The sequence below is a fragment of the Astatotilapia calliptera genome, chromosome 16 (assembly GCF_900246225.1).
Source record: "Astatotilapia calliptera chromosome 16, fAstCal1.2, whole genome shotgun sequence".
Classification (NCBI taxonomy): domain Eukaryota; kingdom Metazoa; phylum Chordata; class Actinopteri; order Cichliformes; family Cichlidae; genus Astatotilapia; species Astatotilapia calliptera.
Window position 1 is genome coordinate 8,343,024 of NC_039317.1, and position 144,179 is coordinate 8,487,202.

General features: G+C 40.2%; 3 protein-coding genes across 4 annotated transcripts in view; 1 reads left to right on the plus strand and 2 right to left on the minus strand.

The window, feature by feature from the left end:
• The first annotated feature begins 1,232 nt into the window (after positions 1 to 1,232).
• adcy5 (adenylate cyclase 5) lies at positions 1,233 to 93,457 on the plus strand. The gene is made up of 21 exons (XM_026143873.1): positions 1,233 to 3,403; positions 46,601 to 46,750; positions 47,984 to 48,105; positions 60,146 to 60,257; positions 64,545 to 64,672; positions 67,008 to 67,166; positions 68,101 to 68,242; positions 70,311 to 70,448; positions 74,462 to 74,484; positions 78,370 to 78,514; positions 79,830 to 79,927; positions 81,867 to 81,954; positions 84,277 to 84,393; positions 84,528 to 84,686; positions 86,502 to 86,686; positions 86,811 to 86,831; positions 87,119 to 87,248; positions 89,457 to 89,720; positions 89,898 to 90,102; positions 90,326 to 90,450; positions 92,574 to 93,457. Exons 1-21 carry the CDS (start codon positions 2,468 to 2,470, stop codon positions 92,700 to 92,702), a joined length of 3,576 nt encoding a protein of 1,191 aa, XP_025999658.1. The 5' UTR covers positions 1,233 to 2,467; the 3' UTR covers positions 92,703 to 93,457.
• Positions 93,458 to 97,471: 4,014 nt separating this feature from the next.
• sec22a (SEC22 homolog A, vesicle trafficking protein) lies at positions 97,472 to 108,953 on the minus strand. Its single transcript, XM_026145313.1, has 7 exons — positions 108,827 to 108,953; positions 106,535 to 106,745; positions 104,606 to 104,769; positions 103,271 to 103,450; positions 100,444 to 100,562; positions 99,837 to 99,902; positions 97,472 to 99,538 (listed from the first exon to the last, which is right to left on the minus strand). Exons 2-7 carry the CDS (start codon positions 106,714 to 106,716, stop codon positions 99,338 to 99,340), a joined length of 912 nt encoding a protein of 303 aa, XP_026001098.1. The 5' UTR covers positions 106,717 to 106,745; positions 108,827 to 108,953; the 3' UTR covers positions 97,472 to 99,337.
• A 13,109-nt stretch (positions 108,954 to 122,062) lies between these two features.
• The window catches only part of pdia5 (protein disulfide isomerase family A, member 5), a 77,330-nt gene continuing 55,213 nt past the window's right edge, over positions 122,063 to 144,179 (minus strand). Inside the window, exons 12-17 of one of the 2 annotated variants that reach the window (XM_026144230.1) lie at positions 138,946 to 139,016; positions 138,095 to 138,258; positions 137,522 to 137,652; positions 133,916 to 133,986; positions 124,205 to 124,339; positions 122,063 to 122,172 (exon numbers count right to left, since the gene is read on the minus strand). In XM_026144230.1, coding sequence (XP_026000015.1) covers positions 122,092 to 122,172; positions 124,205 to 124,339; positions 133,916 to 133,986; positions 137,522 to 137,652; positions 138,095 to 138,258; positions 138,946 to 139,016 — 653 coding nt within the window. In that variant the 3' untranslated portion in view covers positions 122,063 to 122,091. The other variant, XM_026144229.1, reaches the window with a different exon arrangement.

The window sequence follows — 144,179 nt, forward strand, 5'->3', positions numbered from 1 at the left end:
GAGATCAGCAATAGTCCCTAAATAAACCCACAAATACAGGCTCTTTGCAGGAACTGAATATGGTTGCTTTTCTCTCTGTGCTGTGCTAGGTATGTGCAAGAGAGCAACAAGGAAGCAGAACAAGGAGTCATAAGACAAGTTGAGAAAATCAGTTGCACAACTCGGATTGAGATTATTTTGTATCAGATTTATATCTGAGTCTCTTTTCATTTGATGAGGACAGCGCTGAATAGAATCCACTGTTCTCTCCGTTAACAGCGAAAGAATTCCAGAAAGGGCAAAGGGAATTCAGCTGGAGGTGAGCCGGTCACAGCAAACACATGAGGCTCCCTGTCACATGCTCCCAGTACATTCATTAACACACAGTGTTCTTTTCCCCATGTGTAAATGGCAGCAGAGACATTTGCAGGCTTTAAAGTGGAAGAGCTGAAAGACAACAGGGCATACCTGTGCGGTAAAATGAAGGGCAGACAGTAATGTCAGGATGATATAAAGAAAATCCCATTACAAGTGGATCAAATCCACTGTGAGCCGGTAAATGACTAAATCTGTTAACTAAACAATATTTAGGCTGTAGAACAAAAACGCTTCACAATAAAAGCCATGACTTAAAACAAAATCAGACTGGACCAAAATATAAATAAAGAAAAATACATTATTTATGTAATGAGCATGTACTTCGGTCTAGAAAAGGACAATTTTACTTTTTTGAGCAAGAACAATGTGAGGATATGAGTGAAGTTGTTTTAAAGAGAATTCTGGCAACATCGGCGGTCATGTTGAAACGCCTCTGGGAACTTTTACAGTTAAGTTGAAGTATAAGTTACATTTGAATGTAATTGTCACCGAGAAACAAAAACCACATGTATTGAATCACCAGTCAAATCTCATTAAACATAAAGGGCTTATGAAGATTGGTTGCCGCCCCCCTAAACAAGGTTTTAAAACCTCTTTCTGTTAAACCCCTTTAGTGCTCTCTGTCCTGACTAATGTCTCTCAACCTGCTATAGATCGCGGGCAGCTGGAGATGAACAAATCTCTGTGTTACTGGAGTAGGGGGACGCAGTTTGGAACTGGCAACCTGCTGGGGGGGTCACTGAGATAAAATTCAACCCATGCTGTAAGGTACGTGTGGGGTGTGCCATGCGGGCTATCCAGCTGTGAGCGCAGTCCCGCCCATTCATCGAAAGCGCCCGGGGGTCGCGCAGAATCTGATTTGGATTGACCGAGCTGTCATCCAATGAAAGCGCGTCAAAGCGTGACTCACCCCTTTTCTTTTCCAATGGAAGCGGGCCGGAGAGGCGGATCAAAGGAAGCAAACTTGGTTGAATGACCATTAAAGCAGCAATCAGCGGTAAATATGTTATGATGCCACGCTCCAAACGCACACCGAGCGTATTGTCCGAGGTGCCGGGAGCGCACTTTTGCACCGGTTAGTCACTTTGCGAAATGGCCGTGCGCAGGAGGAGTGTCGCTGCAAACCAAGTCGGGGGTGGGGGGGTCGCTCTTCAGGGATTTGAACAGTGATGGGCAGCTGTTGGACATTGATTTGGCGCAGCGGCTGACGGTGAATTGAACAGTGCGGTAACGCGGGTTTGTTTTTGGGGGTTTTTAACCATGGACGGAGAAGCTGTCTTTTGTGGCTGTCAGATGAGGAGAAGGAGGAGGAGCGGCTGACTTCTCCTCTCTGCTCAGTGCAAGTGTGAGAGAATCGTGATGCTGATTTTTGGCCAAACGTGAGGCTCCCCCGCCGCTGCCGAGCAGGCTTCAATGTTCGCTCAGTACAGGTGCATCAGGATTTGAGTGGACGTGATCAGAGCCGTCACCATGGCATTCACCTTCATATGGCATCCCACCTCCGTCTTTTCCGCCTGCAAACCGCTGACAAGGATACAGGAAACGTATCTGCACATATAACGGATTGGAATTGGCCAATTGATGCTGCTGCTTGCACTATGATCTCTGGGGAACTATCCGAGTTGTGTAATGGTTTTATTCCATTTGCAGCGCGTGCCCTGCAACCTCCGTGGATGATGGCTAATTGGGCCCAATGATGTAGAGCCAAATCCACCTGGATCTAATGTTCCCTCCTCTCGTGGCTCCCCTGTGACTTTTTGCGCATGTTCAATTGTTTTTTTTTTAATTCCCAGAGCTTTTCGCTATTCTCGGCTATTGCTTTTGGTGATTTCATTTTATTTGTAAAGGCTTTTAAGGACGACTGTTTGCTTCTGAAAGTGGCGATTAAACTGACTGCTAACTTTACATTTTACAGTCAAAGCCCCCGGGCTGTCTGAAGCGTGATCAGCTATGGAAAGTTCAGCTAATAAAATACATTTAATGCGACTCATCCTTGGGACTAAATAGTTCCCTTCCCTCTTTTAAGTGGAACAAACTTCTTTTTCCCTCCCCTGTCTCCTATAGGCTATTTGTTTAGATAACATTCTGTCACTGCATCCACTTTTCCACTATGTCCAGATCAAACAGTGTCAGCCCACCCGGAGTCGGTGCTCCCGGGTTGAGGGGAGGGACCGAGCACAGATCAGCTTGGGGAGAGTCTCAGTCTGTGGCCAACGGGTGCCCATACTCAGCAAGATCTCCGCGCAGGAAGCTCACCCGGACCAACAGCCGGTGGACGGAGGAGGATGATCTGGACCACCGGCCGCCCGGGCGAGCCTCCACGACCGTCAGCAGGGTCAGCTTCAGGTCCAGGTCGGCTTGGCAGGACCATGGAGAGGAGAGCCGAGACAACAACCGCGCGTCCTCTAAACGTCCAGACGGCGAGGTGAGACCCAAGTCCGTGGAGCTGGGTCTGGAAGAGCGGAGAGCCAAGCCGAGGACCGACGAGGAAGAGGTCATGCCCGAAGTAAACTTTTCCTTCGTGGCGTGCTGCACCAGCGTCATGCACATTTTCAAATCCAAAAAATTCCAGTCGGAGAAGTTGGAGCGGCTCTACCAGCGCTACTTTTTCCGTCTCAACCAGAGCAGCTTGACTATGCTCATGGGCGTACTTGTGCTGGTGTACACGGTCATGTTGGGCTTTCACTGCTCCGGTGGGAGATCGGGACCGAGCGTAACGTACGTGGTGGTATTTTCTGTGGCCATCTTCCTCACGCTCGTGCTCATGGTAATCTGCAACAGGAACGGATTTCACCAGGACCACATGTGGGTCGTGTGCTATGTGGTCATCCTGATGGTGTTGGTGATCCAGGTGATTGGAGTACTGCTCGTACAGCCCAGAAGTGCCTCGGAGGGGATCTGGTGGACCGTGTTCTTCATCCATGTCATCTACACTCTGCTTCCCGTCAGGATGCGAGCTGCGGTCATCACTGGAGTTATTCTTTCCGCCATCCACGTGGCCATTTCTTGGATGTTAAACGAAACGGACAGCTTTCTGTGGAAACAGGTACGTCGAAGAATGCGCTCTGTTTTTAAACGTCTGCGCAGAGATGTGAAGCCACGCGTTGCGCGCAATAACGCACATTACACACATTTGTTCAAAGCATCCCGGTGCTGAACGTTTCTCTCACGATCAAGTGAACAAAAGTGATAGAGAAGTAATAGAAATTGTAGGATAATAAATGTCACACACACACAGTGGCAAGCACAGTCTCTCTGATGGGGAAAAAATGGGGGACCCTTTTCAAAGCCACTTAAATCACTTCTGTGTGAGCTCTCAAGGACAGATTGTCCAAAGTGTGTGATTCTTCATGTCAGATCTACCAAGACAATCAAAGATCAGAGAGGGTCTTTGAGTGTGGCCATTAAAAGGGTGTAAACACTTCTGCCTTCAGCTGTGATCTGATCTAGATTATCTGAAGCATCTGAGACCGCAAGTTTATTATGTTAACCAAAGTGCCTGTGTGGGGGGCTTTGTGGTTAAGTCAGAGTCAGGAAACTCCTAGATGCGAAAAAACAAACAAACAAAAAAGTGAAACGTGTTTACTTGAAATACTTTTCCTTTCTCTTTTTTGTGGTTTCTGGTTGTCTTTCCAACACCGAATGACTTAATTGACAAGTTGAGCTGGTGATTGGTTAGACAAACACTTCAGTCTGAGCGAAGCCACTGGTTGGCACGGAAACAGCAGCTGGCTTGTTGCTTTTCAGTGGTGCCAGCAACTGTGGGCTCAGCACAAGTATAGCTATACAGCCAGCTTTTTCCTTTTGCAGTTAGAATTCTCTGTTTTCACTTGCCTCATAAAATCTCATTTGTTCAGCAAAACTAACAGTGCGCAAAGAGCCTGGTTTAATGCCAAATACTATCAGAAAAAGTCTGACACCTGGATATATTTCACAGTTATGAATTAAAAGAAGTGAAATCGTGATCCTTTGTTACGATATCCAAATTTATTGCATTTCATTGTTCTGTTTCATTATGACACATGCCTGAATATTCCGCATTTTAGTCTTGCCATTTTAGCTCTTACTAAACTTGATCACAGTGGGTTTGCGAGGATGGAGTTAACCCCTGTTTATTGACTTATAGCATTCATATAACAGTCTGGTAAACATCCTGTGCAGAGGATGTTTATCAAACATTTGAACATGATATAATTAGTAAAACACTGAAAACACTTTTCTAACCGCAGAGCTATTGCATATTTAGGACTAATGAAGCTATAAAGAATTAATGTGCAGCTTAAACACCTGAAATCAAAGCTGTTTAACAGAAGGGAAGGAAAAAAGTGTTTGGGCTTAGCTTTGGAAAAACTGATTTCAGATTGTTTGTTTTACATCATCTGGGCTCTTAATAAGCTTACAGCTGATAGTTTCAGGGGATCTTGTTTTATTGTTCTGCTGAGCTTCCATGTTTCCCATAACATCCAAATTCCGCTGTTGGTATTATTATCCCACTTGGACAAACGTGGGATGGATGGATGATATTATTATTATTATTATTATATATATATATTTATTTTTTTTACAACGTCAGTATTGCGTTCAACACATTTGTCCACATTTGGCTGGTGGACTTTATTTGTAATAAATGCACTCGTGCAAATGAGTTTAATTTTCCACCATTATTTAAAGGCACACTTAATTGTGTTGACTACTAAGCTCTATTAACTCCTAACTGCTCTCTGTTACGTGTTTGCATGTTGCCTTTTGTTGTTAACCCATTTACTGTTTTTTTTTTCTTTACAAGGCTGTGTGCTGCTTAAACATCGTAGCTCATGTACAGTCAGCGCTCCTATAAAGATGTCAGAGTTTATATGGAGAAAGATGCCTATTTATAGCTGAAGAACCTCCACAGGGATTCATCCTTAAATCGTGAACTACAGTAAATTTGTGGATTACTTTTTTTAGAGGCCACTTTAATAGTTGGGGCATGTTCCATAATGAGGAAATCTTTATGTTATAGTGTGCACTTCCATTTTAAACTATACTGTAACTCAAAGGATGACATTGATTGCATAAAGATGGATTGCTTAAATTGTATCATAAAAGGAGAATGCAGTTTTTAAAAAAGTTAAATATGTGCTCACATGAAATTTGATGCCAGCAATATATTTCAAATAAGCTGTGATGGGACTGCAATAGACTGCAAAGTTTAATAGTAAGATAAGCATGCAGTTTGTTTATTTATTTTGGAGCCACATATGTACTGCCACCCAGATTTGAGCTTCCTTATTTCAGAAGGATGACAATAAACTACAATGTGCAGCAGCATAGCTCCATGAACTGAAAGTATTGGGTAGATATGAAACAAAATATACAACATTTTCAACGTATGCTGCGCAGGTGAAATCCTATCCATTTAAACAATGCATCCTTCAAACACCTTTTTTTGTTTTGTAGTTTTTATTGGATTTAAACCCAACATCACAACAGAACAGTGAGCAGCTGCTTATGAGTCTGGAATAAAGAGAGGCATTTGCTCCATCAGTGAAAAGTACTGGATAGAATAGCAGATACGTCTTCAGTTATCGCTTTGACAAGATTTTCAGAAAATTTGACCTCTGATGCGTGATGTCGAAGTAATGAGATTCAAACTCGTCCAACATTTTTAGTGCATACACCTATGATAAGAAAGCCCTATGTCACTTTGTTCTTGAGTTATTCCAATCACAAACTTGGGTGTCCATGCTGCCCGCCTGCCTGCCCGGCAGGGTGACAACAATACCGCATCAACCTTTTACGGCTATGGGGGGGGAAAAGTGCATGTTTTTGAATGTATAACACAAGAAAGTCCAATGGGAGATGTTCTGTTGTTATTTTAATCCATGCTTATTAGGGGCTTTTGACATCCATCCTTCATATGCAGATTACAGATCTAGGAGAAGAGACAAGGGGTCTATCTCCAGCTCACGTCTTCTTTTGTCCTCCACTTGTCCAGTTTCTTCAAAATCCTTAAGAACACACTACACACCATGGGAGTTGCAACATTTTAAGCTAATTTTGCTTTGCTTTTTTATCTTGTTGGTGCAAAAATACTATTTTATGCATATCAAACTATGTTATCTTTGGCATTTTCCATAAAATTGATTCTTTGCTAAGGTGGCTGTTATGTGCAGACACAAGACTGGTTCATCCCTTGAGTTTAATGCCTTTTTTATGCTTGAATGATTCATAGGTTAGTGTTAAGTGGATCAACAAATAGTCTTTCCTTTGGAAATGGTCAGGTGCAAGGACTGGACTGAAAATGAGTGAATAAGTAGCCAATGTCAAAAAGAAGACCACTTTAAAAAATGACAAGAAAGTCTGGCTGCTTGGAGGAAAAACATAAAGACACGAGGGGTGGCTCAAGAATTTTGCACTATATATTCCTTTTTAATACTTGATGGATTGCCTTTAAACTGTTTCCAATTAATTATTTTGTTTAAATAGTTTCCTAATCAATGCATTCACTATTAATAGAGCATTATATGTTGTGTCTCCTTGTAGCATTGCAGTGTCGACAGCGCCGCTTTCTTCACTGAGTTTGCAATGTTCAGTGGAAGCTTTTGATAAGTCTTGAAGCAGGTTCTTATTCAAGTGGTTAACAAACAAGATGCACACATCAGAGACGGCGGTGTGTCAGAAAGAAACCTGAAGCATCAAGACTCGGGAGAGATTGAGATTGCCACACCTGTTAGATTAGCCACGGATCCTCTCCATCAGCCATGACTAAGCCCAAATGCAATGCAGCCACGCCATTTGTGGGTCCAGGTGCAAATCCTGTTGACCAGTGTTCTGAAATCTTGTGTAAAGCCTGAAATCAGAACACTGGTGGCTGATGTTGTCACGTCCACGGTTTTCAAATGACATTTTCAGCAATCTGGTGTCGATATACCCGTAAATTGTTCAGGAAAAAAAAGAAGACAAATCCTGATAGAGGGTAGATTATGATACTTTTAGGAGGGTGATCCAGAAAAAAACGGAAAAGGAAATGTCCTTGACTGTATGTGGGCCATCAGTGGTTTATCCTAATTTGGAAGGAGAACATTTAGTTTGAGTACCATGATCTCACATGAGCAGCCCTGTAAACTCCCCACCACGGCTATCACAAACACCAGAAAGGATGAACTCTTTTATGCCCTTTATTTCTTTTTGGAATCTAATTTTTGCTTATATGCAAAACTCAGACTGATTTATTAGTTTTTTTTGTGTCTGTGGCATGTGACCCCGCAAGTTTGTGTTTTCTCAAAAAGCAACATTGTCATTTGATGTGCTGATGTGAGTGTGTGGGAACGAGCTGCTGTATTTGCTGTTCTTTCCTTGCCACGCTGTTGTTTTTAGTAAATCTGTTCTCTCCTGTTTATACAGGAGCCAGCTCTCTGCTGAGTGGAACGAGTGCTGTGAGATCCTCAGATAATCGGGTTTCTGAGTCTTCTGGATTTTTTTGCAGGCAGTTTTTAAAAAACAAAACAACAACAAAAAAACAGCGAGTCAATCTTGTAATCTTTTCTAATGCTCGATTTCATGTGTGGACATTGTGGTGCCAGAAAACCCACAAGTCTGCGCGGCCAGGGTGATGTTGATTTTTATCATCCATTCATTGTGAAGTGTGTATGTGTGGTATGGCTTGTTTGGTCGAGCGAACACAATGCTGTTCAAACTCTGGTGGTGCTAGATAGCGGAGCTGGGTGGAATTGAAATGCATTTGGCCAAATTAGATTATATGTGTGGATGTAGAAAAGCAGGGGGCGTGTAAATAGAGGTGCACAATATTTGCTTTATGACAATAAATACCAGAACAGAAATTAGCTGCCTGTCCAGTGAGGTATTCATCCCTTTGATAAGTTTCATCACTACTAGGTGGCAGCTGGTAATGTTATGTGTGTGTTCTGGTGAGAGCGGCCCTCCAGCAGTGGATCTCCAAAGCAGAGCAAGAACTTCTGTCGCCAGATGTATTCCAGGACATCATTGCCAGAGTCCATCCCAGTCTGCCATGGGAGACTGAATGACACTGAGCAGTGCTGCAACAGCAGTCTGAACAGCCTGCCCATAGGGAAACACTAGAAGGGGAAAGACAGAAACGAGCTGGTTAGCAGTGACTAAACTTTTAAGATGAAAGCGAGGGGATTGCTCAATAGTAGAATGATGGTGTTATCTCAGACAGCTGACAAAATGAAAATAAATTGCAAAACTTTCTTGAGCAGCCGTGACTACACTGTAAAAAGAAACTAACATTTGCTTAAAATCTCTGCAACAAGACTCAAGATTCTTTATTTGTCACGTGCATAGTTATACGAATGCAACACAAGTTCGAAATCTGAGATTGTACATTGTGTAGTAGTGTGTTAAAGTGTCTTGTGCAGTAGTGAAGCCAGAAGGATCAGGCTCCTCTTGAGCCTCTATGGTGTGGAACCTTCTGCCTGATTGCAGAAGCTGGAACAGTTTATTGCTGGGATGTGATGGGTCCTTCAATATCTGAGCTGCTCTAGTCCAGCATCTCCTGGTGTAAATGTCCTGTAGGGAGGGGAGAGCAGCCCTTCAGCAGTGTTCTGCCGTACGGATCACTCTCTGAAGGGCTTTTTTTTTATCCTTGACACAGCTGTTCCTGTACCAGGATGTGATGTTCTGTGTGAGGATGCTCTCCACAGCACCTGTATAGAAAGTCCTGAGGATCCCTGGAGAGACCCTGAACTTCCTCAGTTGTCGGAGATGATACAGGACATGCCAACAGTTTTTCACTCAAAAATATTAAATAGATTGGAAACCAGTCAAATCTCTTAAATAGACTTTGTTAGTCGAATAACTACAACTAAAACTAATTAAGTTGTGAATAATTAGTAGTAGTACCACATAAAATTGAGTAAGTATAACTAAAAATTAGGAAATTAAGTGTTAGTGAAAACCACATAAAAATTGAGCAGATAATACTGAAATGCTTGGTAAAGGTAACTGACAGCCAGACTCATTTAATATAAAAATAGTTCCAGCATGTCCCGCCATCAGACGCTGTTAAATATGACTGGGAATCTCAACTTGCATGTAAGATAAAACTGTTGGCTGCTTAAACTGGCTAATTGTTGCCAATGAGCTTGTGAAAATGTGCCTGTGTTATGACCAACATATGACGTTCAAAGGAACTCAGTGCAAACTGAAGAAAAAGAACATACAGAAAACAAGAAAATATAATATATACACGGGAAAAATATATAAAAAAAAAACTTGCGGTAGTGTGACCGTGCCTAAAAATGTGTCATGAGTGTTCTGAGCCACATGTTCGGGGTGGCCGTAGCTCAGGTGGTAGAGCAGGTCAGCTACTAACCGGAAGGTTGGCGGTTGAATCCCAGGCTCCACCAGTCTGCATGGCAAATGTCCTTGGGGAAGATACTAACCCCATGTTGCTCACCGATGCATTCATCAGAGTGTGGATGTGTATGAATGTTAGACAATAAAGCACTAAACAGTTTAGAAAAAGTGCATGGGTGAATGGGTGTGATTGGGTGAATGAATTTGTTGTATAAAGCGCTTTGAGTGCTCAGATAGAGTAGAAAAGAACCAGAGTAGAGTAGAACCAGTCCATTTACCATGTTCAAAATGCAAAAAACAACAACAACAAAAAAAGGTTGGTCAGGCTAAGACTCGTTTTCTCTACCTTGTAACTTATGAGCTCCTTTGTTAATGTTGTGAGACAATTATCAAAATTCAGCATCCCCAGGAACATTTTATCTGTGAAATTTTAAGTGTTATGGTTGTTGTATATGTTGATGTCACGATGCTGAAAATAGAAAATAGTTTCTAATTTGCTGATGTTTTGTAAATTTTTGTTTTTTCTACTGCGGCCACGTGACATTACCAGGATGGCAAAAGCTTCGGACTGAACTGGATTATGCATATAGCTTGAAAAGTCAACAACGATGCTTCATATCATTGAAGGTGACCTAACAGCGAACACCAGTAAAATAATAAGACATGGCAATAACATTTAACTATAGATGCATGTTTTGAAAAGGAAACATGCTGATCACAGATTCTTACTGTTTTGAAATTGCTTTTGAATACAGAAAAACAATCATTTTAGTGTGAATTTGACTAAAAGCTGTCTTGAAAGTAAAGCTCTTGTAGTGAAGTGCAAAAACTAAAAAGAAAAAAAAATCTTATCCCTCTCCCACTTGAAGGAAAAATGGCCAAGTTGGACAGCAAACACAAAAATTATACGAGAGCTTAGATTATGAAACAAAATCAACAAAACAATAAAAAAGGCTCATGGTTTTTTTTTTTTTTTATCCCCCAGTAAGTTACACAATAACCATCATGACACAAGGACGAGCTCAGACCCTCCCTCAGGCTAATGACCTGCATGACAAACAACTTTCAGGTTATTGTTCGTTTTTAGTACAATTACCTTTTGCTTTTTTAAAAGATGGTCCAAAGATGACTAAATAACTAAACCTTTTGATGAATATGCCCGTCCATTTAAGAAGTCCCGTGATTAGGGGTGGGCGATATAAACGATATACGATAGAAACTGTATAAATTTGGCCAACGATAGATTTTGCGATAGCGCATGTTGATGATGTCATCGAGCTGCGCCTGTTTTGGCCGAAAGCAGTGGCTAAAACCATTATCATCTGCAAATTATGCCGACAGTCATAGCAAAGAGATGAAACACTTTTGAAATATGGGGAAAGCCAAAAACTGCACTTCCTCCACTTCCGTAACATTGATTCATTAATGTTGAATTCTCTCGCAGCTGTTCTGTTCCCATGTTGTTGCAGTATATTGATAACTAACCTCGTATTGTGGATGAATAATATCAATTGTTCTCCTGACTGAAGTTTGGCCCGTGTTGCCTGCTATGCGATTGCATTTGTCCCTGACCACCAGAATCCCTCACGTTAACTTTTATCGAGTGGAAAAAAAGTTGGCGTTCATCCTCCAGCTTCACTGTGCTAATGTTATGCTAACATAGCTGTGTCACTAGCAATCACGTAGCACAACATTATATACCAGGTAGTCCAACTTCAGTAACCCTGCAAACACCACTGCTGTTTAGTTTTCTGTCTTCATTTATGTTGGAAGTGATAACAGAGCTGTACGTTTGAATTAGTTTCAAAAATCTCTCAGTCAGAACATGGTATGTCATGTTTAGGTGGAAACTAGCGAGCTAACTTCCTGTTAACTTCTAATTCCGTTAAATTTAATAAATTCTGTTTTCATGGATGCCTGGATGTTAAACTTAATTGTTACACCTGGTAAAGCAGCAACGCTGATGATTTTATTAAAGATGAAAATTTAGACCGTTTTTTATGGGGCGCCGTTTGTAAAGTGAAACATGCTGAAATCAACGGCAACATTTTTCCACATTTAGCTCAAAACCTTACAAAAACATATTTTTTCGAGTAATTTTTTACAATATTTAGTAAAATATTTGTAACTTTTCATCAAATGTTAAATATTAAATCTAAATATTATATTTAAATCTAAATGTTAAATGTCAAATCTAAATGTTAAATCTAAATGTTAAATGTTAAATCTAAATGCTAAATGTTAAATGTTAAACCTAAATGTTTAGGCTAATATGCAAATGTATTGTACGGATCAACGGAAATACCAAAATAAAAGCTTCCCGAAAACCTCTGGTGCAAAATTGTGTCTGTTCTCTTCCTCGCTTCTCCCCGCCATGTGCTGCTTCACTTCTTGCCTACGAGCATGTCCAGCGATTTTGCTGGACATGTGCTGCAGCGATTGTGAAGTGGAGACTGCAGCTGCTAAGAGTGCACTACTGCTAAACCTTTGGATGGCCGACAAAACGGATCTTCCGATGTTTTCAGCTAAATCGCCGGACGTGCTTTCTCATGGTCGAGTTATGGCTGAATTCCAGTGGAATGACGGTCCCGCCATAATAGACGTTCCAGCCATGTGTTCCAGCCCTAAACCTAACCTTATCTAACTATAACCTTATTCCTAACCTTTACTAGCAGTTAAATGACGTAAAATAGTGTTTTCCAAAGCGATTTTTAGAAAATGAACGAACGTGCAGGTTGAGTCCATACGGTTCTCATGTGCTCTCCTTTTTCCGTTGCCGTAATTTAGGAACGTGTTGGGTACCCGAAAGCATAAAATGTTGACAATTTGTCACCTAGCGAAAATTATTACGCTTTGGGAGTGAGAACGTGTCTGACCACTACTGGCACACTTTTACACCGGAGGTTTTGGGAAAGCTTTTATTTTGGTATTTCCGCTGATCCGTGCAATAAATTTGCATGTTAGCCTAAACATTTAGATTGAACATTTAGCATTTAGATTTAACATTTAGATTTAGATTTAAATATGATATTTAGATTTAACATTTAGATTTAAATATAACATTTAGATTTAACATTTAGATTTAACATTTAGATTTAAATATAATATTTAGATTTAACATTTAACATTTAGATTTAAATATAACATTTAGATTTAACATTTGAAATTCTGTTTTAAATATGAAAAGTTACAAATATTTTACTAAATGTTGTAAAAAATGACTTGTTTTGAGCTAAATGTGGAAAAATGTTGCCGTTAATTTCAGCATGTTTCACTTTACAAACGGCGCCCCATCCGTTTTTAACTCTTAGTGTTCGTTTGACTTTGGGACCTGAAATGGACGGAGTTTTGGACCCAGATTACTCCGCGAAGCTCCTCACTACGGCAGCCGTAATACTCTGACAATCCATCAAGCAGTGCGGCTTACCAAAGTTGTACTAAAACATTTTTTAACAGATTTCTGCACGCCAAAATCGGTTCGAGGTCAGTAAGCACAACCAGAATTCATACATAAGGCACAATCTCGATTTTTGAGAAAATTAAAGGATTTTAAGTGTGCCTTATAGTGTGGAAAACACGTTATACAGAAGAAAAGAATATATCGTGAAATATATCGTTACCGCACATGCTTCAAATTATATCGCGATATGAATTTTAGGCCATATCGCCCAGCCCTAGTCCCATGCTTTAGGAGTAGTTTGGTGAAATATTGCCATCTACAATGCAAAGAGGTGATTTTCAGTTTCTGATCCTTTACTGAAAGGGATCCAGGATCCAACTCTAGGAATCATTTTTGATATACCTTAAAAGTATATGTGAGATTCTTGGGGTATTTTAGATCTGGAGCACAGGAGCACGTCCCTGAAAGCAACAGGCTCTGCTGAGATCCCTGAGATTACTGAGCACAGTCCTGCCCTAAATAACCATCCCTACATCAGTAGGTTTGACTGTCCCGTCTCGGTTTTGCAACAGGTAAGTCTTCATCACCTCCTCAGCCAAAGCTTCTTGAACACAGACATCAACAGCATCCTCCTGTAGACATAACAAAGAACCTGAGTAAGCTTACTTTTATCCCACATATTTCAAGATATGGACACACAAAAAAAGTGTTTTTCACATGAAATGTGAAGCTACTTGGTAACAAGCTCTCCATTCTCTTATCTACGTCGTAGCTTTAGTTTTTCAGATTTTAAATTAAAATTGAAAATAGTCATTATTTAGAGCTGATATTTGTATCCAGAATCTAAAAAATCAGCAGAAAACCAACATTAAATCTTTGCTTGATATCATTATGTTGTTCTTGCATGAAGCACTATAATATCTTGGGTTTTTTTTTGTTTGTTTGTTTTTTTGTTTGTTTTTTTGCCTGTCCCGTTTGGATCTTTAGCCATCAGAATTGTTGTCTGAAGGCCAAGAAAGAGAGCAGCACAGCTCCTCCCAAAAACCCTCAGTGTCTATATGCATTTAATATCTACTATAATATCTTGTTAACTTGATTTCAGAATTAACACATCAATCCTCATGAAGTACTTTGAGTATTTACCTTTATCTCCTCCGCTTGGTGTAAGGACTGGACTTTCTTCTCTTAGCATCAGGCTACTCTCAGTATAAGTGTATTTTCTAAATGGCTTTAATTGGTATAAAAACAGTGCTAGGTGTTAGTGATGTGGGCCTTTTATATTAGATGACAATAAAAACCTTGACATGCTGCCCATACTCATCATCCAAATGGTATAAAGCCACAGACTTGGCCCAAGCAGCGTCAGCCCAACTTACCTGTGACAGCTTATGTTTATGGCTTTCGCCCATACAAAAGAACATGTAACAACCTTTTCATTATTTTTTTAAATTTTTTTCACTGATAGGTAAAAGTCCAGTTTCCTCCAACATACACGTTGTGCCGCGACGCCAAAAGACAGCTGAAACGTATAGATGCCAATCTCTTAAATGTTTTGACTCTGTTTCAAACAGTTTTATTTCTCTGAAATAAATGTAAATAAAATACCTTACACACAAAAGCATCTCTTACATTTTTAGACATCTATTTCAGTATATCAGACTCAACTAATCACTTAAGTGATATTCAGAGTTTTAATCAAGGTCATCTAACTTTTAATTATAGTGATATTTACTAAACCTCTGAATTACTTTTTAGAGTGTACATGCCTGCCCGAGGATAGCCTATGTGTGGGAGCGACAGCATGCATGTTCGGTTAAGTCATTGTTTCTGAAACTGCAGGGCTGGCCCGACTTGTGGGATGTGGAGCCACTGCAGGTGGAGGACCTGGAGCGAAAATGGATTTGTCCTGTTATACATAACACTCTTTGTGACGCTGCACCACAGCCTCCTAAGCTGTCATATCTGCGCGTACCTGACAGCATATATGCTGATACCAGCCTGTCTGTGATAGGCCAGACATCCGTGTCCAGAAAGCAGTCACTGGTGCTGATATCAGTGTTCTCAGTGTCAGCGTTTGTGGTAACTCAGCAGGTAAACCAGCTCATCTACTAATTGGGCCGTTGGTGGTTCAATCCCTGGCTACTCCAGTAATCATGCCAAAGTATCCTTGAACAAGAAGCTGAACCCTGAGTTGCTCCCAATGCAACTGTCACTAAGATATAGAACATAAAAAGTGTTTGTGTGGATGAATCAGCGATGTTGTATAAAGTGTTTGAGTAAAGAAATCATTGTGCTTCATGTAAAGATGCAGCCGAGACTGAGTGTTGATTTTTGTTGTGCCGCTCTTTGCTCTACATTATCAAAACTTGGCACACAAGGTGGAATGAAATTGTCGTTTGCTATGCACTTGCCAGTAAATGCAGCCAGGAGCTGCCATCCTGCCACAAGAAATAGATAAATTTGATGATTTTTCTTTTTTTTAATAAACTTGCATTATTTTTTTAGCCCCAGCTGATGCCACTTAAGACACTTTGTCACTTCACATAGTTCCCTCTGGAGCCACAAAAGGTGTAAAAAACCCAAAAAACTTTGACGTGCACGATTGTTTCTGTTCCTTCTTACTCTCCTCTGTACATCACTTATGAGGAACACTGTTATTAGCCTGTGTTCACATACAATGTGTTGCTGGTTCCACTTACCTTGTACTCAACATTCTTAACATAAGTTGTGGGATTTCTCATGAGCTCCTGAGATACTTCCTGGGTTTGTTTACTGAGCTTCCCCCCCTTAGAGTTTAAGGCTGCTGGAGTGAAAAGCACTCTTTCCATTCTCTGCTGCTCGCTCTCCAAGCGCACAGAGGAGGGCATGTAAGCAGACCAGTCCTATATTGGCAGAATTCCAGTGGCAACAGGGTTTCTGTCTATCTGATTGAATTGCCTGTTGCTCGTAATGTGTGGAAATTGAAAACAGATGTCCACATTGTCCTCCTTCCTTTACCTGCCTTGTTACATCCATCCCTTCTGGTCCTGACCTGTTTCCAAACAAGCTTTTAATTTCCCTCGTCCCCTGCGGACAGACTTTTATCTACTTTCCTTCCCCAGAACTAGCTGGAGCGATGAGATAGAAGTGGCCCCTGGGAAAATTTTCTAAATCAGAATCTAAACATCAGATTTCCCATGGCAAGGTTTACTGCCTTGTCTCCATCCCCTGTGGCAGCATCCAAATCTATAGTTTCAGCTGCTTTATGTTTTGTTGTATTTGAGAATGCGAGCACCCTGAGGCTGAGGAGAGCGACGGACGATGATGCCGTGTCGGTGATTGTATTTGAACTACACGTGGATGTGGGGCTACCTTGAATGAGTAGCTATCAGAGACCACTGCTGATGTACTCTCCCGAGAGTCCAGAAAAACTGTGCTCAATACTCCTGTAACTTAGCAACAGCTTCTATTTCACAAATATCCACCAACTTCTCTCAGTGCTTTCCTGGGAAAGCTTGAGCATTTTGACCTGGCCTGCGCGTCATTTTGCCTGCTGGGTCATAATTTCAGTAGAAATCTTGAGAAATGGCCATACACGTTTTAAAGATACAAGTTTGGATTTAGGTGGACAAATACGGTGTGTATTTTTTCTTTTTTGTCATATTATGTCTAAAGACCAATGATGACGTGTGCGTTTTTTCATTTCGTTGCTTTCCTGACAGTAGAATTTTTTTCTCTTAGCTTCTTTGTGAGGTTTTTGTAGGACTTCAGGATCATAAAAATCAACCTGGAGAAAATTCATCACAATGTAAACGACCCCTCCCCCTTTTCTTTCACATATCAAATTTATTTAAGTGGCTGCTGGAGCTCATCCCAGCATTCAGAGGTGAGGAGATGGTACAACCAGGACAGGTCACCAGTCTGTCTCAGGACTAACACAGAGAGACAACACTCACACCTAGTGACCATTTAGAATCGCCATTTAACCCAACTCCACTACCTGCACATCTGTGGGAGGAAGCCGTAGTATCCAGAGAGAACATGCAAAAGAATCCTTCTGATCATTATTGTCCTAATCAGCACAGTCTTATAAATTTGGCCATTCCCACAGAAGGTTTCTCTAACAGCAGCTAACAACAGCACTTACTGACATAAAATTTCAGGATGTATTCAGTATCGCTGTCATCAGTCAGAAGTCAGCTTCACTGACTTGTCAGCTTGTCTCAGACTCCTTTCACAAAGTTTTACAACCTCCTCCAGAATAAAGAAATATGGACACTACTCACCCGGCATTGACAACTGAGATAAAGAGCAGACAAGACGCTGCCCAGAGTCAATTTCTTATCTGAGTGAACTCACTGCAGATGAACGGAGTTTTTGAAGTGACTCAGGGTTAAAAACATAAAATATTTAACTGATCTTATTTGTTTTTAATGCCTTATTTATTGCTAATTGTTGATATTATTCACATTTTTTAAAAATAAAGTGTGTATAGTGCTTTTATGGAGTATAGTTTAAATTGAATGCTTTTGATCACTCTTGGCTGACTAAAACATATTTGTACAGCATTATGTTCCAGCTAATCAAGGCATTTTTCTTACTTGTGCTGAATGTCACAAGGCAAATTAGTCCAAAGTTTTAGCACTGGAGCTAACTATGGATGGAAACATAGACCAAATGCTGGACACAGCCATGCCTCCATAGTCTAGGAGGACTAATAATGAAAGATTCTGCTTCCTTTAATGTCGGTATGTTGCTGTAATTACAGAAGCATCATTTGACAGAGAAATATAAAACTGATTGATAGTTTCCTCCTTATTTACACTGTTGCGTTTCCACTGTGGTGAGCTGAGTGGAAATACTTGGGATCTTCATTGCTTCACTCTGCTCATTTGACATTCATTAGCTTTAATTAGTTTGTTTGCAATGTTGCAAATCAGACTCGGGGCAATAGTATTTTCAGGGGAAATTAAAAATAATTATGATATACTCTCAATCATGCAATTCTTTATAGCAAGGCAAGGTAATTACTCTGAGGGCTTGTGTTGTAATCATGTATTGATTCTTGCTGACCAGAGCATTTTTGTGATGATTATTGTTGTTGTTCTCTTCTTTTGTTATGTGAGGAAACAGTTGTATAGATTATAATTTTAAGCAAAAACAGGTCTTTTCCAGTCTGATGACTGAAGCGAATTACAGCTGTTGTCAACTGTTTTTCATTCGTTTGAGCAGTGATAGCATCTTATGCATCTTTATTTGACCTCCACGTCAAGAACCAAGTTAGTTTATCCACATATCTGTATCAGCCTGCAGCTTATTTTCAGTGTTAACTACCTGTGCTAAACAGACCCCATGTTTATGTTTCATCACAGCTCTGGATATCCTCCTTAATCCTTCCAAAGCATAATCAGCCACAATCAGGTCTGTGGCAGCAGGAGTGTTCCACTGGGAATATAACAGTTCTCATGATATTAAGCTCAGAGTTGTAGGTTTGAATCTCATTAAACTTGATCAGTCTAAGCTTTGAATAAGTGGCTGTATAGCGTAGTGGGTTACACATTTGCCCAGCAAGCACAAGTTCTCTGGTTTGATGCTGGGAGGAGACATAAAGTCATTTATTTAGCAGCTTTTTTTAAGCATCAGATGCAAACCTAAAATATGCTTCAGATAAGCAAAATTAAATTTAAAAATTGTGTTAAAGAACATTGTGGTGTTTTTAAAGCTGGAGTCAAGATTTGCACCAAGATTTGCCAAAAAACCTTTATTCTCAGTCTTAATTGCAAACATATGAATGAAAGAGAAGCTAAAAAACCTTTTCACCTTGGCAGGGGAAGAAGGTTTACAGGTAATTATGCTTGACAGATAGTTAATCGGGAGGAGAGGTCTTGAACTAACGGTTATTATCAGTAAGACAACCTGAAAGTTCACACAGTTACTGTGAAATGAAGCATTAACGCAGGCAGACTGACTTTAGTCTAGTTAAAAATGAAGCTCCATCATTTTTTTCTGACTTAGCTCAGCACTACTTTGTTTCTACTTAAAGCAGTTCCATCATGTGTGTGTGTGTGTGTGTGTGTGTGTGTGTGTGTGTGTGTGTGTGTGTGTGTGTGTGTGTGTGTGTGTGTGTGTGTGTAAAACTATAACACTATTAATGCTTTTATTATTTTTTAGTGTTGGATGCAAAAGACATAAATATGTGGAATGGAGTTAAAGAAATACTGAACCTGAGGTTGTGGTGTTTTGAGGAACACTAGTTGTTTGCAATAATACTGCAGACACTTGTATATCTGCTTTAACATGTAGCAAGCTGTTATGCACCTTTTACTCATCTCATTAGATATGACTTTTGAAAATGCTGTTAAAATGCAAGCATTTCATTTTCAGCAGAGGCTACAATGTGTGTAAATTTTTGGTGCCAAAGTACACACCATGGTCCAGTGGCTTGCAGAACTACCTTTAGCAGAAATAACTTGTCAGTCTCATACGTCACTGTGGAAGAATTTCGGCCTGCTCTTCATTACAGCGTTGCATCAGTTCATTCAGATCTGTGACTATTTGTTTATATGAAGCTCCCAGCCGAGCTTTGACTGACTTTGCTACGCAGAGGCATTCATGGTCAATTACTTGACGGTGCTGAGGCCATGACACCGCTGCCACCATGCTGGACAGCTGGAATGAGGTGTTTGTGCTGATGTGCTGTGTTTGGGTTTCTCCAGAACACGGCACTTGCATCATGGTCAAACATTCTGAAAGTCTTGCAATTTGTTCAGATGCAACTTTGTAAAACTAAACAGTGCTGCCTTGTTCTTTTTAAATTAAAGAGGCTTTCTCCTGGGAACTTCACCAAACAAGCCATATTTGTCCAGCATTTTTCTAATCGTACTCTCATGAACTTTAACATCTAACATGCTAAGTGAGCTCTGTAGAATGTGAAATGTAGCTCTTGGGTTTTTTGCAATTTCTCTGAGCAGCAGAAGGTTTAAGCTTGGGGTGAATTTGCTGGGACGTCAGTTAATAGGAAGATTGGCAACTATGTTTTCCACTTCCTAGACTGATGGCCACAGCAATGGCTTCTCTAAGATGATTGTGGATGTTTTTCCTCGGCATTGTGTTAGCACACACCTGAATGCTCACACTTGCTTATGATCAAATTATGAAGTGCATTTGATCAGCAGCAGCTTGCCTTGAACTAAATCCAGTCAGTCAGAATCATTTTGAAATGATGTTTATCACAGAAGGGCGCAGCACAGGTTTTAGCTGCCTATAACAGGGGTTTGAGGTAATGCTGTCATCTCCTCCTTATTAAAATAGTTTTATTCTACCCCATCCGTCACAAAAACCTAACTAAAATGCGACATTTAGAACAGTAAGGTGTTCCAGCCTGTATTCAGATTAGCAGTTAGTGTCTTGCCAAAGGATAGTTGACATGCAGACTGGGGCAACCAGGGATCAAACCACCAACCTCCCAGACAGTTGGTAACCTGCACTACCTCCAGAGCCACAGCCACCCCAACCTCTGTTTGTTTAAAAAGAGGAGGTGGAATATGTGTTGAATTATTTTACCCACTGGAAACAGAATTTCCACGACAAAGCCAAAAATAATAATAATAATAGTAATAATAATTTTTGATTGGGTGGGCAAAATCTAGGAAACCCTAACCATAGCTGCCACCTGCCTGATAGCTCACAGTTTAAGCTCATATGTCAGTGGCATTCGGAGCTTTGTGGATCATAGAATTTAAAGGCATGGGAAATTTAAATGACATAAAAATCCTCTCCATTCAATGAGCTATTTTTCTCCTGCTTTCATGGGACATTTCTGTGTGTTTACTTTGGTTACTGTCAGACATGAGAATGTTATTTTATGTCTCAGCCTTGTTGAGTCTGTGGTAATTTGCGTGGTTAGCATAACTTACTGATGATGGTTTAAAGTGATGATGTAACCCTGTAGTTTTTTTAGACTATCAGTAAAACGCTTTCCATTTCTCTGTAAGGCGTCTAAAGGTCACTGAGATGCAATAAAGCTGTCCAAACTTTACCCACACGATAAACAAAGAAGAGTACATGAAGATTTATCAGAGAAAAGAAAGGTAGTTATACAATAAGTGGTAGATGTGGAGCGAGAATGGGGTTTAGTTAGGTTAAAAGGACTCACGCCTTCTTCATAATATGGGCTTTATTGGCTACACGTTGAATCTCCTGTGACATTAAAACACATTCTATTGTTTCTGCCTTTATACTGGCATAGGTGACACTACAAGTAAACTGGAGAATGAGTTACACTCCAAGGAGTCTCACCTTTCAAAAGGTGTTTGTTCCTTAGGGTTTCTGTGCAGAAGCTAACACATTTGCAGTCCTCTGCATACTAAAAGCTAACGAGTGACAGCGTTCGCAATCCCACTTCCTGATGGAGAAGATATGTAGAGCCTGTGATTGGTTGCTGTGAGAATTCATATCTGTGCGGCTGTGTTGATTGCAACGTTTTATTAGGTAGGTAGGTTCACAGTTTAGTAAGGGTTTTGCAGCTGCCTAGATATATGGTTTAGATTCAAAACAAAAGTATAGATCCAGTGTTAGTCTGGGATTACGGTTTGTGTAGCTGAGTGATCCAGTTACTCAGAAGAATCATAAGATATAAGTGCAGATTATGTCTTTGGTTTGATACCCACAGTTCTACTTCAGTTTGTCCAGTAATTTCTGGTTCAAAGCTTAGAGTGGTCATTTGTGTGTTGTGCTGTATGAAAAGGTTTTATATAAATGCTGCTTCTGTGAGGACACGTCATTTCTGGCTACATTTTGTTAGCGGCTTTCATCGCCGACTTGCTGTATGCTATCAAATAGACACTGAATATGTTTTTTGTTCTTAATCTACACCTTTCTAACAGTCACAGCAGGTTTCCTTTCCCAGTCATTTTTGGTAATTAGTAATAGAGGCTGTACAAAGTGCAGATAGACCATGAAAACATCCAGCGTTTCCAGCCAGAGTCTTAGATGTTTTTGTGATAGAGCTTTTCCGCTGCCTGTTCTCCACAGATTAGTTTGCTAGCCTCATACATTCGACACCTTAAAAATAGTTGGTCATGTGCCTTTTAGTTTCTCCTTCAGGACTCTTATCATGGGACTGTTGACACTGAGGGTTCTTTGTGCTAGATTAATAAAAGCTCTACCAGTTCTTTGATCTGCTCTTCAGTGATGGGGGAACCATTATTCTTGATGAAGTGTTAGCAAAGAAAACGACATGTGACATTGCTCGCTCTATTGTTTTTCACTGATAACAGAATTTCTGCAACAACAGATGTCAGTCCTCAGCCAGTGACACTGCTGCATATTTGGCACAGAGCAGAGCACATACTGACACGATCGGTTGCATTGTGTTGTTGTTTTGTCTAAACTGTGAGGCTACAGGTTTAGTCACTGTTTTGTTTCTAAAGTATCACTCTGTCTCTTAGAGGTAGAAATTACTAGACACCCCATGGTACACAGCAAATCCAGCATGTCCAAATTAACACTGTCGGATTTGATTTCAACACTATTAAAGTGTCTATATGGGTCCACACCAGAGAGTGTTAATTTAACTCTTTTTGGAGAGTTGGTACGTTAACTCTGATTTAGTGTTAAACACCAAATCTGTCTGGAGTTGATAATTTAACACTTGATGTTAAGAGTTTATATATTAACTCTCAAAGAGTATTTTAGTTTAACTACGTAAGCGTTATCTTCTAATTCATTCTAAAAAGCGGGAATTTTACTGTTCTGAACTTCTAGAAATTTCTTTTGGAAATAAACATTTACTAAAAAGATGCAATGGTTTTTGAAAAACATTTATTCTGAACTGTGCACCACAATTTCAAAACATTTTCTGAAAGATGTAACAGTATACATGTTCTCACTTTCATTAGAATTGTGTTTATCAAAAGGTCTGACATAGGTGAGCTGGTAAATGCAAATAACAGCATTCTCAACACTTATTTCTTCAATACAATATGCATGTCCTTCATTCATCCCTTTGTGGAACTTCAACGCACTTCTGCTCTCCCCCATACTCCATCTTCACAAGCATATCCTCTGTGGAGATTGAATAAAAATTAGTTGACACTAATTAATGGCACAAATAATCCAGTAAACAATTGCAGCACAGTAAAAAAAAAGAAATCCTCTTTGAGCCAGGTAATACTGAACTAAATGTAAAACCTCAACCTTTTTCATTTTTACCTAAACCGTGTGCACAAAACTCTGGAGGGATCTATGCTACCGTAGAACCCAGTCAGGACGCCTGCTACTGCTGTTTGCTCGTTTGTTTTTTTTATGGGCGATCGTTTTCAGGCTTCAAGTAGCACCATTATACCAACATTTCACATTCTAGACATTGTTTTAGGTGTATTTGACCAAAAGTTTGACTGAAAATTCACATGCAAGCTTTTTTTCAAGGCTGTGGTATTTGCCCGCAAACAATACCTTTCAGCTAGCTAAAACAGAATATTATGCTATCACCGAGCAACATGGCTAATGCCTTTCACACAGCTTTGTCTCAACTCCAAAGAGCCACAGAAGTAAAAGCTCATAATAATAATTGAAACAATCTTTGAAAAAATGACTTACCAAGCATGGCAAACAACTCAAATATGTAGAGCAAAATGTTCTGAAAAGGCTTCACTTCAGCTTCGATTGGAGCCATGCTGGGGGCGGAGTCTGTGAATTTACTCTGTTGGTGTCATAGCCCCTCTAGGAGTTCAGAGTTAAGAGGTCAAGAGTTAATGTTTCCATTGTAACACCTCCAGATTTGACATAGAAACACTCATTTTTAACACTCGATTTTAACTACTATCATTTTACACCTCAGAGTTACATTAAAAGAATGTGACTCTACTTAGAGTAAAATTAACTCTACTTTTGCAAGGAGACTATTAACACCAAAAAATGTAACACTTTTCAATTTGCTGTGTAGAATTGCAATTCTTAACTCACGATACTATATTATTGCACTTTTTTAACATTTTGTGATGTGCTGACTAAATGTAATCTTTTTCTGATAAAACAGCAGTTAACTGTGATAAATTGTAGAAAATCACATATCTGTTGTTGTCTACAGTTGCGCTCAGTTACAAAGACTCATTCAGACTGATGGCAACATTTTGGCATCTGTCTGCATTTATAAATTAAACTGTAATCAACAATCTCACAAATAGTGACTGCAGTCAGTTCAAGTGACTGTTTTCACAAAGGTTGCCTCCTATCACTCACCCCCAGTTAGGGCTGTTCGATATAACGATATATATCGGATGACGATATAAAAACGTCGATCGTTTCATTTTACGCTATCATTTGTTTCGTGGTGTCACAAAATAAACTGTTTATGGCAATATTTTTTCATGGTTTTAATGGTCACTGTAGTGGCTATATTAATTTCTTAAAGTTCTCTCTTTCTCTTATGGTAACAAGCCAGGGTAACAGCATCGCGTGTCTGCTTGTTTATGTTCCACATAAACCTTTCACAATAAAGCTCAAGATCCTGTTGAGACTTTTCAAAATAAACTGAATCACGTGAAAGAGCAGATTATTTACGGATGAGAAGTAAAAAAGAGCCGCCAGGTGCTAAAAAATAAACCTTAGACTCAAACATTAGAACAGGCTTTTTCCCCGCAGCACGCCGTGTAATAAATACTCACAAAGAAAACGGCGGCCGTTACAACTTATGTCTAAAAATGTATCGTTTCATGCATCGGTTAAAACACTGGAGTCCAGGTACACGACACGCAGCTGGAAACACTTCCCGCAAGTCGAGCTGCCCGAGATTCACAGAATTTACAGAAAATGTTACATTTTTGTGATTTATATCGTTATCGGGACGATAGAATTCTTATATCGGGATATGAGATTCTGGTCATATCGCACAGCCTTATGCCCAGTGTTGGTCAAGTTACTTGAAAAAAGTAATTAGTTGCTAATTACTGATTACTTCTCCATGAACATAATCCCATTACTTTAGCTTATTTTCAAAAGTAATTAGTTACTTTATTACTTAGTTACTTTTTAAAAACACGATACACAACCTGAATATGCTATAAAGCAACAGACCTTTCAGCTCAATTCTGTTTTTTCTGAATAATCTGTCATAGAAAATGTAATCAAGTGAAAAAGTCTCTTTTTAAAGATCCATTTATTAGTTTTAATCTTTTAACTTTATGCACATTCCATCAATCAAAAATGAAATTATATGCAACAGTCTTTGACTTGAAGAAATGTGTCTAACATTTAAACCTATTTTCTGCACATTCCAGCATATAAAATAAAATAAAAGGCACTTGGCTCACAGAAAGTTAAGATGAACTGGTGAATACACTCAGTCTTTCAAATAGATGCAAGTAAAACACAACAAAAAATAGATAAAAATCAAAGATTCAACGGCACTAAGTCCTGTCACTCTTAAATCTATTGTCACCTGTTTAGCAGGAGTGGGGCGGGTGGAGGTTCGCCTGGTGCCGCAGCGGTCATGTGAGTGGGAGGATCCGGGGGTTTCTCTGTGAATTTCACATTCCCGTGGCAGCGTGCTAGGTGCTGCTCAGATTTGAAGTTTCACTGTGCAGCAGACGCCAATGTTTTTGTCCCTTTTCACGGACTCAAACTCAAAGTAATGTCAGTACTTCCGAGCTTTAAACGCCGCATGGTCGTACTGTCTCCCGCACTCCAAATTATCTATTGTTGATTTGCACACATCGGTTGCTCCCATGGACATCACACACTCGTATGTCATTGTCAAGAGACACTCTTACAAACAAAATCACGGTTTAGTAACGCAGCATGCTTGTGGGAAAGTAACAGTAATCTAATTACTGTTTTGCAATATTAATCCCTTACTTTGCTCGTTACTTGAAAAAAGTAATCGGATTACAGTAATGCTTTACTGCCCATCTATTTACTCACCACAAGTTGCAATCGGCTGCAGAATGTGAAAAAGTTCATTAGAAACACCAGCCAGCCCTCTTGTTTCTAGTAATCTAAGAATCCTTCCATCCATTCTCATCTAATCCAATTCAGATCTGAAGGCTATCCGAGCTACCAGCTATTCCAAGAGTATTTTAACTTATTTAATAGAATATCGATATTTGGTTTCCCCATATTGATACAATATCCTCACACAACTATCACAATGCCGTGCTCTACTAATTTGTCTTTTTTTTTTCCCCTCACCACTTCTGTCTCTAAAGATTTAGACAACATAGTAAAGTGGCCTCAGGCCTTTTAGTCTTTTTCAAACGTTCTGGATAATGTAACTGTGTTTCTTGACATCTAAATAAACACAATAATTAGTTTTGCCATCGAGATAAATTCAGCACTGTTTGCTGAAAAGTAAACATTTCTCAGATAAAATGTCTCATGCAAGAGGAGCACCATGTTTCAAGCAGTTTATCTTAACTTTATGTGAGCCAAGTGCCTTTTAAACAGCGCGCGGAGGTTAAAAGCACTATAAAGTGCTAATATTCCATTGGATCCATGGCTTCTGCTCACTTACTTGACCTCATATCACAATCTGGTTGAAACCAAAACGTTTCCTAATGGCGACCAATGCTAAAGCTAAAGCCTGCCAGTTCCAGTTTCTGTAATCTTTGAACAGATAAATGAATGTGGATGTGCAGAATCTGTGATCAGAAAGCTTTCTATTAATCCATGACCTTTTCAGCAGGCGTTGGCTGCACATGTGTGAAGAGCAAAAGAGGAATTGCATTTGCCAAAATGCATTCTTAAACCCATTAGCGAACTAGTGTGATGACGACTACGCTTTTTAAAAAGGACCTGGAGACTGCAGGAGTTTGCGTTTGAAAGCAGTGTCTCGCTTTGTGTCATGGTTTGTCAGGTTGAACTCGGGAATGATTGTTCAGTGAGTTTATTTAGTGTTGGTGCAGATAGTGCTAAAGTCCAATATGTACCAAAATCCAATGGAAGGAAGGTTCTGTGTATGCAAGTCCCCGATCCTCTCAGTCTCCTGAACAGAATCTCCTAACGCTGCTAAGCAACAGGCACTCTCTTATAACTTTGCTGGACTGTCCTAGGCACAGCTAGAGACGCATTAGAAATCTTCAACAAGTAAACCGAACCAGAGACTTACAGCGAGAGAAGGTAAAGACTACCACAGTTAGACAGCACTAAGGCAAAGACTGAAGGTCAGAACCCAGCTTAAATAGCAGACAGCTGATTGTCAGATGATCTGCAGGTGCTTGATTGATTCAGGTGCGTCCAGGAGAAGGTAGAGAGGATCCTGCAAAGTAGGTCAACACACCCACACACAGAGCAGCAAGCCCACAAACAGAGAGAGGGGGAGAGAGGAAAAACAAAAGGGGACCAGGAGAAATGGTGGCGATGCACAGGAGCACTGTGACACGTATTAAAGGTATTCTAGTATTACAGATGAATAATTTGTAGTGGGCTGAGAAATAAATAAAAAGCTACAGATTAGTGTTTTTCCCCCTTGCACTCGTATTTTATCACTCTAGCCCCAGAGAGGTTCAGATAAAGGAAAATCAGTTGTACATGTGATTATGCATATGTGATTTAAAAACATGTCTTTCATTTTTTTCTTGTTTTTAATGTACCATGCTGCTCAAACCATTGAGGTAAGAGTAAAAGTAAAGTGAGCGTGCATAGAAAAATTATGTGGTGGATAAATGTTCAGTAGGATCAATACGACCTGTTACAGGAGTCCTGCTTCTGCTTGACTCTGCAGGAGGAATTTGGTGCAAAGTGCTGAAAACTTTAGCATGATTCTGTATATCAGTGCATTTTTTTTAAATGTCGCTTATACTGCATTTAAATAAATTTGATATTTTTTTATTATTATTTTTTATTTATTTTATTTATTTATTTATTTGCCACACACTATTAACTAGTGTGTGGCAAAAGACCCTTCAGGTTGAGCCTGTTTGCAAACTCTCATGACTTGCTATAGTGAGAGACTCTCAGGCAGCTAATGTGCGTTTCTCATTCTCTTATTGCCTGCTGATGACAGCTTAGTTTTTCACATGATGGAAAGTAAGTAGATGTTTCCTTCCTATCATTATTTTTCCTTTTAGGAACGAGTGATTGATTTAATGAAGTCAGTGACCTCTAAAAATATCCCCACATAAATATGCCGACTTCTACACTTATCTGTAACGCGGCCATCAGCGAGTTTGCAGATTATTTCCTCTTGGTGGTACGCTCAGAATTAGGAAGGCGAATTTCATATGAATGGGAGAGCAGAATACAAAGTAGTGACTCAGTGGCTCAATTTGAAGCAGGATATTTATTCATTAATCTTTTCAGCAAAGTTAAAACAGAGCTGTGGAGAAAATGAAGTCATTTGTTTGCAGTTTAGTGAACTACACAAGAAGCTACAGCTGAAACTGGAGCCTAAGGCACTGCAGCTTTCGCTGGTTTCAAAACACATGCTGCTTCTTGTGAATTCTCACGATTCCCGACGTTAAACAACCATATTGCTTAGCTTCAATAGTAATAAAGCATAAAATGATGAACTAGTTAAACTACCCCCAGCCTTGCAGAGCCTACACTTATTTGTCTGCAATTAACAGGAGATTAGATGGACAATAATAGAATAAGTCTGCATAGTTCTTGCATTCAGCTGTGAGTACAACAGGTGGTAGCTTTAGTCTCTGATGTTAAATTACGGAAATAAAGAAAGAAAATACAACTCAAAAGGCCGCTGCTATATGCGGTCTCTTTGAGAAGTTGTGGTGACATTTTAAGTACTAATGGAAGTTAGGTCGCTCCTTGTTGAAGCATGTGAAAGTCCAATTTTGTCATTTGCAGCCGTGTTCCCCTGTTCCTGCATTGTGCATCTCCAGACTCGAGGTTATCATTTGTAGACGTCCTCTTTTCTTTCTTTTTTTTAAACTACTTTACTAAGAAAATACGATGTTCATTACTTTGATACACAGAATGCTGGTTAGTTACCACAATTGTATCTCCAAATGTGGGAAAAAAAGCTTTGACTTCTGTGTTTATTTCCATTAGTTTGGCATCACGCACAGATGCTTGCTGTTGGATGTTGCAGTTCTGTTGCTGTTTAACCAAATAAATCAGTTTTAATAACTACTGGAGCGTGACATGAGCAATTGTTTCCTAGAGGCTTGTGCCCGTTTCCTAGAAGAGTCCTCGTACACTAAGGCACTACGCTGGTGTTTGTATGTGTACTTTGGCAGACAGATTAAGTGCACAGATCTGGGAATAGTGACTTATTTTTGCCCGTAGAATAGCTTATAAATAGCAGCAGCAGCTCAGTTGTGTTTTAATGTACCCAGCATAAAATGGGGACATGGTGTATTGTTTTTTTCTGACCTGACCGTGCGTGCTTCACCACATCCATTTTTATTAGTTGAGTATCCCTCTCTGCCAGCTGCATAGGGGATTGCCGGCTCGCCTCATAATCAATGAATCAGAGGCACTCCATGAACAGAGATGCTAAATCTCCGTGCTGATAATAGCTGCAGCTGGAAGAGGAATCGGGTCCCGGGTTGAACCTCATGAATACAACTTGTATTCTGATGTGTGTGTGTATGTGTGTGTGTTTGTGTCTCAAACCTTATGTGTAAAACAACCAGAGTGCATGATATCCAGGGAAACGGTTGGATTTACTGTGTTGTTCTTCTACCTGGCCATATGTATCCAAGTGTAATCAGAGCCACTGACTGGACACTGTGGATCCTTGGAAAGATTCCATGTTTTCCCCTTTTTTCAGATTTCAGGACCACATTTGTGTTTAATTCATTTGTAGTGTGCCCTTTTGCTGTTTTACAGCGTGTTTACACATTTGCACTAAGCGCACAAATAAATCCCTTGAACCAACATTAAATGTGTTTTGGACTCTGGTGAACTTCAGAGCAAATTGCACAATATTTGTGTAACATTATCATGTATTCGGAGCTTTGTTTGTGAATTTATGTCCAATATTCTCTCATATTTCAATATCTGGCTTATCTGTTGCTCCACTGTTTTTATCCACTTGTTGCTAAGTCAATGTTGCCAGAGTGCTCCTGCATGAGCATAGAGTTTGATAATCACAGCTTGTGTTGGTGCCAGAAATGTGGTTGATCAGAGCAGTGAGAGCTAACAATGCTCTATAAACAAACTGCTGTTTTTTTGTTGTGTATTTTTAAAGGAAAGTTGTTTAGTGATAAAAAAAATTTCTGTTTACAGCTGAAGGCTTTATTACCCTTAAAGGTAGAAAAGTATTAACAGGAGGCTACTGTTAAATATAAAATTGTGCATTATTTTTTCTTCGGCAAGTGCAAACTGAGTTGTGACGCTGTTAATGTGGTCAAACTCTGGTTGTTGTGGGTGTGTAGTGTGGTCGCCGATCTTTTTGCAAACAAGAACGGTGTGAAGTTTAACTATCATTTAGCCGTAGGAAGAAAAGAGGAGGACATTTAGAAAAAGTATGGGAGTGAGTAAAAGCACAGATGGTGTCTGTGTAAGAAGCCCAAACTGGAAGCTGGTTCTGCAGGATACCTTGTCATCATTCACAACCAAAAAGAACTGATTTGGGGGGTACAATGATGGTTAACCCTTTATAATACAAACAGAGTAATTCCCCTGTAATTAAATAGGAATTTCAGTGTCTTTTATTTGAAATTACAATTTAATTACATTTACCTAGAGATATGTAATGGTAGGCAAACTAAAATAAGGGGGTAACAAGCCAGGGTTTTACAGGAAACAAAGAAATAAATATACTGTAAATCTAAGTATTGTGCAATTTTTATGGTCATTTTGAGGAAAAGTAAACAATATTTTTCCATCTTAATATGCTATACTTTTTGGGGGCGCCATACTATGGAGTGGATTAAAGAAAAAGCAGGCCTCAGAACAGCGGCTCCCGACCTTTTTTGCGCCACAGACCGGTTTATGTCCAACAATATTTTCACGGACCGGCCTTTAAGGTGTCGCTGATAAATACAACAAAATAAAACCAGTAGCGGTACCAAAAAAACAAAGATTTATTTATAACTCATGGGAAAAGACCCAGGGAAACTGAGTTAATGATAAAAAAAATAACAATAGAAAACGATAAAGACCCTGAAAACCATAAATGTCACACCCGACCCTCAACTCTTGCAGTTCAGTACAAATGACTCACGGACCGGTCTGTGGCCCGGGGGTTGGGGACTGCTGCCTTACAATGATGGATCCAAGTCATTTTTCAATTTTTTTTTTCAGTCACTGTTCAAGCATAGCTTTCATAAAGAGTGTCCCCTTTCCTGTAAAATACATGGAAGTTAGACAAGTTTAATCCACAATAACCCCATAAAATAGCACATGCCTGAAATGTACAGTATACTGACAATGTAAGAGAGGGAAATATACTATATTACTTTATATATAATATATTATATTATTATATATAATATTAGGATATATACTGTATTCTAATACTTAAAATAGCATTTGCATAATTTGTTTCTCCTTTCCTTTAAAATACCTGAAGTTCTTAATTCTTATAATTACCGAATGACAGCAGCATCAGGAAGATGTCCAAAAGAGCGCAGTCCTGGGAACAGCTGAGATACTGCGCAGGAGCCTCAAGCTCCCAGGCCTCTGGTAGAGGACCCGAGCCTGAAGGAAAGACTTGTTATTATTACTGATATTATTATTACTGATACACTCAGTATCAGTAATGACCTTTTTATGGACATTAACACAGTACAATGTTAGAAATAACAGTACAATGTAAACTGAACCACTGACAGCATCATACTAACTACTAACTATTATACTGACTATTACCAAATCATTTTTTAACAGCTCGCACAGCTCTGACCTTGTTCGCACAGTGTGTGTGCCGCACACAGAGTGCTGTTGCATGCACATTTGTGTAGCACACCACACAGACTGCCATTGTCAAGGTGGCACGAAGAGCCCATTGAGCCCATTATGTGCCATTATGCTAATTGTGGAAAATAATTTCATTATCAATAGTAATGAATGCAAATATATTATCCCGTCTTCACATCGCCAAAGGATCGAGATAGAAAAATATGCTGTTGTTTTGTTTTTGGGGTGTTTACAGATGACTCACCAGTGCAATGTGTGAAAAACTGCGCTCGGTGTGATACGTATAGATCTGATAATGAAGCCTGTTTAGAGATACACTATGTCTAGCAGTCTTGATATATTTTATCTGGAAATCTTGCTTAAGACAGTTGTTTTAGTGTTGTGCTGTCCACTTTTGCATGTTATTAAGCCTCACTCCTGCTTCCCTTTATTGTTATTATTATTTTTATGGTCTGCTCTGTAGTGAGAGTTCATGACAGAGACTGGATATGGGAAAGCATTCCCACTGCAAGTACTGGTGGGAAGCAGAAGCATTTGGGACACATATGTCCCATATGGTAACCAGGCATGTGACAGTCAGCCAAACTTCTCTCAACTGTTTCACTACAGCAATTAGAAGCTATTTTTTATAGAGTTTTGTTTTTCAATGTTTAATGTAGTCAGGAAATAGTAACAAATGCTGATCACAGTGTTGCAAAAATTCAGCTGACCCACAGCTCAAACATAGAAAAGCAGATAAAAGCTGGTTGTCCCTTAACTATGGTTTAAATTTTAAATTTGTTTTTAAAATTTGCAATTACCAAACTGCTTTCTTAAGTAATACAAAGTGATACTTTTTTTCCCTGAGAGAAACAAACTGTTGTATGGGTGTGTTTATTCTCACTGGAAAGAGAGCGAGTGAGAGAGGAGTGTGTCTGCACGTTTGTTTATTCTTTTTTATATTTAGAAAGGGCTGGCTACATTGAGCTAAAACTGGCTCTGAAATTACAGATGGTCCAAATCGGGCCCAGAAGAGCTGTCTTTCAGCACTGAGGTTATCATTATTCTGTGGCTGGTTGTCAAAGAAAAGCCTCAGCACTCTGATCCCTCTCCAGCGATGCGGCCCACATGTGTTATGACTGTGAGGCAGAGCAGTAAAGGAACACAGGGTGTGATAAGGCTCATAGTCTCCCCACCTGGCCTTATATGGATGGAGTTTGAACGTCTGCTGCTTTGTATGCTGAGCTAGATACAGCTGCTCACGGGCTACAGGTTATGGAATTAGCTGTCATCCTTGTAGAGCTTCCCTGATCCATGTCTCTGCTTGTAAATTTAATCCTGCTCGACGGCTTTCCAACGAAGATCCCGGAATTGCAGGCGTTATGTTTTAAAGTACAGCTCTTGGGTCCAGCCTTAAAATGAATCTAGAGTTAATCAGATAATTTTTACTAATTATTGTACTGATTTGGGGATTCTAATTACCCATCTGAGAGTTTGAAAGCACAAATACACACTGGATACGATATTTGTTGCTTTTGATTTCTTTGTTGTTTCTCTGTATGTTTCCCACTTGAAGTTTCAGTGACTGACTCTGCAGAAAGTTGCAGACCTCTGCACAATATGCACCTCAGCAACCATTGACCCTGCTCTGGTATTTTTTTTTTTTGTGGCATTTTCTAAATACAGGTCATCTTCCACGTCCCTGTCTTATGGTGTGCCACAAGGCTCTGTGCTGGGGCCTTTATTGTTCTTAATATATCTACTTCCCCTCCAGCATGTTTTGAGCCCCTTTGAGGACATCAGCTATCACCGCTACGCAGACGATATGAGTTATAAATTTCTTTTAAGCCCCAAGATGTTTCTAAGCTACAGATTTTGAATGAGTGCTTAGATTCCATTAAAGGTTGGATGGCTGACAACTTCCTCCAACTTAACGAAGGAAAGACTGAAGTCCCTGTATGTGCTCCTGACAGACATGTACCTAAGATAAGGAATCTTGGTCCCCTTGGAACATTTGTTAAATCATCTATCAGGAACCTCGGGGTAACCTTCGACTCAGCTCTCACTTTGGATGTTCACGTCAAATCTCTGGTTCGGTCTTGCTTTTATCTCGTAAGAAACATTTCTAAAGCCCTATTGTATCTCTTACTGAACTGGAGATTGAACTTCTACAGCCCTATGTCCCTAGCAGGTCACTTAGGTCATGTAATCAGGGTCTGCTTGTCATTCATCATACAAGGCTGAGAGCTTTTGCCACTGTGGCTCCCAGACTGTGGAACTCACTCCCACTGAGCTAAAGATCTCTGGACTCAGTAGCTTCTTTTAAAAAAACAACTAAAAACGCATCTTTTTAGATTTGCATTTTGTTAACTGTTGTCTGTTTTGTTTTATTCTTTGTTATCCTTGTGTGAAGCGCTTTGAGATCTTTTATCTAGAAAGGTGCTATATAAATAAAGTTTTACTTACTTACATTTAATAATGCACACTAATGGATGGTTTGAATAATGCATAATGTTCCCGGTTTCATTTACACCGCAAGACTAACACATGGTGCTATCAAACTATTAAAAGGTGTCAGATGTGCATTATAAGATGAAATTAAGCAATTACTGCCTCCATAAATGGTGAACACTACCTCCTTTTTACCCAGCCATCAGTCTAGCACTCAAGTCTTCAGACAGCTGTTGAGGCTGTTTCATGAAAACATCAAGATGTGTTTGACATTTTGCTGCTCTGCTATGTTGATTATGTCTTTCTAATTCCCAGGTTGAACTGTGAGAAATTACAGAACAAACGCACTGTTGTTGCAGATGGTTTGATTGTTCTATTGTTCTGAGTGTCTGAATGAGCCTATATCATTTTACCTCAAAGCAGCTGCAGGAAGAACATCAAATCTGCATTCAGGCTGATGAATTAAAGTCCTGTGGTCAACTATATATATCATATACCTGGTACGCAATGTAATACTATGTAAGTGTGTGTGTGTCCAGTAGAGGTTTAAGGCTTTCCTACATACAGCTTGCCACATTTTAAATAAAAAAATTAAAAAGAAGCAAACGGCCTTGCCAATTTTAGAACGACTGCCTCTCAGCGTGGAAGTGCAAATGGTGTTGAGATATGCCTGAGATCATACACGGTGAAGCTTTACGAGTGGTGCCCTGTTCAAATTATGTTAAAAGAAGACGATATCTTAATAGCACCAAAAGGTCATTATAAAGTTCCTCTTTTGTACCAGGCACACTTCACTTGGTATTTTGCAGATATGGAGTTGTAGATATGTGGAGATATGTTTGCGAGGGAATGTTGACACAACCGAACAACAGTCTGAAGGGTTTTGGCAGGCTCAGCAGTGCAGTTGGCATATTTTGAAAGGTGTTACAGTGTAAACTGTCACTGAACAGGCCAGTTGTAACCGAGACTCAGTCCAACAGCCTCTGAGGGCTCCCAGTCTGTTTTGGCTTGGCGCTGTGGAAATCACAGCGTGGGTGTGTTTGATCATTCAGACAGCACTGTCCGCTAGCCCCAGATGGCTATCAGACACCCAAACGCAACAGACGGGCAGACACGGAAGAACGGGGCTGTGTAGATAAAACTGTGAACCAAGTGGATATAGCGCAGTTATACACAACACATCTAACACATACAGGTCTCAGAGTTCATGCTCTGGCTGGCCACTTTGGGAACCAAACATGGAGCTGGAATTTTATTTGTCCGTACCTTTCTACTCCTCGTTCTTTGCTCATATTGTCTTGAACTCCCAGGTGTAACACCTATGTGTAGGTGGAGTCCTACGATTTATGGCTGCTCACTAAACAAAAATGTTTTTAAAAGGTAGACGCATTTGGAGGGTTTTTTTCTGCTCTGGCCACACCTTTTGGGGACGCAACCAAACCCTACGACTCTATTATAACCAACAAATAAGCAAACTAATCGATTTCATTGATTTGATTCCCATTCCTCATGATCTTCTGTTTTTAGCCACTTTACGCACTTTTTCACTGTCTAGCGTCTGTCTGCAATGTTTTTCACTTCAGTGCACCAGTCTGTGAGTTTTCATAGAAGACCTTGTCCGTATCCATAACAATAAAAGAAAGCTTAACCAAATTAGGATTTTGTAATTTATCCACTAAACAGGTTGCAAGAATGACTGCTTTCTTTTTTTTAATTGAAGTGTTTATTGGTTATTTTACAGCCCTGTGCTTTTATGCCATGGACACCTTTATATCTTAAGATATCTTAAGATATTGGATCAACTTCTTGACGTTGCAATAAACCTTCTTGCAAAAATCCAGGGATCGTCAGAGTCAGCAGATCATCAAAAGTCAGTTAATCACTTCCCCCAAAATTGATTACAGTAAATCCAATGAGAATTCAGTCTGGACCAAGAGATCCACCAACCATCAAACTCGACTAAAACTCAAGGATTGGGGTACAACTGTGATCTGTGAATCGTTTCAGCCGCTTTGCTCAGTTGTGTATGCAAGACAAACGCAGTATGTGTCCAGTCACATGTTTGGCTTCAAGTACATTTGGTGCATGTCCAATTTCATACTTGCATGGAAATTACTTTCTTATCATGTGCATTTATGAAAATCAAGGTCCAGCATGCTTTAGCCATTCTCTGGGTTACATTCAATCACATATATCACGAGAATGTGTATTTATAGAACAGAGCACACAAAAATACAAATCATAACCACAGCAGTGTCCTCATACATACTTTTCTGTGTATTTGAACAACTGCTCCTGGGTTGTTTAGATTCCAGCTATGCTTGAAACTGAATGGAAATACTTTAACCTGATACAATAAGGCCCACTCGTGATATCATGAGTTACCACAAACAACTGAAGATGACCCTGAGTGTTAGACGTGCAGAGAGACGACAACCACCTCATTCACTGCTTGCAAATGCTTATTTGACAGCATGTTGTGAATATATTTTGAATAATAAGCTCAGTGCCGTTATCTTTATTGTGGTGGAAATAGAATCGTCGCTGACATCTGTCTTGCAGTTTCCATTATAGATGTAATCTCCGTGTTTATAGTAACATGAAACAGGATGGCATTTATCGACTGTAAAAAGCAGATTCATGCATAAATACTTCTCTTTACTGACTTTAAGTCTCTATTATCACCACTAAAGCTCTGTATAGCTCTTTAAATGTTAAATACATGAGGCCTGTCTGAGCCTCAGCATCTAAATCCCTGTGAAAGCACAGCATATTAGGTGAGATTAGAAAAGCTGGTTCACAGTCTTTGCAGTTATTCTACCTGTTATCTCCTGCTTCCACTGTTTATCCTAAGTGCTTACGGTCTGTTTGAGATGAGCTTTGTAGACATAAGAGCGCGTTTGCTAAAATGTTCAACTCTTTCATTAAATTCAGAGGAAATTTGAAAGCTCCGTCTACACAGAAAGCGTCTGAGACACACATTTCTGTCATGTGATTGAGCAGTTGTGCTCCCGTTTGATTCAATCCATCCGTCTACACTGGTGGTGCAGCGCCTCATGCTTTATTCGTTTTCCTCAGCTTCAATCAACTCCTGTTTTCCTCTATTGTACCGATGTAACTCGAGCAATTGCACATCGGGCTCTGAGCTCATCAAAAACACAGGTGACTCAGCTCAGTACTGTTCCTAAACTCCTTCTTTGTTGACACACACACAGAATACCAGAGACTTCTCTGCTAATGTGGTGCACGCTCTATGTTGTAATCTAAATTTTGTGCATTTGTGCAGATCACACATCACTCTCCGTTTTCAAACTGAAAGGGTTTGCCATGTATCTGTCTGAAAAACAGTTTCTGTGGCAATAGCCCAGAGAATGCATGACAAGTATTATTACAGCACCAGCTGTCCCAGGACACACATTAGGCTTTCTCATTGTGTTTTATCATTGAGGCAGACAAGGGGACGCCTTCTCAGGCCATTTCTCTTTTTTCTATGTAAGCTCATGGCTTCTCCAGTAATAAGGTGATGGGGATGTTACCGGATATTTGCGCTATTGTTGTAGACTATTTCATAAGGAAGCATTTAAGGTAAGATGGGGTCTGAATCCTTGACTGCACGGCTCTGAATAAACCTGTACAGCCAAAGAAAACCGCGTTGTCATTTCTTCCTTTCATCAAAGCTGACATACCTTGCTATTAAAAATGGATTTGTTTCCTGCAAGAGTTTTCAAAGCATTGCAGGGGAATAGATTTGAGTGCAAGGCGTTGACATCAAAGACTGCCATACAGCTTTGTCTCCCATATGACCTGCGTTAAAATCCAGACGCTATATTTGGAAGAATCTACAGTTAGTCAGTGTCCCCTCACTGTCATTTCTCTTTTGAAGCGTGAGATGAAAAATTAAACATGCTTTTTCTTCTGTTCATCGGTGGGCTTGTCTTTCTTCTTCAAAGGCATGACTCACATGATGACCTTTCAGTAACCAGGAGTTCAGCGTCTCCTGTGAAGCATCAGGGCTGCTTGAAAGCAATTTTGCTGCAGTGTGTTAAAGAAAAACTCCAGAACTGTTTGCAGTTGGAGACTAACTCAGTTTAAATGGCTTACACTTCACATTCTGTTTATATTGGAATTTGTCTTTAGGTTCTAGAGATGTTCTCACGCCAGGACCCTGGAAGTCCAAGGACAAGCAAGAGGCATGATGAAGGGTGTTTTCACACACGAGTTCAGAATCAGATTCTCGAGTCTCTATCAAGACTTAAGTCGAGTTGTCGGGAAGGGGATTAAAACAATGAAAAGCTTTCATGTCTGAGTGTGTGGCTTGTGATGCTCCATCAGCGCCTCTAAATGAAGTGCTGTTCTTGTTCTCAGAGAGCGAGACTCCAGCGCAGTGATTAATTCAGCCTGTAATTGTACAAACAGGCTAACATTTCAGCTGTGCCGTATCTTCATCAGAGTCCAGCTGACCAAAGAGACAAGCAGTTATTGTCACCCCAGCCTAGGTGTGCAATTGTCATTCGTTATGCCCAAAGGCTCCACTCTGTTGAGAGCGTTAACCTTATATCCACCTCTGTGGCCCACGTGATGATTTCACCATCTTGTGAAACACTTGAGACTGGCTCCAAATACAAGCCAGCCCCCACAGAGTGGTGCGTTATAATGCTCAATTTAAAAAGCTTCTGTTTTCTCTTTTTTTGACAGCTGTACAGAGGATGTTTTTTTTTAAATACCTCACCTGTTTAAAGCTGAGGCACAGAATTTGCATTTTAATGTATAACTGGTAATTAGATCATGTGGGCACTGGCAGCAACGTGCGTCGCCTGTACATAACTAAACAAGGATTTGAAAAAGTGTAGCAGATAATGGATGCACTTTGGTAACAAATATAGCTAACACTGATATAGCTGATAACTTAGGACTCCTGCGCTTCTCATCCCCCCCCCAAACGAGACAAGAACTCCAAAGATGCCAGGGTTAAGGCTTCAAATAATAGTCCACATTGTGCTCATGAAGTTTGTGTAATATTGTTTTTTTGTACTCTTTCTGTTTCTCTTAGCAGCTTCACTTTTTTGAAGAAGCTCCAGACTAATCGTCTGTCTGTCACTGCAGGTTTCTCTTTTCACATATTTCCCATTATTCTCCGGCTGCTTGCTGTCTTGTGAGGGCAAAAATGTGTTCTCCAGAAACGCTGCTAAAGTCGTTATTTGTCACAACTTTGAAAGTTGATCAATTCACAGCTGTAGCCTTCATGATTATGAATTTGAAGAACTTCTTTTTGAAAGTTGCTTTTAATTTTAAATCGAAATTTAGTTTTGTAAACATGCGTATGAACGGCAGCTCATATGAAAGAAAAACTGTTATGCACCACGAATTGCGTTTACTTGTCTGCATTTGTTTGCATCTGGTGTGACAAAGTCTGTCTTTGGTCCATGCAGTTTGGTTCTTAGGTCTGTTCCTGGTTACCAAGGCATTAATGTACCAGCTGACAGCTTTTGAGGGGAAATCCAGCAACAAACAACTGCAGGCTATCACGTGAGAGACCCTCTTGTACACTGCCCTGCAGAATGAGGCTGGCAGCGGGCTGCTCACAGTAATCAGCATGCAGCACATGACCTGCATTTATCCTTACAGCACACAATGTACTTCAGTGTTCTAACCAAAGGGGGTGTAAACTGGTAATATGATATTTTAATCATAATTAAAGGTATAATTAGACCTACAGTGTTTCACGGCAGTGAGACTGTTTATTCCTTTCGCTGACTTTTCCCTCAAAATAATTAGAATTTTAAAATGAATCTGTGCTCAGTGATCATAAATATGAGTAAATCACTAGTTTATTTATTGATTTATTTGGTGTCCAGAATGCTTGAGTAAGCTCTGTTGCTCCTTATAGCACATTTGAGTTTGCCTAATTCCTTGGCAGCTTACTTTCCCTTCAGAAGCTGCAGTTGCTTATTTGCTGTTGCATTGCAAAGTGGTACAGTAAGCATTCTTGGATGAGATGGAATTAAACTAGTGGTTTTCGATTTTGCCACTGTTCCATTTGCTGACGCACTCGGGACCTTTCTTCAGCTTTAATCAATTTGCTTTTTATCCCATCACATTATTTACAAAGGCATCACATCTATGAGATGAACTGAAAGTGTCTGCCATCGAAACCAAACTTGTTATAGTACTCTTTGCCAAATTCTGTGAAGTTGTGCTTATGTTATGTCAAATCTTTGCATTACTCCAAAATATTGCCTTACACCAGCGCTAGTTGCAGAGAAAGTCAAATGGATCTGAAACAGCGCATGAAAAACATCATTTTGGTCAAGGCTGGATGTTAGCTGTTGCTACAAACACTATATCAGGTATCTTTGAAATACATGAACATATATGGAAAGTCTACTAGAAGCATAGCTAAAACTCACGAGTAGAGAGGAAATCTGACACCTCAGAAGCAATAAAAAAGATAGGTGTGGGAGACTAGTGGGTAAATATTGACGCCTACGAGATCTTACTCAGTTTTTATGGCCTCTGCTGGCAATTATTAATCACCTACTTAAAAAAAGTAAAAGTTATGCATGCATCGCATGTGCAGTCACTAATGTCTAAGGTTGGCTTTTTTCTTGGTGATATCGTTGCACCGCTTTTACCCAAGTTAGAGAAAATATAACGTTTTTGTATGGTTTGTTCCTGCTGGTTTACCTCACTGTCAACCTAATAAAATGAATGATGTTTCTGCTTTATGACTGCAAAAGATACAGGAAACATATTCATGTGATGAACATGTGATGCTTTGGAACAAGAGGAAGATAAGAGTAAGACTGCAGTTTGATAATATAGTTTTCCAGTAATGATTTTGCAGTTATTAATAACTATATATTTAGTATATATTTGTAAATGTGCTCATGCTCAATTTGATGTATTGCATTCAAGATAAACAGCTCAAAGTCTCAGTTTGCTAGTGACTAAAAATTAATGACATGGACAACAAAATTCACTACAATCATAATAAACCAGTGTTTAAAACGAATAGTTTTTAGTGCACATATTGAAACAACTGTACCCAAATACAGCCCATTAGACAGTAGACAAAGTATTAAAAACACCTTGTAGTTTAAGCACATTTAAGTAATAAAGTAAATCTGTTGATGCTGTATCAGGACTTTAAACTAAAGGGCTCATCTTCAGGTCTTTGTTCGCTTCTGTCGCTGGTTTTCAGAGATGCTCGCTGCTCACATTGCGTTGTGTGTCATCTGTATCTTGTGATGCTCATTCTGTCACGTGAAGAAAATCCATCTGAACTTGATTTCTGGAGGGGAAAAAAGTCTTTTGATTCCAGTTTGATTCCTAGAAATTTTGAAAAGATTCTTATAATTTCAATCATCTTTAAATTAGGAAACTGTTCTCGCAGAATGAAATCAGTTCAAAAATAATGCAGCTTTCTGGGAAAAGTTAGCAATAGTTGTAAAACTGTAAAATGTTCATTTATGCATGCAGTAAATCACATGCTGTGCATCTGATTTCCCATAAATCTCTCCTTTTGTTTTATAGACCTCTTGTGATAATGTGTTCGTGAGCCGCTTGGCCCTGTTTACAAATGAGACCTCACAGAGACACACTGAGTGTATTGAGTGTTGTCTACATGCAACATGTATATTGACTGGTCCTGATTGCTGCAGTGGCCTCCATCAATCAGCTGATCCCTCGAACGAGGATATAACAGGAGTGTCTTATCTGTTTTTTCTTACCTAGCTTGAAATCTGCCTGTTGTGTGATGATGCTTAGCGTCTTGCTTGCGGCAGCATCACAGGTCCTTGATCATGTGGGGGCTTTGAGCTGAGTTTAGGCTGGCTATGTTTTCCTCTGTAGTTATTAGATGATAGATGTCTGTGTTCTTCCCTGGGGATGAGCTCCGCTTTAAACATGGGATCCCTTTTTTTCTTTCTTTTTCCTTTTTTTTGCACTCTCACTTTCCCTCTGTGGTGAGGAAAAGCCCATAGGTTTCCAAATAAGGTCTGGGTGAGTGCTGGCAGTATTAATAGAATAAGACTGCCGCTGGGGAAAATTTCTATTGACCTGTTGAAAGACTTTATGTGATCCGTGCTGTTTCTATGGCAGTGTGGGGGGCGGGATGCTACAAGGGCTCCGTGGAGATCCATGAGCAGCTTTAGCTGGCTGGTTAGCTTCAAGTAAATCATAATTAGAGTGACGTTAACCAGCTACGCCACAGGTAGCAAGAGCCCACCTTTTAAATGTCAAATTTCAAACAGCAACACGCGTTTCCTAGCAAGAGTGTTGGGAAACATACAGATCTCGACACCCTACTGTAGCAGTGAGGCTTCAGCTATCAAGGGTTTCATGCTACACGGCAATTGTTCGTACAGCTAATAAGTACTCACTCCACTGTAAATTCAGACACATTTGTTATGCAAACGAGACCCTCTCAGGCTCACAAACATAATGGTTGCTATGAAATGCTTTCGATCCAGCTGTCAAATACACCCGTATTCACTTGTGTGATGTCAGGGTCTTTGAAAAACTTTCAGGTTTAAGGTTTTGTAGCACAAAATTTGTATTATTATTATTTTTGCATGCAGTAATATTAGTTGAAGAAGGATAATAATTTGAATGCAAAATTTGATACTTTAGTCTTGTACAACCTGTTTCCAAGAAAGGTTTGGATAAAAAAAAAAAAAAGACTTTTTCAACTGGATCATAAAATCCGTTCAGTTCTTCGTTCATTTTTTTTCATTCAGCTTTTCTGTAAAGGTTTTAGGAACATCTAAACATGTTCATATGCATGCACTGAGTAAAGTTTATCGATGTAATTCACTGTAACAGTTTGAGTATTTATGATAAAGGATCAGCAGAAAAAGCTGAAAGACCAGTAGCTGGAACATGATGGGAAACAAACCTTTGTGGGCAGGAGGACTTCTCAACTCTTGACTTTATCTAAAAAGTCATTAGTCTTCTTTGGTTTGGTCCAGTTCATCTAAACAGTGTTTCAGTTAGACAAGAAGCAGAAATGGCAAAGAGCAACCTTTTCTAAATTCAGCACCTTTCATGTCTCATGCCTCATTTTCTTTTTTTTGTTGTTGGCTGTGGGTCACTTCCAGGTTTGCCTTCCGCCAGCCACTCCTCCTTATGAGTCTGGTTGTTTTTCCCTTTTTTTTTCTTTTGCATGGAGACCTGCTGAGGGGTTTTTGACTTGATAAAGACGTGCTGTGTTTGTTCCGGCAACACTGAGGCCTGTGGTGTTAATGTGATTCAGCTGGCTGATTCAACCCATTAAATAACTCTGAGAAAAGAATGGCCCACTGGCTGTGGCTTGCTGCTGGCTGCCAGTCCCAGGACTCACTGTATGCCTGCAACTGAATGGAAACAATGTCTTTTAGCACTGGTGCTTTGGGCACACGGCAACTTGCGAAGCTGTTTGATAGGTGGAAACTTGGACAGAGTCAATGAAACCCGGAGACGCCTTTTTTCCTGTAAATTAAAAAAAAATAAAATAAAATAAATCGAGTTTTCTTAAGGCCTAGATGTGGAAACGTGCCTCAGAACGGGGTTTCCCACAGATGAACATCTCTCTCTCCTGTTCTACTAACTGTTGGATGCTAGGAACATAACTGGACAGTGTGTCACTACAGTAAGCCTGCATTAAATGCAGCGGCTCAGTAATCAGTTTTCTCTGTAAACCTTACTTTATTTCTGAGTCATTACTCATTACTTGTTTTAGCTTTAGTAGAGATTTAATATACTGCTTTATGATCCCGTTCACAAAGGGATCATAAAACACATGTGTCAGTGTTTGTGTAAGCGTAAGCTGAAAGCCTGGTTAGAGGATGGATGTTGTATCTTAATAATGCAAATAGCCATATTGAAGAGGTTCGGTTTTACTTTCATCTAATGTCAAATTTCCTTTCATCTTGTGACTTAGCAGCAATGGCAAACGATCTGAAGTCTTTATCCTGCATGATCAAAAGCCCAGTTAGTCATTTCCATGACTAACAATTAATACTTTTTGTGTTTTGTTTTTAAGTCAGGGTACAGAAAGCTAGCAGTAAACCAGGTGCCTTAAAAATGTCTGGGTATTCTCAGGACGATGTTACATGTTAAACGTTAGATAAACTTTTATAGACTCGGCTTATGCAAATTTTATCTGAACAGAGGCAGTTAACACGGTTAACAAGCGTTAACCGTGTTAACTCTTTCTCGTGGTCTTCGACACTGAGCGCAGATCTGGGTTTAAAACCACCAATTAGTTTTTGTACGTTTTTGCCGTTTATGATGACAGCTTTGGAAAGTGTTGTTTTTGTCCCTGTGTTAGTGCAGTGCCACTGATAAACACACTGATTATCTCTGCCTCATCACATGCAAACATTCACACTGGGATCATGTGAGTTGGCCTCTGTTGAATCTTCTAATCAGAAACAAGACAGCGCCTTGTCGGGGTTTTAGGTGGATAATCTGATGGAAGCTGTGTCAAAGTCAAAAAAGCAGGTTGTGACACCTCAGTCCTGCCTAAGGAGAAGGAAGTGCATCAGTGGAGCTCGTGGAAACAAAGAGTGCCTTTGCTCTTAGAGGGAAAACAAAGGCACATGTGGAAAATATACACCGCTTTCTACCTTTTTCAAGTCGTTTATGTCACTTTTGCATATGTAAAGTGTAAATATCCTTACTTTGCATTTTCATTTAGCCTCTAAAAAAGAAACACTTAATATTCGTGTAAAATGTTTGCCTTTAACTACATATTTGAGATCATACTTACTAAAAGTTTTGATCAGCTATGTATTTCCATAGTTCACTTTCTCATTATCGCAACTCACCATTCTACCCCTCTGCAGCTTTTTATTAGCACTATAACTATATCTGACTATATTTGGTCAATAAAAAGTCAGAAAATAGTCGACAGCTTATCCACTGACTTCTTTAAATGTCTTCTTTGTTTGTACATCTGTCGCTCCTGCCTTGAGGGAATTTCTTCTGGAGCTGATACAGCATTCACTTGGATTCAAAGAACTGATAAAAAAATTGTGATATTCCAAGGCCAAGGTCACTATAACCTCGTGAGGCCATTTTTGGTCATAAGTTAAGAATTTTTACTAAGAAGTTTATAGTTTATTGGATTTATTGGATTCTCAGAATCATATCCCAGCTGGCACAGGGCGAGCGGCAGGGTACACCTACACCCTGGACAGGTCTTCAGTCACAGGGCTAACACAGAGAGACAGCGGGACTCTCATTCACACAATTCGGCCAATTTAGAATCACCAGTTGACTCAACCCCACTAGTTGCATGTCTTTGGACTGTGGGGGGAGGAAGTCACGGGGAGAATATGTAAACTCCACACAGAAAGATGGTGGACTCAAACCCCGGACCTTCTCGCTGTGACGTCTTACTAATCACCACCCCACTCTGAAAATAGCCCAAACTAATATTCTGACGACTGTGCAATCATTTGCACAGCAAATACAGTTTCTTAATGTGATTTAAAAAGAAAAGATTCCACTTAAATACTAACAATTTTCTTCCATGAAAGCAAACATAAGAAATATAGCAATAGCAAATTAATCTGTAGGGTGAATGATTGTATGAGTGTAAAAGTCCTTTTCCAGACATTACTTGCAGAATTAATACTCTTAAGTACTGTAACATATTTTCCCTTCATTTTTCTTTTTAGCTTGTGTGGATCACACCTCTCCATCTGCTAGTGCTGTTTCCGTTGCTTTTTTAAGAACTCTGTGCCAGGTGCAGTTTTGCATAATATTAATAACACCTGCATGCACACTGAGTTAGGAATCCCGCCGAGTTTAGCACTGTGCCTCCTTCTGTTTTTGGCCGTCATATGTTAGCAAGTCTTGTACAGCGAGTAGAACAAGCAGTTTCAGACGCGCGACTCACGAGTGACACAAAGGTGCAATGAAGAAACACTGCTTTCATATCGCGGCACCAAAGTTTCACCCAGACCTGAGGAGATGAAGTAGCACGCACGTGTATTCTCTGTATTTTGTTTGAGTCATTTTGTGTTTCGCTCCTCCAAAAGACATTTCCTCTATACTGGGAGGTTACTTTTGACCTCACTTGTCTGTATTGTATAGCTCACTCTAAGTGAGCTGCACCTACTGGGACTCAAATGAATCATTATATTATAGTGTAAGAAAAAATATCTACTTATGTTCTTGATTGATTGGCCAAGAGTCAGTTTTCAGTAACGTTGTAGGGAGAAAGGGAAATGACAAGCAACAGTAGGAGCGTTTCATCCCTGGCTCACATGGAAACCCTGTTCTCACTCCCACCTTCTTCCACAGATAGTGTCCAACGTGCTGATCTTTTCCTGCACCAACATCGTGGGCGTGTGCACCCATTACCCTGCTGAGGGTTCCCAGAGGCAAGCCTTTCAGGAGACCAGGGAATGCATCCAGGCTCGCCTCCACTCCCAGAGGGAAAATCAGCAGCAGGTGAGAGAGAGAGAAAGCTCTGGTGACAAAAGAAAAGTTTGCTTGATTTAATCAAACAAACTTTTTATTAAAGAAATGCTTCACATATAATAATGTCATCCCACCCATGATGTGCTTCAAAATTATGTCAAACACCACAAAGTTTTATAGTGAGTACACATTTATATCGCTATATCGAACAATCAACAGTAGACAGGAACTGTGTTCACAGGGATGGTCGTAATATTAACAGGTTCAAAGTCAAGTTATGATTCTGTGATTATTTCTTGTCTTAAAATATCGCTTTTGCCCTTGTTTACCTTCTCCATGTAGTGGTGTCCTATGCCCACTAGAAGATTACGTTAATGCACTTAGAAGCTTTTTGCCAGCCGCCATTAAACAACAATGCAAACAATTAAACAAGAAGCGTGTGGTGCAAAGAGATTAGGCGATACTGTGCAAACATGAGACGCATGCGTAGCCAAAGACTGATATAGAACTGATGGTTATTGGAAAAAAGAAGAAAGAAAAGGAAATGAGCTCCAGGGTGAGAGAGAATCTTTAGTGAAGAAGTATTATTGTCACCTTAATAATTTAGCATGACATTTTTATACAGTACAGACTATTCATTTATAATTTTAAATTAAATTTGTTCAGGTTGAAACTCGTCTTGCAGCTCATTTTCTCACGTCATTCACCTGCAATCCAACAATGAAGGAATTAAAACTGCTTATTGTTTTGTTTTGGTATAGGTTTTTATTATTTTTTACCTGACATTCAAGTAAAAATATGCAGCTCATCTTTTCATGCATTTCAAAATGTCATGACCTGATAACGTCTGTAATTCAGCTGTTGAGAGTATGGCCCGTATTTTTTCGCCATAGCAGCAAAGAAAGAGGTCATGCTGTCTTTGGCATTTTGAAGGTTATACTGTATTATCATTATTATTATTATTATTTTTGAACAATGGGAACAAAATGTCCAGATTTTATATTGCAAGTTAATCAGCACAACCACAAATGACCTTGGGACAAATATTCTCAGTTCGCACTAAGGAAGTGACAAGTTTTGAAGCTTCTCACGGCCCTCTCTAAATGACTTTGAGCTCGCACTGGCAAATTGGAATCAACGTTAAATTATCGGCGTTTCCTTCTTTACTTATTCAGATTGAGTCTCCCGTAATGTGGCTACAATCCTCATCTATTAACACGCTCACTTGACCTTTGAACTTACGGCTCCTTCTCTTTCCTGCAGGAACGTCTGCTGCTCTCAGTGCTTCCTCGCCATGTTGCCATGGAGATGAAGGCTGACATCAATGCCAAGAAGGAAGACATGATGTTTCATAAGATCTATATCCAGAAACACGACAATGTCAGGTAACGATCAGGGGCTGATCAGTCACGGGGAGGAGCTGGTCTGGCATTTTTAGAGCACTTCTCCCAGTCTGACTGAGCACTCAGAGAGCTTCAGAATACACTGTTACAAACAATGCATTTTCTCAACAGTCTCCACAAAAACAATGCATGTTTGCCCCGTGAGGCCCAATTCATATTTCATTAGTGTTTAATGTATTTATGTTTTGTTTCAGACAGTATTTTGGTGATTGAAACTGGACTTTGAAAGCCTTCAAATGCTGCTATTAACCTACTGATTATTAGTAAACAATCTGAACTTACAAAATTAGCAACATGTAGACTTTCTGCTGTCGATTATTGATTACTGTGAAATCACAACACATTTCTTTGATGAACTGACTGAACTAAAGTATCTCAACACAACTGAGAACACAGACTTGCCAGATCTGAGCTTATTATTGTAGTTTTGCAGCCTGTGAGTGAACCTACAACATCTGCTGTCCATGCTCAATAGCTCGGGACGTTTTTACACCCTCACACCTTTTATGTGGGGGAGGTAGAGGTGCTGGGAGCAGCTAATATGTACAATTAACATATAATCTACACACTGTTAAACACACGTAAGGAAGTTGCAGCAGAAGTGCTGAATAAATGACGTTTAATCCAAGTTAATCCTGAACGGTGCTGCCTACTCACAGACGGTGGCAGAAGAGGTAGGGGGAAGTGCAGACGCTGCCATGGCAACGAGCTGTATGCTGTTTTGACAGAATATTTTTCACCTGCTTCTACGTACGGGATCCATGCATCCATCCGTGATCCAGGGCCATCAAACTCATTTTACTTCACAGATCACACACAGCCCAGTTTGATGACTGATGCAGTCAGCGAGGCATTAATTGATTCACAAGACCCAGGAAGACACACACGTACTCGTGTGTTGTTGTTTTTTTTGTCTGTTATTGTGAAGAATATTCAACATGTTAGTATTGTTTCATGTAGCACCATAAGACCAAAACAGCTGTGAGACCAACAGTTACTACTGTGACCATTTTTATACCGATACTGATTAAGCTTACCTGCTTCTCTTAGAAATTTTACAGCATTTAACGCCCTCTGTCTTTTAGACTGGTGGCTGAACTGGAGTTGGAGTGAAGGGTTTGGCCGTCTCAGCCTTAAACCACAGAGCTTTACTAACCAGATGGATGTCTGCATCATTTTTGTTACACAGAAATGATGCACTTGATGTGGATTTAATATCTGGAACTCTGATCGTGTTTGTCAGATCCCAAATCTTTCTCTTTATGTCTTTTTCAGTCCCACTTTGTAACAGTTCTAGCCTGTTCTTAACACACAGTTTGTTTGACTTATTTTTTATGTGGCTTTGCTCTATTAGCTGTGAACACTGTGTAAACTGTGTAGGACAATGGAAACTGATGTTAGGTTTGGCACCACCTCGTGGAGTAAGAAAAGACTACATCCATTTGTGTCAGTGTACCCACATTGCAGGGATGGAGCCTGCATGTGTCATCAGTTAAACTTCAGAGCTCTGCACTCATTTTGGGGACAAAAATCAGGTATCCATAATTTATCACAAAGCATCAGTTCCAAATCCGGTCTGATGGTCACGGTTGCAGTTAGATAAGCTGTGCTTATGGTGAGGGTAAAGAAATAAATGCACATCTGTACAATGCCATCTGAGATGACGGAAACAAGACTCTTTCTTCTTCTGTGTGCATGTGTGTGTGTCTGCTGGTGTGGTAACAGCAGCCCGAGTTTTGTTCCCTGTAGCTGTTGCAGTCAGGTGGCAGCCCAAACCTCCATAAATAATAGGTGTTATTGAAGTGCTTTATCACTTTGATGTGTCCCCGTGAGACTTCATGGGTTGGAGCATCAGGTCACGTACTTGTGTTCTTGTACACAAAAGTTCTTTTCATCGCTGCTAATGCGATCGTCATTGAGAATCATCTTTTTTATGGTGCGGATTGTTTTTGGAGCAAGGGCAAAGATGAAAGAAAGAAAGAAAGAAAGAAAGAAAGAAATAAAGAAAGAAAGAAATAAAGAAAGAAAGAAAGAAAGAAGAAGATGTGCATGTGACAGAAGTTACTTAGGCTAGTCTGCATTTGAATGAGCGTATTGTCTAATTGCTAATTAAACATCAGGATAGTCACGATCATTTACCGTAGATACAGTAGAAACAGCTAATGCTTTAACCTCCTAAGACCCGAACTCTTCCAGAGCATGCATTTTTAATTTCTCTTTGATATTTGGGCATATTGGGGCCCGATGAATGTAAAAACAAAGAATTACCAGATTTTTTTTTACCTTATATAAGAGCCACATATGAGGATATTCGTTTAAAATTTTGATAGAACAGAGGCAGTATAATGCTCTTGTAAGTGGATATCAGGCCCTTGTAGAGCAAAATTGAGTATTTTGGTCTAAATAACCCAAAAAGTGAAGTCCATATATGTGGACGCCAGGTCCTAGGAGGTTAAGCTAATGCTGCATCCTTAGACTCATGCTTACCTGTGAAGAAGTTAGCGTTTATGTAATTATAAATCTACAACACTGGATTCCAAAAGCAGGAGAAGAATGAAGACAGAGCTGTGATGTCCTGTTTTCATGCGACTCACTGGGGAGTATGCTGCACATTAGCAACCGCTAAGCTTGGCTAACTTCTCTCCGCGGTCATGAGTGTAAATTTACTGTCGAGCTAACCGAGTGTGACCTGGCCTGTTCGGGGAGCGGGCAGTGGTTTGCTGGTAATTGGGGCTCTGCTGAGCGGCCGAGTAACAACAGGAAGAGAAGTGACAGCTCCCACTGCTACCACTAAAGAGCAAGGGGGGAAACAGTTGGAGGCAGTGAGGTGGAGAGGAAGTCACTTTGGGTTTGGAGCTTATTGCTGCTGTAGAATAGCATTAGGGTCTGCAGTATTTCTACCCATCCCTCCGTCGTGAGAATTCAGACGCAAAGGGTAGCGGTTCAGTTAATGGACTGTGAAAGACATATAATTACATCCGTAGACCCGACACATTTCTACCATTTCAGCCTGAACCGCAGCTACCTAACCAAAGGTAGCGTGTGGGGAAAACATGCCTACAGGTTCGACTAATTTCAAGCAGCGGCGCCTCCAGCTCGGCCTCACTAAACACAATTAGCAGATGGAAGACGTGCAGAGTCGGGCCTTGTGGCGGTGCCGCTGGCTGCTGCGCTACACTGCAGGGCTGCTCGTAAGCTTTATAGGGAAGCTGATAAAAAGATTTCAGGACTGTGAGGCTAAAGTCAGGCGGTCTTCATCAGCAAATTGTAATGTCCAAAGTCCAGAAGCAAGAACAGGCAAGTTAATTTTTTATTTATTGTCACAAAATAGTGAAGAATAAACCACTAAAAATAATAAACCAAATTTATTGGTTTATTATTTTTACATTCACAATTCTAATAGGGACAAAAACAGTCAAACTGAGCAAGTAAGTACACTCCTACATTTATCTTTCAGTTAGTCTCAGGTTTTCCAGATTAGGTGTCAATGATTAGAACATATTTAGGGAGGAACCTTTCCGACTCTATGACATCAACGATTTGCTATTAAATTGCAGATTGTCATCATGTATGAACCTATAGTGCTCTCTCAGCCCCAGAGGGGAAAAAAACAGATGCTTATGAATCTGACAAAGGATTTGAAGACATTTATTATGCTCTATGGAAAGTTATCTACAAGTTGTGCAGATGTTGAAAGGAAATTTTCCAAGATTTCCGCAGCAAACTCTGAAAGTTTGATTCAAAAACAAGTCTGTAAAACAATCTGCATATCTGCAATATCTACAAAACCTAAGATTTACTAACATATAAGAAAATAAATCATTATCTTTTTGCAACCATCTAGAAATATCAGTGTGTGCATGTGTGTATGCTGCCACAGGACTAAGCAGCTCGGCTGATTTCAGCAGGCCTTTATTAGTTGTTTTCCAATGCAAGTCTTTTATTGTTTTGGGTCCGCAGCTGTTCTTTGCTGTCTCTGTTTCCCCTTTCACATTTAAAATAATATTTAGTATGGTTGATTGTACCGACTTTCAACAAATAGTACATTCACTGCTGGAGGTAGAACAGCTTAGGAGCAATTGCCTCACCCTCACTGGCTGGAGGAACTTCAGTCATGGTGGCCATTATGTTACCTGAAACTTTTTCTTTTTTCCACTGTGTTCTTGATGGGAGAGTACAGGTGTCGTGTTGCTGCCACTGAAGTAAAGTAATATCCTCCGGCTTTTAGCAACCAGGCCAAAATATGCACTGACTGAGGGATTATGTAAGAGGGCTCTGGGGTAAATCTTACAATAATAACAACAATAATGTTAATTGCACGGCAGTAAAACAAGGAAAACCAGCATTACAATGTGTGTTACGCCAGCACTTAATACACATAATACAATACAAATGTACAAGTACAAGTCTCAATGTTTCCAGCCTGCTAAGATATCCCCAGACAGAATAGTGTAACTGGATCTACTCTGATGGGACACTTATGTGTCAGTCTGAGGATAAAAACATGGAAAGAATATGGAATAATTAGAGGAACTGACCTTATGTTTGTTTTACGTATTCTAATTGACTTAAACAGAAGAATTACAACTGAACAGAGGTTTTGGTTATGCTGCTGGGGCCATGCCTGACCACATAATACGTCTTTAGTGAATAGGCAGCAACATACATGTATGCAGCAAACAACAGGAAACACATTTGATGTTCACAGTCTTTATACAAAAAGACTTTAATAATGTTCAATAATGAAAACGTGTATGGTTTGCAGAAAAAAGGAATAAAAGGAAAAACAGGAAATTAAGAAAACTGTGGTGGAGAAATTGGAAAAAAAAAAGGAAGAGACAAAAGCAGAGAAGCAATGATGGCAGAGACTGGAGGAGCTGTTTGTTCTATCCCAAATCTTATAAATTTCCACCATGAAATCACATCATGCATTCAAATCCTGTCTTTAAATAGTTACTGCAGACATTTCAGCATTAATGTCTGCGCTTGCACCAAACACTTTATAAGTACTGTTTTAGTTTCCCCAATAATAAACAAGGGGAAAATATTCTCTTCACAGTGTGCAGTTATGACTGAGAGATTTTTACCACTCTGGGCATGTGGCACATGCAGAACGTATTGTTTCTATGAAGCCTGCACAGCTTATTTCTTATTTATGACCAGGTAAGCTATGCACATAATTAGTTAAATGTTTGTTTTAGGCGAGGGATGCAAATCAAGCAGTAAATCAAGAGCTTGTGACTGTTGAGCTTTGGGTAGTGACCACGAGACTGAGGATGCAAGCGGCAGAAATTAGCTTTCTCTGAAGGGTTGCTGGCCCCTCCCTTAGAAAGAGGGTGAGATGATCAGTCATTCAAGAGGGGCTCAGAGTAGAGCCGATACTCCTCCACATCGAAAGGAGCCAGTTGAGGCGGTTCAGGCAGCTGACAGGATGCCTCCAGGGCGCCTCCTAGGTGAGGTGTTCCAGGCAGACCCAGGACATGCAGGAGAAATATCTCTCGGCTGGCCTCGGAATGTCTTGGTGTTCCCCCGGACAAGCTGGAGGAGGTGGCTAGGGAGAGAGAGATTCTTTGCTTAGGCTGCTGCCCCCACGACCTGGCCCTGGATGCTTTTTGGGGATACTGTAAATTTATCTTTGGTTTTTAAATTGTGCAATCAGTCTGATCTGTTGTCCTCAGTTACCACTGCAACAATCCCCGATTGTGTTCGGAATAACCGTAAAAACATTCACTGATCTGAAACCAAAGTCTCTGATTCTTCTTCTAAAGAACTTCCTCTCATAATTTTTTCCCCACGTCTGTGTAATTGCCTTTAATCCTGTAAAAAAAGGATAAAACCTCAAATCCATGAAGAACAATTTAGTCCTTATAATCCAGCGTTGTTTACTATTTCCTAATATGTAAAACTTTGTCCTCTTCGAGACCGTAGCATCTAGTGCATGATCTGCTTTTTAATCATTGTCACAAAACTAAAGATCGGTAAGAGTTCACGTTGAACTTTAAGGAGCCAGTCATCACCCACAGCAAAGATTAAGTGGTACTTAGGGCACTGTCTCTTGTGCATACTTATTCTCCCCTTTGTTGTTTTGTATGTTACCACCCACTGTTCCATCTTATGCTATATCCGGAAGAGGCCTTGCTCTCTGCGTCTCTGGGTCACTGGGGTGGGGAGGGATTGACAAGATCTGTACATTGTAAACAGATTAAGTACTTTAGAAAAAAAACTATTTGCATTACTAAACAAATAAATCATCATCTGTCATGATGTGCAGTGTGGCAGGCAGGCAGGAGCGGTGGACCCAAAATGCAGGACTCAGACACGGAAGTAAAACTTAAAGCGCAGCTGTATTGCTGGGAAAAACCTCACCAAAAAGACAAACAAAACTCTGGACAGAGGAACTAAGGACTAAAACACTGGAACAGAAATACTAAACCGGAGCAGGAGACAAAAAGCACAGCAGGTAGAGGGTGAAGCTCAGGCAGACACACCGTATAAATACACACACCAGGTAATCAGGAAATGGCACAGAGGAGGGGAGCTGGAACTAATGGGCATAACGAGACAAACCTAGAACGGGAAACTCACACTCACCAACTCGGGGACAGAACACAGAGGAAAGACACAGGTAGGGATGATCGGAACAACTAAACACACGACTCAAACCCTAAGAACAAATACAAAACAGAATAAACTAGAAAAGAATAATAGTAAACACAAAGCGCTGGGTTACCGACCCAGGACCACGACATCATCAGGGAGTTTTCTTTAATCACATCGGTCATTTCAATTACGTTCTGTATTCTTCTGCCTTTCTTGTGAAACACATAAAACCCCACATTTTCAGGATAGTTCATATATTTTTTGAATAAATAATAAATATTCTCAGTCCTAAAAAAATTGTGATACTATTATTACTAGTGATGTACTAGATACAACTAATTTAAATCCAGGCTTACATTTTTGGCCCATCGGCTACTTTTTTGGATTGTGTGAGTCTTTTCTTTTTTACTCGTAAAGGTCTGTGTCCCACTGGACAGCTTTGTTTATTTATAACTAAAGAGGGTAAAGCAGTTCTGCTTCCCTTTACTTATCTTTGACGAACATGATGAAACAGGCAATAGTCAGTCTGTTAAGTGAGTGCCATAAGAAACCCAGTATACAGTTTTATTTGCAGACGGTGAGAGAACCCAGTGCCATGTTAAATGACTTCATAGACCATTACTGCTACACTGAGAAGCAATAGGTTTTCCAGATAATATTCCATTTGGGTTTCTTTTCTACTAATTGTTAAATGTAAGTATATAACATTTACACCCAAAAGCTAGCCAACATGAAGTGATTGCTCAGGTGATGCTTCTGTGCATCCTAATAGCCAATCATTAATTGGGTGCTCAGTTTCAGCTACTTTAGCTTGGTCACAGTCACTTCAAACCTGCAAGCTGCTTTGCAGCCCAACTCCACCACAGCTTTTCACTCATGACTTAATGTCAAGTCTGTTGTCAACGCTGGCCAACAAGAGACAAGACAGACAAACCAGTCCACCTAATTCATATTACTGCAAATGGAAATAACATCTTCTCCTGACTGTTGTGGTTACATGTTCTTAATTAGATCGCAGTGTTATAACCAGGGGTGCACATAAGTGGTCCGCAGGTGCGCATTCGCTGTCAAAATAAAAGTCGCGCACCAGATAAGAAGTTGCAACGCGCGTTTGCGTGCATAAGATTTTCTGGAGGAGGACAAACATGTGTTTAGAACTCTTAAAGATGTCGAAGAAGCTCCTTTAAGCAATTACTTTGATGTTCCTCCACCTCCAAAGAAATGTCAGAAGGAGTCCGAACCGCAAAAGAAGCGCGTATTCTCGGAAAAGTGGTTGCAGGAGGTGAGCTGGCTTCAAACAAATGATGAACGCACAGAGATGTGATGCAGAATATGCCGTGAAAATCCTACTCTAGCGGACAAAAACAGTGCCTTTTATATGTACGCAAACGTGCGTTGCAACTTCTTATCTGGTGCGCGACTTTTATTTACCTGCGGACCACTTATGTGCACCCCTGGTTATAACTTTAAAACCTGTAGCACATGTCAGACTTTCCTGTCTTTCTTTCTTCCATCCCACAGTCACCCGCTTTCCTTCATTAACCGTCACTGCCCAATTAGATAGACCTGTGCTGAGTCCAGACACATCGGTCAAGTGTCTGGTTTCACTTCACCTCCCATGCAACAGTTCACCGAAAGCAATCAATTATTCTCAGAAATGTGTACCCCAGAGAGGGAACTCTTAATCCTTTGCAGCCTAAGACCCAAATTGAGTAAATTTAGGAATTTTGGAGCTGGAGTTCATTAGAACACGTTAGCGCTCTTGACATATGAGCAGTCAAGAGAAAAAGGTAGCATGTGAACCCTGGACAAAAAACAAAACAAAAACAAACTGGTATAACGCTTAGACAAAATGAATTTCACATACCCGAAATACACTCACCTCAAAGCAACCACAGGGCCAGTCTTGGCATACTGTACAAACACACCATGTTCTTTCGCCTCTGTAACAGCCACTTACCCTGTGAGATTCATGTGAGCTTGTTTGGTCTAAAACATTTCTGTATTTATAGCATCCTCTTCTCCTTCCTGGAGGGTCTTAATTTGAAAAGCTAATTGTACATAGTCGGGGAAGTGATTAAATCTGCTCCTCATAATGTGAAACAATGACAACGCTTCTTGCCTGCTGGTGTTGTTGCACAGCTGAATATCGGATCGCTGCAGACAATGTATGAACTTGTACGTGATTGTGATTATATCAGAGGCAAAAAGGCAAAAGTTAAAAATGATATAAAATGAGTGAATTGAAGTTTACATTAGAATGTATTTGATAAAACACATTGAAATATGTCAGGAATATGGAGTCTACCTGTGAATCAATGACTGAAGAAAACATGAATATTCACAGATAAGTATGAAAAAAACAATTTCTCGAGAATGAACGACCTTGAATGATCTCGCATTAATCTGCCTTTACTTTTTAACCACATTTTTCTGCACTGTGATGTTCCTTTAGGCTCTGTGCATTTGGTACGGCAGCACAGTTTTATCATAATGTAATGACACATGTTCTAATAAATTATAGGATTAATCTGAGGTCTTTATTCCCCACCTGACCATGACTTACAGCACAAGTTGTTTTCCAGTCCTCTGCTGTGAAATGAAGATTTGGAAACTAAGTAAAGTGAACTCTCTGACATACAGGATGTAAACATGTATGCCAAATATGATTTCTTCTCTTAAACAGTCCTTTGTGAGCATTATTTAAACAGGTGTTTACAAGTGTAGTAAGTGACTGTACATACTGAAGTAACAATTTGTTTTTATAACGACTTTAAATATTAGCATCTCCTTTTTCTGGAGTGAAAAACCTGTTATGCCATATGGGGCTGTTTTTTTTTTTAACATTTAACACTTCCTCTAATATTTTCTAACATCAGATTTTAGCCAGATTTTTCATATTTCAGTCAGATATTTTTAACAGAAGATTAGTTTAGCTTTCCTTTCAGGGCGTTATTAGCTGGCTCAAGCCCATGTGTGTCATAAAGTGTACATTACACTGCATGTTTATATTGCAATAAAAGCAGCGTAGTGCAGTGATGTGCTGCAAAGGTCAGCTTCAAACGTTGCAGTTTGGATCAATCAGAAATCATCTTTTCGGAGCGGGTAAGAAAAACACAGTGTGCATCCTTTTATTCTTTCTTATTTTTCATATTTTTCTTGTTGAGGCGAAGGCAAAGAAAACAGTTCTTAAATCACTTATAAAGAAAGCATAAAAAAGGATAAAAATGAATTTGAGAGGCCCTGCAGGACTTGGTTTTTTGAGCTCTGCAAATTCCAGGCTGTCCTTCAAGGTTTATCTTTGCATTAAATTGGGAACGACTGTCATAATAAAAAATAAAAAAAATCTCTGAATAAAAACTATTTATATCCACTAAAATCTGTTCATGCCTGTTCACCCACCTCCCCTCCTAGATTAAAGCAGGAGATAGATGTGTTGTATTTTTTAAGCTTAAGTGAGTGTTTGTTACAGCTGCTGCAAGAAAAACCCTGCTAAGCAGTATTGTTTTTTGCAGCACACGAGGCACGGTCTCATCCCCTTAGTTTGAGTAATGAAGTTCATCACATGTTTCACCCCATGAGGACATCAGAGAATAACTACACTCATTGAAGAAAGAAATGTCAAGCGTGAAACAAGACTTTCTGTGGGTTACGATGTTTCACAGAACAACTTCAGCCATTCACAAGCCTTTTTCGTGGCTTTTATCTGAGTGTACGTGAGGCCAATCTCGCTGTCTCCCAGAGCTAAAGCCGAGCCTATTACTGCCTCTATCTGCCAGCCTGGCCTCTTTGTCCTTGTTTCTTTCAGTGGTTCAGCCTGGTGAGATCATCAGCCCCGCTGTTGTGCCAGTGTCAGTAGAGTAAATGCCTCAATCGCAGAAAGGCCTGTGCTGTATCATCTTACCTTGTTCCCAGCTAACTTTTCGCAAGCTCAGAGTTACTCCACATGTATTAGACACTCTCTCTCTCTCACAAACGCACATGCAAACACACACACTTTGCACAGACCTCGTTTAAACTCCAGATTAAAGCCATTGTATTACACATGACTGTGCAAAGCCCCCTCAGCCGCAGTCTCACACCTTTCATCTGCATCAGTGGCTCCAAGGTACATCTTGAAATCTCTCGTCTCCATCTCCATCAATTCATTTGAACGCTTTGTATTACTTTTCTTTGTGAATTCAGTAAAAACAACAGCTGTCGGCATTGGCACATATTTTGAATTGCATATAAGTAAACAGAGTGTAGTCTTACAGAGCTTTATTAGTAGCCACATCATCCGTGTAGTTTGAAAACTTGTTGTGAAATGACTTTATCGTCTAACTTATCCAATCATAAACTGATATATAGAACCTTTTGTCTCAATGACAGCTCAGTTGCTGTCCACCAACTATTTATAACACATAAAAGACTCATGCTGTTGAACTAGAGTCACACTGAAACACAGACAGAAGCTCTTACCCAAGCTGCGAAACTGCTTTCCGTCTGTCATCAACACTTGCTTATCCTCTTCAGCGCCACAGCTGACAATTTGTCTAGAGGTGTGGTATACGCTGAACACGGCTGACGCCAGTGGTCACGCTCACGCTCCTGTGGGCATTTTAGTGTCACACTCATTGAACTGTGGATGGAACATGTGGGCTCAGAAGGCTTGAAGTCATGCTGGCCCGAGCTGCTAGAAATCAAACATGGAGTTGTTTTTAGGATAATCTATTCCCACAGTGCTGATTGCACTGTGGGAATAGATTATTCCCACAATCCCAAATCAGTTTGGGATTTGTCCTGAATAATGCTGACCTTGCCACCGGTGGCACAGAGATTTGATTCCCGGTAGTCCTCTGACTTGTTCAAACAATAAGAGCTTATTTAGATCACACGTGGAGCAGCAGCAAAGCGACAGTGTCGTAGCTACAATGGCAGCCTCGAGGAGGGTGCAGTAGAGCTAAAATTATGCTTTCCAAATGCTACGTGAACAAGCGTACTCCTGTCGCTCCTGCTTTTGTATTTCATTCCTGTTTCCAGCCTACATCCTGACAGCTGAATTGAGCATACTTTCATAGTCTCATCAACATGTTTGACATACACATAGTTGATATTTGTTTCAGTCACCCTGCAAGTCTTTACAAGCCATTAGTGGTTTGAAAAAACATTTCCACATATCTCCAGAGAAGAATTATTTTAGCTTTCACTGGATTTCCGTGGATTTATACTTTGTAGTGAAGTTCATCACAGGGATGTGAAAAGTAGTACTCAAAGATACCCTTTGCTCATTTTTGTTAGCATGCAGTATCGTGTTTTTCTGCCTCTTCAGGTAAAAGTGTGGTCAGCAGGGAAATCACTTCAGTATAGAGAATTCAGGGAATGAGAAAAAGGCTTTTCTGAATGAATTCTGTCTCTTTTGTCTTTGTGTTTCTTTCTGCAGCATCTTATTTGCGGACATTGAGGGTTTCACCAGTCTGGCATCGCAGTGCACAGCACAGGAGCTGGTGATGACTCTCAATGAACTGTTCGCCCGCTTTGACAAGTTGGCAGCGGTAAGGATGTAATCGCTTGCATGTATATGTAAAGAGCTGTGCAAAAGTCTTTTGATAGGAAAATGAGAAATAGCTGCAGTGATTCATTGGAAACGTGTGCAAGCATACATGGAAGTATAATATATATATAATATGTAAGGTCCTACAAAGCTGAACCCACAGTGGGGCTCATTGCCTGATTGTTGGTGAATGCAGCCAAAGTGCTTCGTCTCATCTGATGTCTCTTCGTCTGTTTGTGTGTGTTTAGCTCACCCTCACCTCTGACTAAACAGACACTGACCTGCAGGTTTTTATGTGTAAACAACACAGAGAGGAAAGATAGCCGTGTAATCTGGGTGATGGCCTTAAACAGCTCCTGCCTGTGTTGTTGCAAAATATGAAGAATAAAAATGTAAAATATAGCAGGACAGATAAATGCATCAATGCACACTTCCTATAGGTATGATAAAAGAAAAAAGTTTCTTTCATTTTGAGGACAGTTTAAATGTATCCAAATTACAAATCTGAAAACAGTAAAGAACTTAGAAAAGCACTGATATTAATTAACGGCTAATTCATTTCTTCTCGGCAATCAGACAGGACCTTCTATTCATTTCGCTTTAAGGAGACAAGAAGCGATGAGAGGATATGTAGTTTTCATCTAAGGATGTCTCATACAAATGCTACACTTGGACATAAAAATAACTGAGGCCCCTGAAGCTGCCGTTGGAGCTGGGGCTTTTTCATTGTTTGATTCCTCTGTGCACTTCTTGCTCGCATTCTCTGTAAGAAAGAGGAGCTAAGGTATGAAAAAGAGATGCATGTGAGGTCAGGGGAAAAATGTCTGTGTAACGAAAGGCCCAGTGGGTGTTAATTCTGAAAATATTTGCCCTTATTCTTTTATCTGATATTTGTTAGTGGTCAGACAAACCTGACTCCAATTTCATTATCCTGAAGTACAAAACTACATTTGTGAAAGTGGATCATTTCAGTAATGCAGTAAAAGAATGATATACAAAGAGGAGGAAATCATTTTTGGGATAAGTTTGGTCACTGACAAAGAAAGGAACAGCCCATTATATTTGAGTAGACAGAATATCAACCAGAAAATCCCTCAGTCTCAACAAAAGGTGAAAGTGCTGCTGTCAGATTAAATCAAAATCGAGCTCTTCAGCATCAACCTGACCCACTGTGTTTGCAGCAAGAGAAATGCTGAATATGACCCACAGAACACTATCCCCACAGTCAAGCACAGAGGTGGAAACATTATGCTTTGTACTGTTTTTCCTGCTAAGAATACAGGACGACGTCATCGCACGGAGGGCCCAGCGGACAGGGCCATGTACCGTAAAATCTTGGATGAGAACACTGAAGATGGGTCGTGGATGAGTCTTCCAGCATGACCCAAAGTGACTCAAAGCGTACCATGGCAACAGTGGAGTGGCTAAAGATGGTCATAGGGTGGCCGAGCGAGTCTTCAGACCTCAGTACTAAAGTAAATTGTGGAGCTAAAGCTTCCAGTTGCCAAGCAGCAACCAAGAAATTTAAAGGATTTAGAATATTTCTGTAAAAAGGAGTCAGCCAAAAACCGTCCTCTGTGCAAACTTGGCGACCAACTACAAGAAATGTCTGACTGCTGTGCTTGTCAACAAGGATTTCTCCACCAAGTTTTGCTTGGGGATCAAATACTTATTTTATATAATGTACTTTTTTTCTGGATTTTTGGTTGATATTCTGTCACTCTCTATGAAAATGAAACTACAACAAAAATTAGAGACTGTTTATTTATTTGTAAGCAAGCAAACTTCAGCGGGGGATCAAATTATTATTTCCTCCACTGTTTAAATACTGTGAAAGCAAAAGTTTCAAAATTTCCCAGCTTCCCCAAAGTGTCCCTAACGATGCAGTAGGACACTCATACATTCTCTGGTTAATGTATTACTAAAATATTGGTGGTATAGCGCTTAACAGCATAGTTCTTATTTTCCAGGTCTGCATTCACCACAATATTTCTAAGCGCGTGGAGACAAAGGAGGTCCTGATACAGAAAACTCAGAACAAATCAAATGCAACTGCAGCCCTCGTGCTCAGTGATCACAGTGTTCCATTAAAAATGAATGAAGCTTTCAGAGAAAAGCATCATCTTTGATGCTGCCGGTGCGGGCAAGTTCTAACAAAGACTGAATACTCATACTTTTCTGCAGCTGGCCTGAAAATCATTATCGATTTGGTCAGTTTGGTTACAGGTGCAAGAACTGCATGTATGTGTAGTCCACAGTATTTAGACACCAGGAATTAGTAAAGTAACCTTAGAGGCAGCTGGAAAAGGTCATTAAATACATAGTGAATGCTGCTGTGAACACAGACGTGAGCGCAGAGTTCCAGTGTTTAGAAAGCACACCATAACATCTGTTTTATGTCTGAACCGCAGTTTCATAGACGCACATTCAGGAACATTGATTTTTCTTTTTTCTTAGACAAAAACATCTTTGTTTTTTCAGCTAAACCTCAATATATACCATTTGTTTCTAAAAGGTGAAAAGCTAATTAATATTTCATAGTGAAACGCCAATAACGGCATTATATACCAGACAGGTTGCAACTGACACTTTTAGGTCCATGCCAGAGGTACCTTGTGTCTCTGCAAACACACAAAGACACACACAGCCGCACGTATTCTCTTTCTGTGCTTCTTACACAGTGGAGCTCATTGTAGTTTCTCAGTCCCATGTGCTAGAGCGATACTCAGGTGGCCATCACGAGACACTATATTCTCCTATGCCTTTAGGATCAACAGACAAACACATGCGCACACAGAAACAAACACACACACTGTTAAATGATTCTAAAAGTTAAAAGTTTTAAGGCAAATGTGAGGCATCTATACTTGGTTATTGTGGAAATCCTAGTTTCTGAACTCTGTGGAATACCAGGATTTCTGCATTCATTTAATAAAAGAGAATTTAGGAAAATTGACATAAGTGTTGGAATGACAAATAGATAATTTTTTGAAAGCAACTGACTCCTAGTCTCAGTAATGGTCTCAATAAACATGTGGATCAAAAACTTGTCAGGCAAGTTGTTACAATAAGTTTTGCCAAAAGAAAAAAATTCTCAATCTCAGGCTATTTCTTCTTTCATCTAGTTTCATTGTTTTGTTTAGTTTTAGCTCTAAAAATCTTGGCGTGAACTTTACATAGCATTGTAGGGGAAGCAGGGGAGAAAAACAGAAACAAGGACTAAAAGCCAAACACCATCAGAAATGTGTACTAAAACATTTTGGTATCATCACATCACAAATGTATAAAAGATAGTTGGGCAGATTTACAAACTACAAACAAAATCTTCGAAAGTGTAAAGCATAGAGGAAGGGTCATCATGGTTTGAGGCCAATTTCTTTCCTCGGGGAGTTCCAATCACATGAAAGCAAACTGATATTAAGATTTTTATTTTTATTTATTTATTTATTCTGTCAGGGCAGCAGGCCATCACCCAAAGCTTAACAAATCAAGAGAAAGAAAAGGATAATTTGTGGAAAATCTGATCTTGATCTAAATCCAGTGGAATGATTTAAAGATGACTGTTGAATGTCAAAAGAAACAAACAAAATCATCACTGTGCAGTTAGCGGTCACAGGAAACAGCTGGTGGACTTTTTTTTTAGCCGTGCTGTCCAAATTCTAAAGATGTCTAAAAGATGAACTTTTGGGATTTTATTAGTTTGATCACATTGATTTTGTCAGTTTTTGTTTCACTAATGAAAAATAGATCACATTTATAATAATGCACAAGTCCCAGTAAGGGGATGAAGAAATTGAGTACCAGGTTTTCATAGCTTCTAATAAGTTCATGAATATACAAACAAAACATTGAGCTGAACTCTGGTAAAAAGTTTTATATTTAGGATTAGGTAGGAAATTATTCTATCAGTGCAACAATAACTTTAAAAATCATTAGTTTATTCAACAGCAGGAAAGGAAGTCTTTTGTTATTTGTTATAATTTATCAGTCATATGATTTGGCCTGTCTTACCTCAGTTCTGTCTACTTGATTTAGTTGGAAACTACTGAGGTATTTTGTCCACTGAATTGCAAGATACTATAGTAAGGTGAAAGATGAAGAGAGGATATCATAAGGTGGATCCAGTTATAGCTGTGTGTCTTTGTTTCACTGGCTCCCAAAGGTCTCCCACCATCGGTGAATTGCATAAAAGTGAAGTAACTCTAAAACCCATTGCAATAACATCTTTATTTTCTAGGATACCTCTCCAGTAAGTTGCTCTTTCTTGTGCTCATGCTTCCCGTGACAGGAGAACCACTGTCTGCGGATCAAGATTTTGGGAGACTGCTACTACTGCGTGTCTGGTCTGCCGGAGGCGAGGGCCGACCACGCCCACTGCTGTGTGGAGATGGGGCTGGACATGATAGAGGCTATCTCGTAAGTTGCCCCCTGACTGTAACAAGGCATCTGTGTCTGTAATTAAAATGCTTAAATATGTGCACATAGCAGACAGAGGTGGGGCAAATGAATAAATGGATGATTTCCAGATGCAGTTTTAGTTATATTTGATGTTCCATATACAGGGTGGGCCACTTATATGGATACACCGTAATAACATGGGAATGGTTGCTGATATTTAAGTCCTGTCTGTGGCACATTAGTATATGTGAGGGGGCAAACTCCTCAAGATGGGTGGTGACCATGGTGGCCATTTAGAAGTCGGCCATCTTGGATACAACTTTTGTTTTTTCAATAGGAAGAGGGCCATGTGACACATCAAACTTATTGGTAATGTCACAAGAAGAGTTATTTACAAGTTTCTGACCACTTATAAAATGTGTTCAATGTGCTGCCCATTGTGTTGGATTGTCAATGCAACCCTCTTCTCCCACTCTTCACACACTGATAGCAACACCGCAGGAGAAATGCCAGCACAGGCATCCAGTATCTGTAGTTTCAGGTGCTGCACATCTCGTATCTTCACACCATAGACTATTGCCTTCAGATGACCCCAAAGATAAAAGTCTAAGGGGGTCAGATTAGGAGACCTTGGGGGCCATTCAACTGGCCCACGACGACCAATCCACTTTCCAGGAAACTGTTCATCTAGGAATGCTCGGACCTGGCACCCATAATGTGGTGGTGCACCATCTTGCTGGAAGAACTCAGGGAACGTGCCAGCTTCAGTGCATAAAGAGGGAAACACGTCATCTTGTAGCAATTTCAAATATCCAGTGGCCTTGAGGTTTCCATTGATGAAGAATGGACCCACTATCATTGTACCCCATATACCACACCAAACCATCTCTTTTGTTGTTCCAGCAGTCTTGGAGGGATCCATCCAATGTGGGTTAGTGTCAGACCAATAGCGGTGGTTTTGTTTGTTAACTTCACCATTCACAGAAAAGTTTGCCTCATCACTGAACAAAATCTTCTGCGTGAACTGAGGGTCCTGTTCCAATTTTTGTTTTGCCCATTCTGCAAATTCTGTCCGCCGATCTGGGTCATCCTCGTTGAGATGCTGCAGTAGCTGGAGTTTGTAAGGGAGCCATTTCTGAGTAGTTAATATCTGCCGAAGGGATGTTCGACTAATGCCACTCTCCAGTGACATGCGGCGAGTGCTACGCTGTGGGCTCTTGCTGAATGAAGCTAGGACAGCCACTGATGTTTCTTCATTAGTGAGTTTTCTTGCGTCCACATTTTGGCAAATCCAACACTGAACCAGTTTAACAAAACTTAGCAAGCAGTTTGCTGACTGTAGCATGGAAGATGGGTGGTCTCGTAGGGTGTCTTGCATTGAAATCTGCTGCAATGACCCGGTTACTGCGTTCATCAGATATCAACACGATTTCGATCCGCTCCTCACGTGTTAACCTCTTCGACATGTCAATGGCTGTGAACAAAGAGAAACTTTTAAATAACTCATGACAGAATAAAGTTACGTTGAAACCAAGCACACCATTGTTTTTCTTGTGACATTACCAACAGGTTTGATGTGTCACATGGCCCTCTTCCTATTGAAGAAACAAAAGTTGTATCCAAGATGGCCGACTTCTAAATGGCCACCATGGTCACCACCCATCTTGAGGAGTTTGCCCCCTCACATATACTAATGTGCCACAAACAGAACTTTAACATCACCAACCATTCCCATGTTATTACGGTGTATCCATATAAATGGCCCACCCTGTACTTTGCCACATATGAAAGTAGTAATGAATAACATCACTTTATTTCCAGAAACCATTAAAAACAGTTTGTGACCATGTTGTCAGCTGTTGTCAGTGCCTCTTTGCAACTTCACAGTCAGAAATATTCTCTGTCAGTTTTTAAGATGATTATTGTTGAGTCAGATTAATAATCCTCAGATTAGGCTAAATGTCTGTGGTTGTCCTTCTTGTTGCAGAAAAATGAAATACATTTGCTGTTAAAGAGCAATTTCACCCAAATCACATAATTTCCATTTTCTTCGTAGCATGTAACCTGGATTTCAGTTTTATGCAGGCATTCGTTTATGAAAGTTATGATTCCCAAAGTGTTGGATGACATATATGGACATTTATGAGTTTACGGACAACTCTGTCAAAACGATCCGGTATGCATGTAGGGATTAAAATGATGAAACAGGAAGTTGCTTGCAAGCAAAAGCAGAGATATAAGATGCACTGGAAAAAAAGGTGATCCCTGGGATACCCTAACATCAACACACTGGTGACGAAAAAGCTTAACTTGTAAATTATCTCTTAAAAATGCTATCTGTTTTTATTTGCAGGCTGGTGCGTGAGGTGACAGGGGTCAACGTTAACATGCGCGTCGGCATTCACAGTGGCCGTGTGCACTGCGGCGTGCTGGGACTCAGGAAGTGGCAGTTTGATGTGTGGTCCAATGATGTCACGCTGGCCAATCACATGGAGGCGGGAGGCAAAGCAGGGTATGTCTCTCCAATGATATTCAAGTTCAGACTGCCCTACTCTAAAAAAAGTTGGGATGTTGTGTAAAACTTAAAGAAGAAAAATAATTGAATCATCTGCAAATGTGATAAACCTGTTTATGTTGAGAAAATGTGGCATGTGCCAAAGTATTAGTTCATTTAACATTTGTTAGGAGCAAAACGTCTAAAAACATTTACCACTGTGTAGCATCCCCTCTTCTTTTAACAACCGTCTGGGAACTGAGGAGGACCAGCTGGAGTTTTACCGGCAGAGATTAAGTATTTGGAACTGAGTGCTGATAACAAGGTGGAGGGTTCCTCTCCTCTTTAGCCGAGAGGATGTGGTGTCACTGTTTTCCTAAGAGAATTTCAAATTTTGATTCACCCAACCACAGAACAGTTTTCCATTTCGTCTCAGTACATTTTTAAGAGAAGACAGCAGTGTTTCTGGATGATCATATGTGGCTTCTTCTTTGCGTAAAAACACTTTAGCAAGCATGTATCAATGGGACGAGTAACAATGCCTCCTAAGCCCATGCAGTGATTTCATGGTTACAACTTATTGCACATCGCTGAAGCTTTGCTCATCCTCACTTCTGAGAAACTCTGAAGATGTTCTTTGATAACCAGCTGTTGCTTTTTAGTAACACTTACATTTTCAGCGTTTTTGTTTCCCCCGCTCCAACTTATTTTGAGATGTTTAATGAAAAATGTGCTAATATTTTTCACGTTTAAAATATCTCAATTTAAACATTTAATGTTTTATATTTTCCACTATCAACAAAAGCTGGGTTTGCCAAATAGAGTTGTAACCAATTTTGCTAAAACTGTTATATTTAACAGCCCACAGAGTTGTAGATATGAATATACAGTGTCTGAATAATCAATGTGTGTGTGTGTGTGTGTGTGTGTGTGTGTGTGGTTCTCATTTTAGGCGCATCCATATAACTAAAGCCACTCTGAATTACCTGAATGGGGACTATGATGTGGAACCGGGAACAGGAGGAGAAAGAAATGCCTACCTGAAGAAGCACAACATAGAAACCTACCTCATTGTGGGCTGCAGTCAGAAAAGGGTATTTCACTTATTACTGTTTATAGTACAACTATATACATCAAAAATACATTAAAGTGATTTAAAGTGGCATTAACTGATTATTAAACACGAGGGGGCAGAAAAGAAACTCTGTGAGCTGTAATTTATGGCTTATAGTGGGACACATTATTGTTTATTCTTATGGCTCTTATGTCTTTTTACTCCTGTTTGACATTTAGTAGCTGCAGAATTTTTCAATAATAATTTTAAATTTCAAGGAAACCCATTGTTGACCTATATAATGTAATAAATTAGCCTGACACGATTTAAAGATGAGGTCAAGGGTCAACAGCACACGTCTGTCAAGGTTGAAAAAGTATAATGTAACATCCCAGAATTCCACTGAATCACCGTATGTGACATTTCTCTAGATCACAGAATCTGAAAAACTGATCGTTTTATCGTCTGTGTTATAAACCGGGAATCTGTTTCATCCAAGAGTGAGTTCGTCTCTGCTTCGCTGCGTGAGCTCAAGTTTGTTTATGACCAGACTTTTATCAGCTGTCTGTCCTCCAGCATCATCACAAGCTGCGACTATAGATAGCATATCATGTGAAGTGATATTGTCTTCTTATTTTGCTGCTCATTGCTGGGAGACAGAAGGAAGATTGTGCAGTCTAATTATTTTGGTTACTTTTATCTTTTCTTTCCTTTTTTTTGTGAATACATCCTAAAGCCAGGATGCAGATCTAGAAATAAAAGTAAAAAGAAATAAAATGACTAGAGATTACCATCTCAGGAAACCAGCTTTTAACACAACACCAGAAGGAGAAAAGGAATATTTTTCATCAGTGTAACAGTTTTACACTTGGTGGATGTTTTTACTTCTTCTGCATTTAGGAGAAGATTACCCTCTGATATTTTTCTGATATATATTTGACCTGGGCCACTTCCATGTGTGCAAAAATATAATATGGTTTTGTCTCCTGTGTGATGTCAGTCCAGGTCATGTAACTGTTACATCAGCCGCCTCATCTGAATGTCTTGCCACGAGAGTCTCGTTGAAATTGGCTGTCGGACGTAGTTAAAAGTGGCCCTCGACATTTGAAATATTTGGATGAAATCTTTGTCGGTGAAGCCATTCACATCATGATCCCACCACTCCTGGCTCGAACTCCAGCATCCACACACACACACACACCTCTTTGTACCAAAGTAGCGGCTGTTATGCTACAAAGAGGCATAATGAAAAATGAGGCTCTCTTTTCCTCCCCTGCCCTTCATCCTTATCATCATCTGCTTACAAATTTGCTGACTTCCCCTGTTCATTTCTTTTATTTTTTCTTATTTTACTTGTTTATTATTAACAAGGATGATGTGCATTGTTATAAATGTATCAGAGTTAGCAAGGGCTAATCTAAAACATTTCCAATAATCAACTGTGACCAAACACAGAGAAAGTCATGTGACATTCAACGTTGCTAGAAGGATTTGCTCATCTGCCTTCATATTTTCCTTTCTTAATCCATAGGGTTTAAATATGATGTGGACCAACCGTTGCAGCTGTAACAGGAAGGCTTTCCACAAGGAGTGTGCTTATTTTTGCATTTAAATACTCTGGGAATACCGTAAAAAGAGGGTTTATTTTATGTTCCCCCATCCTCAGATAGTGTCAGACAAACAAACCTACATCAACCAAATAAAATCATTCAGCACTGGACACGCTTAGCTTGACACAGCTACTTCCTAATTCAGGAGCAAGGCTCGATTTTTGATGATTTGTCCCAATTAATTGCTTTTTTTTAGAAACCGATTACATGGAATTCCCAGATTCACCACTTTCATTCACAAACTGGTAGCAGATGACTCCGTCTTAAGGCAACATTCATGGCAGGTTTTGGTGACAGTGTTGGCACGACTGATAATCATGCCAGCACTGTGAGATAACGTTATCTTATTGGATAGAAGAGATATTCACAAGTATATAATTTGCAGTTGATAAAAGGTGATGAATCCTAAAATATGTTATTATAACTCTCGCAAAATGTGTGAACTTGTATGTGTAAATTTTATTTCTAAAACCTGTCTTTGCTTTTTCTGTCTTACAGAAAGAGGAAAAGGCCATGATTGCCAAAATGAACCGGCAGAGGACCAACTCTGTCACCCACAACAGTGGACACTGGACCGACCGTCCCTTTTACAACCATTTAGGTGGAAATCAGATCTCCAAAGATCTGAAGAGGATGGTAAGACAAGATTTTTTTAAACAAATGTTTATCGATAGATTAAAAGCATTCTAATGGTCTGCTTTGTAGTGCTGCTGTTTTTGGTGTTGTTGGAGTGCTAAAGCCAGGTGACTCTCCTGCCAATATCACATCTTGGCTCTCATTTGGTGATGAAGCCAACCTGTTGTTAATACAATAATCCTGAGATCTGCAGTCCTGGTAAGCAGCAGCTCACTTCGCCTCTCACACCTTACCCCTGGATCCAAGAGGCTCTCAGGAGCACTCGTGCAAGGGGGACAACAGCAACATGTAGGCGGCCGCAGTTAAGCGGGAAATGTAGCAACGGCAGAGAGATGGAACCTCACCGAGACTGATTGTTATTTACGTACCGTAGCACTTCCTGCTGAGCCGAGCCTGCATGTAGTGACTCACTTGGCGAATGGATGCACCTATGCCTGTTTTTCTTATATCCCCAATCCACTCACCTCTCACTGTATCTATGGCAGGAAAGAGGACGATGAAGTCCAGGCAACATGTGCGCTGTTATATATTGGGGAAATGGATTCTGTTCTACACGCTTTATTTTAAAATTGGTAATATTCACAAAAAGTATCTATTAAAAGGTGAATCCCATCATTTTTTTCACATCAAGAGCAGTTTTCTCTCAGATCAGATCAGAACAGCTTGTAATTATGTTATCATGTGAAAAGCGGTTAAATATCTTGTAAAGCAAATCTGGTTTTCCCGCAATAACAAGTTAATGATTTCATTGACATGAGGAATGAAAAGGGTTTTTTCTTCCCTGTGCTGTTGTCCTCATGGGTCATGCATATAATTAGCCTATTATTGACGTGCATCAGGCTGATTAATCTCTACTCCACTTAAAAGTAGCAGCGTGTGTTTTATTCTTGCTGAGCCTTCTCACCTTTTGTAATACAGAAAATTCAGTGTTGATCTAATCTATCAATTGTAGCGCCCCGGAGAACAAACCCGTACTTAGTCCCTGAATCAAACAGCCAGGTCGTCTTCACGGCTACCAAGCTGTCCGCACGCATCTCGTGATCACAAGAAGCAAAACGGGTTTATTTTTTTCTTGTAATATCTTGCTATGCTTGGGAACATCTCAGAGAGAGAACGAGATCTGCCTTTTCTTTTAGTTCCACATAACAAGATGAATCAATCTGATAACCACAACAGAAAAGATAACAGCAAGCACAGCTTTTTTTTCTGCTTCTGTAGTTTTCTCATCCTATTAAGTCCTGCTCAGCTTGTGGCATCATCAATGAACTGCACTTTTGTAATGGAAAGGCTGCTTTACAGTTGTAGTTTGCCGTTTGTTGCAAATCTTTTAGCTTTCAGTGGGATATTTTTATTCACTTCCAATGCGGGAAAATCAAAATCTGGACATAAGGAAGTACTGAACTCAGTGTTATAGAGATGCACGACTAAAAAAAACAAGAATACCACTTTAATGGTTGATGTCAGACATATAGAATGAGAACAGATACAAATATTTTATAATAATATTTAGGTCATGTTTATAGGTAGGTTGAGCACATTTTATAAAAGTTATTTTGGATCGATCTGTCTACTAAATGAGTGTAATGTCAGGTTGTGAGCACAGCCAGACAGAACAATAAGCTTACCTCTCTCGTGAATATACAAACACCCTTTTCTACATCTTAGTTCTTTGTAACAATCCCACTCTGACCAAAGCATTGGAAACAACTTGGGGTACAGCATCTGGACCGAGGCAATGCACAGGAGAGTTCGCCAGGTACAGAGAGAACATGCAAACTCCCCATTGACCGTATTAACCAGTGTGCTTTTATTTTGAAAGAAACATCAGTTCTGCTTTAAAACGATTACTTTTCATTAAAATAAACTGTCTGCACAGTTAAGTATTACTTTCTGTATTTTTATGTGACCCACAGGGGGCTCTGTAGCTGACTTGGAGCTCTGTGTAGCATAAATGCTACAACAAGTGTGCACATAAAAAAAGAAACAACATCAAATTAATGCTGCATTGATTTACATTGGATCCTTCTGGCACTTAGAGCTAAGGCTGCTCAGCACAAAAATCATCTTATCTCTCATCGTCCTGGATGACTACGTTCAATTACTCGTCCTGACATCACATCAGCAGCTGCGTTGTTTTTCTTTCCTAATATCAGATGAGTGTGTCACCAAAGTCCTATAAAAGTTTGCAGAAACACGAACGCTTTGACATCAACTTTATTTGCTGCAGCTCTGCCTTCCTTCATTGTCAGCCTCAGTTTTCTTTCTGCCTATTACTCTCTCACCCCATATCTTCATACCTCCATAGTCTTCATTAATCACAGCAAGCTCTGGAGCGAGCTTTGAAACAGAGCTGTAAAGAATAAGGAATCAAATATGCACAGAGAGCATGAGGGAGGGTTTTTATATGACCAGGAGGAAACCTGGTTATGTCTGTCAGACACAGAATGGACTTTGGAGGTATTCAGGATTTTACACATGTACTTCTACTCCTGCTGCCCATTCAGGCTCTTGCTTTTGCAAACAGGAAGCAGTGGAGCAGGCAGGAATGCAAATAATTTCGTTTTTACCTTTCACTTTTTCCTATTTGATTTTTTTCCCCCTTACTTTCATGCAGGGGTTAGCTGTGCTGAATATTTCTTCAGCATAGTCATTTGTGTGTTTCGCCACAAGAGGGAGGTAGAGCAATTTGAATATCTACAAGCTGGTATTCTGTAATGCTGTAATATGGCCAAATAGTTTAATGACAGTGACAATCTGAACATAGTATAAACTGAGTAACAAAATATGATTAATGTGACTTCATAATGAAAAACAGGTTAAAAAATATATTACATTTTTTTCCATGACACAGCACACTGTATCGTTTTGCAGGACAGTTCACCCAAAGTGTTAAAGTTGTGTGCTTTGCATCTGTTTGTTTATAGACATATTCTATCTTTGCATTTCAAACAGGTGAAAATAACATTTGAAACTTGTCTTGTTTACCTCTGCTCGACAACAAAGCCTCCACTTCTTACATCTTTCTTATTTTGCTCATTCTGTCGGTTTATCTCTGCTGAAAAACTCAAAACCTACCAAAAATGTTTAATTTCACGTCAATCATAGCCGTCATTTCTCGCCGAATAGAGCTGACAGTGGGTGAACGGTCCAAATCTTGAGCTGAGTTAGATGCAAATGTCTTTTATTCGGTTCATACCTGAAGTGATCTGGGTGATTTTTTTTTCCCCCCGTGTCTGCTGGTTTCCAGCCACAGCGAACCTTTCCCTGTAAGCGTATTTTTCATTTGGCTCAGGGTAATTATTATGTCATCAGGCCCCCCAATAGCTGTCTAATGGCAGCGTTGCGGTTGCTCATTATTTGTGAAGTTAAATTGAACAAGCTTCAATCAGAGGAATGATGATAGGCTGAGGCTCCTTAATGTAGTTTGAAAAGGAAAATTAGAAAATTAAAATAATTTGTAGCAAGGTTCAACCGAAGCAATAACCGCCTCTAAGCGGTGTATATAAATCCCGAAAATCACAGGAAGGATCTAAACCACTGTAGTGATATAACTCGTCCGAAGGGTGGGTGTGGGGTGTGTGTGTGTTGGGGGGTTGTTGTTGCTGAGGTACCTTTCATTAGCTGAAGATGTCTTGGGAGATTGCTTTGGCTGTTATCTGTGAAGTCTCTGAAAAAATTGTTCTAAATCACCGTCAGAACAGCCAGAGCACACACTGATCGTCAAGCAGTTTAGTCCAAACATTGCAGAATGACAGATATTTAATGTAGAATGACAACTTCTAAATATTGCAGAACATTGGATGTTTTTGCTTTGTTATTCATTTTATCATTTTAAAAATGCTTTCATTGAGTGAATCACCAGATATGTTGATGTGATTGTTCTGAGTTGTATTAAAAGAGCGTTTAGCTGTAAAGAAAAAGAAAGCAGAACCAATCTGGTTTGAAAAGATTAAACACCTTTACCACGCGCTGCTCTAAAAATCCTATTTCCTGTTGTCCTTTCTCTCTTGCAGGGCTTTGAAGACCCCAAAGACAAGTGAGTAGTGACTCATTGTGCTTGTTGTTTTGTCTGTGTGCCACCTTAGAGGATTTGTTCTTGCTTTGCCCAAGACGATAGGCAATGATCCTGAAAATGAGCTGAAAGACAAGAAGAAGCACTTTGAAACACAAATATGATTGTCACTGGTAATTTTAACTGGAAAGTCAGAATAAATGGCATAATAATAAGATGATGTGCAAGATCTTTGATTTGTATGAGAGTCAGTGTCCAGGTAAAGGATCAGTTTAAATTAAAATGTTTTGGGGGGGGTTTTCAATTCGGTTTTGCCAGAGTGCCAAATCATAACAGTCACCTTAAGGCATATTATATTGTAAGGTAAAGACCCTACAATAATACAGAGATAACCTTAACAATCAAACAATCCCCTATGCAAGTACTAGGCGACAGTGGGAAGGAAAAACTCCCTTTTAATAGGAAGAACCAGGCTCAGTTCAGTTTTCAACATGTTGGAGGTTCAAAGTGAAAATTAGGGCAGTTTTGTATGGAAGAGGTAATGCAGGAGTCTGCATTTGCACTTTAACCCTTTATCATGCAGCTGTAGCTTGAATATGTGTTGTGTACACAGCTAAGATAATAAAAAAGTGTGCCAGCGTCCATCAATATATGAACTTATCAGAGCTTGGTGGTTGCAATCACAGTTTTAAGCATCATTGATCGATAAGTCATCTAACGTTTCTTGGAGGGCAGGTTAAACGTGTTCCAGGATCGCTTCTAGCAGATGAATGCTTGCAGTTGTCGTATAATCCACCTGCATGAGTGCTAGTGTCTAAATTCTGATTCTCTCCATGAGTCTTTTGCTGCTGGACAGAGTTTATGTTCTTAATGTGTTGCAGTATCAACTGTTTCATCCAAGATTTACAAAAAAAAAAAGGGCAGAGGAAGGGATAGTTAAGCCAAAGGCTCTCAGTGATCAAAGAGGAGCTGTCGTTTATGGAGAAGCTGTCCTCCTCTTCTCCTCCAAATAGTTCTGTATATGTGAGTTTGTTCTGAGCTGCAGCATCCAAGCCTCTGCCTCTGCCGCAGGCTACAGCACAGATCTTACTTCTTATGCAGACTGACAGGTTTTTAGAGTCGAGAGGAAGTACATGCTGGGTTTTTCGTCAACTGCTACACTGGATACGATGTCACAGCTCAGTTTGGAAATCTGTTTCCATCTGTCTTAAAATCAGTGAATGTAACGTATATTAAGACTTGACATCGTAGAGACAAACCAATCCTTTCTTTCTGATTTGTTGAGGCCTCAAATGCCACCGATTAGAGCTACAGTACAGCACTGAAACTGACAAGTGTTTAAAGACAAAACCTTTAAAGTTAGACATGTCTACACAAAATATTCCAATTAACTACTTAACAACTCCTAAAATTCTGCCTCCAATCACTCAATGTCTGGGTATTGTTAAATCCAAACACAGTATTCCAGACTAACCGTCAAATGCATTTTATATGTAGGTGAATCTGCGTTTTGCAGATTTAGTGATTGTTTTTAGACAAATTGTCTCATCTGACTGTTCAAGTTTGAGGGCTGCAGTGATCTTTCAGGTCAGAGGTGTGAAAAATCTTCCTGACTTCTCAGTTTCTTCCATCGTTTTCACACTTAATGTTAATATTGGACAAAGATAACCCAAAGAAATAAAAAATACAGTTTTTAAATGATAAGTTCAATTATTAAGGGAAAAAAGCTATCCAACTCTACCTGACAATACGTGAAAAAGCAGTTGCTGCTTAAACCCAATAACTGGTTGCGCCAGCCTTGGCAGCAAGAACTGCAATCATGCATTTGCAATAACTGGCAATGAGTCTTTCATACTGCTGTGGAAGAATGTTGGCTCACTCTTCTTTGCAGAATTATTTTAATTCAGCCAGGAGAGTTTGAGCATGATTGACCTGTTTAAGGTTATGCCAAAGCATCTCAATCAGATTTAAGTGCAGATTTTGACTGGGCCTAGGTTTATGCCGGCTGTAATGGGACTCAAAGCTTCCAAGAAGTTCAAATTTTCTCTCATCAGTCCACAGAATCTTTTCCCAAAAGCCTTTGGGATCATCAAGACGATTTTTGGTAAATGTGAGATGAGTCTTTGTTTCCATTTTGATCAGCAGCTGTTTACTTCTTGGGACTCTCCCATGGGTGCTATTTTTGTCTTGTCTCTTTGTCATTGTGAATCATGAACTCTGACCTTTAGATGTTTTTAACATGGTGTTCTGGGTTCTTTAATGAGCTCTCAGATGAGTTGCCTATGTGCTCTTGGAGTAATTTTGTTAGGCTGGCCTCTCCTGGGAAGCTTCACCGCTGTTTCCATGTTCTCATTTTCAGTGTTGGGAAGGTTACTTTTAAAATGTATTCCATTACAGATTACAGAATACATGCCCCAAAATGTATTTTGTAATGTATTCCGTTACGTTACTCAATAAGAGTAACTTATTCTGAATACTTTCGATTACTTAATATATTATCATGCTGTTTACAACTACATGAATGTGATTTATTACTATTACTGAAGTTCCGCGGGTCTGAACCGTAGTAAAGGACCTCTGGCTAATACGTCGGTTCTGTGTTGGGCTCGTAGCCGAAAAATAGCTTTACTTTGTTGTCTGGGTCAAGTTTGCTTGCCAGAGACAGAGAGAGGCGTTGAAAGGCTGCTCCAACGGAACTTATTGTTTCGGAGGAAAACACGAACACAGCGTACAGTCGAGTCTTAATATCTTACTTACAACTGGGCTCGTCAGGCACTCTTCTTGGCTGCAGTGGTTATTATTATATTTACATGCTTCCAGCTCCCGTTTCTGCTACGATAACTACTTTTCGACTCTCCTTTTTCTCCCTCCTCGCACTCACAGACACATAACGTGTATGGCAGTCCATTCTCCCTGCAGCACGGACTACACTGCCCGTGATGCTACATTCTTTAGAGCTATGCTTGTAGCATTCTGCCTGTTAGCTTAGCACAACAACAACAACAAAAAAAGGTGCTCTCTCACCCAGGAAACACAGTCACAAAGAGAGCGCGTCACCCTGTAACCATGGTAACCGTAACGCTGCCGCCTGGAACAACAGAACGTAGCAAACAAACAAACAAACAAAACCCAAACAGTCCTGACCCGCGACAATATGAAACAGGAAAGTACTGCTGTGTAATCCATTTATTTCAACAAAGTAACTGTATTCTGAATACCACCCTTTTAAACGGTAACTGTAATGGAATACAGTTACTCATATTTTGTATTTTAAATACGTAACGGCGGTACATGTATTCCGTTACTCCCCAACACTGCTCATTTTTTGAATAATGCCTCTCACTGTGGTTCACTTGAGTCCCAAAGCCTTTGAAATAGCCTTGTAGTCCTTTGCAGACTGATGGATGACAATCACTTACTTATCTGTTCTTGAGTTTCTTTAGACTGTGGCATGATTGTGTTGCCATTTTTTAAGATCTCTGAGTCTGCCTCACTTTGTCAAACAGGGATTTCTTAATTCTTCAGGTCTTGTAGTAATCAGGCCTTGAATTGAATTGAAGTCAACTTTCAAAAAGAAAGCTTATCTCTGATCATCAAACTAATTTGATGATGTATGCAAAAAAAAGCCCCTAAGAAATCAGATCGCAGCACTGTGTATGATTTCCTATTTGCAGCTACACCTCAGGTTACAGTGGGTTGTTAAGGTGACCCTCGAACAGTTTTAGTAAACTTCTGTTTAGTCAATAGTTATTAAGAAAGTCTTTTGGCTTGATTTTCAGACAAGTTCTTTAAGAAAGCAGTGGATCAAAAAGTTTAGCTGCAGTAAAGCCAAACAGTCTTTGTTGACTCGGCATGAAATGTAAATGTCAATCAGTCTCCTCTTGTTTTATTCAGGCATTTTATTTTCAGAAACACACAGGAAAACCTAAACCCAGAGGACGAGGTGGATGAGTTTCTGGGACGGGCCATTGACGCGCGCAGCATCGACCGTCTGCGCTCGGAACACGTCAAGAAATTCCTGCTCACCTTTAGAGAGCCTGACCTGGAGAAAAAGGTTAGACGCGCACACACGCGGACACACAAAGTCCAACTGCCAATATAGCAAAAGATAATTGGCCGTGACAAGCAATCTTCTTTGTGCAAAAAGCTCTCTCTTTTTCGGTCCCTCTGGGAAGTCACTCAAAAGCAAAGTATAACACAGAAAGAGAGGAAGCAGGGGTTTAAATGGAGAAGAGAAACTGCTTCAGACAGTGAATGGCAGGCTGAGAAGAGGTTTGCAGCTGGGTTGTTATAAAAGGAATTTGGGAGGAAAAAGGGAAAAAGAGTTTTTGCTTCGTGTACGGTGAAAGCGAGATCTGAAGGAATTTTGGAGAGCCTCCAGTTCCATGTCTGTCAGACCACTTCTGCCTTTAGGCTCGTGTACAATCTTTAAATCCTGTTGATCCACAGTTTGATTTTGAGGCACAGCAATATCTCCAAGTTTGGAGAAACAAGTTTCTCTTGGCCATACAGAAGGAGTATTTCAACTTAGAGTTTATCCAGTAAAATAAACTTTTTGCAGGATAGCAGCTGAGTAGCCGCTGCACATGCCAGACACGGATCAGTTGCTAAGATTTCTTTCATTTTTAAGGATTGTAAGTAGTTTTTTGATATCGGGATATGGTTTTCTTTTCAGCTGTAAAACGCCAATAACCAATTTTTTTTTTCTTTTTTAAACTTCAACAAACATCACGAAACAATCTTTTCAGCTTTGAAATATCAATACTCACTTGAAAACCTCACTGTCTTTCAGCCATTGTTCTCACATACGAAAGTCTAAGTCAGAATTTACGTCTGCACGAACAAATTATGGCTGTGCTCTGCAGGCTCGTGAGAATCAACTGTTCAAACTCTTGTCATATTTTTACATTTTGTTGTCTTTATTTTTCTAATTTTTTATTGACTGGTTCAAAGCTTGAGTATTTCAAGCTCGTGCTTTCTAATTTCAAATGGGATTTCAAAGCAGCCTCAAATCTTGACGGAGTTAAATGTCATCTGCGCTAAATGTCAGCTGTTCCCAGATTCTCCGAATGAAGAGGAAGTATTTAGAGAAATAAATAAAAGTCGAGGCTTACACTAGTTAAACCCATGTCAAGTGTGAACTCGTCATTTTTGTGATTTATGTCTGACTCGAGTACAGCTCTGCTACAAGCGTCTGTGGTGTTGACGTACTCGTTCCAAAATACCCAGAGAGACATAATTGAGTCAGACTTTTCATACTTTTTTATCTCGTTGGTTGTTTTGTATGTTTTTCACCCCTCATGCCGTCAGAGGGACAGAATGTAAGAAAAGTCTGTGTCACTGAACTGCTGTTTCCTTCCCTCCTGCAGTACTCCAAACAGGTGGACTCCAGGTTTGGGGCTTATGTGGCCTGCGCCTCCCTCGTCTTTCTCTTCATCTGCTTCATCCAGATTGTCATCGTGCCACCGTGAGTCAACACTTGGAAATAATACACAGATAGGACCGTGGAAGTTTGAGATTTACTTCACAACTTTGAAAAGTTTACTCTGATTACAGTTTAAACAATTGTAGCTCAAATGTATGAAATAAATAAGTGCAGAGTACACAAAGTGAGCTTAAACGGCCACACGATTCATTTATATATTAAAATCAGATAAACTTTTAGGACTAGAACTTTGGAGAAAGAGCACTTCTTACTAAAGGTTTTTCTTAATATACATAAAAGATAATGTGGGGGTGGGACGGGGTAATCAATATTCCTTTTGGTCTAAATGCAGTTTTTAATAATGCAGCACAATTTTAATATTCATTGCAAATTATTTTGTGAACTTCATGGCCATGGGCTTTGGACCCCCGGCGTCTCCAAGGCCTAGTTTGAGAACTACTGCTTTACACAATCAAAATTGGGTAGGTCAACATTTGCCACTTTATTAGGTACACCTGTTCAGCTGCTTGTTAATGCAAATATCTCATCATCCAATCAGCATTTAGGCATTTAGACACGGTCAAGACGACCTGCTGAACTTCAAAGAAGCATCAAATGGGGATAAAAGGTGGCTCCGAATGTTGCTGGTCTGAGTATTTGAGAATCTGCTAACACGGGATGCTTTGAAAATAGAGAAATTATCCAGTGAGCCGAAGTTCTCTGGGAGAACTTGACGCCAGGGGCCAGAGGAGAATGGTAAGCTGATATTAAGGCTTAAATAACCAGTCGTTAAAACCAAGAAGCATCACTAAACTCACAGCACATTAAAACTAAAAGCAGATGGACTGTAAATTTAGAGACCACACAATGTGCCACTCCTGTTAGCTGAGTGCAAGAAACTGAGGCTGGAGTTCCCACAGGCTTACCGAAGAAAACCGAAAAGTGCTTCCTGGTATGATGAGTCTCAGTTTCTGCTGGAACATCAAATTTGGTGTTAACATGATCTGTGCTGTGCTGCATCATCAGTTCAGGCTGATAGTGATGAAGAATTAAGGCAGTCTGAAGTCGAAAGGGGGTCCAACCTGGTACTAGCAAGGTGCACCTAATAAAGTGGCCAGTGGGTGTATATATAAGAAGTTGCTCCAAGTTGAAACTGAATTGCTTGGTCTTCTAAATAGTACTCCCATGGTATAATCCCAAAAGCTGTCTTTATTAGGCAAATATAACTATCTCCTTATATTTCATAAGCACTAATACATGCGTTTTAATAAATTGTTTAGAAACTATGTCTTTGTTAGTGGTCAGTGTGTGCGTTCAGGCTTTGGAGCCTTACAAAACTCGGCACAGCTTTAGTCTTAATGCTGTCTGTTCCAAGTTCTCTTCCAAATTCTTCAGCCTTTATCCTTAAAACAGGACTTATAAAGATGAATCACTGAATAGAGGAGTAATAAAAGATGATGAGTAATAAAAAAGAATATCAGATCAAAATTAGCATAATTGCACCCGAGCACTGGCCAGATTTTAAAGCTCTGTCAGATTTTGTCTCAAAGCGAGCCCTCCTCTCTCTCTTCTTTTTTTGCAAACTGCACTCAGAGGTTTCTCCCTGCCCATCTCTTAGTATTGATCTTCTTTAGCCTGCCTCTTTATTAACCTTTCTCCTCAGTACTTTCATCTCACCACTCCTCTCTTGTCTTTTAATCCTGTCCTTAAAGTCCCACATAGGCTGCCTCCTCACATCTCATGTCCCTTGTTATTTAATCTATTTTTATAATCGCTTTTACCCTCTTAATCTTAATGCTTCTTCTCTTTGGTGTTATTCATTCCCGTCACACCCACGAGTAAGATGTTTACTTCCACAGTATTTAGCACAAGGTTGTAGACTATAAAGAGAAAGTGTTAACTTATCAGATGCCACACTGACTGTGAATTGCAGAGTAATAAATATTGCAGTAGATACATCCAATCTCTTTGTTGTCTGCAGCTCCAGACTGATGATCGGCTTCTTCGTCACCTGTCTCATTATCCTGACGGCTGTTATGTTCGTCTCAGCTGTGTACTGCTGTTTTGGGGTGAGAAGTCTATGCTTGTAATGAATGACACAGAGAAACTCAGAGCTTTGCTCAGATTTGTTGCAGATATAAGGCATTCGGCAAAGTGATAACCAATACAAGCGATTATAGATGCTTTTATGAGAATGTTATCCCGTAAGATAGCTGCCTCGTTTCAGTTCGGTTCAGCGTAAGACATCGTTCAGACAAATCTAAATGTTTTATCGGGCTGTGGTTTGGATGCTGTACTTGTTATGAATTGTGGTCAGAGAATCCTTCATCTAGAAAATGAAAGATATTCTCCTCAAAGGAAGTTCTTTTTGATCAGAATCTGTTACATTTTTACAACAGACTCCCTTGGTGCGTATCTATTATATGAATTAAAAATTGTTAAGTTTCCCTCGTGTTTATGTGAGTCTTTGAGAAAAGCTGCTCCATCTCATATTTACTTTATCTAACATAATTCAGGATACGTTTCATGTTTCTGTAGTTTGTCTGTATTCTTGCACAAGATTATTCACAGAAGGGAGCCTTTGTTCAACTTTGTTCTATAAAACTTTATGCATATTAGCCTAAGGTTACTAGACTATAAACTTCAACAGCAACAACATAAACTTTCAGCAGTCTCTGCTGTCAATTTGATCAGTATTTAAAGGTGCAATTATTGTTTTTTGAGTTACAAAAATGATTCTACTCATAGATAAACATTAATTAGTGGGTACTTACATGCAATATGTAATTCCAACAAACTGATGCATTCTCATAAACTTAGAATTAGTCCATTAAAATAAATAGGAGCAGGCTCCAATTTGTGGAAGCTGTCATGTTGCCTCGCTATCTTCAACACAGTTGCCGAAACGGACATCTCGGTTCCACCAAATCAGATTTTATTTGTTCAGCTAGAGACCAGCCACATGTGTAGTTTGCCAAAGGCGGGGAAAAGAGAACTCATAGGAATTCATTAGGAGGCAAATGTTAATTCATACCTGCACCTTCAGGCTCAAGATGTGAAGGCTCATGCTTACAGTATGTGAAGTTGAACATGAAGGAAAGAGACAGCAGGACTGGCATCTTAATAAAACATCATCCTCTTCCTCCTAACTGCTAGCCTCATCCCCTGAACTGAAAACAGAGCTCTAACTCATGACTGTCGCACTTACTTGTTGTCAGCAGATTAGACATGCAATCCTCTCATCCACACACAGCTGACAATGAGCCGGCTGAACAACAGCAGCTGGTTTTAAGCTAACATTATACAAGCTAATGTTCGGCTCGAGTGTCCTAAAAATCCCACTTTCCCTCTCGTGACAGCCGAATTACAACCACACATTGTATCAGAGTTTATTCACTAAGTCCAACCATGTTAGATACACTTCACTGACGATGGCTAACAGCAGCTAACAGAGGCTAACAGCAGCTAACAGAGGCTAACAGAGGCTAACAGCAGTGTTTACCCACAGAAAAGTTTAGGATATCCTTAAAAACTCGCAGTCAACTGCAATCTATTTACGTCTAGTGGTGCGATTTTACACTCTGTACCCTTAACAAAGCCTGTGACTCTAAATATCAGGTAAAAACTGAAGATATTTCACATGGTTATCCTAGTCAAATGTTATGGAGTTTTCATTTTTAAATAACAGCTAACACAGCATTTTTTAAAAATTGCATTTCATAGGATAACTTAAGGAATAGTATTTTAGTAAAATATTATCAATCTCCCAATGTTTAGGTAGCTGTTTCCTCCCTCTGTTCTCAGTTTTGATCTGTTTGTGTGGACTTTAGCAAAGAACAGATTGTGCTTTAACAGAAGCAGCTGATGTTCTTTTTGCACTACGTCTTCAGCTGCGTATTTGGTGCCTGTTCAGTAAACACAGGGGTACTGGGCGCTGTGCTGTAATAAAGACAGTTACAGAATAGCATGCAGCTCAGTTGATTACTTTGTTGCGCTGCCTCTAATGTAATTATCTGGTACATTCTTCTGGAGTTAATAAGTTCGCAAATTTTCACAATCTCTTCCACAAGTTTCTATAAAGTGGGCCTTGTCGAATAAGATTTGCAGTGAGACCGTAAATCCTTTTGTCGATCAGTTTTCTTTCTGCTGTTGATGACTCACAAGAAACGGGAAAGGTTTGAGAAGAGAAAAATAGAGCTGCTGCTTGAAGGTTTCCATAACGGTGAGTCATGGCTCTTTTTTTTAAAAACAAAATATAAAAAAAAGCAGAGCCTCTTTTTTACACAGAGCTGTAAAAGCATGGTCAAACTGGAAACCAGTGACTGAGAAAATGAAGTCAGTTAATTCAATTAAAACTGAATATTAATTGTTGGAATTCTTCTGTCCTCCAGATCTTCCCAGTGCCTCTGCAGACACTCTCTAAGAGAATAGTTCAGTCTAGACTAAACAGCACCTTGGTTGGTGTCTTCACCATCATCATCGTCTTTCTTTCTGCTTTCATCAACATTGTAAGTTTTCATTAACAGGATTCCCAAATTCCCATTTTCTTGTCATGGGTCAATGTTTCAAGGAGAGGTTTTTGACTATGATGCTTTTGAGTGTCTGGATTTGAAAGTCTCGCAATAATTTTGACCCTTTTTAGTTCACGTGCAGCAGCCATGACCTGTGGAGTTGCATCAAAGCACAGCACAACATCAGCCTGGACAGTGTCAATGCCTGCCATGCTTACTTCCTCAACTACAGCCTGGACACACAACACAGCCCTTGTGGACATGATGGCCTCATCTGCAGCTTTCCTGAGGTACAGATGCCTTGTTTTATCTATGGCCTATCTGTTTTATTTATTAGATTATTTCATCAATAAATTTACAGGTATCCTTTTAAAGTATGACACAACAAACAAAGAAAAGAAGATCCAAGTTTGTTGAAGACTAAGGAAAGTTAGGCGGATGATTTGTCTAAAAAAAGTACAGCCAAAAGATAACCTTTCAGAAAATGCCAGTTGAAGTTTAAATACTAAAATCTGCTGGTCAACTCACTAAAGTACATTACATCAGGCCTCAATAGATCAATTAAGTTCCTTCCATCCAACCATCCATCCCTCTTTCCATTCTTCCTTCCATTGCCACTATCCGAGGCCAGGTCACAGGGGCAGTAAAGAAGCCCGAACCTCCCTTTCCCCAGCCACTTTCTCCAGCTCATCCGAAGAAACACCAAGGTGGTTCCAGGCTAGCTGAGATACATAATCTCTCCAGTCCTGGGTCTACCCATAAGAACTCTTCCCAGCAGGACATGCCTGGATTTCCTCGCCCAAGAAGTGCCCAGGAGGTTCCTCCTGACTCACTGAACTCCTCACTCCCTCTCTCAGGCAGGGGCCAGCTGTCCTTCAGAGAAAGCTCATTTGTGCTGCTTGTGTGTGTCTCTTTGAGTCACTACCCAGAGATTGTGAACATCAGATGACCCGTAAATCAACAGCTCCGCTTTTATGCACAGCTCTCCCTTCACCACAAATGACTGGTACAGCGACATGGCCCCAGTCCATGTATCAATCTCTCGCTATACTCATTTGTAAACAAGACCCCAAATTCCTCCACATTTAAGCAGCAATTCCTCCCTGACCCAGAGTGGACCCTCCACTCTTTTCCAGCTGAATACCATGGGCGTAACATAACATATATAGTCATCATAAGGCGCTTTATATTGTAATGTAAAAACCCTATAATATTACAGAGCAAACCTCATTGATCCAATAATCGGTATGAGCAAACACCGCACGGAGAACAAGACTGTGGCTTAGGTAGGTCAGCCATCTGTTGCAGCTGGTTGGGCAGTGAGGTGAAACAGAAGAGACCGGAGCTGATGGATAACCTGCGGGCTGTCCGCATAAGTGCAAATTAATTTTATTAATCCTAAACTGAACAACAGCCAATGGCACGAGTCCAGGAAATGGACTTAAATAAGACACAAATACGACTCAGGTGCTGCTGCCAAGTTTCCCTCATAGGGATAAAATGTGGGCAGAATCTCATTCATACAACACTTTTCAACCAGGTGTTGCAGCTCAAGGTGATGCACAACAATATTAAAACTGCAAGCAATAAAAAAAAAAGCAACGATAAAACACAAGCACTAAAAAGAGAGAAATGCATGTGCTTAAACAAGTTATGTACTTTATAGAACATTAATGAGCATTATGACATCTAATCATTGCTTTCTGCTGTGACGAATGGTGTAATGAAATCACCTTGTATACCATACACTGTTAGAGCAAACACATGGTTAAAATTGGGTAAAATTTGTCTTGCAAAGTACTGCATTGCTTTTTTTGAACACCACACACACACACACACACGTAACTGTAAGATTTCAATGTGAGACTTCTGACATGAAACGAAATTTTGGGAGCAGAACAAATGGGTGCTAAGTGGGGGTAATTGCAGCTGTAAATGTTAACATTTGGTGTGCACACTCGTGCTCAAATTAGAAGTTAAGCAGTGAAAATGTGGGTTAATCGTGTGTTTTATAACTCATCCAGATGCAGCTTGTTCAGTCAGAACTGTTGCAGCATATAAAGCCTGGCCACTAAACAATAGTCTCTTTGCATTTTCTCCCTCAGTACTTCTCGTCCTGCGTGCTGCTGAGCCTGCTGGCCTGTTCCGTCTTCCTGCAGGTCAGCAGCATCGGTAAGCTCTTCCTCATGCTCTTCATCGAACTGCTTTACCTTCTCATCATGGAGGTTCCCAAAGTGAGCCTCTTTGACAACCAGGACCTGCTGGTCATGGCCAATGCCATCAACAACGCGTGAGTCTCTTTATTACACCTGTGTGTGTCTCTGTGTGTCATTTCATGCCTGTAATGATTAAAGCTTCGAAGGTGTGCAGATGTTCTTAGTGCTCACCGGCTCTTCTCTGTTCCTCCCTCACAGTGAGCCCATGAATGGAACAAGGTGAGACTGATGGCGGGACCCAAAGTGGTCTCTGTCATCTGTTTACGCTAACAGCATCATTATCACTCCTCTGGCACAAATGGAACTATAATGACCTGCTGGCAACAGATGCTAACGCTAATTAGCCAAGATTTAGAGGGCAGCTTGTTTTTGTGTTTTATGTTATTTTCCTGCAGAGTACATCTTTAACTCTGTGTAATACCTGCATATATCAGTGATTGTGGTAGCTGGGTAACTCGGCATAAAATCTATCTGTAATACTAATATGTGTATGTGCTGACCTCCAGGTGTGGAGTAGACAAGGTGCCTCTAAAGATCATGACTCCAGTGGTGATCACAGTCTTCGTCCTTGCCCTGTACCTTCACGCCCAGCAGGTGGAGTCAACAGCAAGGCTTGACTTCCTGTGGAAACTGCAGGTTAGTGTGTGTGTGTGCGCGTGTGAGAACAAGAGTAAACAGAACCTATAGCGCATTGCTGCCCCTTCCCCTTGTATAGTTATGATTCCATTGGCCTCTGATGCTTAAAAAGTAGTTTTGGTTTTTTTTCCTCCTGGTATCCGTGTTAAGTGTCATTATGTGACTTTGTAGATACGTATTTGGTGTGCTTTTTAGCATAAATTTGCATTTTTAGGAAGGGAATCGCTGTTATTATTTTGTGCTAGGAAATTAATTTAATTCAAAAACATGTTGGGATTGAAAGAAAATAAACACAGCTAGCCCAACTTGCCACTTGATGCAGAATGTTATGATTTAAATGAGCTGCAGTTGGTTTAAAATGTGGCATTTAACAGCTGATTTAGTTGATTTAGACTTTGTCAGGAGGAAGTGGATTTCCATTTATTTCCTTTAAGTGAAAATATTTGGTGATTTGAGAAGTGATGAGGCTAGGCAGTACCTGAATATCGTCATCAGCATGACAGGGAAAATATACATATTTAAACAGGCATGGACACAACAGTTGTGCATAGATCTGTTAGAAATGCAAATGATGTCTCACTGTGTTCCTTTAAAGGATGATAATAGGAATAAACAACAAATTAACTTTAAATGTGGGTCAGACATCCTGTCAAGGTGAAGGCTGGAATCAGAAGCCAATGAGAACAATTAAGTGCTGTAATTTTAAAGCTTTGTAGAAATGAGCAAATAGGCAGCATCACAGAGTCCGTCCACTCTCTGCAGTATATTGTAGTTGAGTTGAGGTCTGGACTTTAGCTGGGCCATTGCAACACTTAGATTCTTTTCTTTTTCAGCCATTCTGTTGTAGATTTACTGCTGTTTTGTGGATCAGCATCTGTTGTAACTTTGGCCAAGCTGTAGTTGTTGGACAAATGGACTCACATTCGACTCTCCAATACTTTAGCGTACAGAGGAGTTCATGTTCGATCCAGGTCCCGTGGATGCAAAAGAAGCCCAATTCAAAACACCACCGCTACCGTGCTTGGTAGCTGAAATGAGGTGGCGATGTGCATTTTAGTCAGATGCAGCTTTGCAAACCTAGACTGTGCTCCCATGTAGACACATACAGGGTGAACAAGTGCTCAACATGAGATATTTCTGATCATAATATTATTCATCTAACTGTAAATCTGAATAACAGATTGAAAAATACATTATGGAGACTTAACATTAGTGTTAAAATATTGAACTGGCTATGAAGAAAATGAAAAATGAAATTAGGGACCCTAATGGATAATAAGAATGGTCAAGCAGATTTCTTGGATAGTCTGGGAAGACTGTTAACACACACCTGACTGCTCAGGACCAACAAACTGCCAAAACATCTGCTTTCATAGAGGTATTCACACTTGCTGACAATGATTGATGATCTTAATCTCAGTAATGAAGTGTGTTTTATTGGCTCGGTAAGATTGGTTACACTCGTAATTGTAAGCATGTACTTAGGTGTACCTAGATTAGTATAAAACGTGACTCTGAAAAGTTTGCATCCCCTAACATGAATCATTGCTTCACCAATAAACACTGAGATAGTTTACCAAATTCTGTTGTTAAGAAACTTTTTGTTCTTATTTGAGAAAGTACAAACATGTCAGAGGGTGTATGTGTGTGTGTGTGCGTGTGTGTGTGAGTGTGCGTATAATAACCAAATAATATTCAGTACAGTATCAATTTGACAATAAGAACATTCCTTAAGGGATGTTCATGGCTTCTTTGGCATTTTCTGACGGTTGTGAAGCAGGCTGTTCTGCTTGTAGTTGCTAATCCAGTCAAGTGGATAAAAAACTTATTTAAAAAAGCTGCTGGAGGGCTCTCTATTTTCCAGCTCACTGCTGTCACCAATGGTTAGTAAAAAACAAGGCTGTGAGTCTCAAGCTCCATTTGCAGTTTTGTGAGGCTGAGATACCAAAACAAAGTAAAGAAATTTAGTGATAGGTAAAAGGGTTTTTTCCTGAACCTTCTTTAAAAAATAACAACTTAGTGGTGATTACCTGTCAGGATATATTACTGAATGCTGCTGGTGGGGCGAGATAATATGTTAGGGGACCACCAAATTCATTAGCATTCATCTTCTTGGCATCTTCAATATCTGTGCCAAATGTCATAAAAAATCCATCCAGTTGTAAATGAAGTATTAATTTTTAATCCTCTTCTCTAACTCATCACAAGGCCACAGAGGAAAAGGAGGAGATGGAGGAATTGCAAGCCTACAACCGCCGTCTGCTCCACAACATCCTTCCCAAAGACGTGGCTGCTCACTTCCTGCAGCGGGAACGTCGGAACGATGAGCTCTACTACCAGTCGTGCGAGTGTGTTGCAGTTATGTTTGCCTCTATTAGTAACTTTTCTGAGTTCTACGTAGAGTTGGAGGGCAACAATGAGGGAGTGGAGTGCCTGCGACTGCTTAATGAAATCATCGCCGACTTTGATGAGGTAAGATCTGAACTATTCCAGTTGGAAGCTGTCTGAATGTATGAATGCAGAACAACGGCTCTGATAACATCCAATTACTGTTTGCTGTGTTTATTTGGTTACTATTGAATCCAGTGGACCCAAAACTCTGCTAAATATGGCCACTGATATTACAAACCTTTGTTCTGCTATCCTCAGATCATCAGCGAGGATCAGTTCCGCCAGCTGGAGAAGATCAAGACTATCGGCTCCACATACATGGCAGCCTCCGGCCTCAATGACTCCACGTATGACAAGGTCGGGCGGTCACACATCCGTGCTCTCGCTGACTACGCCATGAGGCTGATGGACCAGATGAAATACATCAATGAACACTCCTTTAACAACTTCAAGATGAAAATAGGTGGGTAGCAGGAAAGAAAAATGGACTTTTTTTTGCAGAGTGTAAGACTGTTGTTGACTACAGCTCCAGTAAAAGTAACTGATTTGCCCAATTGGAATTAAAGAACCAGTTTCCAAATTGAAAAGATTCTGAGATCTGATTTTGTAGGATATATACATCATATCTTTTAACCTGCACCTCTGTTTGGCAGTTTTAATTATTCTATATTTATTTCTTTTCCTAGGTCTTAACATTGGCCCGGTGGTGGCTGGGGTGATCGGGGCCAGGAAACCTCAGTACGACATCTGGGGGAACACTGTAAATGTGGCGAGTCGCATGGACAGCACAGGTGTACCAGAGAGAATCCAGGTAACAATTTTATATGTCCCGTCATTTAAATTCACACTGATGATTTTGTGTACTCAGATAATCAGTAAGTTATTTAAAATCAACTATAAAATTTGCATTCCATCAGTAAATTATTCTGAACTCCTTCCCTCCCACCTCCTTCAGGAGTTAATACAAAATGTTATTGACAGAACTATGGCATCAGATGTGTTTATTACCACTAATTCAGGAAGAACAACACAGAGAACTGATTAGACACTCCATTGGTGATTTACAGATCACAAGACGTGTGCATAAACTATATAATTCCCCTCTCGCCCCTGTGGGCGGACTTTATCCTTCAAGCGCGAGTCCTCTACCAGAGGCCTGGGAGCTAGAGGGTCCAGCACAGTATCTTTGCTGCGCTTTTCTGGACAGAGATCTCTGATGTTGTTCCTGGGATCTGCTGGACGCCTAACTTGGGAGTCACTGCACCAAGTGCTCCGATTACCACTGGGACCACTGTTACCCTCACCCTCCACATCTTCTTGAGCCCTTCTCCAGCTTCTTGTGTTCCTTCTTCATGATATTGCTGTCATTCTGTATAGCTACATCTATCACTACAGCCGCCTTTGTCTGCTTGTCCACCACTACTATGTCCGGTTGGTTATCCATCACCAGTATCTGGAAGTCCCACAGGATCTTAGCTCGGTCATTCTCGACCACCCTAGAGGGCGTCTCCCATTTTGACCCTGGGACTTCCAGTCCATACAGATGTTCCTGTATACTTTGTCGATCACTTGGTTATGGCGTTCCATGTATGCCCTGCCTGCTAGCACCTTGCAACCTGCTGCTATGTGCTGGATTGTCTCAGGGGCATTATTACACAGCTTGCACCTGGGGTCTTGCCTGGTGTGGTAGACCCCAGCCTCTATGGATCAGAGTTTGTTCCTATGCTACCATGATTAGAGCCTCCAGAATGAAAGATAGTCCAGCTTTGTCCGGCCACTGGTAGGATTGCTTGATATAAGCCACTTCCTCTATCTGCCGATGGTACATACCGTGCAGGGGGTTGTCCTTCCATGATGTTTTTTCTTCTTGCTCCTCTTCTTTCTCATATTTCTGCTTCCTGAGGTATTCACTAAGCAGTCAGTTGTGGCCATCTTCCTGATGTACTCATGGATGTTTGTTGTGTCATCTAGGACTGCTTCATCAGTGCAGTCACCTTCTTCAGCCAGTAGGCATGAATCATGTTAGAGCCTGGTGCTTCTTACTGGACCTTTTCTTGGATGTCTGTCGCTGCCATGGATCCTGGATCCTGTTCGGGAAGGATGCTGTGGTCTGCTCTTAGAGCCACTAGCCACTGAGCATTGCCGTTATGGGTTGTGTCCTTCTCCCTTGAATGGTTCAGTGGAGTACAACTGGTTTATTCTCCTGCCTTCTAGCTCTCTGGTATACCTCTTCAAGTGGCTGGCCAAGGATGTGAGTCTTTGATTCGCAGTTTCCAAGGCTTCAGGTATCACTGCTGCCATGGTGATCATCAGTTTCAGTGACGGTAGCTACATTTCGCATCTTCTAGATGTACTCCAAGTAGTCTTGGTAATCGGCGGAGGGCCAGCTGCTCTTGCACTCCCAAGGAGCCAGACTTTCTTGCATGTTTCGTAATTTTCCAAGCTTTCTGAAGGTCTTTCAACATTTATCGTTGGACATTGGCTAATTTTTCACTCATTTTCAGATGAGTCCTTGTATCTGACCAGAGAAAGTTTTCTCTGTTGAGTACATAACACTGAGCTATGAATTGTTTAAGCATTAAAAAACAGCTAAGAATCAAGGTAAAATATTATCCTTGGGCACGTTTGATATTGAGACATGGATTGGTCTCCCCAGATTCCTGATCTCAACATTATTGATTATTTCCAATTTTCGTAGCAAAATATAAAGAGTTTAAGACAGCACTGTAGTCAAATTAAACTGGGTTCAACTTGACTGAAAGTTATTCTTTCTAGAAATTATGGTTCCATTAAACTCCATCTTAATCAATGACACAGCATGTTTGACTTTCAAGCTGTCAAATCATTGGTCACTAGGAGTTATTAGCAAAATAATGATAAATCTCAAAAATGCTGACCAGGGAATTAAATATTCCATTCTCCATCTGCCTTCAGGTGACCCCAGAATTGCACCAGGTACTGAGCTCTTATAACTACACACTGGAATACAGAGGAGTGGTCACAGTCAAGGGCAAAGGAGAGATGATGACCTACTTCCTCACCAGTGGACCTTCCAGCAGTTAACCCACACCAAGTGACAGACACATAGGGGGTTACACGCCTTACGACATACAAAGCAGGCTTAGGGTGGACTGAGATTGAACTTTTCTCACAGCACTGAACCCATCTCAAACCTGAGGCCATAAAGGATGAGGAAAATGTTCATCCCAACGCCCAGCCTGTGGGGGAGCCGATGAGTCGGAGAAGCCTCGCTACGAGTCAGCCGATGAGACCAAAGATGTCCAGTCAGAGCATAAAGACAGATTATTGGTCAGCTGTGCGAGTCTGGGTCCTGAAGGAAAAATGGTCAATAAGAAATTTGATTTGCTTCAATCAGCCGTAATTTTCCGATGGGTTTTTGGACACACCTGCGGGAGGACATAAGCTGCATTACCTCTTCTCTTTCGCTCTGCCTTGCTCCTGCTGAAGTATATACAGTATGTACATGTAAAACACAGACAGTTTTATGTGTATGTACAGAATTTCACGTATGGTTTGTAATACCTTTGGTCCATGTTGTGATGCAGGTATGAATCTCTCAAGTATGGACACTAAGCCAGCACTGCAGCACTATCCGTCCTTGTGTCATTATCTAATCACATCGGTAACTAACAGATTCATGGAGGAGATAGTCTTTATTGCTGAAGAGTGTGTCCTACAGGTAACCGGGTTTCCTGAGATTATATGAATTTCCTTTTATAACAGAAAGAAAACGCTGCACAGTGTTTACAGAAAGCTTCCCGCCAGATGTGCAATATCACAACCTCAGTAGTATCAACAGCATCATATATATATATATATATATATATATATATATATATATATATATATATATATATATATTCACAAACACATAAAACAAAGAGGATGTCAGTAAAGAGCTTTTTCTAATCTTTAACATTTTCTATTTTAACTTCGAAACACAAACCCTATGAGATATATTAAGATTCTATATTTTGTACATGAATATATATATTATACATATTCAGATATACATACTGTATAATTCATGTTGGGATTTCAGACGTCCTCACTGGTGTTGCCTGATGTTAGCACTGCATCACAGCTGATGTTCCGTTTAGCTTCAGCTCCCCCCAAATAGCCTCTTTTCTTGCCCTTTTCTCACAGCGAAAAGCAAGTCTTAAAACCGAGCAAGGCGGTACATTGAATGACGGACTAGAGGATGGAAATGCATCAGCCTTGGTGCTCAAAAGCCATTTCTTTTTGCACTCCAGTGCTTTCAGCCGTCCACCTTGTTGTGCTCTGCTCCCACAGCTCCCCACTCACTTGCTCAATCAGATGGTACGACCCAATGAATGTCCGATGATCTCCGATGAGGCCTTTAACATGGACTCTGTACTGACGACGGTGATGATGCTCATCCTGTGGACAGGGACAGATAAGCACATGTGGACATGTGCCCAATTATCTGCTGTTTTCTTTCCTTAACAGAGCAGTTCTCTTCAGTATTACATCTTTATTCAGCGTGTCATCAGACAAACTGACCTGGCTGGCTCATGGACTCAAGTGATTTTTAATGATGATATTACCAAATACTTCACCTGGTTTGGTTTGTTTTGTCACAGGAAAATGTAAATGGACAGAAAAATGTTTTCACCTGAGAATACTGAATCCAGAAAACTTCAGAACCAAGTTTAAAGGATAAGGCTAGAAAACTGTATATAAAAGATGGATGTAGGCATGCATGACGTCACCCATTGGTTTGTGAAGTATTGTTAAGCCTTGAGCTAACAGTTTAGAGGCCACTGGGGGTGGATCTCACTTAGAAACACCGCACGCTCATCTGGTTGTCAATCGCAAGGAAGATCATGCTCTGCTTTGTTCTCTTATTTGACTGTCAGTAGTCAATATCGTGCTGTATTTAGACACTTGAAGCTAGCAATCAAGACGAACTAATTAGGAAAACGCTTACAGAGGTCATAGATAACTGGAGCCTAGTAAGTGTCCTTCCAGATTTCTTCTTCCAGTAAAATCAAACTTGTTTTTGTAATCAGAGGAGTCGCCCCCTGCTGGCCATGAAAAGCATGTTTAAGGCACCTAAACTGCATTGGCTTCTATTTTCAGACCTGTGAAGCTATGTCCATATTTTATATAGAGTCATATTATTATAACTGTCAACTGATCTCATGAAAAGAGCAAAATTAACATTTTAAGTAATGCCTGCAATATTCTCTCCACTTGCATCTTGTGAAAACAAACTGAATTTGTGCGTGAAGTTATTTAAAACTTATTTGGTATGCTATGCAGATCAGTATTTACTTCACTACGATGTTGTATGTATTAAGTGGACTCAAAATGAACTGCAGTCTATGGACTTCTATCTGAATAACTAGCCTCAGGTTCTATTTAAATCCTGCATATTAACCTCCTAAGACCCAAACTCTTCCACCGCATGCATTTTTAATTTCTCTTTGATATTTGGACATATTGGGGCCCGATGGATGTAAAAACAAAGAATTACTTTAATTTTTTACATTTTTTTTTTTTTTTTGCCTTATTTTTGTTTTTAAGAAAAATGAGAGCCACATAGGAGGATATTCATTTAAAATTTTGATAGAACAGTGACAGTGTAATGTCCTCGTAAGTGGATATCAGGCCCAAAATTCAGTATTTTGGTCTAAATAACCCAAAATGTGATGTCCACATATGTGGACGCCAGCTCCTAGGAGGTTAATAAATGTATTAATTTTAAACTGCTGTCAGAAAATAATTAATTTGGACACTTTCCATTAAAAAAATATTAATAAATTGATAGTTGAACTTGAAAAGATTATTTAAACTCACAGAAATGTGTTGTCAAATTCCAGCCAATCAGAGCTCTTCTACCACTCAGTGGGCGGATTTTCAGTTTACGGAAACTATAAATGTTTAAGCGGGAGTCAGATATTGTTGGCAGTCCCAGCAATAGTCCAACTTATTAAAAGATTTAAAAAAATATTGTTTAAAGAGGAGAGAATCAGTTACTTAGGACTAATATTTAATCTTTCAGTATGTATTGAGTAACACATGCAAATGAAACAATTTATTAACAAGTTAGACTTGTTTCACTCTATTAATTTATTTTAATTCAGACTTGACGCGCTCAGTAAGTGCCCATGATGATTATATGGAATAATTGCCTCACTAATCGTTGCTTTTGAACAACATCAGAATTTAGTCCACTGGAAATTTGGTCGTTTCATGGGACTTTGTTGACCCAAAAATATTAGCACTAGCCTTATCCTTTGAATTTCATTCCTTTTTAAAGAGTAAATGGCACTATGATTCTGAGCCTGTGGAATGAAGGGGAAAAACCTGCACTGGTCTTCTCTGGCGTTTTTTTTTTTTAATCTTTGTTAATGTACTGTACTGCTGCAACCATTATCTTCACACACCCCGGCTAATACCTATAGGTGTCATTCCATATGATTCCAATTGGATGCACTGCCATTCTACACCCACGTCACCCCCCTCTTTCTACTGTTCACTGTGCATGAATGTGCCATTAGGGAACACGAGGGGCTTGGAGAGGCACAGACCAGAGATGAGGGGCGTGACTACAAGGTGCCTGAGTGGATCCATCTTTACAAAGTACAGCATTCTCATTCGCTTTTTATTTGACACGAGGTGGCCGTGTCTGTGACACAAATGGCTTCAGAGACAAAACTGTGGATTGTTTTTGTTGCCATGCTAAACATTATGCTGTTTTTTTATAGTAAAATAAACTGCTGAGAGGTTTCACAGGTACCCTGAGATCTGATTCTTGTTCATGTTCTGCTGTGCTGTCAGGTCTCTTATGGATCTAGATTGATGCTGGTGTTTACTTTGTGCAAGCTGTCGTTTTGGCACACAATACCAAAGCTACGGACTTAAATAAGAAACAAAAGTGACCAAATGTATGTGGACACGCTGTAGCTTGGAAAGGTGCATTGTCCAAAATATCACAGGCTGAGGAAGACTTTTTCCTCTTTCAGCAGCACAAAGCCAAAATCTATAAACAAAAGGTTTGTTTAAATGTGTGGAAAGCTCAGGTGTCTCCTCTGTTTTAACTGCACTCTATCCTGGGAGTCATTTTACATGTTCACGTAGCTCACCAACAGATGGCAGGAGCACTGCATGACAGGCTTTACGCATGAGGTCCTTTGTCTTCTTTTTTGTTATTACTGATTATTGTTTATATGACGGAGGACAAGGAGGAAAAATGCTAATCTCCTGATTAACGCTCTGCCCGTTACATTATCCGTCATGGTATTAATATCTGTATTTATAAGTCAAATCAGTGGCTATTATCTCCAACAGGAATCAGTTAAGATCTTGGTCACTCCTGCTGTGCATTTACATAGCAGTGCCAGACTGTAATCAAAACTGAAGCCTCCCAATTTAAACTGAGCACGCTCGGATAAAATAAGAATCGTCGTCGACTGTAATGCAGCAGCTGCAGGAACAACAGTGTTTCCTCTGCTTTTCTCCGGGAATTCAAACCCATGTTAGTGCAAACAAAATCTCCAGACTTAATGAATGTGACCTTTCTGAACAGCCAACCTGTTGGCCTCTAACTATGTGAGCGTTGCTACAATCACATCGTCACCACGCTGACATTCAAGTTCAAATTTGTGCAGGTCAGGCAGCACATATCTGTGAAAATGGGAGCACTTCCTGCTCAGGAGAAGCATCCCTGCTTTTTTGTTTTAAAACAAAAGTGATTTTTGTCTTCACAATTACTGCAACATGTACCAGATATCCCTGAATTTGGTATGAAACTGACAGTGCTATGATAAAAAAAAAAGATATCATTGTAATGGAAATGTTTTTTAATGTTCGGTGTTCCACAGCTTTGCTCATGTTTCAAATTGAGGACCAGATCACATCATGATGTGCACGTGCAACACACACAAAAATGGCCAATATGGAGCTACTAAGACTGGCTTAAAACTAGCGTTCCAACACATTTACCCCATCAAATCAAATCAATGTTTTCCACATTTCATAACTTTAACATTTAACAAGATTTTGTATTCTAATCATAACAGGTCTCTAGTGTCAAATAAATTCAAAGTTTAGATTAGAAAATTCCATTTAAAGACCTGTAAATGATCACATTCATGTTCCACACTTGGATTACTTAAATCTTTGACTTTCAAGTTTCCTATTTTACAGCACACACCCACACAACACGTTTACTGCTGTGGAAAACATTTGAACAATCTAGAAGTTTGCGAATCACATTTCAGTTCCAATCAAGTCTGAGCCGTAGGGTAAAAAAAAAAGGAGCTATTAGGTCATGTAGGTGTGGCACCCGATGCTGGAAAGCAGAGAACATTCAGATGATGAATCACATGAGAATGAAGTGTTACAGCAGTCTCTGGACAGAACAATAGTGCAGATGCCAGATGGACGTGAAAGCAAAGCTGCGTACGCGTCTATGCTCCGATTCATTTTTCACTTCTTCCTGTGAGACAGGGATCATCCAAAATAAATAAAAAATGTAAATTAAAAAAGAAAAACGTCATGACAGCCTCGGCACAACTGAAACTGCTCATGGAGAGAAAAAAGAAAAACAACTCAATTCTCTCCCCTTCTCGTTTTGTTTGCTGTTAGTTGTTGGGATGATGCAGGAACGCCGGGAAATCACTCCATAAATCCCCGATGACAATAAATATGGCATCTTTGTGTCATAATCGTGTTAAATGTGAACACTGCCAATATCCTTGATACAGGCTAAATGTGAAAGATGAGTTTTTGTTTTTTTCCTTCTTGTTTTTGTTTTTAGAAATGGCAGCCAAGTCTGAACTGAGGGGCTCGGTGGGAGGGGAAAATAAAATAAAAAAACAGGCCAGAGGCTGTTCAGATGATACAGGCCGCCTCTGGCTTTGACAACGCAGCTATGCATCTATACCGCTGCCAACACAGACCTGTTTATTAACACAGTCACTTGACACTGGCATATGCTTGAGGCTGTGTAGGCGAGGAAGTAGGGTACGAATGCAAACAGCCTGTTTGCGTCGGCTGAAACAGGAGCTACTTTGCGACTAAAAAAAGACACAAGTGTACATAAAAGTGGAGCGATCACCAAGCAAAATTCATAAAATCTGGAGAATTCTTCGTCAGAGAAATCAGTCGGTAAATAAATACGCAGAATGGTCTAAACGATGACAAACACTTACGAAATAAGATACGAGGACACACACGTGCAGAAGTTTTAAACCATGACTGAAACCAGTCGTGCACCTGATGGAGAACCAGTGGGTTTACATAGAAGATGAAAAATAACTGAACAAGTAACTGAAGTTCATGTGATTGTTTAGCCGATGCATTTGGCAGCGAGTGGCGTCGCTTTCAATACTTGGTGCTTGCAGAGGGAGCAAAACTGCATCCGTCCTGCAGGTGGGATGGATGCACTGAAAGGAAGTCGAAAATTGTTATCGGGCAGTGGCTTCCCAGTAAGGTCCATAAATGATTCAAGCTGCAGCAGAGTCCAAACTGAGATCTGTTCACAGCTGCTGGGGTTTATTGAACAGGGCTACCGCGCTGCTGCGAGATCGCTTTTGGCTTTTCTCACTGAATCGAGATGCTTGGTTTTTGGTTTTTTGTCTCTATTTTGTTTCCAGTATTTTCAGACTACAGGTCCATTTATCCTTTGAGTTTCAGATCTTTTTTTGTCAGACATTGTAGTCCGGTGCTTTGCCGAGCGGTTGCCTCAGTCTGATCTGCAGGGTCATGAAGGCGCCCACCGCCACGTGAAAGAGGATCTGCCAGATGTTCCTCAATTCGTACAAATACATGTTGGAAAGACAGATGAGTGCAAAGGCCAGGAAGGACTTGCTGTTCCTCCAGACTGAGAAGTAGGCAAACAGGTAGCACTGAAAGGAGAAAGACAGAGAGCGTGAACGATGCGCAGACCACATGACCGGCGGGGATGTTTTTCATAAGAAATCCCATTTGATGTCTCTGTGCCCATCACTGTGTCTACCAGTCTGCGGTGATCCATTTAGTATCAGGAGCTGCACAAAAAAAGCTGAGCAAAATCTTTTAGAGAAGGTACTGGACCGAAAGGCACTGAGCTTTTGCTAATGTGTAGCTGACAAGCTGCTGAGCTATAAAGTGCAGGGCTGTTAGTCAGCCAGTGATGGGCTCCCCTTACCGCAGACTATCACTTACCTGATACAGACAGGCCGCTGTGCCGAGGAAGAAGGCAATCACGTAATTAAAGTCTTCATCATCATTCTGCAGACACAGAGAAAATGCTTGGGTTTTTTTGTTGTTTTTTGAAGCGCTAGTCATTTATGTAGGGACAAAAAAAGAAACCAATATGACAAGAACATGTTGAGGTATCTTTATTCATGCATTTCATGTACTGTGATCTAATCTAGTTCATAGAGTGTGATGTGACAGGTGCTCTATCAAGGGACACAATGGCAGGCATGTGGTAGTGACGTGAGCCCAGACAGACCATAATCAGTCATAAGTTTATGTTAGTCAGGAGATATTAGTGGCTCATGACGTCAAAGTTGAGGCAGGCAGATAATTAGTAAACTGGGATGATGTTTACAGTGAAGTCTTTGCCATCATTTTCTCTTTAGAATAAATCCCACCACCTTTAAAGTCTGCGTTTCCTGACTACCTGATTGCTTTTCTGTGACGGACCTACATTCCCAGCCCTCGGGAATTCATTCGTCTAGTATCAAACTAGAACCAGCCTTGCATTGAGCATTCATTTCCCTTTAAGAGAAACTGAATCTGAGAGTCGTTTCTAGAATGCCCTCACCTGCAGTATGCTCTCTATAGCGTGGACCCCTCGCAGCAGGTTCAGCCCCCCACAGAGGATGCTCAGCACACAGGATACGATTCCCGGGAGAGTCACCGGCTCCAGCATCTGCGTGGGAGCTGTAAGAGAACAAGGACGCAGGTCTCGGATAAATCTGCTTTCCGAAGAACAACAAAGCAACTAGATTTGACAAAATTTCATTTATATATATACACATGTAAAAGCTATTATGTGCAGGACAAAGGGAATAAATCCCTGAATGGCAAAGATAAGCCAAGAATGTGCTGTTCTCAAATCTCACTTTCAAAACATTAAAGAATTAATGTGTCACTATTATCAGATTAGCATACTTCATCCCTCAGGATAAAATGATTTATGTTCTCAGACAAACAAGACACTGGGAAGGTCCGCGGAGAGTGAGCAGAGCGTGGAGAGCTGCTCTCTCGGATGTCAGGGGGAAACACAACAGCTACAAGTGACCCGAGGTGGCATCGCTTAGCTTGGGGCAACTGAGGTGTGACAGTGGGGAAAAGGGGTTGTTTTTGTGGACGATGTAAAGAGCACGGGGTCTGAGCTACGACGAAGCAACAGCAGAATGGATTCATTTTGAAAATGACTATCTCATCACACAGTCTCTCTCTGCCCTTTAAAATCCACCAGAAAGTAACCATTTCAAATTTAAGCAGCTGAATGACTTCTGCTGCGGATGTTTTGTTTTTTTCTTTCAATAAATATTTCAATATTTAGGGCTTAAATGAGACTTTGTAATTAAGAAATGTCTTTGTTAATCCACTGAAGATACAGGAAAATACGGCGATGAGGAATCATTTTGGTTCTGAACTGCATATTAATACATTTTAATAAAAGCAAAAGAGGCGTGAACAAACAGCTCAAAAAGCAAAAGGGACTAGGATCCTGTGGAGAGGCCCTGGGTCCAGGGAAATGTGTTTATCACAGAAAAACGTGCGTCCATGGCAGGTAGAGCTGGGCGATAGAACGATAACGATATGTATCGCGATATAACTTTTACTCGATAGAGAAATTAAGCTATCGCGATAGACCTCGCCGCTCTTGTCCTCTTAAAAAAAAAAAAAAAAAAAAAAAGGTCAGCCAATCCAAATTAGGTAGCGCAGAGCCGAACCAATCACAGCCGCAGCGTCACGTCGCGTGACTTGTTACGTACAGCACAAGTGCCAAGCCGCACGTGTGTTTGTTTGGGAAGCAGCCAGCGGGTAATGGAGGAAATGAGTGTGCCGACTAGAAAAATCAACCGAGCGTGACCAAAGAGAAAACAGATGATGGTTCCAATGCCGGAGAGATTGTCGAACGGAAGAGCCATAGAAGTTCCGTAGTGTGAAGGTATTTCGGCTATTTCAAGTCTGACAAAAAACAGAGTAGCGTGCACTGTAAATTGTGCCGAAAGAAAGTCTGGAAATACAATAAACTGGTGCATGCGTCACACTGTGCGCCACGTTATTGTTTCGGTGAAATGAATTTCTACAATACTGTTACTGTTAATTCTACTCTCTGCAGTGTTTAAATGCTTACATATACACACAGTTACTGTCCCTCCACACATACGACTCGGTTCTGCTTCTATGCCCCAGCTTTGTTTACTTTTTCCCACCAAGGCTTCTAGACTTCTGATTGGCCAACATTTCTGCACGGTTAGGAATCTAGCGCCACCTGCTGCTTTGGCATGTTCATAGCAGCGTTTTCCTTCATTTCTGCCTTTATGTGTGGACGGGATTATTTTTAAAACGAAAACGGAAAATCTCCGTTTTCAAAAATACCCGTGTACGTGTGGACGTAGCCTCAGTCTCTGACTGGAAGCGCTAATTCATCATTCGGCTTTTGTCAGACTAAAGTAACTGTTAAAACTGTTTGAAAAGCTCAGCTATACAACAAGGAGAGATTGAGAATTTCCTTTTAGTTCTCAGTTTATTTGATATTGACAAAAGTTAGTCAGTTTTGTCTGTTCTTCTGTAAAACAAACTAAGATTTATTTTTAGAATTAATATTTTGTTTCTAAGTGGAATTGACAATTTAGTCTGTTTCGTTTGTTCTATTTTGAAACTTAAACGCTTTAGCGGCTGCCTTTTGTGTAGTTTGCAATATTTGCCTTTATTTATCTGAAAAAGTCTCATGTTCCTTAAGTACATCTACCCTGTTGAACTTATTATGGGAAATAAATATTTAAATAAAAACAAGCTGCTGATTATTTCACATTTTACTTGTGAGCAACGGCACATTTAAATCTTACAAATATAGTTATTTGGCTTATATCGTGATAGATATCGTTATCGCCTGAAATGAAAAAAACATATCGTGATATGAAAAAATCTCATTTCGCCCAGCTCTAATGGCAGGGGTATAAAACTTGCTCTGAACTCTGGGGTTAATATTTCTGATTTGTCCAAAAAACCTCGATAAAGGATAAAAAAAACAGATGCTTCCTGAGGCATTTTGTTTAGGTTGAAATGAGCAAGCAAAACAGAGCAACGCATATCAACTTGAAGTCTTCATCAGAGTCTGCTTTGAAAGTCTTTAAAGCCATGTAGCACTTCCTGTTTTCCTTTTCCAGGAACATTTTGAGGGAAAAGCAACTATGTACATCATGTCACAGTCTTGTGGTCAATACCATCAATGTTAAGAATGAAAAATTAATACAAATAATAAGATTAAATATCTAAATTTAATGTACATGCACACCCTGTATATATATTTATGCACATGAATAAATGCATCTTTAAATGCTGTACGTATATAAATTCATTACAAGCCTCTCTCATACTTTGCACGCATACGTGTGCAGCTTATGTCCTACCTATGCCCTTGTACTTTGAAGGTGCGTGCACTGAGAATCCATTGATAGCCCGCAGGTCCTCAGGGGAGAGCTGGTAGGGCGGTCGCAGCTTGATCTCTGTCTGCATGTCAGCCAGGTTGATCTTGGTGGACAGGGAACGAGGGTTATTGTAGCGCTGTTTGGTCTTCTGGATGAAGGTGTCTGAGGGATAACAGTCAGCACAACAAAGAGCTGATTAATAATACAAAGAGCAAAGCCGGGCAGAACCAAATGCACCCTTTGTGTGACACAGCAAGATGCTGTTAATGTGGAAGTGGAAAATGATTTCTGAATAAACAAAAACATTTTCGATCAACAATAGACAGAAACACTGCATATCACATATTACATAACAAAAATGCTATTTCATACGCTGGGCCAGTGTCTCAGTTTTACTGTCCACAAAAACAATGTTTTATATGTAAACCTAATTTAGTCTATTAATTATATTTAAAATTGTTTATTCATGTCTTTATGTTTATTTACATCTGTAAAATACTGTTACCAAAGCTCTGAAGTAAATCTAGTTGAGTAGGCTCCATGCTGCCCTGTAGACTCACCCCTGCGTCCTGCAGGTATGGCTGTGACAGACAGTAGGACAGCTGCTGGCAGCCTGCAGCGCAGTGGCCAAATGTAAAGATCATAACAAACTGAGCTGACAGTTTATGTGAATACAGACAGCTTTTCTTAAAACTGCTATTTTGTCTCTGTGCAACTCAAACATCGGTGGATAAGATCATATTTAAGTTTGTTCTCCCCGCGGTGGGGGGGAGGGTGGGGGGGACTATGTAATCAGTTTTGTTTGTTTGTCTATTTGTTAGTTGTCTCGCATCCAAGTTTTTTAAATGATCATTTTCAAATTTTGTTTGATGGTTGACACCAATAACAGCTCGAGCTCATTTCATTTTGGTGAGATTGGTTTTCGTTGTTGTAATTGGGAGTAATATGTGAGGCCCGTCCTCAAAAGCCTCTTTAAAACGACGGCAAGGAAAAAACCTTTTAGGTAACGATGACTGATGTAGTGCTTTTGTTTCGCAGGTGAAGTCATAAGTAGGTTTGGTAGCATAAAATACTTTTTGACTAGTCCCAGGCCATCAAACTCTCTTTTTTGTATCTGAAATTTACTGACTGTGACCCCGTATTGTAAAATTTGTGCACTACCCAGGAGAAACTTTAAAAACTGAATATTGTAAAGAATGAGGCCAATTTTACATCTGATAGGTACCATCAGACATGGCACCCGTTTTAATTTGAAAAGCTGACATCATAATTCCCACATGGTCGTTTCGGCTGAAACACACAGTTCCACGGACTCACCAAATTCGATGAAGGAGTAGGGCCGCATGGCACTCTCGATCCGTTTGGTGTCATAGGTGACAATAAACTCCTTCTGTAGCTCATCCAGGAAGCAGAAGGCCAAAACATTGGGATAACTTGCAGTGCATACCATCAGGTATCCAACGCCCAGCGAGCTCGTAAAACTGAAACACACAAACACAAATATTATTGCTCTAATGCAGCGCGCCACTCTTCCTCTCGACAGAAACCCTGGGAATCTGTAATTAGGACACAAAGCTATATCCAGGGACACAAAGGCATTTCTGACTTCTGCAGGTTGCAGCTCTAAACACAGAGCAAACACAATTTAAGCGCATCTCTGCTTCAACGCCACACTTTCACAGTTAATTTAACACAATGGCTCGCATCCAAATCCACCTCTGCAGAAACAACTATGTGCTGGCCTTGCAGTGTTAATTGATACACTAAGTGCAAATTAAATTCCCCAAACACAAAGACGTTCACATTACCAGAATAGCTCGGAGCGCATCTGAATGGATATGAAACCTGAATGTCAATAAAGAGTTGAGACTAATATGATGATTATCATGGAAAGAAAAACTCGCGGTGTTGACGATATCTGAGGAATGAGAGTCAATCTGATCTGAGTAGCCACATACATACGCATCAGAAATTGAAGCAAATGACTCACGTTTAAGGGTGGGATGGAGGCGGGCCCCTTACCCACAATTTGAATTGATGGATTCATTTTTATTGTGCCCTTTAGTTTCACAAGCTGCTGGTGCATATATAATAAACACTGAATTGAACCTGTAAGTTGCAATGTGCTTTACCATAAACCCCTGGACAAATACGTTTACCAATATCTGTCTCGGAGCTGCCTGACTGTGTCTATAAAACCTCACCGAATATTAGAAAATAAATCATAACTCCACTGTGGGTAACAGCTAAAATAAAACTGGATTAAATCCCACGATATAACTGATGATTCATAACTGTGACTTACAGTGCGAGTATGTTCAAATATTACAGAAGTAAACTAGTCCCTAAATTGCTTCCAGTGATGTGCATTCTCTAAATCACTGTGTAAAACTTGGGGCATTAAGCAAGCGAGCCGATGTTCTAAAACCTCCTGGATTAAATCTGCTGAAAAAGGAATTTCATCTAGCTTTCACAACACACAAATATTACAGACATGACAAGGGCCACTGAAGAACCGGGAATATCACAGGACAGATTAACCGGTGACTTTAAACGCCGCCTCTTTCATTTTGAACTTCAGCAGCCTTTAGACGTCCGCACTCCTCAGAAGCTTCGAGCTCTCGCTGATTAAAGAGACGTATCAAAAGGAGACTCTGTGGTTGTTGAAAGGTATAGCCGGCCCATTGATGGTTGGCGGTGAGGTTCTCTAAGGTCATGTCCTCTGTCGTAATAAGACTAATTAGCTTTTAACAAACAATGCTTGAGAGTTTCAAAGCCATTCCCTAAGCACAAGCAGAGCTTTCAGGAACCGTCTGACACCTCAAATGAAGCCCGAGCTGTCAAATCGCTCAAATTTAAACGCTTTTTCTGTATTTTCTTTAACCACATGTGTGTTAGAGGGGTCAGAAAGAAAGCAGTAAAACTGTCAACAGCAGGCTATTTCACCACCCATGGGTCATTAAAAATGCATTGTCTAGATTTTGGTTTTATACCGGGAATTGAAGATACACTGAGTGAATGCAGATGCTTAAAAATGCGCGAATATTTCGGCCCTTGTCCAAAAGAGGTTTTAGTCAAAATCGAAGGAAAAACTAACCCTACACCTTTAAACTGATATTATCTTACTCAAGCCAAACAGACCTTTTTTACACCAAAACGGCCCATTTGAAACATGTTAATACCAAAAGTTATTTAACATTTAACAGAGCAGAATAACTGGATCTTTTGCTAAGAGTAAAGACCTACTTGATGTTGTATGGTCCAGTCCTAAGTGTGCAGCGGTCAGGAAACTGGCCGAGTTTCTTGGAGAGACCTTTGAGGAGCCTCTTTGTTTCCTGAAGCTCTTTGTCCTGCTCATAATCAGTGGATGCTGAGAGAGGCAGGCCGTCCCCGACTCGGACCACAGAGGCAAACAACACCATCGACATCTTACAGCTCTGGCAGTCTCGCTGAAGGCCTGCAAACGAGGGAGATGGCACAGATCTGTGAGTGCAGCAAGGAAATGTTCTGCTTTTTCATCATTGAACTTGGGATTTTGATGTGTTGACAAAGCTTTATAGATTTCATGACAATTTAGACTAAATGACTAATACTTCAGTAAAAGAAACAATGAAAATTATATTAAGTTGCAACTCAGTCTTTGGTCACAGCATTGCTTTCCATTTATCACTCTACAAAGGGCAGAAAAAAAATCAGTTCCTTATTAAATTCTCAAATATCAGGTTTTTGTAAATGTACAATGTTTTGGGAGGTTTAATAACAAACTGAGATGAACACACCGAGCACTCAGACACTGACTGTTTTCCTCTCAGGATAATATAGATTACTGTGGTGACCTCTAACCTCACTTGATTGCTTAATGGATAATGTCTGCACACTCATCTATCTGAACATGAAATATTTAACAGTTTGTTTTAGTATTCAAGCTACAACAGTGCAATTAGTTATTTATATAGATATATATATATTTTTTTAAACTAACTAATTTTTTTAGCATTCAAAATCTCCGATCACTGGTATCTACTGAGAAGCTGAGAATGTGCGTTAGCGGGACACTTTCCACGTTTGTCCTCCTGCATGCGATTTGAATTCCGGTCAATTTCCTTCCTCCTTGACTGACAAGTCCACAGGATCCGTGACGTGAGCAGAATCAGCGAAGTGTCAGGTACCACAACTAAGAACTACCTTCAAAACCAGACCAAGGTCGGATGAGAAGACAAACAAAACGGGGAATATCTTCTATATGCTTTTATCACAGCACTTAGAAACAATATCAACGCCAAGTGTCGTCCGTGGAGATATACTATATAATAAATATTTTAAAGCAGCCATCTACTTGTGAGTAATACAAAAGCAGCATAGAGTGAGAGTGTGAGTACTTCCAGGGGGGGGATGCCAAAAAATGTAAAATTACAACACACGGAAGATTATAAACAGACATTTTTTCTAAATTAAAGCAGCGCCTCAAAAAGGAAATGTTTATTCGTTTGCAGTCCGTTTGTTACCAAATTCAATCACTACCAAACATGACTTGCTAAAAGCATAAAGCAAGTTTCATTACGTGTTAAGTTACTTAGTAAAAATCTCATTTTGAGCGTATTCTAATTGATTTTGGGGGCTTTGGTGATCTTGCACCAGCACTGAAGATTTAGGAAATGGTTAATTATACATTTTCATCTCCTTTGCAATGCATCTGCCAGTTTCGTTACTTTACCTTGATTAAAAAAAACAAACCATGGAGAAAGTCAAACTATGGACGAAGATTGTTGGCAGAAATCTGACTGAGCTTGGCTGCCTTTCTGATGTCTCACTGGAAACTGAGGTGAGCCTTTACTGGGAATTTCACTTTCTCCTATCTGGATGCACATTCAGCACCCTGTAGAAAGACTAAAACCACTAGACTGGTGAAATGTTGTCTCATTAGTCACTGGCTTTCTAAACAAAGGTTTCTTCTACTCAACTATGGCCTTCACGTAAATTTTCTGTAATCAATAAACATCATGTGAGAACCATGGACAGCTCCACGGACTGAATGAAGGTTATGAGGAGTCGATTTGAGGCTTTAAGTGCTTTCACTGCACCCAGAGAAAAAGGCGAGACAACTCAGAACTTCAAGACAACTCAAATAAAAGGCGCGAGTACAACGTTAAGTCCTGGATTAACTAAAAAAAAAAATAGGCAGCGACACTAGATTGCGGAGACAAACTGTCTCACCTTTCGGCTACTTTAATCCCAACTTTAAGAGCAGTGTTTCATTAGCTAATGGTTGGCTATGTTTACATGTGCGAACAATAAACTGGTAGATTACCTGACGTTACACGTTGCTTTTAACGTTTGCCGGTGGTGTTAACGATCAATTTATCTTGTGTGGAAACAAGACTTTACAATCTACAGGACAGTTTAACAAGCTAGCAAAGGTTAGCAGCTAACTATTAGCGTGTTCACCAACAGCATTGAACTTCAACCTTAGTTCAATCAGCGCGGCGATTAACAGCTAGTTAGTTAGCACATCCGCAACCCAGAGCAATAATATAATACCTGGGAAATGCGTCCTGCATCATCATCTGCACATCTGGAAGGTGTAGCTATACAGGAAGCTGAGGCAGCTAGGCAAGCCGCAGGCAGCGCTGATGCTACGATGGTTTACGTTTACGTGGCTGTTTCGCTGTGCATTGTGGGAAAACAACCTCACCGGCGTCACGGACTAAAAAATAAATAATAATAAGATAAAATTATATACGTATATACGTATACATATATACATATACATATATACATATACATATATACATATACATATATACATATATACACATATATACATATATATATATATATATATATATATATATATATATATATATATATATATATTATATATATATAAAATATTCCTTTATTATATGTTTTGTTACATTTTTAAATATCACGAATATTTTTGAAATACCGTGTGCCAAATCTGATCTGATAAGCTGATTTTAAATTGGGAGTAAAACTGAAGAAATTCACATTAAAATCTTAAATAGACAAAAGAGTCAGTGTCTTTCTTTTTTTTAACTGTCATTTACTTGTCTACTTGTCTAAAAAAAATCAAACAAAGCCTTTTAAGGAATATAACAACACGTTTGACACATTATTAACATGTATTTACACACACACATACATACGCACAGAGAGAGAGAGAGAGAGAGAGAGAGAGAGAGAGCTGTAAATTTTCTATTTGGGGAATAACATACAAACATCTTCCAAAATACTAAAAAATGCCTCACACGATGACGCACACACGCACAGATTACACCATGAGCAAAAGTCTGGGTACCTTTCTCAGTCAGTACTTCTATAATACTTTCGGTTTGAAGGATTTCTGTGTGAGGTCTCTTTACCTCATGTGGATGTGCGCCGAGAGCTTGTTGCCGTCACTGCTGGTGTCTTCGCGCTGCAAGATTTCTAATGATGGACTTTTAAGTAAGTTTCGGCCCAGAAGAAGCCAGTTTATTTCCATTTTTACTTTCTCGAATGAACTTAGTGGAATCCATCTTCATTTCAGACCTGTAATATTTCCTGCGCCACTGGCAGCCACACACTCCATAGCATAATATTTACGCCCTGCTGCTTAACAGTTGGCGAGGGGCTGTGTTCATCAAATGCTGCACCTTTTTACTGCCCAAACACTCCTTTGGGGATTGTGACCAAACGGCTCATTTTAAACTTCATCTATCCTGCAGAACTTCTTCCAAAAAAAAAGGGAAAAAAAAGAATCTTTTATAGACTGTGCTTTGCATAATTCACTCAGACGTTTTTGTGATGAAGCCATGACTCTGGTCCTTCCAACTGAATCAATCTTGTGTCAGTAAAAACTTCCTGGAACTCACTTATATTCGAGAATAACTTGACTTCAACAGATTCCCTTAAATTACATTCCCTTTTTTTTTTAAATTTATGCGCATGAAAAAGGAAAACATACTGCAGATAACAAAACACTTCTAAATACTGTTTACAGTTCAATGTAGAGATGAGTAAATAAAGTCCTACTGCAGAATATTCATGAGCTAATTATCTTTGTTAGACACTGTTCCTTTTTTCATTCTGAACCCTACTTGCTCCAGTTGCTTTCCCAGAGAACACAATCACAAATTAGCCCAACTCCAAGGCATCTGATGCAGAGTATATTTTATGCTAAAATTAAAACATGAAAAATGAATAAAGGTGCACCCAGACCCTGCCAAGCTTTAGTGGCGCACTCAGGCCTAATGTAGACCGTTCACCGGCATCAGCATTTTATTCACTTTCCACTATTTCCTGTTAGAATATAGAAAAAAAAAAACAGGCAGCACTTTGGCTAGAGGAAATGAAAACACCAGTACAGAGATGGTTAGCCGACTCATCCTTCACACATACCCATGCAATCTCCCAGGAGCCCTGTTAATGTGTCAGCCTGAAGGGCCCTCACTACCCTCATGCCCTGTGCACGTGCGCGTGAAAGGAAGCGAGAGCTACAGACACACAGTGAAAGTGGATGATGGATATCTACTGGTGCTGACAAGATGATGAATAGCCACAAGTCTCGGTGAGTGTTTAGTGGAGAAAGCGTCAGGTGCGGAGAAGGCGGTGCCGTCATTTGTAGTGACACGGTCTAAACAGACGCGCAAACACATTCTCGGCATTTAAATGCGTCAGTGGCGAGTGGCTCTTTCTCGGGTTGACATCATTATAGATTTCAAGTTCGAGTTCATGCATTCCCGAGAACTGTGATCAGTTTGAAAATATATTTTGTAGAACAGGTTTCCCAATTTAATTAAAGCCTGATATTGTCCCCCAGCAATTGCATGAAAAGTATAGTTTTAAGAACTGCCTGAGAAATGAAAGAGAGATTATTATCTGTGATCCCCAGTGCCTGCAATTAATCACACATATCAGTGCATTTCACCCCTGGATTTAGTTGAGACATGATATGGCATTTTACACAGCAGTGAGTTCTCCTAGTTTGGTGTTTTTCTCACCTCATCTCCATTCGACATGTTTGGAAAGAATGGTCTCTGTGAGCCACTCTGTACACTCAGCTCAGTAGGTAGAGTGGTGGCCCCATGATCGGAAGGTCGTGGGTTCAATTCCCCTGAACAGCTACCCTGAGGTACCCCTGAGCAAGGTACCGTCCCTACACACTGCTCCCCGGGCGCCCAATGGCTGCCCACTGCTTCACTGAGTGAATGGGTTAAATGCAGAGACCACGGGAACCAATAAAGTACACCTTCTTCTTCTTCTTCTTCTTCTGTGTTGAAACTCGCTGATGCTCTTGTGGCCAAGCTTTGTTTCCAAAAATACAAAAAAGTGTAAAACAAAAACAGAATGCAATGCTATATTTACAATAATAAATTAATGAAAAGAATACAAAAGACAAAACTGAGATTTTTAAAAAATATTTTAATTAAGCTCACTTTGCTGCATAACTGTATTAGCTCTTCTTTTTAAATTATAGGCCATTTGCTGTATCAGGATATCAGCATGTCAGTTCAGTTTTCCTCTTATCATATTTCTTTGCTTCATAATGACCCAGGTCTTCTGTGGATAAGACTGCAGTCTGGACTGCAGTAGCAACCAGACATACTATACTGTAGCACCACGAGTTTCAACCAATGCATAATACTGTTTGGTGAAAAAAGCAATGAAATAAATCTCTCTAAAATAGTGTGTCCCAGTGGCGGTATACTTTCATATGTAAAAGAAAACTTTAACAGGACTCTACGCAGAGATTCCAAAGGTGCTCTGTTGGATTGAAAACTGGTGACTGTGGAGGCCTTTGGTTACTCATCGTCATGCTAAAGAAACCAGTTTCAGCAAATTTGAGCTTTGGGGCACAGGACACAAAGCTCAAGTCCTGCTGGAAGCAGTCATCAGAAGATGGGCACGCTGTGGTCATAAATGATGGACATGGTCAGCAACAGTACTTAGGTAGGCTTATAATGTTAAAGTGGTGCTAAGGAGACCAAAGAGTGCCAAGAAAATATTCACCACACCATCACACCTCCAGCAGTAGTCTGAACCACTGACGCATGGATCCATGCATGTTTGTTTGTTGCTTCCTATTTATTGTTTAACCACTTGTCCAATCTTCTATTGTCAATTTTGATAAGCCTGTACAAATTGTAGACATGGGGAGTGGCACTTGGTGTAGTCGTCTGAGGCTTCAGTCCATCTGCTTCATGGTTTAACATACTTTGCATTCAGATATGCACTTTTGTATACCCTGGTTGTAAAGAGTGGTTATTGTTGCCTTCCTATCAGCACAAATCAATCTGGCCATTCTCCTCTGACCTCTGGCATTAACAAGTCATTTTCTTCCACCAGAAAACTGACGATCACTGGATATTTTCCCCTTTTCAGTAGATCAGCAGTTTCTGAAATACTCAGCCCAGCCTGTGTGGCACCAGCAAAAGGTCAGCAGGTTGTGCTGACCATATCTACATGCCTAAATGCACAGAGTTATTGCTGTGTAACCAGTATTGGGGAGTAACGGAATACATGTACCCCCGTTACGTATTTAAAGTACAAAATATGAGTAACTGTATTCCGTTACAGTTACAGTTTAAAAAGGTGGTATTTAGAATACAGTTACTTTGTTGAAATAAATGGATTACACAGCAGTACTTTCCTGTTTCATATTGTGGCGGGTCAGGACTGTTTGGGTTTTGTTTGACAGCTACGTTCTGTTGTTCCAGGCGGCAGCACTACGGTTGCCATGGTTACATGGTGACACGCTCTCTCTGCGTGTTTCCTGGGTTAGAGAGGCCTTTTTGTTGTGCTAAGCTAATAGGCAGAATGCTACAAGCATAGCTCTAAAGAATGTAGCATCATGGGCAGTGTAGTCCGTGCTGCAGGGAGAATGGACTGCCATACACGTTATGTGTCTGTGAGCGCGAGGAGGGAGAAAAAGGAGAGTGGAAAAGTACGAGCTGTCATCGAGCAAAAACGGGAGCTGGAAGCATGTAAATAACCACTGCAGCCAAGAAGAGTGCCTGACGAGCCCAGTTGTAAGTAAGCTATTAAGACTCGACTGTACGCTGTGTTCATAGCTGGACTGGCCATCGGGCATACCGGGCATTTGCCCGGTGGGCCGCTGGCGATTTTTTGTTTTTATGGGCCGTTTTTTGTTTTTTTGTTTTTTTTTTTTTTTTAAGGAAGGGTATATATAATGAAAGGTGGTGGATTGGCCAATTGGTCATGATCGACTCTGGGCTGGACCAATTACAGCCGAGGAGGCCGGATGCACCCTCCCCCCTGTTTAGCAATCACGTGATTTTCGCGCATTGCATGCCGGGAACTCGTGGCAAAACAATCCAAGTACCGCATCAAATGCAAGCGTTTGCAGCACCGCAAAACGTTCATTCTCCGGTTCCAATACCTTCTTGTTTTTTCTTTGCCGCACAAAAAAGGAATGTACAGAACAAAAGGAGAACAATGCCGGTCCGTACAAAGACAGACTCGACGAAAAGACAAAGAAAAGATATGAGGAAAAATCAAAGGAGTGAAAGGGTTAGACCCTTACGAGCACACAGAGGCAAGGCAAGTTTATTTGTATAGCACAATTCAACAACAAGGTGATTCAAAGTGCTTTACAGAGACATTAAAAACAAGAACAAATAAAAAGCATGATTTAAAATAGATTAAAACAAGCAAATAAACTAACTAACTAATTAACAAACAAACAAACAAACAACAGTATATAAAATCAAAACAGATAAAATCAGAACAGTAGATAAAATCAGTAGTTAAATGTAAGTTTTGAAATTTAAGCTTAAAGTGTGGATTTGGTGCTTTATTCAAATGCAGCTGAGAATAGGTGAGTCTTCAACCTGGATTTAAATAAACTGAGTGTTTCAGCTGATCTGAGGCTTTCTGGGAGTTTGTTCCAGATATAAGGAGCATAAAAGCTGAATGCAGCTTCTCCGTGTCTGGTTCTGACTCTGGGAACTGATAAAAGACCGGATCCAGATGACCTGAGGGATCTGGATGGTTCATACTGGGTCAGGAGGTCATTGATGTATTTTGGTCCTAAACCATTCAGAGCTTTATAGGCCAGCATCAGAACTTTAAAGTCTATCCTCTGACGGACAGGCAGCCAGTGTAAAGACCTCAGAGCTGGACTGATGTGGTCCACTTTTTTGGTCTTAGTGAGGACTCGAGCAGCAGAGTTCTGAATGAGCTGTAGTTGTCTGACTGATTGTTTAGGTAGACCTGTAAAGATGCTGTTACAGTAATCAAGCCTACTAAAGATGAATGCATGGACTAGTTTTTCCAGGTCCTGTTGAGACATCAGATCTTTTATCCTTGATATATTCTTGAGGTGATAGTAAGCTGACTTTGTTATTGTCTTAATGTGTTTTTCTAAGTTTAGGTCTGCATCCATCACTACACCCAAATTTCTCGCCTGGTTTGTGGTTTTTAGATGTATAGATTGAAGTTCTCTGGTGAAATGTAATCGTTTTTCTTTGGCGCCAAAGACTATTACCTCAGTTTTGTTTTTGTTTAGCTGGAGAAAATTGTGGCACAACCAGTCATTGATTTCCTCAATGCATTTACCAAGAGCCTGTACAGGGCCTCGGTCTCCTGGTGACATTGTGATATATATTTGTGTGTCATCTGCATAGCTGTGATAGTTTATTTTGTTGTTGTTTATAATCTGTGCCAGTGGGAGCATGTAGATGTTAAACAGAAGGGGTCCCAAGATGGAACCTTGGGGAACTCCACATGTGATACTTGTCTGCTCAGATGTGAAGTTACCTATTGATACAAAGTATTTCCTTTTTTCTAAGTATGTTTTGAACCAGTTTAGTACAGTTCCTGAAAGACCTGTCCAGTTCTCCAGTCGTTTGAGTAATATGTTGTGGTCAACTGTATCAAATGCTGCACTGAGATCCAGTAAAACTAAGACTGACATTTTTCCACTGTCTGTATTCAGACATATGTCATTAAACACTTTGGTCAGAGCGGTTTCAGTGCTGTGGTTCTGTCTAAAACCTGACTGGAAGGCATCGTAGCAATTATTCTGTTTTAAGAAGTAACTGAGCTGTTGAGAAACTGCTTTTTCAATGATCTTACTTAAAAACGGGAGATTTGACAAAAGACGTTGGCGTGCTGCCCAACTTTCACCACGCTCATATTTATAATTATACGGTTCTTGGAGTGAGTGCATACACTCATGAAGTTTAGTAACTTCAGGTCACTGCAACAAGCCCAGGTACAGTTTACCGACGGATGGGTACAGGACCTTGAAATGCACCGTGTAGAACGAAAGACCATCGTACGAACAAAGGTAAGTTTATCAGTCTCACAAATTGTCGTCATAAATACACATTCGTTAATAGGACCTTTGAGCTCAACGGTAATTAATTAGTAGTGGAAATAATTTCTGGCAGCATTACAGAAATGTAGCAGTGACAATAATATTGTATGCTGTAATCGCACTGGACAATTAGTGATACAAAAAACCTGTTTTATCCTGTGAATAAAAGTATATGTTTTTGTCAATGTACCATAATAACAGAAGCGAAACGCAATATTGTGTCAGGACAATTTACTATTTATGCACAATAAATAAAGGAGCATAGCGCGACAATTTCTGTTCAGCGCCAGACTTGTAACCTATATCACCAATTATGTTAAGAAAAAGGACGTATTAACTACTACAAAACTCTGATCTTTGTGGGAATGCTTGGAGCAGACTAACATGTGAGCTGGAGTGTTCTGGGACGTTATATTTGGTATATCCAGACCATCCGTCGGCTCTTACTTCGGAAACATGGCTTAAAAAATTTCTCTTCAACTACGTAATCCGATTAAAAAAAAAAAACGATCTCTTTACCCGTCGACTTTCCATGGCTGTCATGCGACCAGCTATTGCAGTTAATAATACAACAGCTTCTTGGCATTTTTTGGGTTTCTTTTTATCGCTAGTACCTCTTGCCACAAGTTCCCAGAATCCTTTGCGGTTTTACCCCTGAATGACGTCACATTTTCAATCTTTATCCTGGTGGGCCGGTCTCTAGTCAAAATGCCCGGGCCGATTTTTTTGTCCCAGTCCAGCCCTGGCTGTGTTCGTGTTTTCCTCTGAAACAATAAGTTCCGTTGGAGCAGCCTTTCAACGCCTCTCTCTGTCTCTCGCAAGCAAAGTTGACCCAGACAACAAAGTAAAGCTATTTTTCGGCTACGAGCCCAACACGGAACCGACGTATTAGTCAGAGGTCCTTTACTACGGTTCAGACCCGCGGAACTTCAGTAATAGTAATAAATCACATTCATGTAGTTGTAAACAGCATGATAATATATTAAATAATCCAAAGTATTCAGAATACGTTACTCTCATTGAGTAACGTAACGTAACACGTTACAAAATACATTTTGGGGCATGTAATCTGTAGTGGAATACATTTTAAAAGTAACCTTCCCAATACTGTGTTTAACTGAGTTCCAGCTTTTAAGCAATGATGTGAGCAGACAGCATTTTTATGGCACTGTTCTGATGCATTTTCTTAAATCCAAATCACCAGTTCCTGCAGCATTTTTAACAGCACAACACAAAATTACTCAATGTGAGAACCATTGTGAGAAACATGTGCAAAAGCAAAAATTCATCTGGCATTCCTAATTTACCCCAACATTTAAATAAGCAGGGAATTACAGAATGCCAAGAAAAGATGTGCTGACTTTTCACTGATGCATCTGAAAAACGAAATAGCTGTTTGACTTTCTAAAAAATAAAAAAAATAATAAAAATAGGGAAATGAAAATAATGACAATACACATGGAAGTTTCCTCACCTGGCTCATGTGTGCCCAGCCCAATTTTACTCTTCAAGTGTGCGCGTGTGTGTGTGTATGTGTGTGTGTGTGTGTGGGGGGGGGGGGGCTGCTTTTAACCATGTAAAGCACTTTGTGCTACATTTTTGTATGAAAAGTGCTTTATAAATAAAGATTGATTGATTGAGTTAGATGATGAGCAGGCAGATAACGACAGAGTGCAAACTCAGATATGGCATTCTGAACAACCCAAACACAATTATCCAGAAAGGTAAAATTGCCTCTGTTAAGGGTACTTGAATCTGAATAGACCTTAACTTTGTACCAATAACCCTTTGCCCTCCATTTCTTATGCTCATTTTCCACTGGTTTAAAACGCCTCGCCCTCCCCTCCAAGAAAACCAACAAAGGAGCAATGAACCAATGCTCCAGAGTTCTCTGCCCCTCTGAAAATCCTCTAAAGTGAAATTGGGATTGAGAGAGTATTACTGCCTGTGCTCACAGGCATTAATCAGCCTGTTAATGTTCGACACTGCATGCATCCCAAAAACAGCACTTTATCCAAGCAGACCTGCATGACCCATGGACTACAAACACTAAACACAAAACCTTCAAAGTCATGCCACAGCTTAGACCGAGGTCTGAGGTGAGCTCCTCATATTTACTTTTACCTTGATCCTGGAAAAAATGATCTGTAATATTTTTTTTATGTTTGCTGTCCTTCAAATGCAGAGGTCCAGGCAGCAAAGCTGTGACTGTGTCACATTTGGGTCCTGTGCCACTTTCTAGCCATTTCTCATAATAAAGCCACCAGTGTCACATCTGCTGAGTGCTGCTTGAGGTCCATTTGTTTCCCTTATGAGATGCAGAGGAGGAAAAAAAAAAAAGTCAAACCAAACAAGCAAAAAAAAAAAAAAAAAACCCCCCAAAAAACTCTGCTTCCACAGGGGCTGTCCAATAGCCCAGCGACCTGACAAGGTCGTCATCTGTTTATTTCATGGCTCCAACAGTGCAGTCCATCCATTTTTGTCCATTACTAAATGCAGTGCTTGCCAATAAACACGCTAACAGTCTGCAGCGTTTGCGCTGCAGAGTTTTATCCTCGTTTTCTAATTCTCAACATAGACATTGATGTCCACTAATTCATTTCCAGTCCTTTCAGTCGCTGCTGAGTCATCCACATAAAAAAACAAAACACCGATACTGCCAACGTCACGGTGACGCTTGAGGAAAATTCATGGGATAGCTAAAATTGAGAGGATATATTGCCTGGGAGTCTAACATCAAATTCACCAAATAGTTGATGCAACCCGCCTAAAGCCTTTCCCTCTAATATGATTTTTAAAAATGCTCAAATAAAGTTGGCTGTAAAAAAAAAAAAATGCATGGGTACTTGTAGATTTCCATAGGTCTAAGCTCCGTCTTTGGCCTATCAACATCCGTGGAGAGGACACTGAGGTGGTGCAGAGTTATAAATATCCCGGTGTCCCCCTTGATAATATAACAGATTGGTTGCAGATGTCCTGTACAGGAAGGGCCAGTGCAGACTTACTAAATGTAGACAGTGACATGCTGTTTTAATTCTATCAGATCTTTGCTACCAGTGTCCTCTTTGTTACTGCTGTGTGTTAGCGATGACGCATGATGCCTGGAATAATGGGCAGGACTGTGGCAGCACTGGGAATTGTGGTGGAAAGGTGTACAGAAACAAAAGTACAGACCATCTTTGATAATAACAGTCATCCTCTCCACAATATTTTGGTGGCTCGGTGTAGTCTTCTTGCATTGTGCTGCAGCACAGAACATTGTAGAAGACACTTTGATCCCACTGCAGTGAGATTTTAGAAATTTGTTAACACAAAAGACTGATGACCTGGTTCATCACTCTAGCTTCCAATACTGTTACAACCATTGGCTTTTTTCTGCTGTTTTTAGGCATTTATTTGTTTTATTTGGAATATTGTGCAAAAGTCTTAAACCACCCCTAATTTCTTACCCTTTTGCTTCAATGAGTGAGTGTCTCATAATTTTTTAAAGTGGTCTTTAGCAACAGATCTCCAGATTCTCTTTCAGTTTTTCACTGGAAATTGGCTGCTTTTCCACTTATTTTTAGCCCAGTCCTTGAACCCAACCATTTTTAATGGGATATGCTTTTGTTTGTTAAGTCACTTCACACTGACCTATGAATAATCATCACTTGCCTCAGTATTACTGAAGCAGTGTAAGATTATGTTGGCAGAGAACAGAACAAAAGTCAGCCAACATCCAAAGAACAGCTTTGAATATCCTTCAAAAAAATCCTGGAGAAGTATTCCTGAAAACTACTTAAAGAAATGACAAAAAAAGCCGACTAAGATTTCAGATGAGTTGAAGAATAAAGGTGATCATACCAAATTGCTGAACCCATTTCACCAATTTCCTAGCAAAATATAAAGAAATAAGTACCATAGCTGGAGATTTTTGCAGTTTGACACCAAAATTTCCCCGAGGAGATGAATAAATTATTACTTCTTATTAATATTATTTTTATATAAACACAGTTGAAAGCCTTTTTGGAAATGTTTGGCTTTATTTTTCTTTTCTTTACTGCAAGGATTGAACCTGTACATATGGCTGGACACAGAGAAGTGGAAAAAAAAAAAAAAAATCAAAGGCAACAATGACTTCTTGGCATAACTGTGAAAAAAGTCCAACATAACACGGATACCTTTGGGATAAGGAATAAAGTCTTTCTATTATTCAGCTAACTCATTATGTCAGTGTGGAAACTGCCAAACACAAACAAATGTTCAGAGTAATCAAAGGTAATGACTTCTCATCGAGAGAAGAATGAACACGTAATTACGACGATATGTCACGTAACTGTTTAAAGCACTTTTTTCAAAATGCTCTTGCATATGGTGAAATGATAGTAATCACATTGAACACCGTGTGCCGGGCGACAGTCTGAACACTTGAAACGGTTTCATACGCAAAGAATCCCCAAAAAAGAAAAAAATGGTTCACTGACAAACATCTTATTCAGCACAAGCTGTTGTGACAGAAGACAGGAAGAAGGACAATTTAGGTGTGTTGTGTTTTATCCTTGGTGATTTAAGGGTCGAAAATTATTCAGCTGGAATGATAAATTACAAAGCAAACTAGTTCCCTTTGACTGTGTTTTGCTATCCCTGAGAACCTTATTCATAATGAAAGAAACCAAAGTCTTGAATAATAAAACACAAGTTCAGCTACAGATAAGACTTTAAATATTTATAGAGGCTGAAGCAAGGGAGCTAGAAAAAAAGAAAAAAAGAAATACAAAATTATGGAAGAAAGAAAAAAAAAAACGTATCACAGAAGGTAATGACTCTGGCCCCCGAACTGATGGTGTTATGCTGCGAGAACTGGAAGAGGCTCTGGAGACTTAACAGTTAATTATTCCTTGGGCGTCTCGTGAAGTCATCCGTTTTAAATATGAAGGAAAGCATGGGAGAGCACTATCCAAGCTGACTGAAGCCGAACCATTCCAGGCCGAGGCACTTCAGGTAGACGCGCACTCAGAAGAAGGGAAACGGGAAAGATTTCGGAAAGCCGTCTTTTGCGCTCGACTCCTCTGCGAGTTTCAGTTAAACAGGAAGTAGCAGAAACACCAGTGATGAAACAGATTGGTTACAGACAAACGCACACAAAAAAACTGAATGCCCAAAGTGTAAATCAGAGGTCTGAGATATTCCAGTAGAGTGTGAATACAGAGGGGATTTGTGGGATATTGAGCGGAATCTGTGATTACTTCAGTGGACGGAGGTAAGACTCATGTTTTGGATGTTTGTTGATCACATAGACTATTCAGACACCAGATGTGAGCATCTCCCATGCTTCTGTCAATGAACTCTCCCATTATTAACAATTAATGAAGGAGCAAGAGGTAAAGTCACTCCAGCTGTGAATGATAAGATTAATAATAAGATTTGGAAAAGTATGAACTGTGAAACTCTGAAGGGCAGCTTGCAGTAATATTTGGCATTTCATGTTCTGTTGTGTTCCCTCCCCCCCACCCTCATTCTCCTTTACTTGGTCATTTCATGAGAGAGTTACAAGGGCACCAGGCCTCTGAATCTCTTCCACTTATTATATTTCTGCAATTCCAGACATTTTATATTTTTACATCTGTAAGGCCACAGTTTGGGGGCAAACAAAAACTCCTTTCTAAAAGCAAAAATCAATCATGATAGTGCACACCCACACAGAATACTGATCCTTTAGCTGTGATTTCACCAATTTAACAAACCTACACTACTCACTGGAGCACCTCACATTTCACTGTACAAGCTTTAGGTTCTTTTCTTTCTTTTTTTTTTTTAGTGGTGGTGTTAAAATGCCGTTACTTTCCAAATGATGTGAAAAAATAATCAATATTTCAAATTGTTCTGCAGACGTGAAGGTTCTGTACAACAACAAGAACAAGAAGAACAAAAAAAAAAAAAAAAAGCTAAAAAACCCCCCAAATCACTGAAACCAAAAGGTGTATGTCAATAATCAGCATTTGTCTCTTTTAGAGACAGAACAGGGTTGATGGGGCTGGATTAGGACCCATTGGGACAGTGCAACCTCCACCGTTAGATACTGATGCCCACCACCGGTCCACCACCATGGTGGTCTGACAGTCACACAAACCCCTGCAGAGCTAAGCATGGGGCAGTATTGCATAGATACAGTATAGGGTGTAGCTTTTCACATATTCAGTCACAGTGGTTGGGCAAAAACAAGAAAACCTTTTCTTTTTTTCCTCGTCTGTGTATTTTCTTCCCATCAGAACATCCGTGAAAAACACGAGTCTCAAGTGGTTGGTCTGACAGCAAGTACTCTGGTATTATTACAAACGGAGTCACCACGGTATAAAAAAATAGCCTTTCGCTGAGGTTGTCGAGTCTCCCCCGTCAGTGCTGAAAGGGCCCTTTGCCAGGCTCAAGGGTCACAGTGCATTGCCCCCCCACCCCACGCCGCCCCCCCACTCCCCGCATGCTTCTCTCAGAGCTCCTCCTTCCGCTTGACAACCTTCTCCTGGTCGCGTCCTCTTAAGCTGCGCATGAAACCCGTGAAGCCTGCCTCCTGTGAAGACAAGGAAAGTAACAATCACCACAGCATATTTCTCAACTTGAAGCAAGTTCTCAGGCAGTCCTGTGGATAAACCTCATCTTCACCTGATGGTGCTGAGGGGGAGGACAAAATGTAAATACCGCCACTGTGCTTGAGGTCAGGCTGCACAGTGTTTTCTGCTGCTGCCCGCAGATAATTCTCCACGTACGGTTGAGTTGAGCTGGACTGAGCTCTGAACCATTTGATGCTATAAATAATTCAGTTGACACATGATTTCAGGCCAAGAATGGCAGTCTGTCCACAGGCAGGGGGAGGGAGGCAAGGTGTGGAAAAAGTAAAGCCAACCCACCCCCCCGTCACTGAACAACATCTCGGAGGTCGTTTCTGAGTTTCTGACACAGGGAGAAGAACTGCAACAGCTGGAGTGAAGAAATAACAGCATTAATGATGCATCTTTTTCTCCTCTACTTTCAATCCTGTTCTAATTTCTGAACCAGCTGAACTATCTAAATCACGCATCTCAAACACAAGGCCTGAGGGTCAGAATCGACTCGGCAGACTCCAATCCAGCCGACCAGACGTCTGTGAGAAATGCAAAGTGAGCGAGTGAACAGATTTTTATTTCAAGATTAACAGCTTTTCCTATTGATACCCCCATCCCTTCTTTACATACTACACCAAAGTAATTAAGTAGTGGATAAACAATTCAATGACCATCTGCTATAGAAATGTCAGTTTTTAGACATCGAGTCCAAAAGAAAAAAAAATGGATATTTTCTATAAATTGTACTTTGACCTTATCTCCAGTTTTATGCATTTATCATGTAAATATGTTATTATCTAGTGTCACTGTTCCAGCTTGCTTAACATTAACGTGGGCTGCATGTGGTCCACAATGTAAAATTCGACATCCCTGATCTAAACGCAGTCTCAGAAATAGTTTGTGATCTGAGATTTTCTATATTTCTGCACACATGTGAACCTAATACATAACCTCAGTAAACACATCACTTTGAGAAGGAGATAAACAGAATCTAAGTTGGTCACTTAAGTTAAAATGTTAGATTTGGTCATTTACATATTGAGAATAATCATCTAATATTAAATGTATGTGACCTCTAGGATTAATCTGAATGGGATATTCGGGTGTTTTCTATCGATGGGATGACGAGGATTACAAATCAACCATGACTGAGATTTGAGTCGGGTGTGTTTTTATTTAAAGAGCGCTCGTTATGACACGTTTGAGGACACAAATCAAGAATAAAGGAGATTTCTGAAGACCTCAGAAAGCAGTTGTTAATACGCGTGATGGTGGAAAAGATTACAGAACCATCTCTAAAGAGTTACGGCACACAACAAAATTGTTGCCCTTCTTTTAAGAACAGTAGGGCAATAAATAAGAGTAAAAGTAAGGTGTGAGACAGGGAACAGCTTTTCTAACATTTGCTAATGTTAATCCTCCTGAATCCACTATGGAGGGATTCAGCATGAGAACTCGATCCCAACTGCAAACACTGTGGGGATGGGAACATTATGGATTGGGCCTGTTTAGCCGCATCTGGGCCAGGACAGCTCATCATCATTGATGGAGCAATCGATTCTGAAAATTATCAGCAGATTCTAAGGAGAAACGTCAGGACGTGCGACACGCACACTGATAGCATCTTGGGATGACGAAGCCAAAGTCCTGACTCAGGCCAACAGAAATGCTGAGGGATCCGAGGCACGTAGCTCATCCAACAGTTTAATGCATTCTGCATGAAAGAATAAATTCCTTCAAGATGGTGTGCAGGACAGATGGACGGTAATCATCTGCTGTTGTAACAAATGCTTCTCATCTATCTCTCAGGACATCTGTGGAATATGATATTTTAGCACATATTAAAAAACAAAGTTCACAACCTTCCCCATCCAACTGTAATCCACACAATTGTTGGCGGTTATTGGTTTCTCTGATAATTGGGTACTTTTTCCCCCCCTATGCAGATCATCACTGAACGTTCATTCACTGCAACATCATAAACCGCCTCCAATCACTTACCCCTCGATCTCCATTGTACTTCTCCACAAACTTGCCATAGTTGTAGTAGTTGAATGTTGGGTAGCCCTCCACCCCTTCCTGCTTGCAAAGCTCGTGGTTCTGTCCTTTAGTGCAGTCCACAGCTGCGTACACGATCTGAAACAGGCAATTGCGCATTCACTTTCAGTGCGCATAATAAAACATGCTTTAAATTCACAAGATTTTAAAGGCGCTTGGCACCCTGCCGTATTCAGATGAGGCGCTCGGGACTGTGCCTTAATTAGATGAGTGTGTAAATAATCTGAAAATATTATTTTTTTGTCGTAAAAAGTTTTCTCCAACTAACAGACCCATTTCACAGCACCCATTCTGACATAAAATAGCAAGGAAACACAGACGTGACCAATCACATTAACTGAGGCTCCGTGCTTATATACAACGGAGGCTTCATTAATTTGATTTGTAACACCTGATTCTTCTTTCTATTTTCTGTCAAACGGCTGCTGTGTAATAAGCTTGTTAAATAAACTTCCTACCGAGACATAATTAGTACATTAAGAATACATAAACTTCTCAGAAAATCTCCTTTTGAGCTACATTCGAGGAAACTTTACTGTAGTATGAATTTCAAAAACTGCAGTCATTATCTTTAATAGTTAATAGGTTTAACGCAGACATTCATTAAACAGTCAAGGTAGTTTATGTGTTACTTCTATTATTCCTGGTGCATTCTTCCCATTTATTGTTATTTTATTATCACTATGACAATTATTTGAATTCGCACGATGCATTTCCATTTTATGGCCAGTTAGCTTTTGTTTCAGTGGATCTTAAGAACTCGGTATATTTTCAGATGAAACAAACTTTATCACAAGTCTGTACATTGCTACTATTAAAAAGGTGAAGAATATTACAGGAATGCAAATGAGGACACAGCTACAGCACTACTGTGCCAACTCTCATTTCTTTGTATTTGCTAGGAAAATAAGGAAACAGGTGAAGCAATTTATTGAGACGTGTGTAAACATAAACAGATTGAAGAAAAACTGATTCTGTACAGTTCTAATGAGCTTGACGGTCAGTATTTGATATGCTCCCCTTTATTCTTCAACACAGCCTGTTGACCTGCATATTGATAATAATTTGAACCAATAATTTCAAATTTGATTTATCACTCCATAAGATGTGTTACTTCTGATTTTCAGTCCAGTTCTCGTGTAATTTGCCACACCTCAACCTTTTCTCCCCATTTCCCTTTCTTATAAATGGCTTCTTGAGAGCTAAACTTCCACTGAGACCATTTCTGACAAGGGTTCAAGTGAGCAGTGGATGCATCTCTCAAGTCCCGTGTCAGGTCTTTGCTGGATTTCCCCCCCTGCCAGCCATCCAGCTATCCACACATCTTACTCAGGGGTGTGGGTGAGCTGGAACCTACCCCAGCTGTCAAAGGGCGACAGATCACCCATCTATCGTAGGGCTAACAGAAAGAAATACCAATATGTCTTTGGACTGGGAGGAAAGTTTACCTGGAGAAAACCCATACCAGCATGGGGAGAACATGTAAACTTCACACAGAAAGGCCCCAGCCAACCACTTCACTTCATGACGGCTTTGTCAGTTTTCTTAAGGACACACTGCACAACATGCTGAAATACACCAGATTTTTACCTGATAGCCTTTTGAGATTCCCCTTGTTGAAAATACTATTTTATGTCTATCAAACTGTGTTATCTTTGGCATTCTTCTTAGTTTCAGCTAATGAAATAGAAACAAAATTACCACAGGCTGATAGTAACAGAGTGCCAAAAGATACAATGTATGTAAAACATTGTATAAGGTGTAATGTACAGATGTAATGTAGACAAACACTGGTTAGGTTCATTTTTGTGTTTCATTGATTCATAGGTCAGATTTAAGAAAAACAATCCTCTGAAAATGGTCAAGTTCAAGAACTCGTCTGAAAATAAGTGAAAAAGCAGCCAATGTCTAAATAAAAACTTTGAAAGACCTACTGCTCAAGACTACTTTAAAAATATCAAGACGGTCTGGCTGCTTGGAAGCAAAATACAAAGAAATGAGGGACGGATTAAGACTTTTACACAACATTATATTTTGAGGTGCTTGGGACATGCACAAGACTCAACACGGTCCCCATTTCTTAAATTATGACCACTAAATGATGGTTTCAAGCTATAACTACAGATAAGTTTGGCAAAGGCATGGCATAATGTAAAATGTAATGTAATGTAAGAGTCGTGCCATTATCTGTGAAAATGCTTAGCATTAGCATGCTAAGCTAATTAGCATGGCAATAGTTCAGTACCTGCCAAAAACACATTTTGTGATCTTTCTTTTTTTTTCAGCTCATCCTTGAGTTGACATTGACAAGATCATCATATTCACAAGAAGGGAAGGGCCATGAGGGTCCTGACCTTTAAGCACAATAATGTATCACATTCATGGTGATGGCTGGCTGGCTGGCTGGATTGGGGGGGGGCATTGAGAAAACATAATGCCTTAGGCTACAGCTGTCACCGGGATGGAGGCATAAAAGTGACTTACGCATTGGTCTGTTTCTGTGGGTGGTGCAAAAAAAAAAAAAAAAAAAAAAAAAGCCCCCCAACAACAATCAGCGAGCATAAAAACAACAAGCGAGATTTATGTTGCGTGGCTGTTGCATCGATTAGTGACAAGCTGTCCCAATGAGGCGTAAATGCTGCCTCACTGATACATGGCTCACTTAGCATGTCCTTTTGGACAGCAGAAATGTCACCCTCTCTCAGGGTGCTGAGTGCTCCACATTGAACTTGTCACCATCAAGTAATCGCTCGCTGTCTATCTGTCTGCCCGAGCCAAACGTGGAAATGACAGACATGCTGCGGAAGGAGAAATATTTGACACTTATGCCGCACCGCAAACGACTCGAAAACTTTCTTGTCCTAATTACAAGACACATGCACCTTGTTTTGTATGCAAATATAAATACTCAAGTGACAGAAAATCTGCATAATTGCCAACAAATCGCTAAAATGGGTACAATGCAGCAGAATGTCGACTTCATCTGCATCACCAGAATAGACACGGGCAAACAAAAAAGCGAAGATAGGGAGCAAATGGAGCGCATATGAGACAAGAGAGAGCCTATAAAGGGATATTCTTCTCTGGTCTGTTAATCAAGTGTATTAAGCTGTTCTTCACTGTGCTCCCACAACAAGAGTATTTCATGGACTTGCAAGCTGTGCATATTCAGCAAGAGTGAGGTGCATCACCTTTGGAAAGGCACAATAGTCAACAGAAATTAAGGTGAAACCACCAAAAATTACCCTCTTCTTTGTATACCTGGGCAATTTACCACAAGATCTTGAGCACTACGTGTTTTTCTTTTTTTAATTGTGAAATCTTTAACCACCTTTAAGTTAGGGCAATTTGAGATACATAGAGTGTGCTTTAAGCAGCAGCAGCATTAGAGATGGCACTGTAGCTGCAATGAGGGGTATAATGTAACTACAGGCTCCCTCCAAATGCTCATCCCTGTGCAATCAATCAGAGTTGCCGTGAATTGACAGGAGAAAATGAAGTCGTAGAGCTGTTGTTCTTCAAAAGGTCCTCAGCCAATTCCGTTATTGATTCATCTTCAAGTGACAGAGGACCCCACATCATATTATTGGCTGGATAGTGAAATTTTAGGGGGCAGCATATTACCATTTGGCCTCGTATCTCTACCAGCGTCAAACCGAGGAACAAAGAGGTACAGCTACACTCAGAGCTACCTCTGTTCTAACAACAAAGTACCTGTGCTTGTAATATCTAACATGGATCTGCATACGCTGGACTGAAACCACCTCGAGGAATACATTAGCTCATATTAAAGAGTGACACAGCACTGAAGGGGTTACTATAACACACCACGTCTTTGATTTATTGTAGCTGCAACACAAGCATCAACTGAGTAATGGGGACTGGCAATAGCACTTTTATTTACATTGTACATTTTATTACACGTAAACTCAGTATGATTAAGATAAAATATAAAAACATAAACACCTATAAAAGGTCTTCTCTGCCTTATGGTAATAAAAAACAAATTTTACAAAGAACTAATATACAAGTTACTACAGCTGTGCACACACTGGAGGAGATTTGCAGTGACGTGGCAGCTACAGACCACAGACTGTATGACTTCAATGAGGAGTGACTGAAGGGACTACCAATGAGAGTGAAGAATATTGTTCATTGACATATGAACGTTCAAAATACATGAAAAGCTGAAAGGTGTGTTGGGTTAACTAAATATTGTGTAAAGTACAAATCACAGTGATTCAGTGGTCATTAAAATGTGCTTGGAATTTGCAAACCATCACATAAATCCTGACACATTGCTCTCCCCTACATAAGCTGACTTAAATGGTAAATGGTAAATGGCCTGCATTTGTATAGCGCTTTTCTAGTCCATAGGACCCCAAAGCGCTTTACACTACATTCAGTCATCCACACATTCACACACAATTGGTTAAAGGTATCTCTATGGAAGCCAATTTCGACTTATTAACTCGAAATTTCAAGTTAGCGCTGCCAATCTGTAATCTACGGGAATGACGTCATTTCCTTGTTACCCGGAAGCTGAAGCCCTCAGCTACAAATGCTACAGCTAAGCTACCAGTATTACATCCAGTCATGAATGCACAAATTGCTGATTATTTTCAGCGTGACTTCACAAATGATGAAATCCTTGTGTTATTAGCTAAATCAATCACATATCAGCAAATGTACTCTCGAAAGCGCCAATTTCTTGCGATCTGGTTTTGAGTGTGCATTCTCCTGCGCCATATCCTTCCGGATAATAAGAAATTTCGAGTTATTGATACTTTTTTTTAGTGATGGAAACAGGCTTTCATAGGTATCAGTATCAGCAATTCTCCTGTATTTACTTCTGACTGGGTTATAGACTAATAATAAGCAGGAAACTAGTGAATTAACATAGCAAGAGAACAAGGCATTGAACTTAACAAAGTGTTCAAAAGATGAAACAAATTTCCTGCAGATAAATACAGAAAAACACAAAAGCCAAACTCATTCCCCGTTGTTGCTCGAGCATTGCATCACATCTCCACACATTACCACCACCTGTTGGTGACTGAAAGAGGTTGACATCATTGGTAGTTTGTGTAGATTGGAGCATATACAGCTCCTCATTGATGTGCGCAGAACCCCTAACAGGGAGCCATGCATACAAAAACAACTGCAAAGCGCCAGCAGAGGTCAAAAGCTCCACGGGGAAATCTTGATTTCTGCAGCGCTGTGGTCAAGACGAACCAGTGTGCTTCTCTATGATTTTACCAGTACAGTAGCAGCCACAGGGTAGGTTATATTAAGCAAATCCTTAAATTCCCTAATGAAACTGTGTTCTCATCGCAGTGCTGTTCCAGCCCATGTGCACCTTTAACGCTGGTATTGATTGGAATTTGGAGAAAAGACAGAACAGCATGGAACAAACCCTGTACACGGCTCCCATGCTGATATACAGCAGAATGTGGAGTTTTAATTGTTTGTGTCTTCAAAGCTTGCAGCTAAGCCCGTGTTAGTCTTTGGTAAATGAGGCAAGGGCAGTTAATAGACTGTGATCAACACCGGTCTGGCATAATACACTGGGGCTTGTCTTGATAAACAGAGAGAACTGCCAAGTAAACACAAGTACCCACTATGCAGATTTAGTCCTGTTCAAACAAAACTTCAAATCTCCTCTGGCCACTGGGGGAACGACAAGAGGGAAATACATCTTAAAACTGTGCATCTGTGTGACTTCCACACGAATGCAGGTCCCCTGATTATGCAGCTTGTGCTACTTTCATCATAACCTCGAAACTCAAGGTATGGTTTAAAGCAACTTAAAGTGGATTTGTTATGTTCATATCCTGCTTTGCTAAATCAGTCTTCCAATGGACCTGAGTGCAGCTCCAACTGTCTCAATAATGACACTTCAGTCTCTCTTCTTTGAACTTTAACAAGGTTAGAACCAGCCTATCTTGTGCATAACTTGATTGTAATGAGTAGTTATTCGAATTTCTATTGCCTTCACCTCAGCTTGATGAAGTCAGGCTATTCTTCTCCGCCCTCTGGAATCAACAACATTCCAGCACATTCCAAAGGTGCTCTATTGGAAGATTGGATCTGGTGACTGTGGAGGCCATTTGACGACAACGAACTCAATGTCAGTTCGCAAAACCAGTTTGAGATGACTTGAGCTTTATAACATGGAGCATTGTCCTGCTGGAAGCAGCAATCAGGAGATGGTTTCACTGTGGTCATAGGGGATGGACATGGTCAGAGACAGTGGTAAATTCATATTCAGGGTCCCCAAATGGACAAGAAGCTATCCACCACACTGTTACATCGTTGCACCACCAGCAGCAGCCTGAACTGTTGATGCAAGGCAAAGAGGACTGATGCTTTCAAATTCAAACCATCTGAATGGTGCAGCAGAAACAGACTCATCACACCAAACAACTTTTATCCAGTCTTCTACTGCCGAATTGTAGCCTTTGTTTCCTGTTTTTAGCGGACAGTGGTACTTTGTGTGGTCTTCTGCTGCTCTAGCCTACAAAAAACTTTGGCCTTGGTCTCAACAAGACGTTTTTTAAGTTACTGTGTTGGTGCCACACATGGTGGGTCATGTTCAGAGTTATTTAAATCACCTTTCTGTGGAGATTCTGATTTGAACTTCAGCAGGTTGTTGTGTCTCCATGTCTTTAGAGATTTACATTAACAAGCAGTTTAACAGGTCAGTCTAGTGAGGTGGCTGGTGAGTGTATATGACAGAAAATAAGAAAAAGCGTGAAGGATCTGCTTTAAGGTTGTGGTCCCAAATACTGAGTCTCATAGTACATTTCTGGCTGTTGCGAAAGTCTTGCTTAAAATATAAAGTAAATATTGTAGTATGTGGTCAGGTTATCAATGTTGTGTGTTTCTTGATGGAAAATGTAAGAATCGTTGTTACCTTACAAGATAAAATCTTACAAGGTGCAAACAAAAAGTTACTGGAATTGAAAAGTAAATGCAAGAGTCTTAAAGTGAGGGATCTGAAAACAGCAGCAGACCTCGAAGCAGTTGGGCTAAAGAAGCAGAAAACCTTCTGCATGTAATCTGCCAAGCAACTGCAGATGTAAATGAGCTTCTAGCTAACTCTGATACAATGCATCAAATGGTAACATTTATGTTATTATACATGATCCTTTTTTCAAAAAAATAAACTCAATCACTAAAAGCAGCGGAAGTGCAAGAAAAGATTAATTTAAACAGATTTATGGCTAAATTTAAATATACATTTTTAAGGGTTAAATCCATCAACTTTTAAAACCACACAAACCTCTTTTTAAATATTCAGCTCTATTATTTTGGCTTGTCGGGCATTGACCATTCGATCTGACTGAAATTATGGTTATTTATAAATGCACAGATCTACTTCAGTATTTAGAAATGAAGGAAGCGAGTGTGAGTTTCTGCAGAAATGAATAAATGAAATGATGTGTTACAGTTGCAGCTGATATCCAAATTTCCCAAGGAAAAAAAAAAAAAAAGGTTTAAAGCATTTTCATTTTCATCTGTTGAAGATTAATGTTATTGAGAAATGTTACAAAGAATTGCCTCAGAAAAATAGATGGCTAAGTTGCTGAGGACACCATCTGACATTGATTTAGAAAAATTCCAAACAACTGAGACAGCAACACGGTCCGAGAAATACTGGAACAACAGCTATTCAGCATTAAGCATTTTGATGAGACTTCACAAATGATAAGGCAGCAATTAGATGGGTTTTTTTTGTCACTTCAATCTGATACTTTAGCTTCGAGCGCTGCCTGACACGTGTCCAAAATTCCTGCATGTTTGAAAGGGAGAGAGAGCAAGAGAGTGAGTCACACAGTTGTGGTTTAAGAGGTTTGGAAATAAGCCCTGCAGTCAGAGGGTATTAACAGAAATGAGCAAGAGTGGGAGGGTGTCAGGACATGAGTCCCTGAGGGTAAGTAACGAGAGGGAGTGGGGATGATGGAGGATGAGCGTGAGTGTGTCCTGTTGCCACTACATGAACCTCCATTAACCTCCAAACCCCAAGCCTGCAGAAAATTTGATGCAACAGTGTGGTGCTTCATCTAAATGGTCAAACTGGAGTGGACTGGAGTGGAGTGGAGACACTGAACCCTAAGTTACAGCTCCTCTGCTACTGTTCTGAGTGCGCTTGTCAAACACTATGTAAAAACCAACTAAGGTCAAAAGCCTTCTATAGGTGGAAGCCAATTACCAGTTATTCCTGTGTGAGACATGAAAACAATTATTAGGAATGGGGCGAGAGGACTTTCAGCGCTTTGGGGTCCTTAGGGACTAGTAAAAGCGCTATTCAAATACAGGCCATTTACCATTTTAAAGATGTGAATTCTCAAGTTAACGACAATCGAAAGACTTTCTGATAACTTTGCATCAAATATGCAAATGCATTTACTCTGCAAATGCTCGTTCTTTTGTTTTTATAACTAACACCTTTCAAGCTGTAAGAAAATACAAAAAAAGCATCTGTGAAGACTACAGAGGATAAATTAATGTGAATCATGATGATGTCTGAACATTTCAAACATATTCAGATCTTTAAAGTGCAACTTATGTGGTCCACTTTGGAAAAGAATTCCCAAAATGTGACATATCCCCCCCTCCCCTCCCGATAATACTTAACAGACACTTTAGTAGGCACACCGTTGTAGAGCCAGGTGGGATCAGGTTTCATTATCATGTTCAAGTAACTGATTTCAGATGATTTGAGATTTCAGAAAATGCGTGCACTGCGCACATAGACAGATAGATATGATCAGCAACAACACTCAGGCAGGCTGTGGCATTTGAACAAAGCTCAGCTGGTACTATGTGGCCAAAGGTTTGCAAGGAAAATATCCCATCTGCTTCAAGGTTCAACCAGCTTATCTGACACCAACAACCATGCCACATTCAGAGTCACCTAAATAACCCTCTTTCTCCTCTCTGACGCTTGTTTTACATTTGGTGATTAAATATTTGCATTAATGAGCAGCTGAGCAGGTGTACCTAATGAAGTGGCTGGTGAGTGGATATATTGTGTATGTCCAGGGAACGCTTAACACAAACACAATAAATGAAAGAAAGAAAGAAATCATTTCTAACCTAAAGATGGAAAATACAAGCAAACAAACAAGATCTTAATAATTTCACAGTGATAAGCTTTGAGCCTGAGTGTAACTGAATAGAACCTGGAAGAAATTAGATCTAGTAATGACTACAGCCTGTCACGAAAGACTGTAATAAAGCAGACACACAGGATTACGGCCTGTCAAGACCACGGTGGAAATACGTTATGTCATTTGTAATATTTTGTTTCTGCAACATCAGGTCCCTTGTTGGTCTAAATCTGCGTCTTTTGTTCCATTACTTTTAAAATAACTATTTTATTTGTTGTGAAAGACACGATACAGCAAAACAAGATAAAAAAGCAGCTAGAATTTGTTTTATTTGTCTTTTTTAACTTTAGCCTGAACACTGCGCGGAAAGGTTTCAAATCAATATTTATTCAAATCAATACCGATCTTCTAACTGTGAGCCGATTACCTAAAACCGTGATGTTTACTGTAAGCACAGCTCCAGTTAGAGGCATCTTTGCGCCGCCATCAGAGCCAGTAATCACATATCTAAGTGAGTATGTGAAAAAGCAACACGAACCTTGCGATCCTCTTTGAAGAGCTCTGCTGCGGTGGTGAAGTGGGGGACAGCGTTTTTACAGTGTGGACACCCTGGAAAAGAACAAGCAGATGGGCTGTTATCACAACTATATCTATTATCATCATACATTTGCACCGCAAAACCGAGCTTCATGCCCTAAACGGAGAATTATACCGAAAGACGACACAGAACACATGCAAGTATATACTGCCGGTTACTAACAAGGTCACTTTTATATTATGAGAGACTGTAGATCTATTTATTGGCATCATAAACGCTACCTCCCCGACTCTGTACTCCAACAGCACTCCATATACAGTATGCCAATACCTACAGAGCACATTTATAGACAGCTCTTTTGTTTTCTGTAGGTGGAGGCACGATGATTAACTGTCCACAGAGCTGACCAGGAGGAGGAAGCCTTTCCAACTCTAGCTGCAGTGCATTAATAAAAGAGTGATGACTTTTTGTACTGGGAGACTGTTTGCTGTTCTGACAACTTTTCTTCTCAGTTTCTGCTGAAATGTGACGTTTTCTTAGACCTGCTCATTTGCTTTAATCTTTTGTTGATAATGTCAAGTATGCAGTCCTTCTTCTGTTAATTAAAAACAACCCTTTGCCCCTTTTGGAAATAAGAAAAGGCAAGGATACCCCTTGTGGTGACAAATAAATTGCCCATGAAGAAGAAAGCAGCTTGGCAGTGGGTGACTAGCAAGACACTTTCATGTGCCGAGTTAGGGTTAAAAGCTAATTAAACCCTGAAGCATAATGAACAATATGCTTAAAAGAATTTGTTACTTTTTGAAGGTCTACATAAGGCTGTGGCAGTTGTCCAATCGACTCTCCAGAGCAAATTCTGATGGTACGTTTGGGACATGAGTTGTCGGCCAACTGCGGATACAGTCCCTACACCCGGCTGAATGATCAGGAGATATTACGGTTAGCTAAACATCTGAGTCATCTAACTCAATAAATGGATTTTCAGTCACTGAAAAATGATGGGAGAACCTGCTTGAACATGCTTTCCCCCAAGGCCATGAATCTTTTGCTGCAACAGTTTTCTGGTTTCAGGCTTTTCATTACAAATATTTGCAAGGGGCTGCAGGGGATGTTTCTCCAATTTGGCCACAAAACTAGAGGCCAGAGAAGGATTTTAGGTAACAAGGCCCGATGGTGTTCCATTTCTTTTCAAAGGTGCTGGACAGGGATAAGATGCTCTTTTAGACAAAAGCAGCAAAGGCCTTTTTCCCCCATGGATGTCACTTGTGTTCAGGTCACAGACTGTATTTCAAAGATGGACGTAGGCGCCATTAGGAAAGCCCTTCTATTAAGGCGTGTAATTTACAAAATAAACATTTTTCTTAATAAATACAATTTCAAAGTAATGACTTAAATTTGAACTTTAAACTCACCCAAAACTATTTGAACTCATCAAATGAACCCGAGGCTCATTTTTCTACAGACTTCTCTATAACTCAGACTTCTTTTGTACCCATGCTTACGATTAGAAAAAATATACAGTACAATAATGTGCAAAAGTCTTGAGCTATCATTTTGTTTTTGTCTTTTGCTTTCAATGAACCAGACTCGCCGGCCGCTTTTTTCAGTCCAGTCAATTTCCACTTTCACAATGGCTTCACTTTTCAGAGCTAGAAGCCAAGTCCATCCTTTATATACAGTTTGATTATTGTCATAATGCAGAAGGAAATCTATCTGGCAAACTGACATCACAAGTGGGAAGAAGAAAATAAAATATCACTATAAGCTGCACTATTAAGATTTCTTTCACAGGCTGCAAGTGGACATATCTGACTACGTATGTCCACAGGCATCATAGACACAAACACACACACACACACACACACACACACACGCGCACGCACACATAACTCTCTCTCAATTCGATTATATGTCAACTGTGCAAGTACACATTTGCCAACCCTTTCAGAGCAGTCTCCCTAAGAGAGCATTCAGCACCGCTCACAACCCATTTCCTGCTGAATTACCCTTTTAGCTGCAACATTAAATGGCCTTTAAACCTGTAAATGTCCTGTCGCAATTTTGAAACTGGTGTATCAAAAATACAATCGTTGTCCGCGTCTTTCCCTCACAGAAGGAAACAGGAGGCTGATCAGGCAGCTCCCTGGTGCAGCTTAGAGACTGCCTTAAATTAGCAGTTAAACTGAAGAAAGGAACGGGGTTTTGCTCTGCATGGCAAGTACAGGAATTTTTCAGCCTTTATATTTTACTGTACCTTCGGTCATCAAAAAACAGGTAAAAAATGACTTTGAGTTGATAATGATTCCTGCAGTTCTCATTTCTTGACTGTACCTGCACATTTAAACTCCTCTTTCTCATAATTACCATCGCAGACAGAGTGAATCTGAGTGAAATCGAGGGTTGATGAATGCAAAGTAACCGCCCTGTGGATGCGCTGTAACAGCCTGGATTTGAATATCTCCCCTTAGTTCGATGAATCGTGGAAAGTACGGAAGGAAAAAAAAAAAAAAAAAAGAACATTAAACGCGCCAAAGTGTTATGTCTCAAACTGGCCGATCAACAGTATACAGCGGGCCAACAAATGGGTATTCAGTGAATCAGAAAATGCTTTAATTTAACACAGAACGCATGCGAAAGGAGACAAAGATGATGTTCCAGCATTTAATTTTAGTTTAGGGTTCAATTATGCAGATTTGAGGCTAAAGGATAATAGCCCAAGCCTCTGCTAAAATTATATCGATTGTTCTGTCTGAAGCGTTTCCAGCCTTGATGTTTTAGAAAGCAGCTGTATCTCATCAAATGCTCCATTAGCACAAGCTCCTTCACTAATAAGACACTAGCGAGCAAGGTGCAGATGGGGCGGACGAGTTGGGAGGGCGGCAGGTTGACGCGGCCTGATGTACATCTGGAGCATCTCTTTGTAGAGGGAAGCACCAAAGGGCCCAGAAGAGGAAGCAGCCTGACTGCTGTGCCCTGTCGCATGCTTTGAAGCCCTCATCAGAAACAAAGGGCAGAAAAAGGGCCAAAAAAACCTCCCTAACAGGGACAGAGGTGCATGTGTGAGTCTGTGTGTATTGATAATTAGCCTTCCTAATCTGTATTCCTCCTGTGTTTTGCATGAGGACACATATGAAGCGTGTCGAAAACAGAGATTTCTGCCTTTTCTTTCATGGAAGTCCAGTCACTAATCTGTTGTTTGTCTGTTTCTCAGGGCTGAAAATATAAAAAGGTGGAAAAGTGATTTGTTCATATTTCTTTTAGTAATATGACTCAGTCTCCCTGTGGCTTAGGTGTGGCTTTTTTATATACTGCCCAATGACGAGGTTTGGCAAGAAGCTCAGAGTTACGTATGCACGCTGGTTGAAGTCCAGGCTACGATCGCACAGAGTTCAAGAGGACGAAGCTGCGATCGCACGCGGCTGCGACAGCTTCACAGACGTTTGATATTTTCATCACAACAGCCCGAGCAGATGAAATACAAGAGCTTGCGAAAGCTGCCAGTTACAGATGAGGCTTTCAGCCATTCCAGATGTTTGTGTAAGAGCTTCCTTCTGATTTTGTTCGCAGATGCTGAAAGGAGTTGATTTTAGTATTAAAGACACTTACAGGGAGCGTAGAACATGACCAGAGCGTGCTTTTTCTTCTTCAGAGCCTCTCGGAAATCCTCCGACCCAAGATGGCTGACGCTGGAGGGTTTCTCCTCCCAAGACTGCTCCGGTGGAGGAGGCGCCTGTGGACTGCGGGGGATGAAATAAAGTGAAAATATTACGTGCACTCCAGGGAAGGGGAAATTGCCTCAGATTTACTGTAGAAAAGGTAACATAAATACAGTTTCTACCAAGATTTTGTCTTTATTTTGTGGGCCAAGGAATAAATGAATAAAAGCTTACTATGTAACTACCGGTGATATAATGGAACTCACACTGAGTCACACTTTATGTCAGCCTGATATAAAATTATGTCTGCTGACCTGTGATTGCAGACTATGACTTTATGGAGCCTGCAGATGCCACAGCTGGACTGATGTCATTGCAAGTCCATTACTTTTTGACCCTTTCCAAAGATTATTCTCACACAGTGGGAGGAAGTCTTGAAAAGCCGGTGCTACGGCCAATCAGTGCTTCACTTAACTGCTCAACTTTTGAAGCGATCAAGCTGTCGGTTAAGCGTCAGACTCACTTGTGCATGAACTCGATGATCTTGTCTTTGTTTCGCAGCTGTGGCAGCGTGTACTTCTCTTCACCTTTCTCGAAGTACTTAACCGTTGGGAAACCAGAGATCTTGAAGCGATCCGACACAGCCTTATGCACCGTGGCATCCACTGCTGCCAAAACACCCGGACTCTGCAGACGTTACAAAAGCAGACAGGGCACTGGTAAAATAAGATCTATAGACTAATCTCTTCAATTAGAGCATAAATGGTCACTCAGTCTAGCCTATCTGATGACACCAGCTACATTGGGAAAAAGATTACGCCATCTGTGTATAAAAAAAAGCACTGCATTAGAAACATCAGTAACATTAGCAGAAAAACAAGGGGGGAAAAATAATGATACGCTGGGTCTAAAGAGCTCAGGGTTACAGTGGCTCCCGTCCATTCGAATTAGATAATGTGCAGGCTTTTCCCATTGACCTCCAGTGCTGGGCAGAAAGCCACAAGGACAAGGTCCAAGCGCCGGGCCGGGGGGACGTTCACGGGTGAGATAATTGCTACAGTCACCAGGCTACAGTTTTATAGGCCCTGCCCCTGGCTGGGGAGTGTTAGATTACCACTGAGGACAGAATGGGGGGGAGAGGAGAGGTGAGTAACACGGCCCACTAATCAGAAACACAGCAAAAGCTGGGCTGTTGGACAGGCTGACCAGCGTGTCAAGCTGCAACGGCCAAAAGCCTTAAAGCCAAAAAAGAGGGATTATTATGATCTGCTAATGACACATGACGGTGTGTGCTCAGTAGAGTCTGAGATATGAAGCACACAGGCCTGTAGATATGCATGCTGTAAACAAACAAAGAAAGGTCGAGAGACTTACATCTGCACCCTTGTTGAGTATTTCAGCAGCTTCATCGTACTCTGGCTTCATTTTCTTGCAGTGGCCACACCCTAAAGAGTTAAAAAATGCACATTAGAGGCTGACTGACGGAAGGATTAGACAGCAAATGGAAAGAAAAATCAACAAAATAACAACATCTGCTAGTGTTTCAGTTCAACCTAGCCCTGAATACGTTTTAAATAATCCCTCAGAAGCGGCTATTTAGATATAAGAATATCTGTATTTTACAGGAACATGTGCTCATTATAATCAAGATAAGGCACAGAGAACAACATTAACCTCCTAGGACCCGGCGTCCACATATGTGGACATCACATTTTGGGTTGTCTAGACCAAAATACTCAATTTTGCTCTCCAAGTGCCTGATATCCACCTACGAGGACATTATACTGCCTCTGTTTTATACAAATTTAAAACGAATATCCTCATATGTGGCTCTCATTTTTCTTAGAAACAAACATCGGGTAAAAAAAAAAAAATAATAAAATAAATCCGGTGATTCTTTGTTTTTACATTCATCAGGTCCCAATCAGCCCAAATATCAAAGAGAAATTAAAAATGCATGCCGTGGAAGAGTTCGGGTCTTAGGAGGTTAAAGGACAAAGTGTGCCATTTAAACATAACTCAAATCAGAACGAAAGGATTTGAAAATAATTTTAAAAATATTAATTAGTTAACATTGTTTTTACTTGACTGGCTACTGAAAAAAATGGCAACCTTGAGAGGCTGAGTACTTCAGAGGTAAAGATGGGAGCAATTCAAAAGCAATGTTTCACAAAGTGTGCAGATTTTATTGCCTACATCACCAAAATAAATAAATAAAAGATTGAAGGAATTTGGAAAGCTTAATAAGTATTGACTGAGACCTTTGGGCCCTCAGGCAGTGCATTAAACTGATATGGGCTCAGGACCATTTCTGGAAGCAAAGAGTACTACATATCAGCATCTGTGTCACTCCATTTAAAGACACAAACCGTCAGAGTAGCTCACCATCCATAATAGTACTGTATCCGAGATGCAGTACAGAAAAAGTGCCGCGCAATAAAATAAAAAAAGAAAACAAAAGATATCCTGTAGGGACGATGGCTTAACATTTTGTTTTCAAAACTAAAACAGCTGGTCTCCACACAGACCAAGCTTTCTCATTTCTATAGTGTTGCTAAAACAGCAGGTGATGCAACACAGTGGTAAACATACCCCTTTACCTTTATTCCAATCATTATTGATGAATCTATGGCCAGCTAACAAAACCCAGCTCCTTCAACCAGTCAACTAAAACAGTCACATGAATGAGACAAGAACAAGAAATCATCTCTTAAATCTAATCAAAGCATACGCTTACATTTCTCAAGAAACACCTTCAACCCTAGAAGATTGGCTCTGAGCGCGTAATGCTCTGCAGAGATTGCAGAGCATTACGCGCTCAGAGCTGTCTGGGCGAATCAAGCAACCAACCCGTGTAATTCTCTGGTGTCTTGCTGCTTCACCCTGGTTTGCCAGAGGGTGCACGGCTAGCATGCTGAGGGTGAAACTGTAAGCGAGGCAGCAAGAGTATATCGTGTTTGCAAGGAGAGTTAAGTCATATTTGATTGCTTACTACATGTTCCACTCTCAGGGATCTGTGCACAAGGTATAGTTTGAGTGTGTTTGTCTCCAAGTAAGAAAATTGTGGTTACATCCACACTGATGGGTTTTTATTAGAGATGGACCGATCCGATATTACGTATCGGTATCGGTCCGATACTGACCTAAATTACTGGATCGGATATCGGAGAAAAATAAAAAATGTAATCCGATCCATTAAATATCACGAAAGCACCTCACAAAACTTGCAACACGCCGTAACTCACCTCAGGTTAGCACGTCAGAGCAGTATGCATCACGTGATAGAGCGGCTGTGGCATGCAGGACCTGTCAGTGGTCTGGATAGCATTTGGAGCTTCGCTAGCAACCTGGCATTTCATCTCCGACAAAGTTATCCCCGAGAGAAGTAAAGCAAGTGTGTAAGTCCATCTCTGAATGTTTGTAAAGCATTCCTGCGTTAAGCTTAACAAGCGACTGCCTCTTCTTGCTGCTACTTCAATCATGAAACTGCTTAACGATCAGCTGATCGGCTTTTCTGTCGCGAGTCCGTGTCTCTAGTTTGCTTTTGGCCCACTTTGCACCAGAAAGAGGAAACCAGCGGCTGAACAACAGCAGCACGTTTAAGCTTGATCAGCTGTTGTTAGAATTTATTTAATCTTACTTTCTACTCGAGGATCTTTTTCTACGTAGCTGACGGCTGGTAACTGTGCAGGGGCGGATCTAGCAAAGTTTAGCCAGGGGGGCCGATAGGGCATTAACTGGGAAAAGGGGGCACAAAGACATACTTTTCTTTCTTATTCTCATTTAAAATGTCTAGCTTTTAATAAATAATTATCTGACAGCCAAAGTTTTAATTTGATGCAAAATGAATCCCGTCCATTACTGTATATAGTGACTATTAAGTCTAATATATACCCTAGTAAGCTATAGTACTTTTTCCTTTGGGAAGGTACCATCTGTGCAGTCTGCAATTTTGTTGAAGAAAGATGTTGAATCTATTTAATATTTCTTGAAAAATAATTGATTTCTGTGCATTTTTTTTCCACACTGCATCAAATTAAGGTTGATTACGTCGATTAAGCATCATGAGGTGGAGCATGAGGGGTGGTTCCCTATTTTTTATTTATTTATTTTTGTTGTTGCTGGGAGTTGGAACCCTATTAGTTAGGTTGCTTAATATTTATGCTAAGTACTCTTTAAAATACCAGAATAGGGAGGATGGTGTAGGTTTAAGTTTATTAGATTGATCAGTATTGCTGTACTATGAAATATTTTTTTTGCATACAGGTATAACAGAATAGCTTTAGTGTAGTTGTTGTTTTAAACTTGAGTATGAACTTATACAAAATGCAGCAAGATATTTTAAAAAACAGTTTTGTTGATTAAAAAACACCATATCGGATTCATATCGGTATCGGCAGATATCCAAATTTATGATATCGGTATCGGTATCGGACATAAAAAAGTGGTATCGTGCCATCTCTAGTTTTTATTGGGTCTTTTAAAAATGAAAACAAATTAAGTCAAGACAAATATTTTAACAGAGTCATAAATAATCTGTCTCTACTAAAACAACTTTCTCTACTGAAACTTTCCTCAGAGATTTTGCTCCATGTTGACATGACAGCATCACACAGCTGCTGCAGATTTGTCAGCTGCACATCCATGATGCAAATCTCCAGTTGCAACACATGCCAAAGGCGCTCGTTTAGATAGAGATCTGGTGACTGTGGAGGCTCACCGTTATGTTCAAGCAACACGTTTGAAATGGGGTTTGTCACATGGTGCGTTGTCATGGTGGAAGCGGGAAAGGGATGGACATGGTCAGCAAAGGCATTCAGACTGTGGTGTGACAAGAACGCTCAGTTGGTACTACGAGAATAAATTTTGCCAAGAAAATAAACCTCACACCCTGACACTGGACAAGCAGCCTAAACTATTGTTACAAGGCAGAATGGATCCATGCACTCATGTCGTTTGGTCATGTTGCAGCAGAAACCAGGACTCATCAAACCAGGTAATTGTTTGTTTCTGTTTTGGTGAGCCTGTGTGAACCGCAACTACAGTTTCCTGTTGACAGGAGTGGCCCTCGGTCTGGTCTTCTGCTGCTGTAGCCCATCTGCTTCAAGCTGGCACCAACAGCCTCATTTACAATCACTTAACCTCTTGAGCCCCAACGCTCCCAGATACAGGGGCAAAAGGCAGGAGATCGGTTAGGCGTTTGGGCTTAAGAGGTTGAATCACCCTTTTCTTCTTTTCTGATGCTCAGTTTGAACTTCAGCCACTTCATTTCAGCATGTCTAAACACACAGATGCTGCCATGTAATTGGCTGACAGGCAGTTGAGCAGGTGCACCAAATGAAATGGCTGTATACAGAGAGGAAGAACACAAGTGCGTCGTTCCTGCTCGGGATTTGGAACAAGTGTTGCATAAGGGCTATAAAGGTACATCTTTCCCTGGACTGACGATTAGATGGGAGAAAATATGGCAAAATCTATTACAAAAGGAAGCCGTGGCAATGGGGGGGGAAAAAAGATTACCCACATGAGAAAAACAGAACCACAAAGCTATGTGAGCTTAGTTATAATGTTTTGGCAATATGTTGTGGCTGATGAGACCAAATCTGGCAACGAGTGGGAGGGAATACCTTCCAAAAACGTCCTGGACTAAAACACTGTAGCATGGCTGATATGTTAAATGCAATAAAAGTTACAAGTTTTAAAACAAAAACGTCATTAGAGCCAATCTGTGATCAGGCTTCTGGAAACTTTCAGTAGATCATCAACCCCTCGTTATAAATCACAACAAATCTCAGTTTTACCAAAAACCCTTTTTTCATCGAGAAGCAGAAGACACAATTTGCAGCGTATAGCTTGCTGTAAATAAACCGTGTTTGATGTAAGCGGTACATTTAATGTTGCATGAGCAGTGAGTGACTAGCAAACATTTTATTTGTAGATTTAAAAACAATAAAAAAACAAAAACAAAAAAACAACCAACTTTTAAATATATATAACACAGTAATTTATCGCCCAGTGTACAAGACGCTTTGTCTTAAGATCTTATGAATATGCCGTTTGATCAGGGATGAGCGCTTGTGTGAATGTGCTCAGTGCTGTTGTGCACAGATGCATGAAACAAACTTGGTGCTTTTCCAAACCTGTTAAATTGCCCTTGTCATAACAGTTCAGGAATTTCTTTCTTCAATATACAATGCAGCACTGGCGCAAGCTATAAATCAAGTGTGATATGCCTTGTGGGATAGAAAAGCTGCTTCTCTTTCAACTGAGTGACTGTAGTGTGTGATCATGCAGATTGTTTTGAGGCTTACCAGAGAACCAGAGTGACTACAAGGACTTTGTCTGACCCTTCAAAGCGATGAGTAAGAGACAAAAGCAAACGTCCGTCCTGTGCTCTGCGTCATCCCTGCTCGGCATTTGGGAAAAAGTGGTGCATAAGGGCCACGGTCGGTGTGTGTGCAAGTGTGTGTGTGTGTAGGGGAGGGCGGGAGCTTACAGGAAAATACAGAAATATTGCTGATTCAGAGTGTATGTGGGGGTGAAGAGATCAGAGTCAAAAAAATGAACACCCTGGCTCCACATCACTGCAGCTATTATAAAAAAAACCC

Coding starts and splice junctions, on each gene's coding strand:
- adcy5 (XM_026143873.1), top strand. CDS start 2,468: ATGTCCAGATCAAACAGTGTCAGCCCACCCGGAGTCGGTGCTCCCGGG. Junction 3,404..46,600: donor ACAGCTTTCTGTGGAAACAG/GTACGTCGAAGA, acceptor CTTCTTCCACAG/ATAGTGTCCAACGTGCTGAT. Junction 67,167..68,100: donor GAGGCGGGAGGCAAAGCAGG/GTATGTCTCTCC, acceptor TTCTCATTTTAG/GCGCATCCATATAACTAAAG.
- sec22a (XM_026145313.1), bottom strand. CDS start 106,716: ATGTCGATGGTGTTGTTTGCCTCTGTGGTCCGAGTCGGGGACGGCCTG. Junction 103,451..104,605: donor CTACTCCTTCATCGAATTTG/GTGAGTCCGTGG, acceptor GTTATCCCTCAG/ACACCTTCATCCAGAAGACC. Junction 99,539..99,836: donor CAGCGGCCTGTCTGTATCAG/GTAAGTGATAGT, acceptor TTCTCCTTTCAG/TGCTACCTGTTTGCCTACTT.